We start from the raw sequence: 104,258 nt of genomic DNA on the forward strand, positions 1-104,258 counted from the left end.
TGCCGTCAGAAGGCAGATCCCTGCCACATCCCTGATTATTTCTGTGATTCTAACATCCCTCAGATTGGCCGCTAAATCCATACTGCCAAGCCTTGTCAACTTCTAAAGCAGTAGTACTTGGACTATAATCTAAACATGAAGACTTTGGAAAACGTTTTCAAAAGCAGATTTCTCTGAGCAATGATTCTAATTCAAGAGGTTATAGCTGGAGCCTAAAAATCCTCATTTTAACAAACTTTCCCCACCTCTCCCTTCTGCAATTAAGATTCTGGATTTTATCAAGGACATTGCTGTGATGGTTAATTTTACACGTCAGCTTGACTGGCTCACAAGGTGCCAGATATTTAATAAAACATTATTCTGGGTGTGTCTGTGTTTCTGGAAGAGAATAACATTTAAACATGCAGACTGAGCAAAGCAGATTGTTCTCTCCAATGTAGGTGGGCCCCATCTAACCTGCTGAAGGTTTGAATACAACACAAAGAGTAAGATCATTCTGCCTGAGACTGACTGTCTTTGAGCTGCAGCATCAGTCTTTTTCTGCTTTGGACACTGACTCAGACTAGAATTTACACCAGTGTTTCTCCTGGTTCCCTGGCCTTTAGACTCACAGTTGAACTGTACCATTTGTTCTCCTGAGTCTCCAGCTTGCTGACTACAGATCTTAAGGCTGCTTAGTCTCCATAACTTTATGAGTCATTTCTTTATTAGACATCCTATTGGTTTTATTTCTCTATAGAACCCAGACTAATACAGTTGTAGTTGTAAAGGTTATAGATTTCTGTTATGTTCCTCTAAAGATTCCTGATTTTTAGTTTAGCAGGCATTTAACTTGGCTAAACTTAAACTCTAAATTTTGTCTTCCTCATGGTGGAAAGCAGCTGAAATCTCTGTGCAGTTTTTAAATTTGTGCTTGACATACATTGTCTTATTTATTAGTTCTCACCAATGCTATGCGGTAAATAAATTGTTCTCATTTTACAGATAAAGAAAGGAAAGCTCATAGAATATTTATTAATTTGTAAAACAGAAATTTAAATCCAATGCTGTGTCCAAAGCTTTTGGATTTTGGTTTTGTAGCCAATTAATGTCCATTGAATAAACCAAAGATCAAAGGTGCTCCAGGTATTTTGCTCACAGATTGCCACAGTGCAAATGAATTACAGAGAGACCTGGGGGATGGGGTCAAGACCATTCACATATTTGGCCATGTGGCATCAGCCACGAGCTCTACAAATAAGGGCTTCCACCCATGGGTGCAATAATAGTGATGCAAACAACACAGATGCTATAAATAAGGAAGCACGTGGCCTCGAGTTAGTGCACTTGGCAGGTGACCTTGTTCAAGATCATGCAGTCACTAATTACCACACTCATTCTAATGACAATGACAGAAAATAATCAATGCTGTGCCCTCCCTGGAGCAGTAGTCTCAACACTTAACTAGCTCTGCCCTTCTTCACTTTATCTGATCTGGCAACTGGCCACCCAGCCTGTGGTACACAATGCCATTCCGGTCCCTTTGTTTTCTTCCTTATATGTTGTTTATTACCAAAGTAACACATTAATTTTATTAAAGAACAAAGGGTACAAAAAGAAAACGAAATGTGAAAGCCTTCTTCCCTCCTCACCATGCCCCAGCACTTCCTTGGTCAAAGGTAACTTCAGCCGACACTTTATCCTTCTAGTTGGCTTTTCTGTACCTATATTAGCATGCGGGTATCTATGAACCTGTAGCTTTCTTTTTTCAGAAAGGATTTAATCGTACTCTATGCCTGGTTCTGTGATCTGCTTTTTTCATTCAGCAGGACAAGTTCTCAATGTTGTAAATTTATGGGGTTATAATTTTTTTTAAGATTTTATTTCTTTATTTTTAGAGAGAGGGGAAAGGAGGGAGAAAGAGAAGGAGAAAAACAGCGATCAGTTGCTTCTCTCATGACCCCAACTGTGGACCTGACCCACAACCCAGGCATGTGCCCTGACTGGGAATCGATCCAGCAAACTCTTGGTCCACAAGCTGGTTGATACTCAATCTACTGAGCCACACCAGCCAGGGCATGGGGTTATAAATTTGCAGAGTCCTCTAACGCAGCAATATGTATGCATTTACATGTGGAAGTACATATAAAGTATGTAATTTACTAATTCATATTACTATTTTTATACACAAATACTATTTTCTTGATATTGTGTTGACCTTTTAAAATCATAGAGATAGGTAATATATTATTTATTAATTTCATTTCTGGCTAATAAAGAGGGCATTAAAAATTTTTAAAGGGTACATGGCCTGATAGCTGAGGATCATGTGAGTTTCCTTCTCTTAAAGTTCTGCATAGTAATTCATAACATAACACTTTTTAAAAATCACACAGACATCTAGGTGTTTCCCTACAGACCTGCCTCACCCGTGCACCTCCATTGAGGACCCTCCCCCGGTGCGAGGCTGCTGCTAAGCTTTGTAGAGGAGAGCTTTGGAGCTGGTGGCTCTTAGTCAGGGAAGGTGTTGGTTACAAACAACAGAGACCAACTCGGGCTAACTTCACCTGAAGACGAGTGTTCTGGCAGGGTGTTCAGTAGCTTAGAAAATGGAAAGAGATGCTGGAGAACCAGGGTGGAGAAGTGGGTGGGAACCTGGGGAGATAAAAAAGCAGAATGACGGTGTAGCCTGAATCTGTAACAGCAGGAATCCAGGTGGGAGCCCACTGCTAGTGGTGCTGGCGTGTGCTCCTTCTGACCCTTGCCACTGCTGCCCTGGAAATAACCTCCAGTCCCTCAGACATCAAGGTACCGCTTCCTTGAGTCAAAACTCCTGGGTGAGAACATCTGATTGGTTGAGGCTGTGTCATATGTCAGAGCCCTGGTTGCCAAGGGAGAAGGGAGAGGAACAACTGTGCCTCTGTGGCTTGCCGTGTGGAGTACCTCTCGCCACCCCGTATTTCCTCAGGAAGCAGGAAGAGGGCCGCGTACTTCCAGAAGGAATGAATTAGCAAGGAAAGGCTTCGTAACTATCTTCTGCTTCCTTTAGATTTGCTTTCCTTTCTTATCACCCTCCACCAACCTTATCACACACGTACATACATACACAATGTTCTGTGCAGTGCAGGGAGCAGGGAATGGACAGTGTAGTTGGCTGAAACCTGTAAATGTTACCTTAGAAGGAGAAACAGTCCCTGCAGATGGGATTAAGGTAAGGATCTTGCTGTGGGGAAATTATCCTGGATTATTCAGGTGAGCCCTAAGTGCCATTGCAAGTGTCCTTACAAGAGAGGCCAAGGGAAGTTAGACTAAAGAGAAGGCAGTGTGACCACGGAGGCAGAGACTGGAGTGACAAGGCCACAAGTGAAGGGATGCCAGCAGCCACCAGAAGCTGGAAGAGGCAAGGAACAGATTCTCCCTGCTGACACCTCAGCTTCCACCAAGCGATCCCGATTTCAGACTTCTGGCCTCCAGAACACCAAGAGAATGGATTGCTGTTACTCTACGCCACCGAGTTTGTGGAAATTTGTTACAGCAGCCTCCGAAATCTCAAAGAGAACATGAAGAAAATGGAAAGTGTTCGTATCTTTAAAACAAAATGGAAGGAAGGAAAGGAGTGGGAGACAGGAAAGAGAGAAACAAAGAAAAAGGAGAGAAACCAAGCCAAGCAGTAAGTGAGTTAATGAATGCAATATTAGTCATCCACCACAGAAAGGAGTGGAAGGCAAAGAAATTAATTCTCAAAATCATTTGTCTTCTGAAAACAAATCCAGGATTAGAAAGCAACCCAGCATAGGACAGACTGAATAGCAGGCAAAAGTAATAACTCTGTTAATCCCTCTAAACCAGATATATAATCTCCTGACAAATACAGCAGGAGGTCCTGTAGGAAGTTTGGATTTCTTTATGGCTGAGATGGTTTTTAACAAGAGAAAGAGAGGGACACAGGCTGTGCATGACTCAGGAAATGAATTTGTTTTCAGATAATTGCTTCCTAATGTAGCAATGATGTGAGCATTAGTCATCCCAATAGCCTCTCCGTGCAGAGAGCCAGTAAGTGAGAACACGAATTCAGCTCAACCCCAACAATAGCTCTGTGTGAAAAAGTTCCCAGTGAAGTACACATAATGGACTTGGAACCCCTCTTGTGTCAAAGGGTGATGCCATGCGAAACGCTGGAACTGCAGTGGATGGAACAGATCTAGACGTTTGCTTCCTGTTTTGTCTTGTTGCTGTTGGGAGAGAACAGACACATCTGGGGAGGAAGTTTTCCAGAAGCATGATGTCACTGGCAGCAAATCAGAACCTCTTCTTTCAGTCTCCAAGGGCTTGAAGGGCTGTGCCCCAGGAGGCAGTGGGACTCAAGCTGTGCATGGCCTTTATCTTTCAACTGATTCAGAAGACCCCTGGCAGACCCTTGCTGAACTGACTGAGCTTCTCCTAAATAAAAAAGGCCATGCACAGCTGGAGGCCGATTGCTTCCTAGGTTGTGCTGGTTGAGCACGTAAGGGTGGAAAGTGTTATTGAACAGAAATTTATCCACCTGATGCTATAAGAGCCAAACACCAGACACTTAGAATTGCAGTGGAGAAATATTGGCTGTTTTATTATGAATGTTGCCATCCAGGAGAATGGGAAACAGATTCTCAGAAGCCTGAATTATCTATCTGGTGGCAGGTAGGTTACAGATTATATAAGGCAAAATCACAAGACACTATGGGTTAGGGGTTCAGGGTCGTTTTGGGAGCTGATTGGAAGGAGGTGAGATAAAGGTCATAAATCATTTGTTCAGGTCTTGAGGACATTCTGAGGTCTGTTCCTGTATCCCTCTGTCTGGTTTCATGGGAAAGTAGCCAGGGGGATTTTTCTACCTTAGGCCTAAGGAGCAGAAACATAACTCAGGTCAAGATGTTATCTTTAGCCTCCCAGAGGTCTGGGCCTTCTGATCTTTGGTCAGGCCCTGCTACTGTCTTCTGCTGCCTTGGGGGTTTCTGATTATGGGAAAGGCTAGTCTCTGGAGGATATATAAAGGGAGAGATGATTTCTACAGCTAGGATTTAAAGCTCAATTTAATCAATCATTAGGACCCTCAGCTTCGAAAGGAGAATAAGACTCACAACCCAGACGTGTAGCTAAGACATACCCAATTAAAGAACAATGGGAATGAAACACATGGCGACTATCACACTGGCATGGCACAGGACTCAGACTGAAGTGCTTGAAAAAGTGGATAGGAATGAAAATATTCTTTTTTTGAGTTAGCCTGGGGTTCCTGGGATTTGAGGAGGTGGCTATAGCTGGGGTTTGTTCTGTGTGGAACTTGGCTGTTGAATCAGTGAATAAATCGCCTACGGGCACAGATTTGTGCTAAAATCACAGAGGAATACAAAAGCACAGGATCCCTGATCCTGAAGGATTTTTGCAGTTCAGCTGGGAAAATTAGATGGCCAAGAAACATCAGCATACAATGCAATAAAAGCAAATGGTGTGCTCCTGCCTGTCACTGCCGTAGGAGTTTATTCATTCATTCACTAAACTAAGAGTCGTCAGGTGCCGACTTGGTGCTGAGCACTCTTCTTGGTAGTGGAATACAGCAGTGAACAAACCAAACCAAATTCCCTGCCTCGTAGAGCTTATATCCTAATGTGTGGTTTGGAAAAGTCAGATACGTGTGAGATACTACTAGACACTGATGGGAAGATCAGATTTATGAGTCGGGAGCCCGGGGAAGAGATCTGGGCCAGAGTTCAGGGTGCAGAGCAGGGTGACATCAGTGAGGATCTGGGAGCGACGCAGGGAGCAGCAGCGGCTCGTGTGGGGCCTTGAAGGGTGGTCAGAATTTGGAAGGAGCAAGAGGAACTGGGGAGGATTTGGAAGGAGACAGGAAAGGCAGATACAGAATGACTGAGCTGGGATCAGGGAGGCCGAGGTGGGAGAGACGGTTTAGTGGAGGAAAGAGGGGTGGGTCAGGCTGTGGGGGACTGAAAAGCCAGGAAGAGTTTGACTTCCCGTAACGAGCATATGTCCGTGATGTGGTCTTTCCTGTAAGTCAGCCAGGCAACTGCTCCGCAAGCTGCCTGCTGAGCAGCCCAGAACAAAGGAATAGACAAGAGTCACACGCAGTAACTATGCTATTCACCCAGCTTTTATTGAATGAGGGTGCACTCAAAGTAGAACATCAACATACATTAATATCCTACTCACACTCTAACAATCTAAGAGAAATATAGCGCACACACAGCAATCATTGGGGGATAATGAACCCGAGTCCCAAGGTCTCAGTCTATAGGTCTGGGAGAGAGCACGGTGGGCAAGGGAGCTGTTAGCATCTTGCAAGAAAGGATCTCCGGAGCCAGGTGGGCAGTGGGGCAGACGTAGTCCTCAGTCCAGCAGGGCAGAGCCTCCAGTAGCCGATGCCAAGGCCCATCAGTGTGGCGTGGAGCAGCGCTCTGGTGTGTGGAGCTCGGCTGTCTCAGCAGTGGTCAGGAGCCTGCCTCACTAATACCTTGAAAGTACTTCACCCTTCTGGGCTTTTTGATAAATGTCTGGGCACCCCTGATGCCAAGTGTGGGATTTACCCAGGAGCCTATGGGTTGTACTTGATTTGTACTGTTCTGCTTGACAGTTGAGCTGGTAATTGTGGAACTTCCCCAGGAGCCTATCTGTGAGTGGTCCTGCTCTGCAGACACAATTATTCTGCTCATGTGGGCAGATATCTTAAGTGTGTCTCCTTGCCAGATGTGCTCTCTCTAACTTAGGTAATTTTCCTCTCGAACCAAAGTGTCAAAGCTGACTGACAGCCATTTTAGTTGACATAAGTGACTCCACTTTGTTTTATATACTTTATGCTAGCTTTATTGGACCGATTCCATTTTATTGGTCCTGCTCTCTATTGGCACTGGGTTGGTTCAGGTGTAGACAGAGAGTGCAGGTGTGGACAGTGAGGAACTAAGTAACACAAGCTATCTAGAGCCACTTTGGCTAGTCCTGCCTACAGCCCCAGCCCCTCCCACTGCATCCACAGCCTCTTTACCCCCATTTCTTCCCTCCTCATCCATTTCCTCCATCTGATTTACTTTCTTCACTCCTATCTGTCTTCTTCCTCTTTCCCATCTACCTCCTTTATCCCTTCCTTGGATGGTTCCTTTCCTGCCTCCTTTATGTTATTCTCATCCCCTTGTGTCCCATAATGAATGAGGAAAATCAAGAAAACAAAAAAATTACTCTGACCAAAGATGACTGGAAGGAAAATGTTCTTAGAGAATCAACCCTTGACAGAGAGCAAACTTCTTGTTAATTCTCTCCGGCTGGATGAGTTTGCCAGGCCACTGAGGAAGCCTTCATGTGTCACCCAACCACACCCTACAGTACAACCTCGGAAATAGCTGCTTTTTCAAAACACTTACATGCTAAGGCAACAAAAATGTGAGCTTCATTGTTAACTGTGCAGAGAGCGCAATCTGAGAGAAAGTGCATGTGAATTAGCATACTTGTGTTTTTAAAGTTGCCTTTTAACAGTCTTATAAATTATGCAGGTTGTGTATACAGTTTGGATAGGTTTGACCTTGTATCATAATAGTGAAGGACCTAGTAGAAAATGCACGTTTCCTCATGTTTTATTTATTCATTTCCCCTAAAAGTAAAGCGAGCTCATTCCAATGCACTTGAAAAACGAAGAAAATAATAATAAAAATCAACTATTGTATCATTCAGAGATGATCACAAGTGAATCAGCTTTTGCTACGTAACAACCAACTTCACAATCTCAACAGCGTACAGCAATAAACATTTGCTTTTTTCTTTCCTGAGTCCACTGAGGCTCTGAGTATTCAGCTGGACTTGGCTAGGTTTTGGGTTCAGGTTAAGTTGGATTAGATGTGCAGCACTGGTATATGTTTTTTCATTTGCCTCAGACCAGCAGCAACCAGGAGATATTTTTTCTTATTAAGATATCAACAGTGCAAAAGGGTGAGCAGAAAAACATGTCTTTTAAAGACTTCACTTGAAACTACTATACCATAACTTCTACCCACATACCATTAGCCAAAGCAAGTCATCTAGCCAAGTCCAGCATCAGCAGGCTGGAAAGCTACTTCTTGCCCACTCTAGAGCATTGCAAGTCCACATAGCAGGCAGGATTGAAGAGAATCCAATCTACTACAGCCATTGTTATCATTTTGGTGTATCTCCTTCAAATTCTTTTATGCATATTGTATAGGATTAAATAATTTTATAAAAATACCCTAGCTGCTGTGACTCAGTGGATTGAGTGCCGACCTGGGAGCCAAAGGGTTGTTGGTTCAATTCCCAGTTGGGGCACGTGCCTGGGTTGCAGGCTGGATCCCCAGTGGGGGGTATATAAGCGGCAACCACACATTGATATTTCTCTCCCTCTCTTATTCTCTCCCTCCCTCTCTCTCTAAAAATAAGTAAATAAATTCTTTTTAAAAAGTCATGTACTTTTTTATATCTCTTTGCATTCATTGCCTTTTCCCTATTCTTATCTTATCAACGCCCTCTTTCAGATTCATCTTTATTCCCACATGTTTTCTTCCTCTTTCCCATCTGTTTCTTCCTGCCCTTCCCTGATTTCCTCCCCCCACCCCAAGTTTTATTTGCCTTCTGGATCCCATAGTGAATGAAAAATGCCAAGGGCATGATTTTTTTTAAGTTTTTAAAAAGATTTTATTTATTTATTTTTAGTGAGAGGGTAAGGGAGGACGAAAGAGAATCAATGTGAAAGAGAAACATTGTTTGCCTCTCATATGGGCCCCAACCTGGGAAAAAAACCTGCCACCCAGCCATGTGCCCTGACCAGGAATCAAACCCATGACCTTTCACTTTGCAGGACCACACACAACCAACTGAGCCACATTCAATCAACTGAGCCACACTGGTCAGGGCATGATTTATTTTTAACTTAGGATAAAGTAAGACATCTGATACTGAATTCAATAATATACTGCAGAACTAGAGATCTTCTAAATGTCTAGTGTATCACAGGCAGATAGAAGAAGTACTTTCTTCTGGTACCACATTTCAAGGTTAAGCAGACAGTGGATTTACCAGTATTGGCACTGTTGGTTTTTGGGTTTTTCTCTATTTTGTTTGAGTTAGTAAATGGATTAACACCATTCTACTGAGACACACCTGAGTGTAAAGGGATACTAGTAATCTAACAATAAACTAGGAGAAGGTAATGATAACAGTTTAGCAAAACTCAGTTAACAAACAAGATATTCAGCTGTTTTAGAAATAGCAATGTGCCTGAGCTGTTGTGGCTCAGTGGATTGAGCATCGGCCTACCTACAGAAAGGTCACTGGTTTCCCAGTCAGGGCACGGGCCTGGGATGTGGGCCAGGTCCCCTGTTGAGGGCATGCAAGAGGCAACTGATTGATGTATCTGTCACACACTGATGTTTCCCTCCCTCTCTTTTCCCTTCCCTTCCCCTCTCTCTAAAAGTAAATAAATAAAATCTTAAAAAAGAAAAAGAAACACCAATAGTAGAAATGCTCTTCCACTAGATAGAATAAGTACATTAAAAAAAAAATAAGTAGGCAGCACTAATAAAATCCCTCTCATAACCGTGGAAAGTAACTCATTTGACAAATGGATTAGTCCAAATATATTAGTTCTAAAAAACGAAAGCAGTCACAGTCTTCTGGATAGCTGCTATGCATGCAAGATGTTAAAAATAAAGGAGACTGGTAGATAACATACAGATGTGGATACCTTAGTCAAATTACTTAACTACTTTACTCTTTAATTTCTTCATCTATAAAATGAGGAAGTTGGATAAAGTCATTGGATATTGTCATTGAGCATATTGTATAAAGCAATGTGCCATCCCAAGTAGGAAATAGTCCTGGACTTTGTTTATTCACTCATTCAGTCAGTTAGTCCCTTACTCTGTGGCTCTTACTGCATGACAGTCACTGAGCGTACAACAGTGAACATAAATACAGTCCCTGATCTCACAGTTCCAGTTCTGATAAGGGACATAGACAGCTAACCAGGCAATTATAAAACACAAAAATGCATGCTATAAATGGGAAAGTGAAGGGCGTTATCGGGGGAAAAAAGAGGGAGCTAATAACTCTTTGACAGGCACGGTGCTAAGATACTAATTCCTCAACTCACTGTTTGCTCAGTCTTACAGATGGCAAGACTGAGGGGTCAGACTATAGCTTTGTAAACTTTCAAGTGCCATGAACCCCCTCTGGATCTTGCTGAAATTCAGATCCTGGTTCAGTAGGTCTGGGGATGGGGCCCGAGATTCTGCCTGTCTAACAAGCTCCCACTTTGAGCGGCCGGAGCCAGAATGCTTGTGTCACTGCCCCTAGGTCATCCTGCTGGTGAGGGTCAGCACTAGACTCCCAACCTGGTTTCAGTCTGACCCCAAAACCTGCGCCTTTATCACCTCTCAGAAATACTCCCTAGGAGCTCTTGCTGCTCTAAGATTCGGATTCTAATGCCAGGTTAATATGAGAAATGCAAAGAAAATAATAACAATGAAAGTTTGGCTGCTTCCTAGTGCCCCCGATATTTCCTGATGGAGGAGTATTAAAGGATGTGCAGGCACTTTCTCAGGGCAGAGGAGGCTCCGAGGGCAAGGCAGGAACAAGCTTCTTTAATAATGAAACTCCTATGTGACACTTGAAGTGGTCCTTCTGTGGCCTGAAGTATTCAAACAGATCCAGTGGTCGCCCTGCTCTAAGACGTGTCCCAGAACTGGAGCAAATGAATAAAGAAGTTCTCATAAAAATTATAACCATAAATAGAGCCCTTAACTGTGTGCCTGGCACTTAACATTTAATTCTTACAATAACCCTACAAGGTAGGACTATTATGATCATCTTTACTCTGCAAATAGGGAAACAGAGGTTAAATAACTCACCCAAAGTAACACAGCTAGACAAAGGCATAACCACACTGAAAATGAGGGTGGAGGGTTTGTATAGGCTTACATACTAAGTAGCATTGGTTTCTATTAATCATTCCAACCAATTAGGAAAACGAATGGCAGCTCTGGGCCAAAGGTTCCTATACCCTCCCCCACTCAACATCCTCCTATCAGCTCTGGTGACTTACATTTATATAATCATTTATATAAGCATATGTGAAATGTCTGCCCTTTCTCCCTAACGCATATCTGATAAAAAGACCTGCCCAGTAGTGAAAAAAGATACAGCCTTGGTAAACCCATGCATTAACTCATATCATTGAAACAACATAATTCCTTTATCTTTAGTCTAGGTCTATTAATTGTTCATGAACCATGCCTTCCAGCAACTTGAACTTAAGCCATTTAAACAATAATTTACATATGAGAGAAATAGAAAATACAATACAACATCTCATAAAGTAATAAATCACATCAAAGGCTTAAACTGTGAGATAATAACTATAATGACTATCGGTTATTGACTATGATCTATGTCCTTTGGATGTAGCATTCTATTTAATTTTCCCAACAGCCCTCTGCAGGAGATTATTAATATTCCTCTTTTCTAGATGGGGAAACAGATACTCGGACAGGAAGTCACTTGGCCAAGGCCAGGTATCTGGTAAGTTTGAACCAGGAAGTCTGACTGCAGCCCTTACACACCGCAGTCATAACCGCATGCAGCGCTTTACCGTCTCTCTGTAAAACCAGCTCTCCATGCTGTACCCTCAGGTAGGGGAGAGAGGTGAATTGCTTGGAATGATAAAGAAAGGCCTAGTGAAGAAAATGGTATTTGATGAAACTTGAGCCGATAAATCAATTACTGGGTATATAGTAGTAGAATGTTGTAAATAGACAAATGCTTTTGAGCTGAAATATTTTGATTCACTAAGAGTTAGCTATATGAAGGCAGGGCGTGTGTGTGTGTGTGTGTGTGTGTGTGTGTGTGTGTGTGTGTAGAAATGAGGGAATGTTGTTTGGAGAATGTGGCATGAGCAATGTTTTGCCAAGAATAAGCTCAGCCTATGTTGAGGAAATTGTGAAAAGGCCAACCTGTCAAAAATGGAGAGTTCATTTAGTCATTTAGCAAATCTTCCTTGAATACCTACTATGTGCCAGGCACTGTGTTAGGGGTTAGGGATATGAAGATGAGAAAGACACAACCCCAGCCTTCAAATGCCTCTGTCTTGAGGAAGGTTTGGTGGAGAGAGGACAGAAAAACACAGACAGGGCACAGACCTGAGCCACTGAAGCTTCTAAATGGCTTAAGAAGAGTCTAGAGGAGGAGCCAAGGGGGCAGAGAGAGTTGGCAGGAACACCGGGAGAGATAAGTTGAACAAGAATGGGCGGGGCCTTTTAAGCAGAGAGATAAAGAGGATGGGTTGTGGTGGCAGTGATAACAGGGAGATCCTTGACAGAAGAAGCCTGCTGAGTCATTTTAATGACCCAGGAGAAGCCTGGCTGGCCTTCTCAGTTGTACAAGCACTTGGGCCACAAACAGACACCTTCAGACACAATCATTTTGTAAGATTAACAAGGCAGCTGTTTCCTGTTTCCAGGCAACTTTCAGGAAAACACGTAAGCATATGTGTTTCTTTTAACTCCCAGAGACCTAGTTGTAGAAAAGAGTACAAAAAATGGTTAGCCTCTTAACATTTCTACATAGTTTTCTTCAACATCAGAGGTCTTTTCATAAATCTTCATAGAGTGCCTACCGTGTGCCTGGCAGGATCCAAGGTGCTGAGAATACCGCAGAGAACAAAATCTCTGACATCATGGAGCTTACATGCATGTAGGGGCCACAGGAACAGCCAAAAAAACAGATATACAAAAAAGTACTACCCCCTTATCCATGGTTTTGCTTTCTGTGGTTTCAGTTACTTGTGGGCAACCACAGTCCTAAAATATTAAATGGAAATTTCCAGCAATAAACAATTCAGAAGCTTTAAATTGCACACCATTCTGAGTAGCGTGATGAAATCTCATGCCACCCTGCTGGGTCCCGCCAGATATGTAAATCATGTCTTCGTTCAGAGCATCCACACTGTGCATGTTGCTCACCCGTTAGGCACTCAGTAGCCGCCATCTTGGTTACCACATAGACTGTTGAGGTGTTTATGGTCAAGTAACACTTATTTTACTTAATAATGACCCCAAAGCACAGAAGTAGTAATGCTGGATATGCCAGCATTTGGATATGCCAAAGAGAAGCCATAAAGTGCTTCTGTTAAGTAAAAAGGTGGTAAGTTTTGACTTAACAAGGAAAGGAAAAGGTTGTATGCTGAGGTTGCTAACATCTACAGTAAGAATGTAGTGAAAGTATTAAAGAAGGAGAAGAGAAATTTGCGCTAGTTTTGTTGCCACACCTCAAACTGCAAAAGTTAGAGCCACAGTGCATGGTAAGTGCTCAGCTAAGATGGAAAAGGCATTATATTTGTGCTCATGAAGACATGAACAGAAAACGCCTTCTGATTGATGGTAATGTGTTGCCCCAGAAAGCAGAGCCTATATGAAGACTTCAGCAAGGGATCCCTGAAACGAATGACACTAGGCCATTTGCTGCAAGTAAGTGATCCTCCTTCTGAAGTACCATCAGAAGGGTGAGAGCAGCCTAAAGCTAAGTCTCAATGCCTGTGCCATGCACCCCACTTTGTCTTATCATGTAGGTATTTTATCACCTCACATCATCACAGGAAGGGGGGTGAATACAGTACAATAGACATTTCGAGAGAGACCACATTCACATAACTTTTATTACAGTGTATTGTTATAATTGTTCTATTTCATTATGGTTATTGTTGCTAGCCTCTTACTGTGCCTGATTTATAAATTAAAGTTTATCACAGGTGTGTATGTATAAGAAAAAAACATAGTATATTTAGGGTTTGGTACTATCTGTGGTTTCAGGCAACCACTGAGGGTCTTGGAACATACCCCAAGAAAAAGGGGGACTACTATATGTGAGGGAGTGACATGTAAAGGAGGCTAAAGCAATGAACAGAAAGGAAAATGATGTTGGGAAGGGCTATTCTGTGGGGTCAGTCAGGGAAGACCACTCTGACAGAGAGACAGTGGAGCCAAGATGGAAAGTGAGGGAGGTGCTGAGTAGATGGCTGAGGGAAGTAGAAAATGAAGTGAAAGAGCGCTCAGTGTGTGCAAGAAACAGCAAGGAGGCAGAGAAAGCAAGGGAAGAGTATGGAGAGAGGAGCCCAGAGGGACCTGGAGCTGGACCTTGCTGGAGGTCTTTGGCTTTTCCTCTACATGAGGTGGGAGTCTTGGAGAGTTTGAGCAGAGATGTGCCAGGGTCTACTGTATGTTTTTAAGGATCAACCTGGCTTAGGGGATAGAATGCTGGATACTGGGTGGATGGAGGGAAACCATTAGGAAGCTATTGCAACAGCCCAGCTGAAAGAGGATGGCAATTTGGGCTTGGGTGGTAACAAGTAGAAATTGTGAGGCACGTTCTTATTTAGAGGTATTTTGAAATCCAAAAGGATTTTTTGATAGATTGGATGGAGAAAAAGTGAGCGATTGAGGATGATTCAGATCCCAAGGTTTTTGACCTAAATAACAGAAAAAAACCCTGCCATTTATTAAGACAAGGCAGACTTCTTGGGGTTAGAATTCAAAAGTTTGGTTTGGTACGTCTTAATTTAAGATGCTTGTCATAATAGACAAGAACTGAGCTCTGGGGAGAGGCCAGAGATAGGGACAGTAGTTATTAAAGTAAAGGTGATAATTAAAGCCACAGGATGTGGTGAGGTCATCCGGGAGGGCAGGCAGAGAAGAGGTCTGGTCCTTGGGGCATGCTGGTGTGTGGAGGGGGGGCCACGGGAGGAAGCAGGGGAACCAGGAGAGAGTGGCATCTTGAAAGTCAGTTGCTGTTCAGAGGAGAATAAGCTAAGGACTGGGATTAATCGTGGGATTTGGCAATGAAAAGTTCATTGGGGACCTTGACAGAGACCCCGTTAGATGAAATAGTGGAGACAGAAGGAAAAGCATGTGGAGGAGAGGATGAGATCATGAGGGCAGACAGTTGTTTAAGAAATCTTATGCAAAGTACAGTCAAAAATGGAATTGAAAGGGGTCAAGAAGGAAGACATTATTTCATAGTTTTAGGCAATGGAAATAAACCGGTACAGAGGAAAAAATTAACCATGCAGAGGACAGGAGGGAGGATTGCTGGTCTTTCGGCTGCTGAGGGGATGGGACCCAGGGCACCAGTGTAGGGACTGGGGTAGATAGAGCCTGGGCAGTTCACCCGCTGACTGAAGAGGGAAGGCAGAGATATGGTGGGTGGATTTGTTGGTGGAACATGTGAACATTCCCTTCTGATTGCTTCTCTTTTTCCCTGTTGTTTGTATGTAGTGATGGTGCTCTATGTTCACCAGTTCTAAGATGTATCTTCATATTTTAGCATCTATGAAATTGGAGTAAACCTTGAAATCAGTGCGGTGTTTGTCAGTATTTATTCTTTCTCTGTACTACATGCAATATAATGCTACATACAACTACATCAAAGGTGACTTGGATGTAGTGAACTATGGGATATTACTTCACTTTGGTCCCAACTACAGTTTCCCATTGGAGATAGCCAATTAGGGCCCTTGAAAATGCTGTTTGCCTTATGAATTCAGGGGGAGATGTCAACATTTTCAGTCAGAAATTTTAAGCTGCAGCTCTCTCTGTGGCACATATGCATCCAGCCCAAGCCTCTGCAGAAGGACTCAGGTGCCTGGAAAGCAGGGGACAGAGGTTGGCTCTCTGCCCACAAACTCGATAGACCAGGGACAAGGCAACGAACACTTGGCCTACACCTGAACCCGGGCAGACACCCCTGACTCAGAGACCAAGCACTTCCTCTAGTCAGACACTGTCTTGGCATACAGAGTGGTAAAGACAAGGAAAAATCACAGGGTCTAGGGACAGGGAACTGTGTCATGTCATGGTTCTTGGCGTTCTTTTCTCAGCTTTGTGGACTGCTAGCAGGTGTGCCTTTAATCTCCTAGGTGGGTAGAGCTGGAGCTCCAGTCCTCCTTTTCTGTAGCCAAGTCTAGGAATGGTTTGGCAGGTTTCCTTTGTCCAAACAAAGAGTCAAGTGCTTATCACATGCTGTGCTAAGCATCAGAGGTACAATTATAAGCAAACCCAGACAACACCCCTGCTCTTGGTCTGGAAGATGTATTATTAAAATTACACACACACACACACACACACACACACACACACACACGTTAAAGAAACTATCTGCTAGGACCTATTCTAAGCACTCTACAGAGATTAGCACCTGTAGTTTGTACAATAATCTAAGAACCAGGCCTTATTACTATTACCTCTGCTTTATAGATAAGAAAAATCCAGGCACAGAGAGGTTAACACAGCTCATAAGTGGTGAATTCAAGATTCAAAACCGAGCAGTTTTGCCAAAGAGTCCTAGTTCTTTTTTTTTTAATTTTATTACTTATTTTTAGAGAGAGGAGGAGGGAGGGAGAAAGAGAGGCAGAGAAACATCAATTGGTTATCCTTCCCACACCTCCAATTAGAGGGGGATCTGGCCCACAACCCAGTCATGTGCCCTGACTGGGAATCAACCCACGAGCTCTCAGTTTTGGGGCCCACACTCAATCCACTGAGCTGCACCAGCCAGGGTTAAGAGTTCTAGTTCTTAAGCAGTGGTGCCACACACTGCCTCTCAGTTATTTTGTCTCGCTCAGTTATTCAGATAAAAGATTGCCTTTGAAAATGGAAATGACTCATCATAAGAGGAGGGATTTTAGCATCTGACAAGCCAATGGTAGTTTTGAGGGCTATTTGGGGAGCCCGCTGGGCACTGAGCAGTAAATAATTCACATCTGGCACTTCGGCGATGTCTTGAAACTTGGACTTCTCTTCCCATCCTGCTCTTTACAACTCCCTCCTCTGTTGGCTCTTCCACCTCACCCTCACTTGCAGGTTTTATTTTTTTGACTTGGATGTCTCAGGCTTTGCCATTGGGGGGAGCAGTCTGTTTTCTCTCTGACAGCACTGCAGCGGTGTCCCTGGCCAAACTCAGCCCACCACAGAACTACACCTGAGAGACGGCCCAGTCAGAGTGGCGGGTGGGGGCGGAGAAAGGTAGAGAGATTAGAAGTCAGATTTTAAGACTAGAAGCAACTCTAGACCAAGGCTATGTCTACCATGGCCGTTGGAACAGAGTCTTTGTAAAATCTTGTCTTATCCATTGGCTAGTTCAATGAGCTGCGTGCTATTCTGAACTCAACTCTTTCATGGTGTCCAACCTGTGGCCCGTGGACTCCACATGGCCCAGGATTGCTGTGAATGAGGCCCAACACAAAATTTTAAATTTTCTTAAAAACTTTTTTTTGCTCATCAGTTATCATTAGTGTTTGTGTATTTAATGTGTGGCCCAAGACAACTCTTCTTCTTCCAGTGTGGTCCAGAGACACCAAAAGTTTGGACACCCATGTTCCTTGACTACTTTACATGTTACCAAGCCTGTTTCCATCACAGATCTCCTTTGGCTTCAAGAGCAACCCCGGGAGGCTTTCCTGGCTGAACACAGCCGGCTCCCAAATGGTTTTCAATGCAGCACTTCAATTTGCCAGACGCTAAAATCCCTCACTTCTTGGTGAGTCATTTGCATTTCTAAAGTGAGTTTCATTTCAGATAGAGTGGGCTGAGCCATGGGTGTGTGTAACTGGGTAGTGAAACTGGCAAGACAGAGCTGGGATTCTTTGTGTTTTAAACACCACACTCTTCCACTGCATCTTTTTCCTCCTCTGAGGAGGACAAGGCAATTTTACATGCATTGCCTGGCTTCTATTCTTCAAGAACCCAAATCTGAATCCCCAGATATACCTAATGCCATCCTTGGGCCCCAGAACCAAAATTGGCCTGATACATTTTTCCCTAAGTATTAAACCCCTAATTTCTAATTAGAGTGCAAAAATTTCAGGGAAGCGCCTGGTAACACAAGCATTTAGTTGTTATCAGAAATGCCTCTGCTATAAGGTTTTAAGTCTGGGATCTGTTTCTGAAACTGCTTCTGAAACATGTTATTTCTAACAAGGCAATACCTGACTCTATTTCATAAGATACAGTGAAGGTTATGTGAATTTACAATGCAACATGTTACCTATTACAATCATTGTTTTTCTTTCAAAATTGCGATGCTTTCTATATTGGTCCGATGATAGTTAGCTGAGAACTTGAGACATTTTATAATTCATTCTATTTAGAATGAATTTTGGCTTTAGATAGGGTGGAAACAGATTCAGTCCCTTCTTACATAGTCCAGTAGTTTTGATGGATCTGAATTTGGGAAATCAGGCTGATATGAGAGCCGCCACTCCCTGCCCCCAGCCAGCCAGCCTCCGCTCGGCTCGAAAGGCGCCGTGGGTGTTCTGTGGGCCCTTCCTTCAAATGCTAATGAGAAGCTCACAAATGCTAAATAGCAGAACGAAACCAGTTTCTGCTGCCCTGAGCAGATGGGAATTACTGTCCTATTCTTCTTCTCCTAGATTTCCCAGACCCTCCTCTCCACACTCCCACCAGCTGTATTTAAATGGCCAGGAGCCAGCCCACTGCTGGAACTCTCCACTCTGGCCTGTGTAGCCCCAAATTGCCTTTCACATCAAATCCACACCCCCTGCCTCTCCGGGCACTTATCACAGGCCTTTGTCATTCTCTGCAGTTTCACCAGGCATTTCAGGCAAACAACACCTTCCTACCAGCCCCTACCAATTACAGAGCACCCTTGAGGGGGTCCTGCTGGCAACACCCATTAGTACTCTGAATACTCAGAACCTTCTTGTGAGGTAAGTTATGCTGTTCCATTTTATCGATGAGTAAACAGAGACCCCAGGTGAACAAGTAACAGAGCCAAGGTTTAAGCCAGGGCTGTTGAACTCCCTGTCCAAGCCCTGTAACAGAGAGGTGCCAGGCCTCTTTCCTTCTATCCTGCGCAGGCCTGCTTTGTTCCTGTGGCCTTCAGGCTGAAGCTTCTGCTTAGTCTTGCATATAAACATGCTAATCATTAAAGAAATTCTGCTTGTGGCTCAAGGATGCGAGGGAAGTGTGTATTCTTTACGGAAGATTTGTAGGAACCTCTGCCAGGACTATCACAGTCCTTCTTAAACCCCTGCTGATGCCCAAATGTCTGCCATGGTCAATAACCTCTCTCCCCTCCCATTTTCCTTCTCTTTACATAAAAGAAGGCTGAACTCTGTCCTTTATTTTTTTTTTTTTAAGATAGAGAGAAAGAAGCATTGAATTGTGGTTCTATTTCTTTATGCATTTATTGGTTGATTCTTTTTTAAATTGATTTTTAGAAAGAGAGAGAGAGAGAGAAACATCAGTTTGTTGTTCCACTTATTTATGCATTTATTGGTAACATTTTCTTTGTGCCCTGACCGGGAATTGAACCTGCAACCTTGGTGTATAAGGATGATGTTCTAACCAACTGAGCTACCTGGCAAGGGCTCTCTGTACTTTCTTAAGATGAATTATAGGCACGACTAAGGCTCCCATCTTCTCAGTCGGTGCCTTCTTGATCAATAAACCATTCCTTACTTCAAACTCTAAAGTTCTGTGTTTTGGCCTTTTGAAGCATCAAGCACTTGAGGAAAGGGTCCATGAAGACTCCAAGAGATGGAGTTACTTGAGGGAGACCTCAAATCTGGCCCTGTTTGAGGGCCACAGCTTCTCCCCCAACCCCTCTCTTTAAGAGCTTGGTGGGTCTTAAAGCTACTAAGTAGCTTTCCCCTCACAGGATTGAGGGCACACACTGGTCTCAGTTCCTCCTCTGATGTCCCCGAGTGGTTTTTGTGGGTGCACCTGTCTCAAGCACCCAGAATTGCTTTGTGAAGCTGTAAGACCTTGGGTTCCTTCTCACCCAGATAGTCCATTAGAGCTCAAGATGATGGTCTAACACTGCTGGGTTGCAGAAGGAACACCTTTAGCTGACCACACATCATGGGATGATTAGACTAAAAATGATGTGATATATTTAAGATCAGCTATAATGTGACCTTTCAGTGTGGTCACTGACAGCAACAATTAAAATTCCCTGCATTTCTATAGTGCTTTTCCAAAGGACATTTATGCCCATTTTCTTATTTCATCATCACGACCACCCTGTGGGCTGAACAGCTTAAATGTTAATATGACCATTACACATCAGAGAAATCTGACCCCGAGAGATCTCATGATGTGCTTCCTTTCCTGTAGTTAATAAGGACAGAGGGCTCTGAGGCAGGTCTCCTACTCTAGTGATATATCCACCACACTAAAATAATTCTGCTAAAAAATATCTCCATAGCACTTCAGCAGAGATTTATAGACTATGTGCTTAAATTATGCTTTAGAATCACAGCTCCCATCTCTTAGGTTCTTCCCACCTCCATGAAAAAATCCTTTTCCCTCCTCCAATGCTTGAGTAGGTAAATCTTAAGATTTGGACAGAATTATCCAATTAGTAAAGATTTAGATAAGTAGTAACCCCCAATCCTGGTGAAGATATGAGGAGATAGACATACTCAAACACTCCTGATGGGACAATAAACTAGCACATTTTTTTCTGAAGGGCAATTTGATAACCATTAAATCTTTTGAAATAAACGATTTTTCATGTAACAAATCCAGCTGTCTCTAAATATATTTTTTAAAGAAGTAGTGTGAGACTAAAGAAAGAAATGCATATACCAAGATATGTTTATTTCTATTATCTAAAACAACAACAAAAACCTGAGAAAATCTGGATATTCTACAACATATTAAATAAATAAATTAGGATCTACCTAGAACATGGAATATTATGCAGTACTTTAAAATGGTACTATGGCCCTGGCTGGTGTGGCTCAGTAGATTGAGTGCCGGCCTGTAAACTGAAGGGTCAGCGGTTCGATTCCCAGTCAAGGGCACGTGCCTGAGTTGCAGGGCCAGGTCCCTGGTTGTGGGTGATTGATGTTTCCTTCTCACATAGGTGTTTCACCCCCTCTCTTTCTTCCTCCCTTGCCTTCTCTCTCAAAAATAAATAAATATATAAACTCTTTTAAAAAATAAAAAATAAAATGGTACTCTAGAAGAATATTTTAGAATTTGAGGAAATGTTCACTATGCTATTGATTGGAGAAACCTAAGTAACAAAACAGTTATGCAATGTAAGTTTAATCTTATTTTTAAAAAGATAGCTCTAACTGGAAAGATGTATATTAAACCATTGAGTAGTTGTCTCCAGATCCTTCTTTCCTTCTCCCCTTCCTTCCCTTCCTTCCCTTCCCTTTTTTCTTTCTTTCTTTCTTTCTTTCTTCTTTCTTTCTTTCTTTCTCTCTCTCTCTCTCTCTTTCTCTCTTTTCTGCATTCTCCAGTCTTTTTAGAAAGTTAAAAAATATATATTTTTAGCCCTGGCCACTATAGCTCAGTTGGGTGTTGTCCTGCAAACCTAAGTGTTGCTGGTTTGATTTCCAGCCAGGGCACATACATGCCTGGGTTGCAGGCTCTGTCCCTCGATGGGGTGCATGCAAGAGGCAACTGATAGATGCTTTTGTCTCATGTAGATGTTTCTCTTCCTCCCCTACCTCCCTTCTCCTCTCTCTAAAATCAATACAAGAAAAAAAATCTTTTAATATTCATGTTTATTGATTTTAGAGAAAGAGGAAGGGAGAGAGAGACATTGATGTGAGAGAGAAACAATGATCAATTGCCTCCTATATGCGCGCTGAGTGGTGATCAAACCTGCAACCCAGGCATGTGCCAGGACTGGGAATCAAATCACCAAACTTTTGGTGTATGGGACAGTGCCCCAACCAACCCAGCCACACTGGCCAGGGTGAATTTTATAGTCTTTTTTACAGTAACCTTAATCATCATGTGTTGCATTTGTAATAAAAAAGGATAACTACTTCTTCTTTAGATGAGACTCTAAGATTGCACCACTCAGGAACCATTGCAAATGGCAGGTGGAGCTTGTGGTAGAGACAGGAGGCAGAGAAGACAGAACTAGCCTACGAGCTCCCAAATTGGAAAATAACTATATTCTGGGATTGGAATTTCTTTTTTGTGGGGGAGGGCACTATTTAAAGAGGAGGGTGTGAATGATTTTACCAGAAAAATTAACAATGAGCCTTCTTCGAAATGGGCAAGTGGTGAGACTAGGTGAGCTCTGACTCTGTTCTGACTCATAGAGCTCTGGAGAGGAGCAGGCGGCCAAGTCTGCCTTCGGCACCCCGTCCTGTCCCGCAGTAAGCCTGGGGGTGCCCCACCCCACTAGACTCTCCCAGAAGGCCTTGTTCCCCATGTTCTCAATTAATCTCTCTTAGGTATTATTTTACTGCACTGGCTTACCAATTAGAGTTGGAGGGGACTCTAGAAGCCCTCTGGTGTTAGAAAGAGAGCCCTGAGGGGGTGCCTCAGGCCCCCAGTGTCTGTCATCTCATCAGCAGGGGAGCAGAGGGGTCTGAATGACAGCCAAAGGTTGGACCAGGAATAAAGGTCTCTCAGCTACCCAGAGGCTTTCTAGGCCCAAAGAAATAATTTTGAATAATGATTTCAGGCATTAGTGAGCAATTACTGTTGATCCTTGGTTGGTTGGTTTATGTGTGTGTGTTTTGTTTTATTTTACTTTTTAGATTTCTGTTTCTGCCATTCAAATGATTGGGGAAACTGTTTTAAGAAAAGAATTACGAAGATTTCCAAATTGGGCTGGAACTGCGGTTGGGCATTGCATCACCGAGAGGAGTAATTCATAGGAAATATGGCCACAGTGTCGCCTTTCTGAAAAGGATAATGTTGAGAGAACTAGAAGAGGCACCCCACATCATACAGAAAGTCAGGCAATGGAATCTGTGCAAGTGATTGCTTAATGAAAGAGCACATGATGGGCGCGCGTGTGGAGAATAGTCATTATGCCACACGGTGATTAAAAAGGCGGGAAGGGCGGATCGGTGGGGCTGACACACACACTTAGGCATCTCTTGCAAAAGTATATCCCTCTTCTCTTCCCTTTTTTCTCTCCCTATATCTTCCACCTACAACTCTTACGTGATTTACTCTTTTGTATTTTTCTTATTTTTTATTTTCGGTCCTGGAAAGGCCATCCTGCCCATATCAGTGATGTGACGATAGGGTCCAGAATCTTTGGTTCAGTCTTCAATGCCCTCAGGATTGAAGTTCGAGGTGTCTTCCATGGTAAACACAAGCCCTTCATAGCTAAGTCCTGCCTGTGCTTCTAGCTTTATCCTGAGCCACTGTGCTTCACATAGTCTGGGTTCCCATCACAGTGTTCCCCAAATACACCGCACTTTCATACTGTAACTTTCTATTGGGCAGGGGGGGTCTCTCCCTACCCTTTTATACCTGGGGTATCAGAGACTGATTAGCTGACCACTGAACTTCTTTCCTCTTCCTTCCCGGCACACAGCCTTCCTTTCAGGAACCTGTGGCCATGTGACTGAGTTCTGCTCACCGGACTAGAGAGCTGATTGTGCACCTCTTTCAGGCCAGAGCTGTGGAAACTTTATATGCATATTCCTTCATGCTCTTTTGCTCCAGCCATGAGTAGAAGCCGGTAGAGTCCTGTGATAGGAGAAGCCCGGCTCATTCATCCTCACGTGGAGAAGAGCCTCCCCCTAAACGTTGCCTTGGTGTTTGGCTTTGCGTAAGACATAAACATCTATTTCAGTGAATCACTAAGATTTGGAGATTTATCTGTTATGGCACCTAGCCTTACCTTAAATAATATACCTGGTGACCTATTCATTCTTCAAAGCCCTCTTCAGATGCTCCCTGCTTTAGGAAGCCATTTCTGATTTCTCTAGGCAGGAGCGATTTTTTTTCCTCTGTGTGTCTATAGCCCTTCAAAGTGCACTGCTTACCAACATCAGCGCCCTGCCCCCAGCCGCCAATGCTCATCTGTTTTACGCAGCTCTCTTCACTTTTGACTATCAATTCAGTGGAGGCAGAGATACCGATCTTTGCAATTCTACATTCTAGCTCAGTCTATGTGCTCGAGACACTGTTCTAGAATTGGAAATACAGCAGGGGAAAAAAATAGATTTAAAACTCCCTGTCCTCTACATTTTAAAGATTGACTTTTGTAGTGTTTTAGACATTTGCCTTCCTGTATTTTAAGAAAAGTGAATTAAATTGGAACTTAATAACTTGACTTTACAGAGTGGGTAAAAGTAGGCTTACAGTTGTTCATATGGAAAATAATACAATAATTAATAAATCATAATATAAGAACAAATTCTGTTTGGATATGCACAGCTAAAGACCTACTTTTGTCCCACCCTGTATAGAGATGAGTGCATAAGAGGCAGTTGCCTTCAGATGGTGTTACTTCATAAATCCTTTCAAAAATGCCACAAACAATAAACAAACAAACAAATTGAAAACCCTTTGTTCTCATCGAGGTTACATTGCAGTGGGGGAGCTAGATAATAAATAAATGTAAGTAGGATATCAATACCAGTGATACGTGCTATAGAGGGAAATAAAGCATGGAGAGAGGATAAGGAGAATGGGGTGGGAATATGATTTTAAATAAGGCATTCTTAGCGGGCCCCACTTAGAACACAGCATTTTAGCAATTACCTGAAGGAAGTAAGGACTGAAACTATGCAGGCATTGGAGGAAAAAACATTCCAGGCAAAGAACAGCAAGTGCCCAAGAATAGCAAGGGAGTGTGCATGGCTGCAGTGGAATAAGTGGGGGGAATGGAAGAGATGAAGTCAGGAAAGGGGTGTGTGTGTGTGTGTGTGTGTGTGTGTGTGTGAGAGAGAGAGAGAGAGAGAGAGAGAGTGTATGGGGTCGGCGTACAGGATGTACGAACCTTCAACAGACTTTGGTTTGTACTAAGAAGGAAGTGGGGAAATATTCACTATTATAAGCAAAGAAGTGATCTGATGCATAGGTTCACTCTGACCTCTATGTTGAGAGAAGACTGTGTAAAGGTTATGGGCAAAATGGGGCAGACAAGTTACAAATCTATTGTAACAATCTAGGCAAAAGATGATAGTTATTTGGACTAAGGTAGTATTTGGGATATATTTTTAAGGTAAGATTTGCTGATGAATCATGCGGAATATAAGTCAAGGATAACTCCAAGATTTTTTTGATTTGAGTAACTGGAAAGATTGAGTTGCTATTTATAGAGATGAGATGGTTATGGGAAGAGTGGTATAGATCAGAAATTTAGTTTTGGACTTATGCTTGATATGATTACAGTCATGTTCAAGTGGAGATGTTGAGTAGCTGAAGGGATGTTATTTGTCTGGAATGGAGAAATCTAGGCTAGAAATACAAATTTGGGAGTTCTCAGCATGTAGATTTACTTAAAACCAGAGGAAATGAATATATACTGAAAAGAAGTTCAAGGACAAACCCAGGGGCACTCCAGAATGAAGAATTCAGGAAGCTGAGTGAGCATCAGAAAAGAACCCATTCTGAGTTGCCAGTGAGGCAGGAGAATGAAGACAAGAGTGGTCCTGGCAGCGAAGTGAACGCAGCAGCCAAGGGGAGATCAGTGGTGTCAAATTCCATTCAGACTGAGTAACATGAAAACTCAGAATGGACCAAAGGATTTACCATGTAAAGGTCACGGGTAACTTTGTCCAGAATGCTTGTTCCATGAATTGGTGAGTGAGTAAATGAGTATAACTTTTTCTCCATCTATATTTGACCAGGACCAAGAGTGCTAGGACCATATCTTTGTTTCCACAGAGGAGTTTGATAAATGACTGCAAAACTAATGGAATGAAATGGGTTTTTCCTCAGTGTCTGGCCTATCCTCGTTGCTACTTCAGTTTCCTTAGAATTGTAGAGTGTGGGAAACTGCACAAAGTTCCCAATTCCTGGAAGCCAGGATATCTGGAATTGCCTGTGGTGATTTTGCTATACTCTTCAACAGAGGCATCAAAACCCCAAGCCGTTCAAGGCAAAGGAATCATCAACATCTAAAGAATAAATCTTGTAGTCCCAAAGTCACAGGAAAACTAATTCAAGTGAATGTAGATCATATAGTCAGACTGCTGGGTTATAGTCATTCTTTAAAAAAATAATTTTTATTTATTTATTTTTACAGAGGGGAAGGGAAGGAGAAAGAGAGGGAGAGAAACATCAATGTGAGAGAGAAACATCTCCAGGAGGGGGTATGCTAGGGTGACACTGCTTCTCTGGGCATAGTTTTCATCCTAGGAGAAGGGTCCTTGAAATGTAAGGGGAGGCAGAGGAGAGGGCGGCCTTGGTGTAGGAAGGTGGCGCCCGAGACCCAGAGCAAAGGCTGCAGGGCTGTGAGCATTATGACAGATTATGTCTCTGAAGGCACCTTGCTGTGACGAGTTGTATACTTGCCAGTTGTGTCATGATAACAAGGAAGATCATCAGCTAGATCATTTTAAAGTAAAGGAAGTGCAGCCCATAAACTGTGAAAAATTCAACATGCCCAACAGACTTGTGAAGAATGTTGCACATTGTTTGGAGACTATCATTGCAGTATATGCCATCTGTTTGACAAAGACAAGAAACAATATCATTGGGAAAACTGTGGGATTTGTAGGATTGGTACAAAGGAAGATTTTTTTCACTGTTTGAAATGTAACTTATGCCTAAGTATGAATCTCCAAAGAAAGCACAAGTATATTGAAAATGTTTCTCAGCAGAACTGTCCAATATATTTGGAGGACATTCGCACATCTCATGTTGCCCATGTCTTGCCATGTGGACATCTTTTAGATAGAACATGTTTATGAAGAAATGTTGAAAGGAGGCTACAAAGGTCAATTACGTATGCACTCTGCTGTAGATATGACTAGGTACTGGAGATAACTGGATGATGAGGGAACACAGACTCCTATGCCGTCAGAATATCAGAACATGACTAGATAATTCTCTGCAATGATTGCAATGGAAGATCTACAGTCCAATTCCATATATTAGGCATGAAGTGTAATATTTTTGAATCCTATGCTACTGCTCAAGCTGGAGGGTTGTAGAATTTTGCTAGATCAGCAATGACTAGCCTATAGTACACTGGAAAACAGCATTTTTTTGATAGTAAAAGCTACCTTTAGGATCCTATTGTCATCATGTGTCTGACTCTACGCATTAGAGTTGATGTGTTTTGTACTAGTGTCACAGCATAAAGTCATATTACAAATACTTAAAGATTCAGGGTCTTTTTATAGAATTGTTATAGCTCTATATTTAATGAAAGCCACTACGCTTGTGGTGTGATTGAAAATTCCTTTATTGTCAGTTGTTTGGGAGCCAATGATATTGCCACTGAAATTCACATCCACAGAAATATGTTATACGGTCATGGAACTTTGCTTCAAGTAGCACTGTGCATGCAGAATTCATTTCTAGTTTGACAGAACTGTACTTAATTGTCTGTATTATTCCTGACTTTTTAAGGGCTATGCTATAATAAGATTATGTTCTATCTTACTGTTAAAATCTAATTACATATGCTTTAGAATTTCCTAATATAGTCCTTTGGATCCTTAAATGTGAATTTTGACATAATAACTGCTAATAAAATTTTATTGAAACTGTTTTATAGAAAGCTTTTGTTCCAAGGCTCCTGTTTTGGGCTCAATTAGGACAATATAATCTTATAATGTAAAAGAAATACTCTTTTCTTTCTTTTTCTTGAGGTATTTGTTCATAAGAGTAGTTGGGAAAAATGTAAAATAATGGAACTCTTCCAAACCTTAAGAAAACCATCAACATTGAAAATAATTTTGTTTGGGTTGCCCAAAATTATTTCTTCAAAGAATAATTTATTCAGTTAGTATTTAGTGAGCAACTACTTTGTGCTGGGTATGGTTTTGGTGCTGTAGAGTCAAGAGGGAATGGTATAGACAAGAGTTCCTGTCTTAATGGTAATACATTTTTTTCCTTGTTTTCCTTTATGTATGCAGTGGTTGTCTTCGTTGTAAGTGGGTGGATTCTTTCTTCCTTGAATGCTTGCAAGTAGGTAGATGAGTAGAAAGGGCACAGCATATTCCTGGCAAGATCTCTGATTTTTGTAATACGTTTTTGGACTCATGTAATGGAATTAAATATATCTCTTAATTCAGGAACAGTGTTGAGAGAGAGAGAGAGAAACATTGATCACTTGCCTCTCCTATGAACCCTGACCAGGGACCAAGTTTGCAGCCCAGGAATGTATCCTGATTGAAAATCAAACTGGTGACCTTTCGCTTTGCAGAATAATGCCCAATCAGCTGGGCCACACTGGTCAGGGTCAGGGCAACATGGTCATTCTTGAGATAATTAACTCATAACATTGTTCAAAAACATATTTTCTTGGGAATTTTGATGATTTGGGGCATATAAATTACCAGTGAAAATTTCAGCCCAAAACAGCTGGGTCTTGTTGCATTGTCCTCTGAAAAGAGGAAGATTCCTCCCTTAAAAGAGTCATTTTATAATAGGTGTCATTTCTTGAGTACTAATGGGCATTTAGATTAACATACATCCCTACAGCCACCCTATAGGAAAAGTACTGTGATTATCCCCAGATTTTAGATGTAATAGTAATAGCTCACAGATGGTGAAATGGCAGCTTAGAAAGATTATGGGGACACAATAGGGATTATCTCTTCTAGGGCGGTACTCTCAGTAGCAAACTGATCTGCATCAGGAGAACTCTCCCCTGGACTGGATGAGGAAGTCTCCAGTGCTGCTTCTAGAAGTTAACTTTTCCTGGGAGGAAAAGAGGGCCTAGGCTATTGCAAAACTCCATTTTGTAGGTAAGGTACCTAAAGCATAGAGAGGAAAGTGATTTCTCCAAGGTCACACAGATGTTAGTAAGGGAAGAAACCAGAATTTGCCCAAAGCGTTACATGATTTCAAAGGCTAAGCTCTTCCCACATTCCCAAAAGAACTCACTTGAGATACAGCACTGAGAGATGCCTAGGAGGTGGGACTAAGAAAGGCAGCCACTAAAAAGAATGGTCTCACTCACTGGACAGCTTTCCCTGGCCACTCTTGTCTGTGTGTGTGTTGGGAGGCAGTCCATTTCCGTTATTCAGGGAGCAATTATTCCACTTTTGTGGCATGTTCAAGGCCATTTGCTTCTCTTCATTTTTCAACTATTTATTTGTCTCCTCTTGTGAGCTCCTCTGTCAGGACAGAGGGAAGAGATAACTTTGGGGAAATGTGTTATTGGCGATATGGTTAAACAACTGGCTAACGTGACATTCTGTACAATTTTTTCTGCCTGAAGTATCTGGAACCCACATTAGTTTTATTAATTGGCCCTGTGGTAGGTTTAGTAAGATGTCACACGCAGGACACAGGGCCTTTATCAGATATAAGCTCCACCCTTCACACTCATGGCCCTGACTGTGGCCATCCAGTTAATGGCCGTTCAAAAATAAATGATGGCCACAGGCAACTGACTAACCAAACTTTGGTTTTCTCGGGAGGACCATGGACTCTCAAGGTTCAAACCTCTTATGAGGCTATCTGGACTCACCCAGTATCGCCTCTGAGCCAGGGAGGGAACTCCTTCTCCAACATGCTGGACAGATGCCCTTGTCCTTTGCTGCAAGCCAAGCAGTGATGTGACCCTCCGCCTCACCAGGCAGCCCTCAGGACTGGGATGAGTGGGACTTACTAGAAATCTTTCTCCATTGAACCAAAATCGGCCTCTCACTGTGGCTTCCACCTTTCTCTTTTCTGCTCCTCCACTACCCAGTAATTTAAATGGATAACAGTAAACTATTTTTGAGAGCAAGTAAAAAAGTAAGATATTACCAATATGATGAAGGCCCTGTGCACCAATCACCAATCTCACACTCCTTCTCTCCCCACCCCTCTATTTGCTTATACTTTTGTTTGGTCTGAGATCCCAATGTGAAAGAGGCGCTAGTGGAAGCATTTATAGTGCAGTGATTAATAGAAGAAAGTGGTAGGCATAGGCTGGAGTTTAAATGTGGTGGGTATTTACATCCTGTACCGATAACTGTGTAACTGTGGGCAACCTTATCCAACCTTTCTAAGCTCCATTTCCTTGTCTGTAAAATGGGAATAATAATCACACTTATTGCACAGGCTGCTGTGGAGATTAAACTAGACAGAACTCTGAAGTCACTTAGCACTTGACATTTAAAGTAGCTATTCCAAGTGTTTTCTCTCCCTCCACCTCCTAGACGGGAAAATGGGCCTGGAAGGGGTGAGGAGGTTTGTTGGAAGTCACAGCTAGTTAACAGCAGAACGGAAAGCTCATTCCAGATCCCTGACTTCTCCAGCTGGGAACCTTTCCTGCTCCCCACCGCTTTCGTTGGCTTATGCAGCGGTCCATTTTGCCGTTGCAGATTAAAAACCCACCCCTCATCCAAAGTGCCCATTCCGGGAAGCCTCTACCAATTACCGACGATCACCGCAGTGAGCTCGAGTCTTGGCTTTTTGCCATTTAGGAAAGGAGTGGTAGAAAGATAGAAGACACTGTCTTCTCAGGAGTAATTAAAGGTTAAAGGCAGCTCTGGGCGTTGCCCAGGCCTGGAGGAACCCTCGGTCCCAGCGTTCCTGCCATTTGCATTCCAGTAAGGCCACTTCACTTGGCCTATCCGGCCCGCGGGCGCCTCGGGCAGTCAAGGCACTACGGCTCCGGCACCTGGACCCGGGAGCGCCCCGAGGCGCGCGGGGGCGCGGGGGAAGTTGGAACAGGATGGGGGTTAGCGCCTGGCCGGGTGGTTAGGGGAGGGGCTCGGGACGAACGCAGGGGCGGGACCAAGGGGCGTGGCCTCCCTCAGGTGCGGCGAGCGGCTAAGGTTTCTCTGAAACTAAGCCGGCTCTGGGGAGGAGCGCAGAAGCTACAATTGGGGGCAGGTGAAAGGGTAGCATTCTCCCCGAGCAGCAAGTGGAGGTCTGAGTTTCGAGTTAGTTCCGGCGAATTCCCCGCCCGCCGGGCGACGGGACTGCTGGAAGGATGCGAAGGCCGAGCGCGGTGTGGCTGCTGGGGGGCACCATCCTGCTGGCGGCCTCTGTCTCCTGCAATCACACCGTCCCAGGTGAGCAACTTGGCCGAGGAGGGCTCGTGCCACTAAGGAGCCTGGGTCCGTGGCACCATAGGCAGGTGGTGGGAGCGGGACAAGTGCGCGAAGAGTGTTTCGCTACCGCCAACCACCTCCCCTACATCCCACAGCCTTGTCTGGGTGGCTTTGATGGGGGGATTCCAGTGCCCCGAGGGCAGCCGAATGGCACAACCCGGAGAGGCTGAAGTCGGTGGTAAGGCAGGGAAGGAAATGGAGTGTTCGAGTCTAAAGTGTACCCAGAGGGCTCAGCCTTCCTTCCCCTGGGCTGGCTTCTTTGCAAACAGAAAGTCATTAAGGAGCTTTTCGCACTCACCGGTGACTTCCCCCCGGCTGGTCCCATGGGAACCGTGGAGTTAGCTAGTTGGTGGCTCAAGGTGGGGAGGAGTAGGTAGGAGCCGCAGCGTAGAACCTTCTACCTCACTTTTTTTTTTTTTTTTTTTTTTTTTTGCAACACCTTCAGCCTTTGGAGTTCCCTCTTTGGGATCGGCGTTCAGACCCACCCGGGCCTGCAGCTGCTCTGGCACGGTGGACGGTTCGGATATGGAAGTCAGGGCAGGATCCCTCTGGGTTCCCCGTGTAACCAGCGCTTAGCTTAGTTTGTTAAGCCAGTTGGGCGCCACGCAGATTTACGAATGGAATGCTTGACCCTGACCTTTATTCGGCCAAATGACCTCAGGGCCTTGGCTTTGCGGGCCCTTCCTTGCCACCCCGAGCTTAACACTGGCGGCCACACAGGTCGGAGGCTGCCAGCCTAGAACGGACCAGCCCGAGAGCCGACCGGGGTGGTGCTCGGGTGCCAAATTTTTCACGCTACCGAGTTCCGCGGGTGCGCTGCCTTGGGTGTGCTCCACTCGTCCTGCGCGGGGTGGAATCTCCCTGGCTGAGCTGGCCTCTGAGGATGCGGGGCTGGGGGATGCTGAGAACGCGCTGCTGTGATGCTAACCGACCCCCGCTGTTTGGGGCTGCCTGGGTAGCTAGCCTTCCATGGGAAGTTTTTATTTCCCTGGGAAATTTGAAGACCTGCTGTAAAAGACAGATTCTCACTTTTCTCCTTTTCACAAAGAAATTGTGAAAGAACAAATCGCTGAATTTGAATTAAATTAAAGAAAGTGACTTACCTCTGGAGTTACAGCAAAGCATATTGCCGTGTATACGTGAAAACTGCACTGTCATATACATTTTATTGTCATCACTTACTCATTTGCAGAAGTATTGAAAATGATGAAGCCTTCTCCATTTACCTGGGTCTTTAAAGTTAGAAACTTAAAATTCAGGGGCTAAACTTAGAATGTTGAAACGTTTTGGGAAAACATCTGGGTACAGGTGATTCAGTGCTTTTATGATTCAGGCAGGTCCTATAGGAAGCTGCACTGAGTATTGGTTTGTTCTTGTTTACAAAGTGACTGGGCTGGGACTGGGGGATTCCTGGAGTATAAGGTGAACTTAAGTGAAAAACAACAACAAAAAAATCAAGTTACTTGTTAACCAGAACTATTTAATATTGCACTTTGGGTGTTTCCTTTGCATACTTTTATTCCTTTGTAGGGTAACATTCCTCCCAACTTGAAAACAAATGGATTTTTTTGTCATTTAATTTATTTTCTTTATTTTTTCAAATACATTTGTCTCTGCCTCCCTCCACCACCTTCACCTGCCCCCTCCCCCCCCCCTCCCCCTCCCCCTCCCCCTCCCCCTCCCCCTCCCCCCTCCCCCCTCAATCCTTCCCCTTTGGTTTTGTCCGTGAGACCTTACAAATGGATTTTGATTAAGAACTAGAGTATCGCCAATGTTTTTCCGCCCCTCAGCCCATGCCTTTGCTCATCCCCTTTTAGTTGGCCCTTCTGTGTTCTCCTCTGTTTGCTGCCCGACAGATAACAGCTTTGATCTTCCCAAAGGCCTTACCCCAAAAGCCTGCCTCATGGAAGGAAACTGCAGCCTAGAGTACAAACTTCTTAGCTTACAGATGCAGCCCACTGAATTGGTGGAGGGCGGGGGTGCAAGGAAAATACTCCCTCGGACTTTGCTTTCTTTCCTGTCACAACAGTAACTGATAATTATTTGTGTAAATATGTTAGGTTGTCTCCCCACTGGATTGTGGACTCTCAGAGGCCAGGGGCCGGCTCGTCGTCTCCATTGCCATGGTCCAGCACAGTCATTACCTAAAGGACCTCAGTAAAGAGTAAATGAGGAATGAAGTGAAGGGATTTGCCCAGAGTGACATGGTGGTTGATGGCAACTGGTCATTTAAATCAGCTTCTTTCAGGCACTTTTTACTTTCTACTATCTCACAGGCCTAGGAGGTCCCCTATGATAATCATACTATTTTTTTCTTTCAGAGACCGAAACTTCCATTGTCTTTGTTATTGATTTTTAATGATACAAGTAATATGTAAGCACTGTAGGGTAAAAGTGAGGGGGAAAAAAGGAAGAATTCAATTAAGTATTCAAGTAACCACTGCTCGCATTTCAGTATAGGTCCTTTCCCATGCTTTCATGCATCTATGCATAAAATACGTATTCATAAATATACAAAATCTTTTTGTCCAAGCCTGGGCTTATATAAATATATAAGTAGCATGTTAGTAATTATGAAACATTTTAAACGACTAAAATGTAGGAGGATGTATGTATCATGCTTTCTAAATTGGTTCTCTGTTGCTAGGCACATAGGTATTTCCAATGTATTGTAATAAGAGAGAATGCTATAATGAATGTGAAGATGGGATTTTAAATTTGTGTTCGTTTCCCAGCTTGCCTTGTAGTTACTAGTTAACCTTGATAGGTGATGTTTTAGTGAAGTCTGTTTTTGACTTTCTTAAGCTTTTTTTATTAGCTGGGCAAGTGTTGAGAGGAAAACAGTTCATCCTGAAAGAACACATAAGAATTTACTAAAGTGTACCTACCTAGGAAGAGATACTTGGCAACCAAAGCTTTTTATTTTTCAGTCTCCGCTCCCAAAGTTTGGGAACAAAAGAAGATTTGAAGCGAGGAAATAGTAGGGAAAAGGATACAAGATGAGGGTTAACACCAGTCAGGTACTTGCTTTATACTTGGTTCAGTGAGGATTGCTTAAAAAAACAAAGTGCTTGGAAAGTTAAAAGTTTTATACACATTTTTTCAAAATTGTACAAATGCTCTGATTCTGTTTTGCTCATTAGTTTATTTTGATTAGATTCTTCTTATAAGTGAGATCATATGGTGTTTGCCTTTCACCCACTGGCTTATTTCGCTAAGCATAATAGTCTCCAGTTATTTCTGCTGCATAGTATTCTATTTTGTAAATTTACCTCAGTTTTTTAATTCATTCATCTACTTATGGGCACTTAGGCTGTTTCCAACATTTGGCTATCGTGTATAGTGCTGCTATGAACATTGGGGTGTATAGGTTCTTTTGAGACGATATTTTGGGAGCTAAATTTGCTTTTATATTCAAGGTTCCAAGCAGTTGAACCAGCTAGCTCTCTATATCTTGACAGCCTTTCCTCCCAGTGAGATGAATACGGACCAATTCCATCATAATATTTATCACATTGTATTTTACTTACCAGTTTATCAGTCTCCCATTAGATTGTCATGTTGACTTTGCCTCAAAGTAGATACCAAATTATTTGCTAAATGAGTAATGAACAATATTTCTGTTTAAATGGTATGTATTTATCCATAATTATTGAGCATTAATCTCCAAATAGTCTATAATCTGATTTAAAATCTTCAAACTTCAACAGGAAATTTATATCAAGGCTTTGATTTAGTTTGTGCTAAATTATTTTTAAAATTTATAGCTTTGAGGCATTTTATTATTAAAAAACTGGTACTCATATTCATAAACTAATAACTCAAAATTCACCACACATTTACTTCATTTTTTTTGTTTTACCTTCTAGTAAATCTTTAGCTTCATTGATTTGGGCTGCTATATAAGGAGATCCCCTCTTGTATGGGTAATTTAAAAGCATAATTTGTCGATAAGCATCTCTTATTTTTCCTTTATTTGACAGTAGAGCTTACACCTAGTGTTAATGCTGCTTCCCGTTTTGTCATTGTGTGTTCAGACCCCTCTCTGTCATAGCCACCACTGAAGGCAGATTTTGGTAGACTTTGAAAAACTTGTTTGACTTGAGGCTCCACATACATTGTGGCTTGTAAAGGTAATGGTCTGCAAATTCTACAGCTGCAATTGTCAGTCCAACTGATTGCTCTGTAGTGGCCGTGGCTCCTGCTCCGCTTGGCTCCCCAACCTCCATGGACAGCATGGTTCATCCCAGCCCTGGGGCCCCAGCCACCAGTTCCACACCTCTACCAGAAAGCAACACAGCCACCATCATTAGCAGGGACAAATGTCCAGACACCGGTGCATAAGGAAAACACAGCAGTGGCAGCCTGTCCATACTTTTATAGGAGGAATATTATTCATTGTATAAAGGTCATAATTTATTGCACTACAGTCATGCACCACTTAATGATGGGGAGACTTTCTGAGAAATGTGTCACCAGGCCATTTTTTCATTGTTCATACATCATAGAGGGCATTTACATAAACCTACATGTTGTAGCCTATTACACACCTATGCTACCTGATACAGCCTATTGTTCCTAGGCTACAAACCCACACAGCATGTTACTATACAAAACAACACCAGATTAAATTAAGCACAAGAGAAAATGATGCAATCAAGAGATGCAATAAACAAAATGTATAAGGCTGCTGCTGGTATAACACAGCATACTGTTTTACAGCAAACTTTTTTAATAAGTAGACTATGTTCTAAAATTACAAAAAGTATAATATAGTAAATATGTAAACTAGTAACAGTCGTTTATTAGCATTATCAAGTAGTAGGTACTGTACATAATTCTATGTGCATAATTCTACTTTTATACCATTGGCAGTGCAGTAGGTTTGTTTACACCAGTATCACTGCAAATGTGAGCCATGCATTGCACTATGGTGTCATTAGGTGAAGGAATTTTTCAGCTCTGCCAATTTTATGAGACCACCATTTTTTTTAAGAATTTTTTTTTCTTTCTATTGATTCTAGAGAGGAAGGGAGAGAGAGGGGGAGGGAGACATCAATGTGAGAGAGAAACCCAGTGGGGACTGATCCAGCAACCCAGGCATGTGCCTTGACCAGGAATTGAACTGGTGACTTTTCACCTTGTGGAATGACGGCAACCAACTGAGCCACACTAGTCAGGGCAAACTTTAGCACACTTACTACATCTCCTCATTTCCCAGCCCCTGGCAACCACTAATCTATTTTTGCCTATGTATGGGCCTATTCAGGACATTTAATATGAATGGAATCATAGAATACATGTTCCTTTGTAACTTTTTTTTCACTTCTCATAGTCTTTTCATGCTCCTCTGTACGGTAGCATGTATCAGTACTTCCTTTTATTGTAAAGTAAGAGTCTATTGTATGCATATACCACATTTTGTTTATCCATTCATTTGTTGATTGTCATTTGGGTTATTTCCACTTTTTGGCTGTTATGAATAGTGCTGCTGTGAACAGTTATGTACAAGTTTTTGTGTGGACATATGCTTTCATTTGTCTGTGTATACCTAGGAGTAGGAATTGCTGGGTTACATAGTAACTCTCTGTCTGATCATTTGAGGAACTGATGCAATTTTTCCACAGCAGCAGTAACATTTCACATTCCTACAGTAGTGTCTCAGAGTTCCAATCATTGTGGTTTTTTGAAATAAATCCAGGTATAATTTAATCTATGGCCTTTAAATCTTTTAATCTATATGTTTCCTTTCACATCTCTTTCTCTTTATTTTTGCCTTGTAATTTGTTCGGAAGAAGCCAGGTCCTTTTTCCTGTAGCAGTTTCCAAAGTCCAGATTTTGCTGAGTACATTCTTGCAGTACTATTTAATATGCTCCATTGTCCCCTTTCTTTCCATTAAAATGGGGTCAGATAGAGCTGCTTGATCAAATTTAGCTTTTGTTGTTTTGAGGTTTTTGCAAGGTTATTTCACAGCTGCTGCTTCCCTTAGACACACAATGTCTGGTTATTATTTTTTGTGATGTTAGTAACTGAACAATCAAAGCCTAGATTTTCCTTCATTTTATAAAGCAAGCGCTATAACCTTTAAAATAGATATACTGAAGGAAGAAAAATGGATTTTCCTTGTAATAATTCTAAAATCTTGGTGGCTTTATGTCCTGCAGAAATGTAGGCTAACTCATTGAATTTGTCTCTGGTGGGCTGCTTCTAGGGATATCCTAGCTCTTCAAATGACAAGTTTCTCAGAACATTAATCTACTACTCATAGTTACCAGCCTTGCCACACCCCTCTCTGGAGAGCTGGTGAACAATTCTGGGATGGATGGAGAATTTACAGGATTCTCTTAACCTCTGAAAGCCTTCCAGAACTTGTGGATATTAATACAAATAAATATGTAAATTATTGGAGGAAGGGCTTACTTAAAGGGGGTGGTTTTTAAATTGTAAACCTTTACATTTAGAATTTTCTGTTTGAGCCCTGGCTGGTGTGGTTCAGTGGATTGAGTGCTGGCCTGCAAACCAAGGTGTCACCAGTTCTATTCCCAGTCAGGGCACATGCCTGGGTTGTGGGCCAGGTCCCCAGTGCGGGGTGCACAAGTGGCAACCACACATGGATGTTTCTCTCCTTCTCTTTCTCCCTCAGTTCCCCTCTCTCTAAAAATAAATAAATAAAATATTTTTAAAAATTTTTTCTGTTTGAGAAGATGTGAGGAATTAGCACAAGTTATGCTTATCTCCATGAACTCCATCATGTAACCTCAGGTCAGGACCTCAGGTACAGTGTGGCATAGAGTTAGAACCACGGATTCTAGAAATGGAGAGGCAAGGGTTGAATCCTGACAATTCTTCCTAACAATTGTTTTACCTTGGGAAAGTTACTCAATTTCTTTGTGCTTCAGATTCTGCCCCTATGAAATGAGGATCTAATGAGTCCCTACACCATAAGGTTGTGAAAATGAAATGTTAATGCATGTCAAGTGTTGAAAGCAATGCCAGACACATATGAGGTGAGCCCTTATAAAGCATTAATGCTCCCATTTTTCCCAGCTCAGTCCTTCCAAAGAAGCTAAGGCCACATTGGGGTGAGGCCCTCGCTTCACCTGGCAACTAGTCCTGTGTCCCACAGCGCTTGCCCACACATACCATCACCTCTGCCTTGGAGCTCACCTGTTTCTACTTGGCTCTTATCCTACTGGATGATGAGGTGAGAGTGACACAGGATAAGATCAAAGCCCTCGTTAGAACAGTCTGTATAAATCGTGAACTTTTGTGGCCAGGCTTGTTTGCAAAGGCTCTGGCCAATGTCAACACTGGGAGCCCAGGCTACAATGTAGAGGTTGGGGGACCTGCCTGAGCAGGGGGTCCGGACCCTCCATCACTGCTCCTCCACCCAGTTGAGAAGAAAGTGGAAACAAAGAAGAATCTGAGGAGCCTAGTGATGACACCAGGCTTTGGTCTTTTTGACTAAAGCTTTTTGTGACAAGTCCAATAAAAAGCTGAAGTCTTGAAAAAAAAAAGTTAGCATTGCCCAGAACGGTGTGGCTCAGGTGACTGGGCGGCCTCAGTAAAACAAAAGGCCGCTGGCTCCATTCTGGCCAGGGCCTGTGACTGGGTTGTGGGCGTGGGTTGTGGGTTTAGGCCCGGAAAGAAACTGATTGATGTTTCTGTCCCTTTTTTTCTCCCTCCCCTCCCCTCTCTCTAAAAATAAATAAAACCTTTTAAAAAAAAAATTAGTGTTTACTGGTAGTCAGGTAGTTTTTTTGTGGAGCTGTGCTCTTGTAACCCCCTGCTGGGGGCTGTGTGGTTTTGTTGCTGACGGGGCCCTGCTGGGGCCCTAAAGAAATGGGCGGAGGGCTCCCTTCCACCTTTGGTGTGGCTTGCAGAGCATGTCCTTCCATCGCAGGTGCGTGGAACATCTATGTCAAGGGCTATGCCAAGGGCTGTGAGGACCATAAAGGAATTATGACACAGCCCTAGAATTAAAGAAACTTACAATGTTATAGAGGGACCGCTTACCATTTGGGGGCTTGAGGTGAGTTCCACAGACACCTCACCCATCTGTAAATAAATCAGTACTGTTCTCTTGGGGTGCATCACAATTAGTCACCCTGTTACCTGGTTTTGGAAACCATGTAAGTGGTTCATGAAATCAATGCAGAGGGTGGTGATTGGCTTTTTATGAGAATGGAATAGGACATAATGGAAAGTATCAGAGTGTTTCCTGCATTATAAGGGTAATCATTATTTTGTGAAACTTACCTTTCTAATATGGATATTTGTATTGGAACTGGGTTATCATACAGGGTATGTTTCTTACTATGAGTTATAGTCAAGTGTATGAAGAACGCTGTAATGTGTAAGATTATTATTTTCATTTAAAATAATTTATGTTCTTTCAAAAATTATAAAAGAAATAGGAACAAGACATAGGTCTATCCTATTCATTTCCTGTGCTATAACAAATTACCAAAAAACAGTGGCTTCAACAACAGAACTTTGCTCTCTCACAAGTTGTGGAGGCCAAAGGTTTGAAACCAAGGTGTCGTCTCTCTGAAGGTCCCAAGGGGAGAATCCATTCCTTGCCCCCTCTAGCTTCTGGGGGCTGTTGGCATTCCTTGGCTTATTTCTCAGCATTACTTTGATCTGTCTCCCTTTTCACACCTCTCCTCCTCTTCCCTCTGCCTTTCTCTTATAAGACACTTGCCATTGGATTTAGGGCCCACCTGGATAATCCAGAATGATCTCATATGAAGATCCTTCATTACATCTACAAAAACCCTCTTTCTAAATAATGTAGTGATCACAAATTCTAGGGATTTGGACACGGACATACCTCTTAGGGGACACCTTTCAACCTTCTACACTAAGTGAAAAAGTATTGATCTCCACACCTTCTAACCCTCCACTCAGGCCAGCTACGCATCCTGCTGAACACAGGTGCAGAGTTAGACAAGGAAAAAGTGGTGACTAAGCATGAAAATTATCAGATAAACTGGTTTAACATCCTCCTGGGCCAACTGTGCTATACTTGGCCCTGTTTTCTCTGCATGGCGGAAGGCCTGCTCTTCCCCAGAATTACAGTGAGATTCTTCAGTGTCCTCAGATTGTCCCTCATTTTCTTCTGCAGGTCCACGGACACTTGTGTGGGGCAGGTTGTAGACTGAATACGTCATTCATTTGTTTGTGGTTTCTAAAGTTTAGTTTATAATAAGGGGGATGAGGGCATAAGTTAAAGTTGCCATGTTCACAAATTTGGGAAGGTCTCTAGAAGGCCCACACAGAAGTGGGGGGAATCCCTGTCATGGCTGAAATTATCCTTGCTGGCGGAGAGGGAATGTCCTTTGTGCTCCTGGGAGTCTCTCCCTCTGTCAGGTGTTTGGAGAAGGCATAGCTGGCAGGCCACCTCCGCCAGAGTGAGATGGCCATCATAAGGACGGTTAGGAATTATTGGGTATAGACAGCTTGTAAAAATAAACTGAATACTATCAGTTTTATTGAGATTCATAGAAATCAATGTTATATTGTACATATACTACACAACCCTCCAATTTAAAAAAAAAAAATTCTGAAAAACCAAACAAGGAAACAAACACCAAGCAGTAGGAATCCCACCAATCCAATCGCCCTAGGAAAGCCACTGTAAGCGTTCCGTGTATTCCTTCTGTCTTTATCTAAATTAAAGTGCTTGTACTTGACCATACCAGCATTACCGCTGAAACGTTGATTTCAGTAATGACCCTTGTCTTGCCTTTCTTGTGCAGGAGTCAATAGATCCAGTAAAGGAAGAAGTCTAATTGGTAAGATTGATGGCTCATCTCACATCCCTGGGGAAGGAGTTACAGTGGAACCAAGATTTTCTGTGGATGAGTTTTCTGCCTCCGTCCTCACTGGAAAACTGACTACTGTCTTTCTTCCAATTGTCTACATGATTGTATTTGTGGTTGGTTTGCCGAGTAATGGCATGGCCCTGTGGGTCTTTCTTTTCCGAACAAAGAAGAAGCACCCTGCTGTGGTTTACATGGCCAGTCTGGCCTTGGCAGACCTCCTCTCTATCATCTGGTTACCTTTGAAGATTGCCTATCACATACATGGCAACAACTGGATTTATGGGGAATCTCTTTGCAAGGTACTCATTGGTTTTTTCTATGGCAACATGTACTGCTCCATTCTCTTCATGACCTGCCTCAGCGTACAGAGGTACTGGGTTATTGTGAACCCCATGGTGCACACCAAGAAGAATGCAAACATCGCCATCGGTATCTCCCTAGGGATATGGCTGCTGATTTTGCTGGTTACCATCCCTTTGTATGTCGTGAAGCAGACCGCTTACATTCCAGCCCTTAACATCACGACCTGTCATGATGTTTTACCGAAGGAGGTGCTGGTGGGGGACATGTTCAATTATTTCCTGTCTCTGGCCATTGGAGTCTTTCTGTTCCCAGCCATCCTTATGGCTTCTGCCTATGTGCTGATGATCAGAACACTTCAGTCTTCTGCCATCGATGAAAACTCAGGAAAGAAGAGGAAGAGAGCCATCAAACTTATTGTCACTGTCCTGGTCATGTACCTGATCTGCTTCACTCCTAGTAACCTTCTGCTTGTAGTACATTATTTCATGATTAAAAACTGGGGCCAGAGCCATGTCTACGCCCTGTACATTGTAGCCCTCTGCCTCTCCACCCTCAACAGCTGCATCGACCCCTTTGTCTATTACTTTGTTTCAGAAGACTTTAGGAATCATGCAAAGAATGCTCTTCTTTGTCGAAGTGTCCGTACAGTAAAGCGGATGCAAATATCCCTCATATCAAAGAAATCCTCCAGGAAATCCAGCTCTTACTCTTCAAGTTCAACTACCATTAAAACCTCCTATTGAGTATTCCAGCTCCTCCAATGGAAGTCTCGCAGGAGGATTTGGAGCTTGCTTAATGTTACGGGGATATTTCTGTTGTTTCCTAACCAAGTAGGTCTTTTTCACATACCATGTATATGCAGCACCTCTCAGGATTGCTGGAAGCTTCCCTGTATGCATGAGGAAAATCCACCAAATGAACACAAATGTAAGTCTCAGAATTCCTGTGCTCAGATGCTCCTAGAAATGGAACTTGTAGAAGCAAGAAGTGTGCTTTTTAGAAGGTGGCAAACAACCAGAAACCCAGTGATTTGCAAGAACTGGTCTTGGTGTGAAGACTAAATTCTTAGCTGAAACAACATTTCTTTTACATTGGGGGTTAATAACAGTCTTATTAGGGCTTACGGGCCCTCAGAGATGAACAGTCCTATTGGCTGACTTGACAGATGAGAACAGAAGAGGCGAAGGAGCTGCCCAGAGTCAGGCTTTCAGCAAATGGCATCGAATTAGGATTGGACAGCAGAATTAAAATGGTCAGTGGGCTTCTTGTACCAAACTCATCGAAATCATGGTGGATCTTATTTAAAAATGCAGGTTTGTCAGACTCAGGAATGGAGGTCAGAGTGTGGGAACAGGGCCTGGGGACCTGTATTCTAACAAGCCGCTGTGTGATGCTCACACACACCAGGTTTGTGAACCACTGGCCTGGCTGCTGCTTCCACTTTTAAAAAGAGAAGCAAACAGAATGCTTTGTGTCTCTCTTATGTTCCACTTATAATGAAATTGGTTTGTTGACTTACTGGGTCTTTCAATTTCTTTATTAATCTTGAACTTTTATATGTATCATTATCACTGAGGAAAAAACAGCGAGGATTTTAAACATGAAAATACAAATTTTGTGTAACTTTACCGACTTCAGCGAAGTCTTCAGGTAGCCTGAGTTTCGTAACTAGAAATAGAATTTACTACGTAGTATTTTAAGAAATTATTTATTGTCAATTTTGTTCCTTTGTTGCTATGTATGAAATTAATAAGACTTCACTGGATTTGAACCACATCTTTCTGGGAAAGAACACTAAAAAAGATGTGATTTGCCGTAAAATATCTAAGAGGTACTTGATTCCAAGCTGACTTTATACAGCTTGTATTTGCGAGTTTTTGAAATAATTATTTTATTGTATGATTTATAAATAACATGACTTTTTTTTACAACTTCTTTCTGAATTGCGTGTGTGTATGTATATCTATTTGAGGGAAGGAGTGTAAAAAAAGGAAGCAATATTATTCTTCTAAGAAGAAATGATGAGATGTTCACTCCTTATTTTTACATAAATAGGACCATATTGTACATATTGTTCTGTTATACTTGTTTTTCATTTACTTGCATTTCAGAATCCTTTCCATGTTTTCATCTATAAGTTGGTCTTCGTTTTGAAAAGATACAGACTATCTAATATTTTGAATATATTGTGATGTATTTAGTCATTTCCCTCCCTATGGCTCCCACCCCCCATTAAAATGGTGCTGCATCGGGTCTGCGTGTAAACATTTTTGTAAGTGTCCCTGTACAATGAGTTCCTGGAAGTGGAGTGGCCAAAAGTTAGATACCTATTTAAAAATTTTATATTTTCGTAACTCTTGCATTTAGTAATTTATACTTCTACCAAAAAGCGCACTTGTACCTGTTTCCTGAAAAGCTCATCAATATTTGATCTATCAATTTTTAAAAATTTTATCAATCTGATTGCGGGGGGGGTGGGGGGATCCTCATTCTTTTAATTTGTTTGAAGCAGCACAGCTTAGTGGCTGAGAGTGCAAGTTCTGAGCTGCCAGGCAGCGCTGAATGCTCACTCCATCATTTCTTTGTTTTGTTAACTTAGAGAAGATAGAGAAGATACTTTTCTGTGTCTCAGTTTCCTCATTTGTAAAATGAGGATAATAATTCCTTTCTCATTGAATTATTGGGATTAAACATTCGGCACATTTATGCACTTATATGTTATGTGGCATTATTGCTATTATTCCCCCATCTGCTAATGAGATCTCAATTCTGTCTTTGCCCCCTTTCACTTCTGTGTCAGTTGTATCCTGCTTGCCTTCTTGTTTTCTCTGCATTGAGCTTCCTAGCAGTTTTGTGGGGGCCAATCGGTTGCTTCTCGCACACCCCCAAGTATGCCCCCAACTGTGGACATGGCCCATAACCAAGGCATGTGCCCTGGCCGGGAATTGAACCGGCGATCCTTTGCCTTGTGTTATGACACCCAACCCACCGAGCCATGGTAAGAAAGCAAAAGATGGTGGATATAGATGGAATAAAAGGGAGCAGAAACAAATGGCTCATAGGCCCTGCAGGTGTTCTATGAGGTGGTCCAGTGGTATTTGCCATTTCTTTATTTGTCATTTCATAAAACATGCTAAAAAAAAGCCAAACAACAGAAATATATAAACTATTATCCTTTGCTACCCTCCAAATAAGAATGAATGGATTAAAATAAGAATGAATATGTATGTGTATATAAATATATGTATGTGCTATATATGTCAAGTTCTCAATCAGTTCATATGGATATTACACATTTTTAAAGACTGAGCAGTACTCCATGTATGAATAATCATGACTTAATCATTACTGTATTGAAGATGAAGTATTTGTCTTGGTTCGTTTTTACCAAGTCTTTGAATCTACATTAAGAGGTGTAAAAGAAATGACTTGAGAAATACAACATAAAAATGGTTTTGGTGGAAGCAAAACCTTTCACCTTATTTTTGTTTCTTGTACCTTTGAGAAGTGATTATGAAGCCTCTGGTCTACCTGACTTCCTCCCCAGAGGATGTATGTGGAACTCTGGTTCTGAGCAGAGAAGTGCCCTAGATGTGGTTGTCTTTGCTTTTGTGTTAGCTGCCTTATTGTGGTCTGATTTTTCTAAACTATCTCAAAGTTTGAATATTTTGCATTCCACTGGCCTTGTTTACTAAGAGTGTTCGCTCAATTTGAAAGTGAAGGTATATGCGACCCACTATGCAGGACACGGTAAAATTACTTGACTGGAATTGTTTTACTAGGCATTTCCTTGTATGTTATGGTTCTTTGCAGCAGGAGTTTCAGACGTAATTAATTTCCTGGTTATCTCAATTTCATAAATCCTGGAACTATAATCTCATCAGTATGCATAGTTCAGTGATTACATCTTTGTTCCTGTAACTTGAAGCCTTTGGATGCCCATGAGAGGAGTGGAATGACTATATCACCAAATCAAAGGTACAGTTTGTCATTGCTGACCCTCTGTCTCATTGATTTGTATTATGGGTTTGTGCTACAGAGTTTGGAGTCTTAAAAGAGAATTTTCTGATACACTAGTCAAAAGCATGTGTCTAGTCTACCCCCCACTCCGAATTCTGAAATTAAAAAACGAAAACAAAACCCCGAGGAATTAGTCCTGCATTTTATTCAAGCCTTGGCCTTTCACTGAGTTCCATTTAAATGTAAATAATTGAAGTCATTCTTTGCAAATGTCCTTATTTTTTTCTCCCTGGAAATGTCTTTACTGAGGGGATAGTATGAAGAATTCTGTGATATGGGTATAAGCTGCCCTTGACTCTACCAGTTGGTCAACCTGTGGATTATTTCCCAGCATCTATCTGTCTTTATTGGTGAGAAATTAGGCACCAGTAAATAATAAATAAACTCTGAGAACCAGAGTTATGGGTCATCTTCTTCTGCAGAAACTACAGCCCCAGCCTGTGGGCTCCATCATGAACACCAAGGAAACCATGAGCACTTAGCAGTAGTGTGAGTGGTTCATTCATTCATCCCACAAAGAGTTACTGCAACATTATGGCCTTTATTAAATGAAAATAATTAAATGAGAATTTCTGCCTTAGCAGCAGTCCTGTCATGGGGTTGATGTTCTCACTGAAATGCATCAATTAAAAGCAAAAACAACCAGTCCTCCAGTGTTTGGCTTACTCAAAGGCCTTTAAAGGATAGCCTATTTCAAAGCTAGGTCTCAGGAGGTGGAAAAAGTCTAGGAAAACAAAGGCTAAGAAAGCTTAGGAAGGGCCACTATTGTGGCTTATCTCTCTTATCACTGGCTTAAAGTTTTTAAAAAGTAAACACTTTAAAATAATAAAAATAATGTGGTTTATTTTTATACATCTGAGACTATAAGAGTGTATAATAAGTGAACATATCCCTTCTTTACCCACTATGTCAGAACCCAGTTCCTCCCTCTGTATATCCTGTGAGCTATTTGCTCACAAGCTTGTGGCCCTATATGCTTTTTTAAATTTTATTATTTATTTAAAGATTGTCTTTATTTATTTTTAGACAGAGGGGAAGGGAGGGAGAAAAAGAAGGAGAGAAACATCAATGTGTGCCTGCCTCTCAGGCGCCTTGCACTCGGGACCTGGCCTGCAACCCAGGCATGTGCCCTAACTAGAAATCGGACCACTGACCCTTTGGTTTGCAGGCTCGCACTCAATCCACTGAGCCATTCTAGCCAGGGCTCTATATTTCTTTTTTAGTAAAATAGGAGTTATACTAAGTATTACTTACATTTATACATAACAAGTTACCTCAAGATGTAGCAGCTTAAAACAATAAATCTTTACTAACTGGCACAGCTTCTATGGGTCATGAATTCAGGAGCAGTTTAGCCAGATCGTTCTGGCTTGGGGATCTCATGAGGCTTCAGTCATCTGGAGGCTTGGTTGGATCTGGGGGATCCATATTCAGTGTGGCTCCCTCGCAGGGCTGGCTCGTTGGTACTGGCTGTTGGCAGGAGGCCATAGTTCCTCTGCACGTGGCCCTCTCCACAGGGCTGCTCAAGTGACATAGCACAAAGGCTGGCTTCCACCCAAAAGAGTGATCTAAGAGGACAAGGGGGAAGCTGTAATGCCTTTTAGAGCCTCGCCTCAGAAGTCATTCAATGGCATTTCTACCATACATTATTGGTTACACAGTCTAGCTTCAATTCAATTTGAGAGACTATAGAAGAGGCAAGGACTTTTGGGGGTCATTTTGGACGCTGACTACCACAATAGGTGTACTGTTAAAACAAAAATACATAGATCCACTTTAAAATGGAGCCACGCTAGAGGAACTGCCTTACATATCTAATGCCTTAGTATTTGGAATGTTGAAAAGAGGGCAAAAATAATCTTTCAGCTGGGCCCAGAGCAACCTTGTGTTCCAGAGAAGTGTTTGCAAAAATAATATAGCAGATGTTATGACAACTCCACTGAGACTACCAGACTGAAAATTAAAATAATTCTTTAGAATTAACACCGCTATATTATACTATCTGCTCCAATAGGAATACATTCCTTCTATTGCTGTCATTATTCTTCCCTTTCTCATAAATGCCCATTGCCTTTGTCTCCTAATCTGAACACTATTTGGGCTACTATCTAAATCAGTGTGTCTGGAATGGCTAGACATTCTTTTGATCTCAAATCAGTGCTGTCTCTCATTTTGAAAGCCTCTTTCATTTTTATGTTAGTAATAGAAACAGGTCATGGACATTATTTCCATATCAGCATTTATAGGTTCACCTCATTGTTTTAAATAAATGTATCCATTGTACAGATATACTATAAGGAATCCTCTAGTTTTTAGGTAGTAGCTGTTTTTGTTTTTGCTATACTTGAATTGCTACACAAGCAATATTTGAGTGACTGTCTTCCTGTATCTTCGTATACCTGTTTATTCACTGTTCTTCTACCATGCACTATGTGCCAGGTCATGTTAACAAAATAGACAAGAACTCTGTTCTCATGAAGTTTACTTTCTAATTGGACAGAGGCCGAAAAGAAGAAAAATATTCAGTAGTAATTCTAAGGAAGGGTAAATATTAAGAGTGTTTTCTATTAGGGGATCAGAGAAGGTTCCTAAGGAGGTAAAATTTAAGTTGCAATATAAAGGACAAGAAAGAACCAGGCATGGGATGGGAGCATCCCAAGCAAGTGCTTTATGGAAATAAGTGAGGGGGAGAGGGGACATGTAGGTTGGAGAGAAAGGCAGATGTGATATAACTGTAGGATTTGTAAGGGGCAAGGAGCCTGACTTTCATTCTAGGTGGGATCCCATAGGATTGTTTACTGGTAACTTAAAAAGTCACTGGCTACTATAAAGCATGGATGGATTATCGAAGGGCAAGGGGAGCATCAAGAACTGGAGGAAATTCCACCAATCCAAGCAAGAGATGAGGTTGACTTGAATTAGGGTGATGATGGAGATAGAAGGGAACTAATTTAGGCAGTGTTTTAGAGGAAAGTTTGAAAGTGTGAGGAAAAGAGAAATCAAAGATCATGCATAGATTTTCCTGTTTGATGGATGACATAATGAGTAAACAAGTTTGGGGGTTGAAAATCTAGAGTTCTCTTTTGTCTATGGCATCTAGAGTTTGAGATGCCTGCTAGACATCCAAGTAGAACTGTTGAGTAAGGCAGTTGGATATCTGAAGCTGGATGTTAACATAGGGCTGGAAATACAGATTTTTGCCATAGCACTAGCCCTTTTAAAGCAAAGGGCTTGGTGAGATGTCCCAGGGGAGAGAATATAGGTGAAGAGGAGACTTTATCAAAGGCCTTTGGCACTTAAAACCTTTTGAGCAGAAAAGGAGCCAGTAAAAGAGACTGAAGACTGGCCACTGGGACAGGAAGAAAGTACAGAGACTATGCTGTCAGGGAAGCCAAGGGTGTCCAGGAGAGAGTTGTCAATCATGTAGAACATTATTGAGAATTCAAATGAGAGAGAACAGAGAAGAGGCCATTGGCTTTTACTACATGGAGAACATTGGTGACTTTGACCAGACCACCAGGCTCTGGGGGTGTGGAGTAGGAAGGCAGAATGGAGTGTGTTCAAGGAGGAAGAAAAAAAGTGGACACAGTAATCGTAGATGATCCTATATAGTATAATTGTGAAAGAGCAGAGGCTTGTGGGGCAAGAGAGGCAAAGAGTGGTTGTTATCTATCTTAAGAACATGGAGATGAGCAATTCAACAGAGAGGGAGATATTGATGGTGGGCGTGTCTTTGGAAATACTGTTTCTAGAATTAGAATTCCTGGGTTCAAGGGTGTACATGGTTGTGATTATTGTCCTCTTGAGATGCAGTTTACACCTGCCAACAATGTGTTTACCTACACCACTGTAAACACCAAGTTTTCATGGTCTTAAATACTTGCCCATCTGAACTTCATCAATTCTGAGTGTAATGACCATTCACAGCTATGAGCATCTTGGGAGAAATGAAGCTATGTCTTTCCTCCTTCATTTACTTTTGTATTTTGGGCATATTTTTCTCCTGCAACTCTTTACCACTAAGGCAGCGACATTTGAAAGGTGCTGGCCTTGGGGAAATCCTGTCCCATTTCTCTTTGTATTATGTCTGAAAGGAAGCCTGAGTTATTATTCTTCTGGTTGGGCTGTAGAAAATTTCCATACCATTTGGAACATCCCTGTTTCTAGGAAGTTTTCTATCATTCTTTTGTGGAGAATTTGAAGGCATGGTTTTAGCTACTACAGCTGGTACTGAAGATCTTGGAGTCTGAGCAGCTCTGGAGATGAGAGATTAATTCTCGACATTGTCAGGCCTTGGCTCAGGCCTAGTTTCTCACACCAGCTTCACTTGTAGCCTGGAGTAGATGAGTTAAGTTCATAAAAGGGTTCATTATAGCTTCTATGTAGCACTGAGTAGACGGAATTACTTAATCCTGAGAAAGCAGTTTTAGCCAGCCTTGTGTTCTGAGCACTTTTGGAAGCCACATGGGCTCTCAGAGGGGACTGTGTCTAGTTCCTGTTGGTGGCAGATTTTCCCTCCAAACAAAGATTTTTGTAAAATGGAGACTTTCTGATAAAAATATTACTGATTTCTCAGAATGTATGGTTTAAAAAAATTGCGGCGCTAGGAGGGAAATGATAGTATTTACTCCAATGACAGTTTTACAACTAGAATTCTTTTAAAAGAAAACATCATGAAGAACTTTAGACACATACAAAAGTCGACAGAATCAGCTAAGGAAGTTCATACACATATCACTCAGTCTCAACAACCACCCACCCTTGTTCAGTTCTAATCCACCCACCTTCCCATCCCATTTATTCTGAAGCAAATCCCAGATATATTATTCTACTTGTAAATGTTTCAGTGACTCTAAAATATAAGGAATTTTAAAATCATACCTTAAAAGAAGAAATTCCTTAATATATCCAGTCAGTGTTCAGATTTCCACTTACCTTGAATATTATCATTGGTTTCATCTTTTAGTTTAAAAAAAAAATCAGAATCCAAATAAAACACATATATTGCCATCGACTGATCCTTTTAAGTCTCCTAATTCTTGGTTTTTTCTTCTTGCAGTTTATTTGTTAAAGAAACCAGGTTGTTTGTAGATTGTTGTAAACTTTGGATTTTGCTAATTACCCTCCACTGGCAATTTAAAAACCATACTACAGGAATTAAAAGAGCCCTGGCTAGTGTGGCACAGTGGACTGAGTGCTGGCCTGTGAACAGAAAGGTTGCTGGTTCAATTCCCAGTCAGTGCACATGCCTGGATTGTGAGAGGCAACCCATCAATGTATCTCTTGTACATAGATGTTTCTCTCTCCCCCCGACCCCTCTCTAAAAAAAAAAGTAAATAAAACCTTTTAAAAAAAAATGTTTAAACACTGTTGACCAAGAACTCTGATCGTTTTACCATCTGCTCATTTTACACTCATGGGAAGCAACTAGGAATGCTAAAATTCCAATTATTTTGCTCTGCTATGTGGTTGTTGCCTCACAGTGACCTTAATAAGCTCCTAGGGATACAGAAGAACAGGACCCCAAGCCACCATCTGCATCTGGCTGGCCATGCATGGGAACTCCATTTGGACAGGGTTTGTCATTAACTAGCAATGCAGACGTTTCTTGTGTGCCTTCTGCTCCTGCAGATTTCATTCTGATCTTTCCAGAATGTCCATCATCCTATAACAGACAGTTTAAATCCTCTTAATTTTCATTCTTAGGGATAAAATAGTTACTTTAGGAAGAGATGAAATGTTTCAGTCTTCAGAATCTATTCTGCAGTTCCTCCTTTCAAGACATTGTTGTGTGTATCGGACGTTCCCTGACCTGCGTCTGTCCATCCCTCTCCATTTGAATGGCAGTTATCTAGGCCAAGAGTGATCCTGGGCCCAGGGCCGATGGTCCAGGCCTACCCTGCACTGGCTGCTCTGAGGAGGGACACAATGGCTGCTGCATCTTCTTGAGAGTTGTGTCTGGGACAGTATGAGCAAAACTACATTAAATCTCCTGACAAATCTAGGAAGGACAAGCCACATCTTGAAGGTTCTCCTAGATCGTTTACCTGGACAGGAACATGAACCTGAATTTCTCAAGGAGAACTCAGGCTGGAGGCCAGGATGGTCACAGGAGCCAAAAGGAAATTAACCGTAGGGCCAAGCACAATCAGAACCCTTGGGCCCTGAGCCATTATAGGCTGTTGGCACGCTCTCTGGCTGTCTTTCTCCTTTGTGGCCAAGATAAGGGCACCATGTAGAGGGGAAGCCCCATGGCAACCACCCTCTGCTCCCCAGCCCCTACCTTGTGGCCCAGAGCCCTCCCACCTCAACTTCAAGGGCTGTACTAGATTTAGAAATAATCACCCATCTTTGTTGTTTGTAAACCTTACAGGGGCCTTCTGGGGAGATAGGTGAAGAGAGTGCCCTTACCTTGTTTTCAGGGTGGAGATTAGCCATCATCCGCCTGAAAGCAGGGGCAGCGAGGAGCGCAGGCTGGGAGCCGCACAGGTCTTCGGAGGAGGCTTTTGTGGCTGTGCGAGTCCAGACTGGAGGCATGGCAGGCATGTCGGTCATTATGGGGAGGGAAAGCAGAAAGAACTGCAACTGACGACTTAGAGCCCATAAATCTCTGAGTAAACAGAATGGTAAGGCACCCAGTTTCTCAACAAACTGCTTGAGATAGACACTCCCACCAGCACCTCCTAGAGAAGAGCGAGTGCTCTATAGTTTGATGCCTCAGTTTAATGAGCTGTAAAACAGGGCTAATAATTTCTCTTGAGATTTTTGAGGATGAAATGAATGACTACATTGAAACTGCCTAGAATGGTGCTTGGCCAGAGTGTGCACTGCTTAATGTTAGTTCCTGTACATGGTAAAACCTGGCAACTGATTGATAGGAGGAGGGGCCAGAAATAGCATGGCACTCAGGTTTCTGGCTTATGCCATTGGCAAACGGGGGTACTGCTGCTGATTGAGCTGGAAAACAAGGGAAGATTCCCCCTGGACTAGAGGAGTGAAGGAGCAAAGGAGTGAAAATGATCAATCTGGCATGACTTGGGAGTTGGAGATACTGATAAGTTATCTAAGGGGAAGTGTCCTGTACTCAGTTTATTTGTACTCTGCTCTGTCCCAGGGAGGACTTAAAGTAATATATAAGGATACATAAAATAGAGTGAGATATTATAAATTAAGTAGGACAGAGAGAAGAAAGCAAATCAAGGACGGAATGTAAACATGGAGCAGTGAGGTTAATACAAAACACACAGCAGAAGCCAAAGTCACAAGTCAGCAGGGTCTAGCTGAACTCTACTGTTTGGACTGGCTGGCAATTTTATGTTTGTTTCTCATGTACTTTTGGTTTGTTTTTTAAATTTTATATATTTTTCTGAGTTGTAGTCTTAAAATTCAGTGTCCTAAAAAAAATAGGATTCCTGGCTTTTTCTTAAAAACATTGGGAATTTTGGGAGCTCTGATGCATGTTTTATCTAATTTGGCTACAATTACGTGGATCTGAGAAGCATACACCATTCTTCTTCTTCTTTTTTTTTTTAATCCTCACCCAAGGACACTTCTTCATTGCTTCTAGAGAGACAGGAAGGGAGAAAGAGAGAGAGAGAGAGAGAGGAAAAAAATCAATGTGAGAGAAACATTGTTTGGCTACAGGTCGAACCCACAACCGAGGTGTGTACCCTGACCAGGGATCAAACCCGCCACCTTCCGATGTGCAGGAGGATGCTCCAACCAGCCAAGTGACAGCAGCCAGGGCACAGACACCATTCTGAAAAGGGCAGAGGCTCTCCAGTTTACCACGGTCCCTTCAACCGCCTATTGTGTCCCCAACATTGAGGCGGAGTGTCAGTCTCACTTATCATCATGGACTCTTTCTCTGAACTTATATCTCTACCAAATATGAATAAAACATAAATAAGTCAAGATTTTTTTCTTATTTTCACTCTATTTTGCCTGTTTGCATTAGCTGCCTGGACACAACTGTTTACAGTTGTCACCCATTTTGATTAGTCCCATATTGTGCCTGTGAAGCAGTTTGAACATAAGCACTGCTGTCGGTGCCCGATGTTACGACAGGTGGTAAGATCGGGTCCTTGGCCTCGGAGATCCTCAGACTTCACCCTAGGCCGCCTAGCAGCCAAAGAGAAGACACGGCATCAGCCAGGCGATTCATAGTGTCCATAAGATGACTGCTTAGGCCAATCAGGACCCTTCTCAACACAATGACCGCATAGAAATTTCTCCTGAGGCTCTTTATAAAGAGGTAACGATACATCTAATCAGCAGCCATCCACATAGTAGATTCAAATTTAAGGCTGATTCTAGAAGCTTCCCTCAACAAAGTCAAGTGTCATTTTCCCAAAGCACAACTGTGTAAGCAATTCTTGGGGAGGCCAGTCTGATGCAGTTCCATAACCTAACTCTCCCCTGAACTAATACATGGATAATTGTAGATAATTTAGACTATCTGGAGAGATTGATGGCCTCCAAAAATTTGCCATACATGGTCTAAGAATGTGATACCCGGGCTTGTGACTGTCAGCAGACAAGTCAGGCTGAGAGAAGATGGCGAAGAAAAAAAAATTCTGGGGTCTTGATGACATTGCTGAAACACAAACAACTTACCCTATTGTATAACACTTGTGCTTATTGAGTTGAAACTCCTTTTGTTTAGTTATTGTAATCCTCACTGACAAACATGCCACAATATGTACAGTCCATAACCAATTCAAGTCCAAAGAAAGAACAATTAAAACCACACACACACACAAATCTAATTTCTCTTCCTAGGGATGTAAAAATAAAGAGACAAATAACTGGGTTACGGAAAACAGTGACATGTCACAAGCTGTGGGTCTGTATAGTCTAGGGGAGCAGAAATAAAACAATACTGACTGATATGAATCTCAAGGTCTCAAGTCAGGGGTGGGGGAATAGATGTGGGAATTGGAATCACAGTTTGTATGTAAAACCATCACAGTAGATGAAATTGCCTAGGTTGACCACACAGAGCCATGGTGAATACCCATATTTGAAGGGCAGGCATTAGCAGTTTTCCGCTGAGGAAAGAACACGGAGGAGGAGGAGTTAGGTTGTAAGGAAATCAGCATAGCAAGAGGTCACGGAAACCAAGAGCTTTAGGAAGGCAGGAAGTGGAAGCAGTGTCAAGTGCAGCCCGGTAATATAAGGACGTGCCTATATCAAATGAAATCTGGGCTTCCATACATACTCCTTCAGAGATGTCATTCTGTGGATAAAAATTCCCCTACCTATCCCATTCTTATTTTTAATAAGCAAACCTAATGTGTTCCACAGGAACTTCTTACCTGAGATTTTAAAAATACAACAAAAAACAACTTATAATAAGATTTAATTCCATGAGCTCCTAGGAACTTTTTACTTAGCTTTGCTTGCCATTTTCCGAGCCAATTTTTAAAAATGTCTTCCTGGAAGTTCTTACTAACCAGGATTTGAAGCAATAATGTATTTGTTTGCTAAAAGACCTATCTGCCAGAACCAATTGCAGGTTGCCAGTTATCTTTTTTCTTAAGATTTTATTTATTTATTTTTAGACAGAGGGAAGTGAGGGAGAAAGAAAGAGAGAAATATCAAGCAGTTGACTCTCATATGGGCCCCCAAAAGAGACCAAACCTGCAACCCAGGCCTGTGCCCTCCCTGGGAATCAAACTGGTGACCTTTCACTTTGTGGGATGATGCCCAACCAACTAAGCCACATGGGTCGGGGGACCAGTTATCTTTTGATAGGTCCAAAGGGTGGACTCTTTCTTGAGGCAATCACAATGATGTTGCAGGAGTACGTGAAACCCAAGGGATGTGTGACACAGCTCGAGTCCCTCATTCCTTCTTGGTCTTCTGCTGTCTGCTTTCTCTAGTCCAGCCACAGCACACGCTGGCTCAGGGGGCATCATGTCAAGGGTAAGGTTAGGGGAAATGGCTGATCCAACTGAGATCCAATGTGTCCATCATCCAAGGACCTCGATAAGCCTGGTGGGGGCTACTTGTTACAAAGTTTGAAACACAAATTCAGAAGTAGCCTCTGAACTTTCACAGTTACAAATGGTGTTTACAAATGAGTAAGCATGGGAGTTTCTCAGCTCACATTTCTTTAGACAGATGATACATAAGAAATAAACCTTCTGGTAAGAAAAAACCTTCTGGTAATGTTGTAACCTGTAAAAAGACATGTCTCAACTTGGTAGATACATTAAAAAAAAAAAATCTAAGAACTTGCTCAGTTGTAATCAAATAGTTTGCTTTGGCTGGAGAAAGGCAAACATTAAAACATAGGATGTTCATATAATTAGGAGCCAAATCAAGATAGGAGAAATATATTGTTCTTACATGAACTTTGGAACTATAGTTGACTAAGATGAGGATATTTGAGTCCTTTTTTAAACCACCATTAATCTATTTCTGAACTGCTGGGGAAAGATGGAGTTAGCATGCTGAAAACGAGCAAATACTTCTTCTGGAATCCAGGTCTTTTGCATTTACATGATATTAAAGCCCCCCCCCCCCACCCAAGCAAATAATTCAGGATCTTCACACCCAGGACCCCCATCTCTGATTGAAAGCATCAGATTCATGCGGAGACAAAAAGCACACTCCAGGGAACCTAGTGGTCTAGAAAGATGCAACCACAATGAGCCTTTGGGACTTTAGTTAAGCTTGTAATTTAACCCAAAACTGACAAATCCAGTCTATCAAGCCCAATTCTTTGTGAAGAGAGACTCTGCTGCTTTCTGGAGCTAGGGCAGGGCTCCCTGGGGGTCTGACCAGCTTAGCAGAGTCTGTATCAATGAGGCAAGTCTAGCCGCTGAGGCAGAAAAGGAATCTCCTGAAATGAACATGCCTGGCTCACAAAACTCTAGGGAGAGCTGTGCAGAAACAGGGCTCAAGGATGAACCTCAGGCTGTCCAAAGCCACAGAACTGGCTGGATCAGAAAACCAACCCTCTGTGCCCACCAAGGCCCGGGGGCCGTAGTTCCAACTGCTTCACTTTGCAGCCCTCACCACTGCAGCCCATATACATGCTCTGCCTATAGCAGGAACTCTAACCTCATTTATGGCAGAAATGGAGGGAAAATGGGCCACACTACCGATTCAGCCTCAGAGGTAGAAAATTTTTAGGATTGTCATTTACTGAAGGAGGCTAGAATAGAGTTAGGAGAAACCCTTCTCCCTGCAGGCTAAGCTGGGCACGACCCACTCAGCTGCTCCCTGCGGGGAGCGGGAAGGGGCTGGCAGAAGGCGTTTGGAATTCTGGGTTGCATATCATGAAAACAGACTCATGACAAATAAGCACTAATGCCTTTCAATGAACTTTGGAAATGATTCGAGAAGCTCTAATAAAGCAGATATTGCTCCAGTGACACCAAGGAGTGACAAAGCAATGCTACTTTGTGATCTGAGGTGATGCTTTCAGAAGCACAAACTATGATTATTCGTTAAACTGTGATTTAAAAAAAATAAAAGCTCTCCATTAATTCTATGAAGATATTCAAGGGGGTCACTAGCAGAGAAGCCATTGTTACTGCCCTGAATTTCATTCCTGCTTCGTGGACAAAGGCACTGAAGAAAGTAGGAAACAGTGCCCTCTCCTGGAACAACAGGGCATGTGTGTCCTGAGACGACATATGACAACTTCATCACTCAAATGTTTATTTCTGAGACATTCTAATGGAAGGAACACATTTATTTACATTGTATCATTTTAATAAAATCATGTAAAAAAGACTGAACTTTCAACGGACAGATTCTATTCTTTAAGTTTTCTTTTGTTACATAACAGTTTACCGTAAATTTAACTTGAGACAACATTTATTATCTTACAGTTTCTGTAGGACAGGAGTTTGGAAGCTGCACGGCTGTGGGTGTGGCTTGGGGTTTCCCAAAGGTCAGGCTGCAGCCATCTGGAGGCTTGACGTTGGCTGGAGCACCTGCTTCTAAGGGGACTCAGCGTGTGTTTGGCAGGCTGGTGCTGGTTGTTGACCAGAGGCCTAAGCTCGGTGCCCTGTGGATCCCTCCTCATGGCTTCTTGGCATCCTCATATCATGGCAGTTGACTTCCCCCAGGGTGTGTGGGCCAAGAGGAAGCAAATAGAAGCCATGATGTATTTTATGCTTTAGTCTCACAAGTCATACACAATATCCTATTGGTAACTTGGGTCAGCTCTGTTCAGTATAGGAGACTATACAAGGGTACAAATACCAGGAGACAAGGATCCTTGGGGAATGTTTTGAAGGCTGGCTACCACTGGCACCTTGTTTCTGCATCATTGCAGAGAACGGGCGTGGTGTTACCTGACAATGGAAGTGTAGTTGTTGCACTTGCTAATAGCTTGTTCTGACACTAAATGGGACCTAAAGTGAAGACCTGTAGTATAGATGTATGCTACTTGTCCAAATACATGCTACCTGCTTATTTTCTGTCTAGTCCATGTGACTGTCTAAAGTTTAGATCAAGATTCACCCACTTCCTTTGGCCTATGAATAAATCTGGACAACTAATAAGCATTAATGTTTTACTGCTTGGCCATCAGTATAAATAACTCAATTTCACTCTCATTTTCAGATAAAGCATTTGTTTGGCTGTCTTCTCCTAGTAGCTTATGTGAGGGTTTAACAGCTTTAATAATTAAAATACTTACATTTATTTACTGTTGTTGAAGTGATTTTTCATGTGATGGTAGCAGTGATAAAAAGCAAGTGACAGCTTCTCCTCTATAGAATCCTCCATATACTCAACGCCAGTAAGTGACATCTCTTCCTCCGGTGAAATAAGTCCAGTTTCCTTTACATTTTTCTCATCGTGATAGAGATGAGAATTGTGTATGTATGTAAACACTTTTTACTGAGGAACAATTTAAACTTACAGCAAATAGAAAAGTAGTTGAAAGAACCCCCATGGACCCAGCACCCAGCTTCAACAGTTAAATGACTCATGGCGAATCTGATGTAATATCTCTGTCCACTTCCCACCCTCCCCCCTACCTTCCACACACTGGCTTAGTTTGAAGCACATTGCAGAAATCTTCTCATTTCACCTGGGGAAATAAATATTTAGTGTGTAAAAGGAAAACTCATGTTCAAACCCTTTGCCTTTATAATTCCTCTTTGACCTGACTTTCAGCTTTAGTCTGCAGGTAGAGGGAAGGATAAAATGCCTTTAATTCAGCATTGGAGACACCATTTAAGAAGAGAAAGGCACTCTCCTTTCTGTAGGGCCTGGAGTAGAGCTCTCTGGCCTTCCTGACAGAAATGTGTTGCTAATTTTCTAGACCTGTTTTTCCAGACCACAGGCATGAGGAGAGGAGCGTGCGGCCAGTGTTCTCTGTGAAGTGCCTCCGGGGACCTCTGCCCTTCACGGCCCGAATCGTTTCCTGGGGGATGAAAAGCCCGCACACCAGTCTGCGCACACATGCAAACACACACACTATGGTAGTAATTAAACTAATTTTGTAATAAAAAAAATTTCTAAAGGAAGGACCTTCATGGGTATTTAGCCCAAGGTTGTTATTTTCCTTTTGTGAAAAAGGAGGTCCAGTCAGGTCATATACTAATGGTTGGTTTAGTATCTAGTAATACTCTGTAATGTATTTTTCAGCAATGTTTTGAGCATTTGTCTTGATAAGTGCTTATAGACTATTTCCAGGGCTGGTCAAATGTTTGCTATTGAATAGTGTACGTGAGGAAAAGGTTTTATAAACTGGAGAGTGACTTAGGAAAGTCAGTGAGTATTATAGCCAAATCAACATTTGGGTGGTTCAAATGCTTTTTGTCAATTCTATAATTTAAAAAAAAATTTTTTTTAAAGATTTTATTTATTTTTAGAGGGGGAAGAGAGATAGAAAGAGGGGGAGATTAATGTGTGGTTGCATTTTGCGCTCCCCGTGCTGGGAACCTGGCCCGCAACCCAGGCATGTGCCCTACACTGGGAATTGAACCAGCGACCCTTTGGTTTGTAGGCCAGCACTCAATTCACTGACCCACACCAGCTAGGGCCAATTCTATAATTTTTAAAACACTGCATTTGGTGTTATAAAAGTAAAATATAGCCATTGCTAAAGATTTAAAATTATCAAAAACAAAAAAAATAGTACAAAAGAAAAAAATTACCCTTAGGAAAAAAACCACTAAAGAACATTTTTGCCTTTTTCCTTTATTTTATGAATATATAAAAACATGGTCATTTTCAATCCAGAATTTATTTGCTAAGTTTTAAAATTCAACTTTATACCTTAAAAGACATTGCCTAATATGAAAGTAGATCACAATTTTAAATGCTGGAAAATCACAGTTGATGTTTTAATTGAAAATGCAAGTTAACAGCAACATTAAATAATTTTAAAATGATTCCTAATTTTATTAAATAACTATCAAAACTACTTATATGTCTCTTCTGTATGTACACAAATTTTTTCAATTTACAGCATACATATGATTTTAATTTTGCCATTTTCAGTTATTTTGCTGAAAACATTTTTTGCATTTCTGTAGTCTTTAGAATTGTACTTTTAAAAGGCTGCATGATTTTACTTTATTTTTTGTCAAACAACTATGGCTTTGAACCTTACTTTGTTATAACCTAGTCATGTGATTCTAGGAAAGTTTCTTTGACAATCAAAGCTTTGTTGAAGTGTAATTGACATACAGTAAATGGCACAGATTTAGGACCCACAGTTTGGTGATTCTTGCATAGGCGGTATCTACCTGTGAGACCACCACGATCAAGACAATGAACATCTCCATCACCCCAAGAGTTCCCTGCTGCGCTTTTGTAATCCCTCCCTCCTACTCCACGTAAGTATTTTAGATTCATCCAAGGCATTGCTATGGCAATGACAGCATTTGAATCAGGTGCCATAAAAAGACAAAAACGGGAAACTTTCGAACAAGGCAACTTGGACTTCCATATGATGCTGGCCTTGGCCCTGCAGGCAGACTCTTCTGGGCGTTGATAGCAGGCTCAGGCACCCTGGGGTGTCCTCACCTGAGGAGGGTATCAGTCCTGTCCCAGTCCAAACAATGGCCTATTTGTTACATATATCCTTTCTTTCAGGCTCCAGGGTCAAAGCCCCACTTTTAAACAGCTCTGCTCTTTGGCTCCTACCTGTGGATTTCTGCTTGCTTTTTTTTTTTTTCTCTAAAACATCCCTTACTTTCAAACTGCCCCATATCTGATATTTCCATTTCTCTCATTCTTTGCATACTATCTTAGGTGTTAAATTGTTCCTTTTAGCCTTAAGGGCCATATCTCATGCCAAAAATTAAAAAGTAGTAAAAAATATAACCGTAGAGCAAGTAAGGCGCTATCGGAGGACCCTTCCGAGCTGTAAACAGGCATGTCTCCCCTGGCTGCCCTGGGATCTCCTCATCTGTAGATTTGTGTCCATAGCCTGACGCAGGCCTGGAGAGGTTTTTGACATTATCTTTGTTTCTGAAAGTCTTCTGAAAAACAGGGACTGAGTCTGGCTCACATCACAGATAAGCCCCTGGAAAAGGGTCTCTCTCCAACAGTATGAAGCGTCTCCTGGGATGAGCAGCTTCCTGAGGCGCTCCCACCGCCTGACACTGAGGGGCAGCATGCACAAAGGAAACAGCTGGCTCCACTCCCAAAGCCAAAGCAGTAACCCAGCGGGAACTCTTCAATACTTTGCTTTTAAACTCCAACAACGAGGGATCTAGAGTCCATATTCTCACATCTCAAATGAGATTACCACATTACAATTTTTTTATTGATGTTCAATTGACTTAAGTTATTTTTAGGGGTACAATATAGTGATTTGATATTGATATACATTACAAAGTGATCAACACCCTAAGTCCTAGTTGTCTTCTGTCACCATCCAAAGTTATTACAGCATTTTTTATCATATTCTCTATGCTCTTCATTACCTCCCTGTGACTTATTTATTTTATAACTGGAAGTTTGTATCTCTTAATCTTCATCTTTTTCATACCTCCCCGCCCAAAACCCTTAGGCAACACCTGAATTTGTTCTCTGTACCTATGAATCTGTTTCTGGATTGTTTTGTTTGTTTGTTTTGATTTTTAGATTCCACATATAAGTGAAATCATATGGTATTTGTATTTCTCTGTCTGACTTATTTCACTTAGCATAATACTCTCCATGTCCACCTGTATTGTCATAAATGGCAAGACTTAATTATTTTTTATGGCTGAGTAATATTCCATTTTAAATATATATAAATATCTCATCTTCTCTATCTACTTATCAATCGATGGGCATTTAGGTTGCTTTCATATCTTGACTATTGTAAATAATGCCATAATGAACCTAAAGGCGCATATGGCTAAAATATCACAATTTTAAAGATTTTATTTATTTGTTTATTTATTTTAGAGAGGGGAAGGGAGGGAGAGATGGAGGGAAACATTGATCCATTGTCTCTTACACATGCCCTTATCGGGACTGAACCCACAACCGAGGCAGGTGCTCTGGCTGGAATTGAGCCTGCGACGTTTCACTTTGCAGGATGATGCCCAGCCCACTGACCACACCAGTCAGGGCTACAATATCACAATTTTAAATATCTATTCTATTTAGAGTTTTCCCTGCCAACTGAATTCTCCAAGTGAATTAATATATGGTCAAATATGATTTAAATATAATACTGTTGAGACTCACATACTCTGCAAAACTTACCCATTTTAGTGCAGTTTTAACTTGAGCAGCTTAACCTGATAATATTTAATTCCAAATTCAAACTTTATCGTCTTTAAAATGACTATTTTGCCCCTGCCCATCTCTCTCTCTTTCCCATTGATGAAGCACATTTTTTATTTAGAATAAAGGCAAATCAAACAATTCTTTAGACAGTTAAACCAGAAAAGGTTTAACTCTTTGGAAATCTTAGTTTCCCTCTCCAAGTCATGTTCATCACTCTATCCATCAGCAAAGATTTCTGAGCATTTCTACCACCTGTTTGATACTGTATTAAAGTTGCAGAATGCACAGATGAACCAGACATCAACTCTGCCATCCAAGAACTCATGCAAAGACAGGAGGGTGAAAAGTGTGTGGGCAGGAAAAAAAGTGATTATAGGAATATGTGATAAATACAATGATAAAAAATACAAGGGGACGCTCTAGGGGATAAGAGAGGACAGGGGTGGAGGTTGGGGAGAAGAGACATTTAGACTGAGCCTTCAGGGGTGAACACAATTAGCATTTCAGGTAGCGGGCCCAGAGCCAAGGCAGAAGAATGAGAGAACAGTTTGTAGGCAGAGCCAGACCTTTGAATGTCTAGGAGTGAGGACGCTGCTTTGTATTTTATACAAACTCCCCTGACAGTAGAATGTAGATCAGAATGGAGGGAACAGACAGAAGGCAGAGAGAGCTGTAATAGAGGCCAAAATTTATGAAGTTCTGAAGGTGGTAAAGGATGGAGAGAAGTGGATGAGTTCAGCTGATATTTTAAAATAGTTCCAGAAGCTGGGTGATGGGTGGAATTGAACAACATGGGTTTTGCTCCTAATTGAGTCTGGGAAGCTCTTGGGACACTCAGGTAGAAATGGGGTCCAGCAGACGGTTGGATAGGTGGTTTTAGAGGTTAGCAGAGAGATCTGGGCCAATATATGGTTTGGAGAGTGATTGAAATTTTAGAAGTAGCTGTAGTCTCTAGGGAGAACGATGTTTAAGAGTTGGAGGAGGGAAAGTGCATTCAGAACTAAGAAGACCCAGAAGACCGTGGTCACAAAGCCTGTGTGTTCTTGGATAGGAAGACCCAAAATAAAAAAGATGTCAATGTTCCCTGCATTCTATATATTTAACACCACCCAATAAAAACAGCAACAAGGTTTGCTCCAAGGGCAAGCTTCTTCTGTCTTGTTTGCACACGGCCTGGTGTAGCGTAAGTGCCTGATATTTCTTGACTGTGTAGATACATTCATCCAGTGGAATAATATGCAACTTTAATGAAGAAGGGGGTAGATCTATATGTGCTTATACAGCAAGATTCTAGGATATATATGGTGAGGCCTGTCCAGAAAAAGTCCAGCCATTGTTAATATAACAAGAACTCATTGCGTGACATTGATGTACCCTGGAGCCAAGGAGAGTGGACTGGAATGCACATACATGAACAATGACAACTTCACTGTGCTAGTCAGTGGGGGCATTAGATGCTGTTGAGCAAGCATGTGCACTGTGTGGCTGTTGCATTCAAGATGACTGAGCATGTACAACAATGAATCTGCATCAAATTTTGCATTAGGCTTGAACATTCCTCCTCTTTTTTTGGTGAAACAGTGAAACATCAAGTCACCCAGGTGACTCAGCCCCTCTACAGCCCAGATTTGGAGCCCTGAGTCTTCCGGTTTTTCCAAAACTAAAATCACCTTTGAAAGGAAAGAGATTTCAGAACTTCACTGAGATTCAGGAAAATACAACAGAGCAGCTGAGGGAGATTGGTAGAACTGTTTGAGGTCCCAAGGTGACTACTTTGAAGGGGACTGAGGTATCATTGTCCTGTGTACATTTCTTGTATCTTCTTCAATCAATGTCTCTATTTTTCTTATTACATGGCTGGATACCTTCTGGGCAGACCCCCAGGGCACATATTTTTTTTGGTAAGGGTAATAGCTGACATATGCATAGCACTTACTATGTTCCTATTCTAATTTAATATGTTTTTTGGGTGGGTACTACTGTTATCCCATATGCACAGATTGGGAAACTGAGACACAGAGCAGTGAATGACTAGCCCAGGATCACACAACTCCGCAGTGGCGGAGGCGAGAGTTGGAGCCAGGCAAGTCTGTGCCTTTCACAAGAAAGGCTGAACCAAAGGGGGCGATGGGGGGCAATGGTGGAGAGAGAAATTTACTTTTATTTCATAATCCTGAGTATTCCATGTATTATTATTGTTTTACTATATGCATTATCAGTTTAATGATAAAAAAAAGAAGCCTAATTTAAAAATATTTGGTGGAGTGTTCAGGGGGTAAGAAGGAGGGGGATGGGCTGGTGAAGGCTCTGTCCCAGTAGGCTTGCTGAAAGGAAATAAAAAGGAGATATTGGTTTGCTTTTCCTATGATTATATTTCAGTTCTGAGAGGGTAGGCACAGTGGTCAATTTCTGGCTTTAGTTTTTTTAGTGATTTTTTTCTTTGTTAAGTTTTTCTCCCTTGGAAATCCCTACCCCATGGATTCCTGCATACACAGCTGCTCTGGGCTTTATTCTATTTCAATTTTTTAACTAGGAAATACATTCCTAAAACTGAAAAAGTTAAAATCAGTTGAAAAGGTGCAAATGAGGAATCTTACTCCAACCACTCTGTTCCACCCTCTTCCCGCCTTGGCCCTTTGGGCTACCACTGTTACTACCTTCTTAGTAGCCTTTCAGTGACTCAGTTTTCGAATGTCAAGTACTACGCATATATATTCTTATTTTATTTCCCTCGTACACAGCGAGGATTCTGCTTTGTACCTTTCTAAACTGGCACATAAAGAGCTTCCTCATTCTTTTTTGTAGCTGTACAACTGCCCATTGGATTAGTTGAACTAGCCTGCTCTGAGTTTATTCCCTTGACCTTGCTATTGGCTTCGCTGAGCAGTCTCCAGGTTTGAACCAGTGGTTTTTTCTTTGCTCCTCTATTTTTAGAGTTTTTCCCCTCTCATCAACTTCCTAGCAACTGACTGCATTTCTACCCCCTGTAATGAGGGACCACAGAAGGCTTCCTTCCCCATCTCTTTGCCTTCTCTTCTAATGCACATGGTGAGCACAACTGCCCATGTTGATGGGGAACAACCCTTCCTTAATGGCCCTTGGGGCAGCAGCTCACACCTGTTCCTTCTGGTGATTAAAAACAGGCACAGAGGCTCTTCCCTTCAAATCTCTTGTCGTGGGTAATTTTCATGTTCTTGGAAACAGGTGTGCTGAAGAGGAACCCTCAGTATAAACGCGTATGATTTCATTGCAAACACCTGTTGACGGAACTGTGGCCTGGCTAGAGAGGTATGGTTAGGTATTTTCTTTCTCTGTTTGTTTTTAGCCTGTGTTTTAATATGACTGTCTTTGTTGTCTGATTGTTAACTTACGAACATGTAATATTTTATTTTAACGGAAGTGTCAGTGTTTCTCTACCTGCTTATTTTGGACAAGCCCTGGGTTGGGCGGCCTGCCCCGGGAGCGGTCGGCTCTGCTGCCAGCATGCCCACGCAGATGGAGATGGCCATGGGCACCATGATTAGAATCTTCCACCGGTACTCTTGCAAGGAAGGGGACAGATGCAAGCTCAGCAAGGGGGATCTGAAGATGCTCCTGCAGAAAGAGCTCACGGACTTCCTCTCGGTGAGTCCCGGCTCTTCTGCCCCGTTCAGTCGTGGGCAGATGAGGGCACACGCAGGGACTGCCTCTGTGTACATAGTCTCCCGTGATTCTTCACTGAGATTCAAAACACAGGGGACACAAACATGAAAAACCTTTGTTTTCTGTGTACATCCATCCGGGGGTGCCCTTTTTTGTATTACCTGTGGCTAGGGTTTCCAAGTATTGTAAGATATACTTCAGGCTCTCATGAATTCTCCAACTTCCCGGTGCAGCAAAGCTATAGCTATTATAGCTGTATAACCGCTAACTGTAACTGTAGTTATAGCTAGTTACACTAGTTATACCTGGAGCTTTGTCCAGCTGTTTGTAAATTAATACTGTTTATAGGGCCAGAAATGAAGCCTGGGATACTTTACGCTGGCAAATTTGTCGTGGCAAATTTTCTGATGAGTGACAAATACTTAGCTTTGTCAGCCAAGCACAAGCTGATAAGAATTGATGGAAAGGGTGTATCTGGCCAGTGACCAGTTGAGTAGCAACAGTCAAACATCTCAATATAGCCAAGATTCTCATACGTCTACACATGAAACCTCACAGTGCAGTGTTTGGGGCCTCCTCGGCGAGAAACTCTTCATTCTGATGTTTATGGAGCTGCCTCAACTTGACTTTCGCACAATGTACTACTCTTGCAGATGATATTCTGTCCAAACCCTGTACTTAGACTATAGTGATTGTAATTACAACACTCTTCTTCCTACCCTCTATGGGAAAAGCTTAAAGTAAAAATTTTAATAGTAATATTTTAGGAACTATCTTTTGTAATCCAAAAACAATTTTATTTTATTTTTAGTATATTGGTAGAGCAAATAGTAATTTATATATTTTTGTATAGTTTTTTTATTGAGGCATAATTAACATATAACATTATATTAATTTTAGGTGTACAACTTAGTGATTCAATATTTGTATAGTGAAATCATCACCACGATAAGTTTAAATATCATCTGTCACATACATGTATAGTTACAAAATTTTTCTTCCTTGTTATGAGAAGTTTTAGGATCTACTCTCTTAGCAACTATCCAATATGCAATTATTAACTATTGTCACATGCTATATGTTAATGTAGTAATTCTTCACAATACCTTTTTAGTGATTTTTAGGAGTACCCAGGAACTGTTTTTTTCCCCCAAATTCAGTTTGGCTACTATATTACATAACATTTAGAATAAAAATTTCAGTCAGTCAAACTTAGCACCTTGATTTAATCAAGTGAAATTTATAATCGTTTTTGATTAGTTGATCTTGATCGACTCAGTTCAAGTTTCCAACCATTTGATGGTTGGCATCTAATGAAAGGGCAGTGGGGAATTCCTGGAGAAATGAACGACTTCTGGAATCATTTCTCATTGACCACGAATCATAGGAAGGGCGAGTGCTTCACAGTCCTACCGTCTCTGAACCCTGATCTCCTCCGTGGGCTCCTTGCTTTACTATTCACTCGTACATGCAATCATTCCTATAAGATCTGTCCTTTATTCGGTGCCTCTTTTATGTGTGAGGCATTGCACTCGGTACGGCTGCCAGACAAAATATCGTACATCCCATGCAATGTACTAAAACAACATTCATTGTTCATTGAAAATTCACATTTAACTAAGTGTCATGTTATTTTTATTTGCTAAATATAGCGACCTGGCACAAAACACGTTTACAAGTATGTTGAAATATCTTTCAAGTTTGTGGGGTGATACTATTCTCCCCGTTTTATATATAAGGAAATTTAAAAACGTTAAGTGATTTGCTCAAAGTACCATTGTTGGTAAATGGTAGAGCCACTCACACTATCCTTTTTCCATCACAAAATGTTCTTTCCGTGTTCCCTGCCTGCCTCCCTGTGTCCTGGCCCTGACCGATGATGTCATGTAGTAAGTGCATTTTCAGCATCAGCTCGTGATGAGCTACCGTTTGATCTTCTTGGTCTTTACGCCTGAGCCAGAATTATATGGCCTGGGGGCAAAGTGCTAGACTCATTTAGAATCAGTGCCTGGCTCAAAGCTACCTGCAAATAGGCTTTTGGAAATTGTCCTTAGGTGCTAAAAATGAAAATAAAAACTTTAATATAGATAAAAAGAAGATGCGATTTCAGTTGTCATTTTGAATCTCAAAGCCTGGGAGTCAGAAATTTTCTTTTTCCTTTTAGTGCCAGAAGGACCCCCATTTGGTTGATAAGATAATGCAAGACCTGGACGCCAATAAGGACAATGAAGTGGGTTTTAATGAATTTGTGGTCATGGTGGCAGCCCTGACAGTTGCTTGCAATGATTACTTTGTCGAACAAATGAAGAAAGGAGAGTAAAGATAAGTAGCAAGCTAATCTAAAAGCACAAAAATATCTCACGTTAATTGCTTGTTATTCATTTATACCCTCCAGATCTATAGTTACTGTAATACTGTTTATAGATATAATACACATATAATTAATTGCTGTAGTATTATTAAGTGATGTATACCTTAACATATTGATTTTAAATAAATATTTCAAATCTCATATGCCCTAGTTGATGTTCTCCAATCTTATAAAGATGTTTTTTGTTTGTCAGAGAGCATCAGAAAAATTTAGCTGCTTTCATTGAGACTATCACTTAGCAAACTTCTAAGACAGACTCATCATCCTTCAATTATATTTTGAACTTCTTTCCTATTGAAGAAATGAAGTGGCTGTGTCTCTTCTGATTCCACTTCAAATGGAAGAAACTATAAGCAGAAAGCTTGATAAATACAAGAAAATAGTGGCTTTTCAGTGAGTTAGGTCAGGGAAGGGGTAGATGCAGGACTAAGGGCTCAGGCCAAAAGAGCTGAGCCAGGGACTCTTGGGGGTTGTTGTATAAATACCTTCCCTTGCCCACTGGAGCACTAATTCTGAGGCAAGTATTTTAAACAATTTCCCAATGCCTCGCTTGAGGGCAAGCTTCTGTTGCCCCTGGTGAGGCTGGATTGACATCGCACCATCTCCAGACCACCTTCTCTTCCTTGTCTCACTACATGCCCCCTCATCCCATGTGTCCTGACCCTCTCAAATAAAAGACCTGCACACAAATGCTCATCTGAGGGTCTGCTTCAGGGGGAATCCAAATTGTAACAGATCCTCTGTAGAATTTAAGAACAGGAATGGTATGACTTATAGATATATTTTTATTTTTTAAAAGATTTTATTTATTTATTTTTAGAGAGGGGGGGAGGGAGGGAGAAGGAGAGGGTGAGAAACAACCATGCATGAGAGATAAATTGATAGATTGCCTCTCACATGCCTCCAACCAGGGACCCAGCCCACAACCCAGGCATGTGCCCTGACTGGGAACCAGTGACCTCTTGATTTGCAGGCCGGCACTCAGTCCACTAAGCCACACCAGCCAGGGCTTATGCTTATATTTTAAAACAGTTACCTTGGCTACTGTGTGAAAGAAGGAATGTAGAGAAGGCTGTTGCTTTGATCTGGGTGAGAGTTGATGGTGTCTCAAGCCAGGATTTGGAGAACTGAAGAGATACAATTGTATCTGTTAAGTGTTTTGGAGATGGGACTGATAGTACTTGCTGATGGCCTGTTAATGAAGTCTAGGGAAAGAGAAAAGTCCAGGATGCTAGAGTAGTCATTGTTATTGTCTATCTGATATACATTCTACCTGTCTTCCATATGTCAGAGCCCTGATTTGTATGGGGTAGCAATGTGCCTAGCTAGAAAGCTGTTATTTCCTAGCCTCTCTGGAAGCTGAGGTAGGGTTTGAAGCACAGTTCTGGACAATGAGAGACAGGCAGAAGTCTGCTGGGAATTTCTGGGGTATTTGCTATTTCCTTATAGGCTCTATGCCTTCGACCTTGTTAATCCCTTCCTTTTCTTTCCCATTGGAATGTGGATTGGAGGCTGGAGGAAGAGCTGCCATCTTGCAACCCTCCGGACAGTGAAGAAAAAGATAGGAGCCCAGAACACTGGTATCATTAAGAAGCCCCTTCACAGCCCTGGTCTGCCTGCATCTGGTCTTCTAATTATGTGAAAAACATAACTGCTGTTGTGTTAAGTTAGCTTCTGTTACATGAAGCTAAATACAATGTCTAAGGTTTAGATATTTGGTCAAGCAAATGATGAAATTTTTTTCAAAAATCCACACTTGAGGGTATGTTCATTGACTTTAGAGAAAGAGGAAGAGAGAGGGAGAGAGAGAGAATCATCAATCGGTTGCCTCCCATGTGCACCGTGACAGGACATTGAACCTGTAACCTGGGTATGTGCCCTGACCGGGGATTGAACCTGCAACCTTTTGGTGTATGGGATGATGCCCCAACCAACTGAGCCACTTGGCCAGGGCAAATGATACAATTACTGAATGAGAAAGACTAGAGAAGGACAGCTTTGGTGTGAGGACATTGGGGAGAAATCAATAACTCCCTGATGCCTACTGGACATCCAGGTACAGATATCACATGGGCAGTTGGATATAGGATCTAGTCCAGAGCCCAAGGTAAAGAGGGGACTAAAAATAGAGACTTTAGGGCCATTAGCATCTAGATGGTACTAAGCCAAGAGGACTAGAGGAGATCACTTAGGATAAGAATGTAGATAGAGAAGAAGGTTCAACCGTTAGCTTTCCAGAGAAAGAGGAGCCAGCAGATGACATGGCGATAACTTGGTCAAGGAGATAGAAAACCAGGAGAGAATGGCACTTTAGAGGCATAGAGAAGAAAGTATTTGAAGAAGGAAAGAGGGTGAAATCTACTGAGAGTGGGAGTAAGTTGAGAACAGATAACTGACCATTAGATTTGCCAAGATAGAGATTCATCAGTAATATTAATGACACCGATCAGGGTGATTTTGCTTACCAAGCGCCTGTCTCCCTATCTGGCTGATAGTATGTGCTCAATAAATATTGCTATTTAATAACCAAATGGAAGTACCTACCAATTGTTAATTTTTTATTTTTAATAATTTTCCTATTTTCAATTATAATTGATATACAATATTATATTAATTTATATAACTTATGAAGTGATCACCCCAGGGATTCTAGCACTCATCTGACACCACACATAGTTATTACACTATATTGACTATTTCTCTACGCTGTACATTGCATCCCTGGGACTATTTTGTACTCCTTAATCCCTCCATCAAACTCTCCAACTCTCCTCCCACCTGGCGACCATCAAAATATTCTCTATGAGCCTGTTTCTCTTCTACTTGTTTGTTTATTTTGTTCTTTTAGATTTCACATATAAGTGAAATCATATAGCATTTGTCTTTCTCTGTCTGACTTATTTTACTCAACACAATACCTTTTAGGTCCATCCATGTTGCCATGCACATGGCAAGATTTCATCCTTTTCCACAGCTGAGTCATATTCCATTGTATAGATGTACCACTTCTTTATGTGTTCATCTGTTGATGGACACTTAGGCTGCTTCCCTATCTTGGCTATTGTAAATAATGCTGCAATGAACATATGGATTCACATGTCTTTTTGATTTAGTGTTTTGGGTTTCTTGAGATAAATATCCAAAAGTGGATTTGCTGGGTCCTTTTTTTGTTTGTTTTAAAGTCAATTTTTTCTGATATAGGTATTACCACCCCAGCTTTATTCTTTCCATTTTCATGAAATATCTTTTTCTATCCCTTTTAGTCTGTGTGTATCTTTTGATCTGAAGTGAGTCTCTTATAGACAGCATATGTAAGGGTCTTATTTTCCTCTCTGTTCAGCTGCCCACCATATGTCTTTTGATTGGTCTTCTTCATTTCGGTTACTGTATTCTTTATTTCTGACTGGTTCTTTTTTGTTTTATATTTCCATTTTTATGTTTCCTCTTTGTTGAAGTTCTCACAAAGTTCATCTACTCTTCTGCTAAGTTAATTGAGCATCCTTATAATCAGTGTTTTGAACTCTGCATCTGATAGATTGCTTGTCTCTATTTTGTTTAGTCCTTTTTCTGGGGATTTCTTCTGTTTGTTTATTTGGGACTTGTTCCTATGTCTCCTCATTTTGGCTGTCTCTGTTTGTTTCTATGTATAGGTAGAGCTGCTATATCTCCTGGGCTTGGTAGAATGGCCTTATGCAGTAGGTGTGCTGTAGGACTTAGTGGTACAACCTCTCTGGTCACCCTAGCTGGGTGCTTCAGGTGTGGGCTTTGTGTACTCTCCTATTGTAATTGAGTCTTGATTGCTGTTGGCATGTCAATGGGAGGGATTTACCCCCAGGCTGATTGGCGGCAAGGACTGGCAAACAACTATAGGGGAGGATCTGCTATACAAGGGCTAATCCCACAGAGCTGGATTCCCTTCAGCAGGGCTCTTGGGCCCACTGAGTCCTCCCCTTGAGTGTGTTGATTGTGGAGATGGTTGGGTGGTCCTTCAGAGTGGTCTGAATCTGTCCACCAGGTGTGCTGGCTCTGGGACATCCCATGAGGTGGAGACCAATGTTAGTTGCTGCCTGTGCCCTACCCAGGGCCACCTGGCATGAGCTACAAAGCAATCTGCAGATAGCTACTACTCGTGCTGGGATTGGAGGTGCTGGGAGAGGCCAACTGTGAACAAAGACCAGCTGCCACTAGTGCCCAGCCTGAGGCCACTTGGCATATGGAGCCCACAAAGGCCAGATGCTGCTTGTTTGAATTTTTAGGAAAGTTGGTAGCATGAGCCAAGACAGGACATTAGTATGGAAAAGTCCACTGGAAAGTGCTTGGCTGGGTCCCAAAGTTGGGTGGGGCAGGGTCTCGGAGAAACAACAGGATAGGACAACAGTGTGTTAGCCAGGTTGTTGGCTACTCATATATGGTGCCTGCCTGCCAGGTCTGTGGGAGTTCAGCTCAGCAAAAGAACAATGGCCTCTGCCAGCACTTGGGTCTAGGAGAAAGCAGCCTCTTGCCAGCTCTCATCCTGTTGCCAGACAATTCAGCTCCTCCCCATATGCCCCTGGTGCCTTTTAAGCTGCTGCCCCAGCACTAGAGTTTAGAGCAAGTGAGTCTGATTAAGTTCATGAACACACTCTTTAAGAGATGTATCTGCGACTGCAGCAGCCCTCTGTCTCATTCAGCCACAATCGCCACTGGTTTTCACAGCCCAAAATTATGGAGAATTCTCTTACTTTCACTGGACTTTAGGCGCTTGGGAAACTGGTATGGGTCCGGGACCCCCTTGATCCTCAGCAGGGACTTCCAAAGCTGAGATATCTCTCCCAATTTTAATCCGTCACATGTAGGTGTGGGACCAGCCTGTTCTAAATCTTCATCCTTACTACCAGTATCAAAGTGGCTTCTTCTTTATATCTTAGTTATAGGACTCTGTTCAGCTAGATTTCAGGCAGTTTGAATGATGGTTATTCTGCAGCTGTAATTTTGATGTGGTTGTGGAAGGATGTGAGTATTGCATTTACCCACTCTGTCATCTTGATCAAAAGCCTCCCAATTGTTAATTTTTTCTCTCAATAGAACACTGTTTTTTTTTTTTTGTCTCAAGCAAATTCTGAGCAGATATAACAGAGATAATTTCGAAGTCAGAGCATTCAAGAGAAAAAAATTTGTATTACTTTCTCCTGTCTCTTGAAATATTGGAAGGAAAAAATGAGGTAAAAAATCAAACACATATTTCAGAGGTATTTAGACTTTTTTTCTTATAAGAAGTCAACTACTTATACAAGAGAAAGTCTGAATATTTCTCAGGGACCTTTAAACTTTCATTTAATTTGATCCAAAGTTTATATATTCTAAAACGGGTCACCAAATCATGAAATGTAAATCCAAAAATTTCCTCACATTTGAGAATGTCAAAGGACATTCTCAACATAGAGAAATAAATGGAAAAACAATGTTCACTTTATGCTATTTCTAAAAATCGATCAAAAGTGAGAAAAAGCAATTTATGTGTCAAATTACATCTTAAATGTGTAAGAGTTACATGATGTACCAAAAGCTCTCGTTTTCTTTTTTGTGCATACTAGCTATATCCAATAAGTTTGTAAGGGGCAAGACTGATTATTTCTCCTGCCCACAGGCACTGGCTTTTGCATTTGCTGGGGTTTAAATAGACTTTAAACAACATTCAAGGGTCATTTTTGACTTAGCACATTCTGGTGTGTAACATTTTCCCAAAGTGGTTATTGGAAGACAAAGGCTTATGGGAGACAGCAGCCCAGGTCTGCTTGGGGCCCTGGATTTGAGACATGGCTAACAATACAAATAACTAGAAAGCATTAAACAAAAACAAAAACCTTAATTTTTAATTTTGAAAGCAAAAATTCCCCCCAACAATAGTAGGATCAAGGAAGGCTTTCCAGCAGGAGAAGCCTGGAGTCAAGTCTTTGATTAGGTAAGGAAAGGGAGGAAGAGAGACCTTGGGCAAAATCATGCAGGTCGGAAGTAGCCGGCCATGTTTGGGCGAACGCCAGTGGTTTGGGGCATCCCAAAGTGTGGGCTGTGGGAGAGCAGGAGACGGGACTGGAGATACAGACAGCACTCGGCGTCGGTGAGAAGGGCCTTTCTAGGGTGCTAAGGTGAGAAATCCGAAATTTATCCTGAATGTTATGAGAAACCACTAGAGGATTTTGTGTATTTTTTTTCTTTTTTTTTAGGGCCATTTTATGTTCATAAATACCCCTCTAGTTTTTTTAAAATCTTTAAAGCAGTAGTTCTGAACCTTAACTTTACATTACACTCACCCTAAGTATTTCTAAAAATGTAGATGAGTAAACTCTACCCCCACAAAGACTCTGATCCTGTTAGCCTGGGGATGGGGTAGCATCAATGTTCTTTAAAGAGCATTTGATGATCATAAAGGCAATTGAGGTTGAAAATTACAGCTTTCATGGTGAATCACTTAATCAAATAATCAGACAACATCTGGCAGAGAAGTACCTAGGACAGTAGCTATTTCACCTTTGATGTGTATTTAAATCTCCTAAGGATCTGATTTGGCATCAGTAGGTCTGGGCTGAGGCCTGAGATTCTGCATTTCTAACACACTCCCAGGTGCTGCTGACAGTGCTGAGAGAAATGATCTAGATGCTGGAATGAAGGGGAAAGGATTTGAAAAAGTTATGGAGGTGTCACTTTGGAAGCAAGCACCTGTAGGATATTTTTTACTGAGGCATACTCCCTTTGGAAGAAGATAAGACAACACAAGAACATTAGGCACAGAGAGAGCCAGAGAGAAGGGGAGAGAGGTGGGAAACACCAGGAAAGAACATTCCCTACTGCTCTGGAGGGAAGGATTGCCACCAGACTGCCTCAGGTCAAAGGTCTTGGGCAAGTTCGCTAACTTCTCTAAGCTTCATTTTTCTGGCTTGTCTCAACGAGGGGCACTCATTGAACATTGGGACTCCTGGGCCCAATCTAGTCCAAATGAATCAGAATGGAAAAGGAGGGTAGGTGAGAATTTGCACTGATAGCAAGCCCTCTTGGTAATTATTATGCACCCTTAAGTTGCAGAGTTAGAACTCTGATGGTTAAAGTAAGATGGCAAGTGCCTGGAACATAGTAAGTGCTCAATAGGCAGTGACCATGGATATGAAAATAGTGTAATGGGAGAGGGAAAACATCTCAGGTCCAGCCTAGTTTCCACAACACATGAGATCTATCCAACCTACACCCTCCATTTGGTGCCTACCAGAGATGTCCACCAGCTTCCCATTATAGGAAAAGGCTATTTTCCCCATCGACTTCTCCAGCTTTCTCAAAAAATTTCTTTTCAAGAGATGAAATGCTATGCAGTCATTAAACACATATTTTCATAGAACAGTTACTATGATGGAAAGTATCTATGATATAATATTAACTTCAAACAAAAGGACATTTGATATGGTCCCAATATGGTTGGACAAAAAAAGTGCCGCAGCATGAGTTTTTAAGATATGACTTTGTTTCTACTTGCAATTTTTTGTTTTCTTTATCCAATCAAGAAGAGAAAGGTGTCCTTACAAGGGGAAGGCCTGTGGTGGGGTGGAAAGCAAACGGTGCCTGAAAATCACTTCTCTTTCTAGCTTTTGTTTTAAGAGTAAGCCATTGAGGCAATTATATAAGGTGTCTCCTACAACGGGCGTCAAAAGAAAGGGAATTATCCCTGAAGAGTTTCCTCTGAGACTACAATGAGAGTCATTCCCCTGAGCTCTGAAGGAAAGGGAGAAGCTTGTGATCTCAACATAGGTGTGACCTCCCAACAGAATCCTCTTCTAATATTAGACTTTTCTCCCCACCTTCTTTGATGTCAGTCAGCCGCTGGAGGTGAGTGGCCAGCTGGGGTGCATTCTCAGTTTCTACCATCTCCTTTTATAAGTCTTGAACTGTGTTCTCCAACTTGCCTCTGAATTTGAGGCGGAGGCCAAAATTCTAACATCTGGGTATGACACACCCTGAGAAAAGACTGGAAGGAAGATGTTAATCATGGATGGTGACATTATAGGCAACTCTAATGTTTTCATTATACTTTAATTTGTGATGTTTCAACAGTAATTAAAAAACTGTTGTTTATTTTTATTAGAGAATTTCTGCTACTCTAGCTTTACATGTCTATTCCTCCCTTACACCGCTCTTAGCAACTAAAATGTCTTTTCCTGTGAAATGACTTCGCCAGCCATGCTTTGCTCTTACCCAATCCCCCTCCGCACCATTTGCTTTTCCTTCTAACCCAGGCACCTAGCCCAGCACCAGCAAATCAGAGCAGCTGAGCACATGCTTTTTGAAGTGAACCTATCTTGAGAACGCCAAGGATTTTCTTTGTTCACATTATTGCCATTATAAAGCTTTTCCAAGGGGCAGTTGCAGTGCCAACCAAATAACAGAGCCATCGGCCCTTTCACTGAGAGAGAGCAAACGATCCTGTGTTCATCCCTGGAGTTCCACAGGGATGAACAAGAAGGGGAAAACTTTTTACAGAGGTTATTCGCAAACATCCCTATATACAATCCCCAAATGATAGAAATGTGGTCATCAAATATGATCTAGTTCCATCAAAGAACAATTGAAAGTTAAGGCCCAAGAATATTTTGAAATCCAGGACGTCTACCTAAACACTTTCAACGTTAGAGGCTCTTTTTCCACACAACATGAACATACACTTACTATCTTGGCAAATGAATACGTTTTGCAAATCATGTGAGTGTGTGGCCATTGGCCACAAATGCATCTGGCACTCTGTTTATTAGGCTGTGCCGAAGACATATTTTTTTAGGAAGCTAATTTAAAAACAAGCAGAAAATACTCTGGGATTTTTCTTTAAAAAAAAAAAAAGTTTCTCTCCCCTACCACACAATCCCTCCCTGCCTCTGGCTGAGAAGTCTTAGTTAGACTGTTCTAATCTCTTACCCAAAGGACTCTTCCTCATTCACTCCTGGTCCTAGTTCCTTGCTCCATCTTTATCACACTCCTAGTATCAGAAATTATCTGGTTCATGTGTTTGATCATCCAGGGTCTGCTATGGGCTAAATGTCTATGTTCCCCCAAATTCATATGGTGAAGCCCTAAGGCAATGGTATTTGAGGTGGGGCCTTGGGGAGGCAATTAAGTTATGAATATGGAGACCTCATCGATGGAATTAGTGTCCTTATAAGAGGAGGCAGGAGAAAGATGACCTTTTTCCCTGCTATCTGAGCACGCAGCAAGAAAGTGGCTGTCTGCAAACCAGAAAGAGTTTCCTCACCGGAACCCAGCTGTGCTGGGACCCTGATCTCAGATTTCCAGCTTCTAGAACTGTGAGTCACACATGTCTGCCATTTCACCCACCCAGTCTGTGGTAGAAGGGTCTGATCCCCACTGGATCATGAGCTCCGGGAGAGCAGGCCTGTGGCAACCTTGTTTACTGCTTTTTCCTCAGCATCTACACAATGTTTTGAATATAGTAAATACTCAAAAATGATTAAATGCAATATGAATGATGAGATGTTCAAGTCTCGAAAGGTCAGGAGTTCCCTCATTCCTTTTCCATAGTAATCCATCCTTTTTGATAACAAGTTAGTCTTCCATGACCACTCACACATGACCAGTCTGCATTGCAGAAGCATTTGCCTCAAAGGCTTGGAGAAGTTAATAATCCTCCCAGTGGTAGCCTAGGCTCTTGAAGAAAAATGTTGGAAAATTATAAAAGAAAATGCAATGATCATTTTCGAGAAGAAAGAAATGAGACAAGGATTTGAATTCCAACATTTGAAATGACATGTAGAAAAAGAGGAATAAGAGGGGTAAAGAATGACATTCATAAGATCAAGCTGTGTCCCCATGTTTTACCCATGTTATGGCACTGAGCCTTCTCAATAAGCCTACGAATTAAGAAATAGCAACCCCATTTCACAGATAAGGAAACTAAATTTCAAAATGGTAAGGCAGATTTCTCAGGAATTTTAATAGGTGGCAAAGCCAGGGTTCAAGCTAAGGTATGGCTGACTCCGAGCTTTCGTGTGTGTGTGTGTGTGTGTGTGTGTGTGTGTCTGTTTCCCATCCCACACCCCTGCTGTCTCTGCTCCAACAACATGGTGTGGGGGAGGTGGTAAGCAAAGGTGCTGCTGACATTACGCAGATGTTAAAGGACCACTGGGAACTGGATTGAAGAACACCTCTCACGCTTTCACCATCTATATTGATTTCAAATATCCTTTAGAAGCACCTGAGTCACAACTACTTCCTCTGTTTTGAAACAAAGGGTCTAATTCATTGTTATCTTTACACAGTAGATACCTCTATAAATTATAGCTATTTGGGCCTCCACTTGCAAAGGTAACAAGGACTCTAAGTGGACCATCAATAATCTCCCTGGTGCAGAGAAGCGAAAGTACAAGCAGCAAAAAGATGCTGAAATTTTAGAGTTTGATTGCTTCCCAAGTCATCTTCTACTTGGCAGAATTGAATGTTGTGCTGTGGCTTCAGAGCCCATTTTGAAAATGAGATAATGTATCTCCAGGCTGGGAGAGAGAATCCTGTGTCCCTCCTGACATAATAATAACAGAGACCCTATAGAAGACGTTTGAGGCAGGTGGGGGAAGCTACTTAGAGTCACTGCTTTCTTTAAAAATTATGGTGCAGACAATAGCAAACCATCAAAGCCACACACACTTCTATTTCCTTTTCAAAATGATAGAAGACAGTTGAGGCAGGAGCAGCTCTGGTTCAGTTATAGACAAGAGCTCTTTTCATATCCAGATGGGGTTCTATAATCCTGTGCAAACTCCCAGCATTGCTTACTGGGTTAAAGTTCACTATTTGGCTGGCTTTTGTGTTATCTTCACTGTTAGAGTTGAGCCGCAGGAAGAAGAACTTAACAACCTTGCTGATGGATGCTGCAGAGAGAATATTACAGGGCCTAGAATGTGGAATGAAAAGTCCTAACTGAACAATGCTCCCAGCACATAGATATCCATCCTGGATTTTTATGTGGTAGGGAGACAATAGATGCACATTTTACTTTTTTGCTGAAAAAAGTTCAAAAGTGAGGCTTTGACTTGCATGTGTGTCCACTTCACCTGGAAACCCTATTGCTAAATCAGGGGAAAAGGCGCCAATCCCCTCCTTCTAAAGAAAGAAGGCACAATTAATAGGCACTACCAGAAACAGAGGAAAGGAAAGGAGACAGGTATAGGAGACCTTTATGTGAGGAGGCAAATGGTAATAAAACTGCCTTGGGTATCAACATCCTAAGATGGTGCTGATATCCCCTGCTGGCCTGCTCTTCTTAGAACATGGAAAGGCATTTGCAGTAAAGACATCTATTCTTACCCAGAGTAATTCTTTGTCTTTAAATCAAAGAAATCTGAGAGCTGGAAGAGATCCAGTGAGCATCAAACCCAGTGTTTCCAGAGTCATCTGTAAGGTCCACCCTGGGATACTGCCAGCATCTCTGGACCAGTGGCTGGAACCTCGCCCTTGAAAAAGCTCCCTGCTTGTTCTTAAATTTGGGCAGGTCAGGGGATGTGACTAGTGCAAGTCCAAATTTATAAAGGAAGAAACTGAGGTCTGAGGAACCGACACACCCAAAGTCCTTGGAGCACAGCTGAACTGGAACTGAACAGCTCTGAAGCAGGTGAAAACTGAATCTAACTGAACTTCCATGGTAAGCAGGCACTGCACAGTGTGGGGGGGCGGGGGGAGGGTGACAGAGCTGAAGATGTGGTTGCTTATAGCAGGAGGCAATGTGGACCCCCACTCCTGTCCAATCTGCAGCAGGAAGTTCTTTACTGAGCTTCTGATGCCCCAGAAAAGATACCATCACCCAGCTTTGAAAATTCCTGATGAGTACGTCAGCTGGGGCTATGTTAACTTTACTTTTAGACCATCACTCTATTTAATAACACAGAGCTCTGTTTTATTGATTGCTGTGCCTGACTCACCACTGATATTTTTGAGCAATTGTCTGAAGAACACTGCAGGTAAAGGTAGATCCAGGGAGAAAAAGGTGTTTGTGGTTCTGCAGTTTCCTGGCATAATACTCATCTGGGAGATGGTTTAGGAGTCCACTGGAGGAGACATTTAAAAAATGCAGTCTGGCAGACTGTGGAAATTGGCACCTAAGTTAATTCCAGAGCAGCCCAGGAGAAGAGAATGGATAGAAATTTAAGAGCATGTTTGCCTGAAGTTGTAGAAGCAATAGGTTGTTGAGGAGCACACTTACAGAAACTGCAAAAAAACAGAAAATAAAAACAAAAACAAAGTCTGATCTAGGCCTTAAGGGGCCCTGTGGGTCCCCTCAATGATCATTTGCCATGTGTGATGGAGAAATAGTTGTAGACCCAGTTCTATTCATGTGTTTTCTGCCTAAGGTGTTAATTAAGGTAGAGATATTCATTCCTTTTTTTTTAAAAAAAATAAACCTATGGTTTCTGCATTTATCCTGACATAAAAGAATCCTCAAACTAACAAAATGCAATTAATGTTAACTTATAAATAAAGAGTAAGAAGATAGAGACAAGCAAACCTCCAGTTTGCTTGTAGAGACAGTGGCTGTTCATAAGGAGTGGTTTCAAGGGAACTGGAAAGCCCTCCAGACACGCACTGATACCTTAACCTCAGACCAGTGATTCATTCTATTTATGGGTAAGCACTCTCAGCTCTTCCTTGGCAATTCAATTAACTCCTGAGAGAGAAAACACAATCTTTAACTACATTGAGTCTGTTTCTCTCCGCAGGCAAAGAATGGAGGCAGGAACTAGCATTAGTTGACTTCTATTTTGTACCTACTAGAGATATAAAGTTTCTGTCATATTATTTCAGTTAATTCTCTGAACAACTCAGAAATGGAAGTAGGATTATTACTAATTCACAGATTATGCCCAGGCACAGGGAGGTAAATAAATTGTCCTGAGTTGCACAGCTAGAAAATGGATTACTGTAATCAAATACCATAGCCTGGGTGGGTAAACAACAGACATTTATTTCTCACAGTCTTAGAGACTGGGAAGTCCAAGATCAAGGTGGCTCCAGGTACAAGCCTACTTCCTGGTTCATAGACAGCTGTCTTCTGATTGCTCTCCCATGACTGGTGAGGACCACTCAGGTCTCTCTTACTGTTAAGACACTAATTCCATCGTGGGGGCCTCACCTTCATGAACTTCTCTAAATCTAATTACCTCCCAAAGGTCCCACTTCCAGATACCATCACGTTAGGAGTTGGGGCTTCGACATATGAATTTTGAGGTGACACAAACATTCAGTTCATAACAAGGTGTCCTCATTTCCAGCCCCTCGTGTGGTTGAACTGTGGCAGGAATGGGAAAGTGGTATAGAAAGGACCAGGTGGGTAGGGAATCTGAGAACACTAGTATTGCAATTAAGAGGCCACTGATTGTGGGAGCCTAGTAACCAGAGGCAAGGCACATTCTAAAAAGCGAGAGGAGATTGCTTACAGAGAAGAAACAAAGGTTCTTTTCATTTTATTTTTTGTACACCTAAATCATAGTGTAAAATCCAAAGTCGGTATGTACACATACTCACATTCACATGCATAAGATAAATGAATAGAGATACAGATGAGTAAAATAGGATTAGAGTCTATACAATGGTAGTTATTTCTGGCTGGTGAAATTTTAAGTTATTTTATCTTTTTTCATTCATCTGTAATATTTATCTTTCTAAAATGGCCTGTTTATTATTTATATATATAATTTATATCCTTAATCCTCCCAATTTATCTTTTTACAAGCTATCAGTTGTTCTTCAAAGGTCACTTGTGTTGTGTCTGCATATTTCAAAACAATAGGTTGTAAATTCAAGCATTTAAAATGTTAACTCCTGTTGTTTTTCTTCCCTCCAAATAACTGTAAGATTTATTGTTGCTGCTCATTTGGTTTATTTGCAGGACTGACCAGTTGTTTCAATATTCTATAGGCACAACCTAAGTAATATAATACGGTTAAGTTGGAAAATAAATGTTTTTCTGAGCTTTCCCCCCTAGGCTTTCAACATGAGATTTTCATTCTCTTATCATGACTAGACTGCAGTGAAGACCATTACAAAACTCCAATTAGGAAAACTAAGCCCCCCCTAAGCCGCCCACCCATCCCATCCCACAGATAATGACTTCAGTATTACCATTTCAAAGAAAAAACATTTATTTATTCCTCGACATTTTAAAGATAAAAATTAAATGAAGCTAGACTTAATTTTGCTCATGGGGTTTGAGAAGAAAGTTTAAAAAAAAAAAAAGGAGAAAAAAGCCTTTAATGAGTCTTTGTAGCATTTAAAACTTAAAGCGGCTTAGTACCAGTGGGAGCTAAAACTAATTAGAAATCAAAATTATATTTGCTTCATCAATGTTAAAATAAATCCAAGGGAAAACAAAGAAGTGCTTTTGTAATTTAATTTTGTGTAATAATCTTAGTTCTTGTTATTTGCCACTGTGGGAGGTTTCTTTAAAAGAATGTTCAGGGCCATATTTTGTCAAGAGTCAACAATTTGCTAAGTTTTGTGTAGAATGGAGATGATTCAAAGTAGAAGGGGAGGAGAGAGGGCCTGTGGGTAAGGTGAGATCAAAGCAGCAGCTCCAGACCCGCCTGGCTGGCGAGATGACTCAGCGAAGCCAGGCAGGAGCCGGGCTCAGCTGGGTCCTCAGAGGGAGAGCAGGCCTCACTCTCCTAGTCTGTGTTGCAGGGTGGAGTTCTCACCTCCAGCAAGGAGCAGCACAGTTGGGGAGGGGGCGGAGAATGTTGCCCCAGCGGAGCGGCGGGGAGACTCCTATGAAGAGTGAGACAGCATCTTCTAGAAGTAGTGATAGTACTGGAGGACCGCTCCCTGGACAATTTGAACGCACCTCAGGGAACTGAGGAGCTGCTGGTCTGATCAAGTCTGGGCATGTGTGGGAGCCTTAGTTTATGACTCACCCTCTGTGCATAGCCTGTGACATGTTGCCACCTACAGAAAGGAGCTGTCCCCTGTCATTCAGGAGGTGTTTCCAGCTACTAAATCTTGGCTACATGCCAGGCCCTGTATTAAGTAAGCTCTATTCATATATTATCTCACTCAAAAAGTCACAACAATCTTAGGGGGCAGGAATTTTTATCTGCACTTTGAAACAGTATAGCTTATCAATTTATTCTCATTCCTTTATGGCCATGCATTCTTATTGTGGTAAAATAGACATATCATGAAACTTACCATTTTAAACCATTTTTAAGTGTGCAATTCAGTAGTATTACATACGTTCACATTGTTGTACACCATCTACCACCACCCATTTCCGGAACTTCTTCATCTTCCCAAACAGGGATGGTTTACCCATTAAACAAAAGTGCCTCACCTCCTCCCAGTCCCTGGTTAACCTTTATTCTACTTTCTGTCACTATGATTTGCCTACCCTAGGAAACTTAAATTAGTAGAATCATATAATATGTGTCTTTTTGTATCTGGTTTATTTCATATAGCATAATGTTTAAAGGCCTATCCAGTTATATTTTCCCATTTTATTTTTAAGTTATTTTTATTGCAATGTTATTGATATATAACATTGTGTAAGTTGAAGGTGTACAATGTGCTGCATAGTATTCCTATTTTATAGTCTAGGAAACCAAGATTTACATGAAATAGCTTGCCCATGGCCATCCAGGGATATAGCACTTTTTTTTTTTTTTAGGTTAAAAAGTTTGCTATGTTTATTAAATTGTAAATTAACAAAGAAAGCAGTAGAACTACATTCTCACAAAGAAAGCAAATACTGATTCTACTATGAAGAAAAATGTAATTTCTGCAGTATATTAATTATTTTCCAGGACACAGGTTATAAACAATGATGAAGAAACCAGCCAGAGGAAGCCAGACCTCTTCAGTTCTGTCTTCTTCATCAGAAGGCAAATCCTTCTTTCTTCCTTCTTACTAGGGGTTGGCTGTCCAACCCAGCATCACAATCCAGGCTGGGATTCTTCCAGGTTTCACAACCACATTCTATAGTCTTTTGTATCCTTCGGTGGAAGCAAGCCCTGAAGCTCTACCACAAAGCCCTCATGCAATAAACAATGAGAAACAGGAATGTCAGTGGCCTGCACGAAGTTGCGTGCGTCCCCCCGGCACACGTAGAACCTCTTTCTTTTATTCGGACCATCGTGGACGCCGGTCTTCAGAAAGCAGATGGTCCCGTGCTCTGGACACCTAACTAATTCCATCACATTCTTTCTCGCCTCTTTCTCGACTTCCTGTCTGATATAGCACTCTTAAGATCCATGCTCTTACGTATCCTAGACACAATTGTTTCTCCCAACACATGCCATAGATCACCACAACAGGGTCACTTTGAATGCTTAAAAATGGCTCCTGGCCTCCTCCCCAGTCCTACTAAGTGATAATCTTTGTATTTTTAACAAGCTTCGAAGTTTATTCTTACATAAAGTAAAGTTACTAGAATATATTTCATCCTTTATTGAAAATGCAACTGAGAACTGATGGTGGTTGAAAAAATGAAGGCATTGTAAGGAACTCAAGGGGAGGTGATCTCACTAAAAGAGAGAAATGAGTAAACAAGTCTCCAGGAGTTCTCAAAGCCTATACAATGTGCTGGGCTCTTCCGGAATGATTTCCTGTGTGTCCACCCATATCTTCTTTGTGGTCTCATGACAACCTTTTATGAAGTGAAAACATAAATCTTTTTTAATTATGTCATATTTTTATTCCCATTTTTATGAATCATGCCATTGTGTATTATGTATGAATAACCAACCAGCTTATCGTCATTGCTCCAGAAATGTAACATTTTGATGTGTGGAATAAGAAAAGAAAGATAGCAATGCTGAGTTTAGATGCTTGACAAACCAAAGCACAATGTAGCCAAAAGACATGTCATATTTAGTGGGACTGAAAACTCACCTTCAGAAATACTTTCACCTTGAAATATGGTGATATGTGGAACAGATGTTTTAATTTGCCTAAGATAATTTGCATAATCAATTTAACATGTGGCTTATTAAAACTGCCAAAGAGCAGGTGACAATATGGAAGTAATATGATTACTAATTTGACACATCATTGAGATTAATTTGACCCCTCTTGCTCTCAGAATACCCAGAGGTCTTTACAGACAGAAAGAGTGTGCTATGAGATGCCATATGTAGCCATACAAAATCCACCATAAACTCTTTGCTCAGTCTGGTCTCATGCATCTACTCCTTTCAAACTCTCTTCCAAATTGAAAAGAAGGCAGTGAGTGAATATTGAGGGAAACCTCTAATTCTGAGTGTTGAGACTTTATGAAAAGTAATTGATCTTTCTCTTCTCTAGTTCTATAAATAGTACTGCCTTCTCAGTGGTCTGTTTTATCCTTGATCCCAGGCCCAAAGAGATACTGTTTCTGAGAACCCATGGTGAAAATCCATTAAAGTTGTTAGCTTTAAGTCTATAGAGTCAAAATAAGGGATATAAAATTATACATAGGTTTGATTACAATAGTAAATTTTTGGAAACAACAGAAATGTTCAATAGGGGATTTGTTAAAATACATATGTCAATAGAATGTTATGCAACCATTTAAGTGATGTTGGGAAAGTATATTTCATAACAAAATCATGTTTGTGATATTTGACACAAATAAATTATATTACAAAATAGTATATGTACTATAATTTCATTTTTGTAAGGAAAATCTTGGGATATGCATCTCCATCTCCCATATCCTGCTGCCTCCCTGAAACATAGCTAATAACTTTAAATGCAAATTTTTATGACCACCAGATAAATGACTTGCTCCTTTAGAATCATGTATTTTAGAGAAAAAAAAAGATTTTTAAAGATAAACAGCTTTCTAGCTTTTTTTTGTTGACTCTGTCCTTCCAGTCTTTAACACATAAACAAAATTGACTGTTCAATTTGGTTCCACGAATTTATATGTACAGTATAACAGGTGAAGTAAGATGTAATAACACTGGTGTTTCACTCACTTTTTTAGTGTTTTCAAATTTAGTATGTCTGACTCTTAAAAAATCAAGTTTACCTAAAATCAAAGGAACAAGTTCTGAAAATAAGAAGGAAGAAAAATGTCAAATAATGCAGAGAGGTAAAAAAAAAAAAACAACACAATGGAAGTGAGCAGTAGATACAAAACTCAGGAGTGGCCTGAGTGAGGGGTGTTTCTGCAGCACGGTGCGGGGGGAGGGGGAGGAGTGAGGGAGGCTGAGGAAAGAGCAAGGTGTACCTAAGTATGAATAGAACTGAAAGGTAACTTTTTTACGGAACAGAAGGAAATGCCTGACAGATTCTGGAGATCAAACTTCTTTGGGTCTTGCCTGACAAATATTAAATACACTCTGATGCTGGAAAGCCCATATATGGATGAATGCTTGCTTTTTCTTTTTTAGACACTTTATTTTATTAATAGACTTTTAAAAGAACACTTGGATTTATAGAAAAAATTGAACAGATTGTATAAAGTTCCCAAATACCCCACATAGTTTATCTTATTATTAACATCTTACATTAGTATGGTACTTTTGGTACAATTAATGAATCAATATTGATACATTATTATTAATAAAGTCCATAATATGTTGAGATTTCCTCAGTTTTTACCTAATGTTTTTTTTCTGTTTTCTGATATCCAAGATATCACATTACATTCAGTTGTCATTTCTCCTTTGGCTCCTCCTAGCTGGGACAGTTTCTCAGATTCTCCTTGTTATTGATGACTTGACAGTTTTGAGGAGTGCTGGTCAGGTATATCATAGGACGCCCACCCCTCTATTGGACTTTTTCTGATGTTTTACTCATGATTAAACTAGGTTATAGGTTTTTAAAACAAAGATCACAGAGGCAAAGTGCCATTTTCATCACATCATATCAAGGGTACATACTAGCAATGTGATTATGACTGTGGATTGAACTTGAATTGGCTGAGGTAATGTGTCAGGTTTCTCTACTGTAAAGGTACCCTCCCTCCACTCCCTTTCCATACTGTGCTCTTTGGAAGGAAGTCATTATGTGTCACCCATATTTAAGAAGTGAGAAGTCATGTTTCCCCTCCTTGATAACAGCCTACTTGGGATTCTTCTGCACAAGAGATTTGTCTCTTCCCCCCATTTATTAGTGTATTCAATCATTTATTGTATGAATATGGATCCATGGAAATTTATTTTATATACTGGGTTATAATTTAGTAATACTTTATTTTGTTACTCAAATTGTTCCCATTTTTGCCACTGAGAGCTCTTTCAGTTGGCTCTGGAATGCTTACTTTTTTAACCCTAAAGTTGCTTATTGTTCAGTTTGGTTTTTATACCGCATGATTTTAAAACATGAATGGGACCTACAATAAAATTATTATATTGGCCAAAAACTAAGGTCTTCAACATTAGATGGCCTTTCTCTCTTTAAATCCTTTAGAAGAATCTTGTTCTGTTTGCACAGTAGTAATAATTAAAAATGGAAAAATGTCATTTAAAAGGGAGCAGTGTTTACTAATCTTTGATTTGAGCGTCTGTATATAAAATACTATGAGGACAGGGCAGCTAAATCTGTTGCCCAGTTTGTCGAAGGAAGGAAGCAAGGGAAGGAGGGAATTAAAATAAAGAAGGAAAGAAAAACTGGCAGAGGGGGAAGCAGGCTGGCCTCTGGCAGGGGTCCCACAAAACTGAGCTAAGGAGGCACCATAGATAGCTCACCATTGCCTAACTTGCAGTTTTTCCTGTTGCTTTCCTTATTTAGAGTTTCTCGTGTCTCTCCGTGTAACTGGCAGGTTTTTTCTCTTTTAGATCTATTCTAAGACACTAAGAAATGAGACTCTTTACACTTCATTTCTCTTCCGTCAGAGGAGAGTCTGGTGTTACGTGCCGATGCGCGTCACCGCTGCCTAATGACAAACACACCAACGGTTCTGGCCCTGGCTGTCCTTTTCCCCTTGAGACAGGCAGTGAGGGATTATTAAATGGCATTTCATTATGATCTACTGGCTAGAGGTTAGTCATGGCATATTTTAGAGTAAGCCTGAAGGGAGTTGAGATAACAATGTCACTCCAAAGTCAAGGAAGCCATTGCGCGAGCGTGACCAGCGCTCGATCTCCTTTGCAGTTATCGATGCATCCTGCTTTGGCCAATGCCACCTCTTTTTTCTCCTAGCTTGATAGTTTTTTTAAAAACCTAAAATATAATTCTTTGAATTAAGTTTCCAGGGCTGTTGTCTTTAAAGAAGGATTGATTACCTGGCTGTATATAGAGAGATCTTTTTAGTCTAGACTTTCTGACTCATTGTGATAATCTGGGCAGATCTTTTAATTTCTATTCTTTCCTCCCATTATCACTGTTTGTCTGGAAGCCTTCTTATCAAATCATTGCTTTCTTATTCCCAGTGTCCCCAAGCCTTAGCAGATGATGTCTTGCAACAATCCTTGATATAGAATCCAGATACTATTCTCTTTGGGCAGTTCCTAATTATCTTTTCTTTCTGCTCTGTAACTTTCCCTTTCCTCAATGCTCTCAGTTCTGTTCTCTCTACATTTCAGCTTTTCTCTCTGGTGCAGCTAAGCCACTATCCATTAAGACACATAATCTTTAGTGGAGTCCATTCCTAGCTAGTCTTTTTGTAATGCAGTTCTGTAATTATATTTTAATATAGTCTTCTCTTTTTATATGTCTTTTAAAGTCTGTTAATGTTCCAATAGCTGTCCATTTTATTTTAATAATAATATGAAAGCATATGCTATGCATGCACTCTTATAAAATTATTGTTAGAAGGGAAGCCCTAGTGATAAAGACATACTATGATTGGTATGATTTAATAATAACAACTACCATTTAAGGTTATCCTCTATGTAGGACATATATAATATTTAATTTCTATAATAATTCCCAGTGAGAAAAATAATTTTACAGATGAGAAAACTTATAATCAAAGAGATCACTAAACCAGGGCTTTTGTTTTTGTTTTTCACTCTTTTGAAGATATCCATTATTTTGTGACTCCAGCATCCCTTTTCCAGGAAATTGCTTCTCTTTTCTCCATCCATATGGCTGTCATGGGAACAGTCATGTTATGACAAGATCTTATGCTCTGGCCTAGGAGCCTTTTCCCACAAAGTTTTGAGGACTGGAGATTATGAGAACATTGGTTCAGGGTATTTTTATTTGTCAAGTGGTAACATGTAAAACTCAGGAATATTGGAGGCTGATTTATAGCCATAGAGTCTAAAGATGAGTAGTAGAGGTGGACTGAGACAGAGGGACTGGGAAGTAGGATTGGAGCCCCTGCTTCCTGTTCTCTGTCCAGGGAGTCCTGAAAATGTCCCTGTGTCCTAATAATAATTCCCCTTTTTGCTTAAATTTAAATTTGCTATCAGTCACTTTCAACCCCCCAAACTCCCAATGTCTAGTACTACTGGTTGTCTTAACCATAGCAAAAGAATAGAATGGATTTGTGTTGAAAATCAATGACACCAGAGGGTTTAATTCAAAGGCTGACTCATATTGGTCCCCCAAGTGTATTTGTTTAGTTCCTTCTTCTTAATCTCAAACTCATGTGAAAAATAAATTATATTAAAAAGGGTTGCATTACAAAGTAACCAAATTCATTCAAAAAGCAAGTCATCTTGAAAACAGCTGAAAATTAGTTGTGATTGTTGTTGGCTAACCATGATGAGTTTTATTCAGTTACCTTTCTTTATTTAAAAATTTTTTTTTATTTATTTACAGAGATAGGAAGGAAGGGAGAAAGAGAGGGAGAGAAGCACTGATGTGTGAGAGATACATCAACTGGTTGCCTCTCACACGCCCCCAACCAGGGACCTGGCCCACTACCCAGGCATGTATCCTGACTGTGAATCAAACCAGTGACCTTTTGGTCCATAAGCCAGTGTTCAATCTACTGAGCCACACCAGGCAGGGCTCTTTATTTCTTAAAGAACTCAATCAAATGCCCCATTTCTCAACATTTCAATATTTCAGTCAGGGAAGGGTAAAGGAAGATTTTCTAAAGCAAGGATTGATGGTGTTCCCTGTTGAAATTATTAATGAAACAAAAGTTTAGTATTACAGATAGGGAATATTTGAGGAAATCTTGGCACCAACCCTAAAAAGAAAGAGATTTGGGATTAAGTAATTCTCACTGGAGCTTCTGACACCTTGTCCATAAGCTTACACTTTGCTGTCAAAATCACATCATAGATCATGTAGGGGACTACTTAGTCCCTCTCTGTGCTAGTTAGAAGTTCTCTGTCTGAGCCTTCTCAATTTCAGCACAATATAAAAATCTGACACAGCTCCTCCCCCAAAAAACGTTCATGGATTGAATATGGATCTATATTGTGTGACTATCTCCACATTCAGGTTTAACACAGGTGACAATTTGCACTGGGGATTTATGAAAGAAAAAAATTGTCTTCATCTTACCTAACAGAAAGAATGTCTTAACCCTCCCTAATAATAGTTTTAAGACCTAAAAAAACCCCACAAAACACCACTGATCAAGGACTGTATTAAATCAGCGTTGAAGACGTTGTATCAAAAACACAAAAAGAAACTAATCTGTGTGCAGAGAATGGAGGTGAACATGTAGATCATTCCAACAATAGATCAGGGACTCTGAGTTTACTAAGAATGTATTTCAAAATAACCAGTCAATTTGATCAAACAAATAGTTTTCAAATAGTAAGCTAGTTGTTCAAATGATTAAATTGGCCCACAAAGACAATTTATGTTCAGTCCTCAGACATAGACCTACTTATTATTCAGAAACTTTTTTCTTCTCGCTATCCAAATTACTATTCCATTGCTCTCACCCATTTTTAATACCTTTGCTCATAGAGAATGGCCACCTGGTTTCTCTTTGTGTTCCAAGTTTATCTTCTTAGTTTCCCCAGTAAGTCTAGTTTTCATCCCTTAGTTAGTCTTAAAAACAAAACGTAAAACCACAATGCAGTTTCCAGTGGCCTAGTATTTTCCAAGCTAGTGAAAAGTACATGTTAATTTCCACACATAAGATTTGGTGTGAATAAAGTACACTTATTTGCTGTAATTTGTGGATTGTTATATAAAATAGGATGTTAGCCATCTGTGGTTATGTTTGTCCTGCTTCATCCCAGCTCTTCCTGTGTGTGGTTCCTGAGGAGGAAGCATCATGAATGTACATTAGGAACATTATTGAAAAGTTTATATGTGTGTATATTTGTGTGTGTGTTTGTTTAGAGGTGACTGGAGAAGAATATCTCAGTGGCAATGCTAATAAAGCCAAACCCCTAAAGTGGGATAAACAGGGGTCTCCAAGCTGAGTGTTTGGTGGCATCCTGGGAGGCTAAGGCCATCGTTAGACTGATGGGAAAGGAGACTGGGCTGTTGGCACATAGGATGAGTGTGCCTGAGGCTCCCTCCAGGCACAAACTGGTGAGAGACATACCTGAAGCTGGCCTGGAATGTTTGAGGCCAAGAAAGTTGGGGTTATTTTTCTCAGGTGTCTTCTTACCCTCTCTAAAATTTAGACATCTATACAATTCTGGGATGGGGAGAAAGACATGATGGCCGGTGTTCATGACTTGGGGGAACTTCTCTCATGCTCTCTGTGGTCAGAGGACTGTTTGCAAAGTCGGACTATGGCAGGAAGTCCACCCATTTAAATAACTAAGGGCCAGCCCTTTCAGAGCTCAGGATTGTCTTAAATATGAAAATATTAAGTACTGACACCTCTAGGCAAATTATTGTTTAATTTTGAGTATTTATAAACTAAAAATAGAACCATTTCCTTGATTTAAAACTCTGTATTATGGTCTCATTATTTGTAATAATTTTCATAGCAATGAAAGCCTTGTTTCCTGTCAGGCAGTGGTAAAACAACATGAAGTTTTTAGGATTTGTAGTTGCCTTGATAAGCATATAGATTGGAAAGGGGCAGGAAAGCAAACTTGGAGTATCCCCACATTTCCTACTATTGTGGACATAAAGGAGAAACAATTCTCTTTATGTCTAATTAGCAAAGATAAGCTTATTTTTTGCTTATTTCTGGACCTCTAAGGCATTTGTTTAGCCCTGTAAATTGGCTGATGAGCAGTTTTAATTAAGCAGGGCAGTTCTTCCTGCAGGAGTATTAAAGTAATCCAGGTATTGGAAGGTGTGAAGTGGAATGACTTCATCTCTCAATGGTTTGGATGGATGCTGTGGTCTTGGTCACAGTTAGCTGGCCTGGGAGTGTGTCTGATGTGTATACTTTCAAGCTAAGTGACAGAGCTCAGCTAAAATCCAGATGTCCACAGGTGCCAGAGGTACCTTTCCATTAAGAACATACTCAAAAGAAACTGGACAAGGTTAAAGCAAAGACTAAGGGAAAGAAAGGAAGGTTGAATTACATTATTGCAATATTCTGCAAAATCCGATTTCAGCTTCTGTTCAGCTTGCCTTTGGAGCTGAAAATGCCTCAAGTTTCTTTCTGAGAGGCATGAGCAATTGCATATATACTATATTTTCTGACAATTTTCAGCACCAGTCCATCCAAGGTTATGTGACAAGGCTGCATGATAAGGTTATATGTATTTGGGTATTTTATGCATGAGTCTAACATTGTCACTTTGCTTTACAAAACCAAAAATCCCCAGAAGATCCACAGGAGAAGATAATTCAGCATTTGCCAGGTCAAGTAAAATGCATTCCCTTATTCTCTGTACCTGCCTCCTGTTCCTCCCACATTTTGGTTCAGAAAGTTGTAATAGACCTGAAATCATTTTTCGTGAATAATGCGAGACCACTCTGAAAATTCGTGATGAGAGCTGGACCCTCGTCATCACCACGCACTGTGTCACTGAGACAGGGTAACCCATGGTTACTGAGCTCTGATCAGTTAAGGAGCAGAGAGCCTTCCCTCCTCACTGCTCTATAAAAGAGACCCAGCCAAGGGACCCTACCAGCTTCCAGCTCTCAGCCTGGACAAGGTGTGGAAGCAAAGCTCCAGACCTTCGGAGTAGAACACACCGACTGCAGAGGCAAGGCCAGCATGTCTCCTTCCTTCAAACTTCAGTGTCACTTGATCCTGATATTCCTGGTGGCTCTAAGAGGGGAGAGCCGATACCTAGAGGTGAGTGATCCCAGGACTGACCCATCACACCTCCTATGTCCAGCCTTGAGGGGTGAGGAGGCTGCCTAGGCTCTTGCCTTTGTTGGGGTTAGCTCTTTCTTCCCTATCTTTTGTGCTGGTCTTTTCCCTGGTTTCCCACAGACTGGTCTTCCTCCCTGCTTCTTCCTCCTTTCCTCTGGCCCCTGAGGATACCTTAGTCTGATGGAAAGGATCCCATCACTTGGTTCTCTTCGCTGTAAGGCAGGGATGGTGCTCTGCTCCTGTTCCCCTTTCCCCACCCCCTTGAACTTTACCCACTGACCCATTTTCCTTGCTAGCTGCGGGAAACCGGGGACCAAGACCCTTTCCTGCTCTTCAGCGCCAACCTGAAGCGGGAGCTGGCAGGGGAACAGCTATACCGCCGAGCTCTGCGTGAGTCCGGGGCTGCCCGGCTGGGTTCACAGGCAGCGGGGATGGGGATGTGGGGAGGTTCGGGCTATGCGCGGAGGGCAGAAGGCTTCCCTTCATCGATGAGAAGGGGCTGGCAAAGAAGGCCCGGGGCGTGATTTCCAGCGCGAAGCGGGTCCCACGAGGAGCAAAGGAGCGAGAGGGGGTGACGCGTCCTGGGGCGCGGGAGCCTCACGCAGCCGAAGCTGGGAGTCCAGCTGGGAGGTGGGCTCTGGGGCGCTGCAAACGCAGGAAGTGGGGTGCCGAGAGAGACTGCTGGGGGCGAGGGAGACCTGGCACCGCTGTGGCTGCAGCCCGAGATGTCTGGCCCCACTGCCACTGCGCGCCCGCAGGGTGCCTGGACATGCTGAGTCTCCAGGGCCAGTTCACCTTCACTGCTGACCGGCCGCAGCTGCACTGCGCCGCCTTCTTCATCAGCGAGCCCGAGGAGTTCATCACCATCCACTTCGACCTGGTCTCCATCAACTGTCAGGGAGGGGACTTCTTGAAGGTGAGGCGTTCCCACCAGAGCAGCCCCAGACGCTGCGGGGCAGGGGCAGGGACACGGGAGGAGGACCTGGCGGGGGTGCTGCGCCCAGCGTGGGGCAACCAAGTCTGGGGAGCCGTGGACTCTCTGAATGAGACATTCCGCTGGTGCCGGAGTGGGAAAGACGCACTCTGGGACCCCCATGCGACAGGAACCTTCCCTCACCCTCAAGATCTCTCCCCACACCGGGAAGGGCCGGTTTAAAATTCCCTCTGTGCGCTCTTGGTGTCAGACGCTTCAAAAGACTTGAACTGGAGTCGCCAAGCGCTATATTACAATCTGGGGCGGGTGGAAATGTGCAAACTATTGAGCGCGAGCTCTCAGGTCCACCAGGCAGGCGGGTGCTGGTGGAAAACCGGCCCCACAAGTCCGAGGTCTGAGCCCGCTTTGCTCCTGCTGCTCCCTCTCTCTGTGGCGATGTTCCGGGTCCGTAATGGCTGTCTTCGGCGCCTCCTGGGTGACCCGATTTTAGAGCAGTTGGGTGCAGGCTATTGGTAGGGATGCTGAGAGGGAATCTAGTCTGAGGCAGGTGGGAGGGGAATAAGCCCGCCAACCTCGCGGCATCCCCTATCCCAGCCATTCTTCCCGAGTCAAACAGGTCAGCTGGGTAACGGCTGATGGAGCTCCACAGTCCAATTAACAAGATCATGATTAAAACCTCCACAGTGTAATTCTTTTTGAACCTGTCAAACAGTTCAGAAGAGGGCTGGTCTGGTGAAGTAATTTGTAGCTGGTGTTGCTGATGTGAACTAGGTTGAACTCAATAAATTGGAGACCTGTGGTGATTTTAGAGTAAAGTCAGTAGACTCTGACCTTTTGTCCAACTGCAAACTTCACTCTGCAGACTAGAGTGAAGGAAAAAAGGGCTAAGCAATATGCCAGCCATTGCTGTCAGAGTGTTGAAGCAGTTCTTGATATTTAATATCGGATAAGAGTTAAAAAATGAGGAAAATGGGCATCTGTAACTATTAGCAGGTAGGTCAAATTGCAGCTTCAGTTTTTTCTTTTGCTGTTGCAGTTTTTTTTGTTTGTTTGTTTTTGCATAGGTATTTTGTTCATAGTCCAATGAGAAAAAGGAAGAGAAGAACTGAAACCCAAATTATGTTTCTATGAAATTCTTCTGCAGTGGGAATGTGTGGAAAATATGAACAAGAAAAACATGTAAATTGTCTGTAGTTTGATTTACCAAGGTGGCTGAAGTGTAATAAGTTTACTTATTTTGGAAACTTTAAGGTTTATAAAGAAAAAAAGCAATAATTAATTAATGATATTACTTGCAAATAACCCTCACAGTCAAAATGGATACAATGGAAAGCAAGTGGGCAGAGGAGTGCGGGCTGTCAGTCACTCCTGTGACTTAAGGAGTGGATGGAAGTGATCACCTATGTCTGTTTTTGTGGGAAGGTATTTGATGGTTGGATTCTCAAAGGGGAGAAGTTCCCCAGTTCCCAGGATCATCCTCTCCCCACGACTGAGCGATACGTAGATTTCTGTGAGAGTGGTCTTAGCAGAAGGAGCATCAGATCCTCCCAGAACGTGGCCATGATCTTCTTCCGGGTCCATGAACCAGGAAATGGATTCACATTAACCCTCAGGACAGACCCCAACCTCTTTCGTAAGTGTGTTCTCTGTCTTCTTAGGTGGAAGGCATGGTGGGGGGGTGGGGAGCGGCGGGAGGCTGGAGTCAAATTTGCTTTTCAAAGGGAGTTTTATTGCACAGACTTAAGAAATTTGAAGTGAGGACTGATTTGAATGGAAATTCTTTTGTAATTAGAAATGACCAAAAGAATATTTTCTATTTATTATTATGAAAATCAAATCACAGTTTTTAATTTATTTCCCAGGCTAGATAGGATACCACTTCATGGTGAATAGAACTCAATTTTTCCCTTCAGTGTCTTATTCTGATCTCATAAGGTACAATGAATTCAGTGACAAACCTTAATCCCTCCAAGTCATTCCACTCATCTGGGATAAGCTTGAGGGATCAGATATGAAGTTGCAGTTTTAGATATTTAGGCAAATGATGAAAGACTGCATATCTGGGGTGTGCTAGACAGAGTTCATGCCTGGGCAGGAGGTTGGACCAGGACCTCCAAGTTGCCTTCTGATTCAGAACCCCCCACTGTAATTTAGTTCATTGCTGATGGATGCACATCAGTGATGCACATAGATGCTAAAAAGCTGAATAGCCCAGGTCTAAAATACATTGTCTTAATCATAATGAGTTCATTTATCTGCTTATTTTTCCCCCATTAAGAGAAAAAATTAATTCAGGAAAAGAAAACATCACTCATTTTTGGTAGCATACAATAGTATTAATATTAACACTTCATATGGTCAAAAAATGGGCCTAATCTGCCAAAGAATAATGTACTGACTGAGCTTTCGATTTTTTGTTTTTGTTTTTTTTTAATTTTTGAAAGAAGCCCCCAAAAGAGGCTGTTTCTGAGGACCAAAACAGAATAATCATAGAGGAAAAAAATGAAGTGTTTCTCCTCTATTTTATTTGGTTATAAATCAGAAACCTAGAATCATCATGGAATTTCAGTTCTTTCTAAAATTAAGTGGAATTAAAAGTATGGAAGGAGGCAAGAGGTAGTTCTGAGCTATTCTCATCAATCAGAAACTTTTGTTAAAAAGAATGTACAAACTTGGATGTTTTTTGTTTCATAGCTAGAAGAATAAATTTGTAAGTCTAGACTTGAGTCACAAAACAAAAAATTTCAGAAATTCTTGGGTGTAAAGTAAACATTAAAATTTGTCTTTTAGTCAACGTATCCCTTAACTTCCAGCAAATATTTATTCAAATGTAAGCCTTTCTTTCTATTTCTTCTCAGTCTATTTTGTGACTACTTTATTGTTTATTTATTTTACTATTTAAACAATAACATACAACTCCAAATTCAATGAATGAAGGCTTCAGACAGACTTAGCTTTAAAGCTTTGATTCTTCTAGAGCCCCAGCTTCAACTTGGGCACTAATTACCTGAAGTGTTGCTCAAACTTCTAGCAGCGGGTATTGTTCACTTGGTTACGAATTGATGTCTTGTGATTATTACGAACAAGGTAACCTTCTGAGATGAAGATTGGGAGCCCCTGCAGCCCAGAGCCTCCTGACAATGTCCATATGACACTGGTGGTTTTCATTCCCCAACCCCTTCCCACCTCCAGTTTGCCTCTGTGAAATGTACTCTCTTCCAAGCTACAAGGCTCTAGACCATGAAGAGGAGCCTAAGATAAGGATAGGGTAAATGTCCATAAAAACCAGAATACTGAGTAGTGAAAATGTGATTTTTGTTTTTCTACAAAGCTTGCAATGTCATTTCTCAGACCCCAAATGGAAGGTTCACCCTAGTAGTTCCACATCAACATCGAAACTGCAGCTTCTCCATAATATACCCTGTGGTGATCAAAATATCTGATCTCACCCTGGGACACTTAAATGGCCTGCAGTTAAAGGTGAGTTGCTTCCTTGCTTTCAAATCATTTACTAGAGCCACAGCTTTGTAAGGACAAAAGTAATCATGCAGGGTAAACATGGACATCATCAAATTGGAGTTAGTGTGTCCTCCTGTTTGACTGTGAAGTCTCACCTGCATGTGCTCTTGCTGCTTTAATTAACCCCTCTCCTATCGCAATTATGCTACAAGCTGCATATTCAGGTGTTCCCTGTGCCTTCTTGAATACTTTCCTTGTGATGCAAGAAATGTTTTCAATTGGTAAATGTGTGGCATATAATTACAATTGAACTCTCTTGTACTGCTTCTTTAAAAAAAAATTCTCTCCTAGCAGAACCTAGTGTGAGTCATCTACACAGCTGTTTTTCTGAGTATTGGAATTTTCTTTTGACATGAAGGAAGTAACTCATTGACTGTGTTATAAAGAAATGCTAAGTGTAGCATAAAATATGAAATTGGATTTTTATATCACAAAGTACAGTAAAGTTTTGAAGAGGTTTTTTTTTATTTTTGCATTACATTTAACTCAATACATTTTGCAACAAATAGTAGCTGAGATTCTCCATCAACTTGTTTTCCCAAGAACTTCTGTATGGATCTTAAAATTAATGCTGAACTTGACCACATTTACTTGCACTGGGAGCATCTTCCCTCTGAGTCATCCTCATTTCCTTTTACTTTCTCATATGCTGAGGTTAAGATAGCTCACGTATTTGCTGGCATCAGACAGTCATGATTCCTAATCAGACAGATTTCAGGGAAAGCCAAATAGGACCAGGACTAAGGAAAGGGCATATCTAATTTTCTTTAAGCCCAAAATCCTTGGGGCAGTGCTTTTTTCAATTTTGATTTTGTGTTTTGGGACCTTAGTGGTAGAATATTTCTTTGATGAAGACCAGAATAAGTGGGTATCTCTCACATAGCCTTATTGGCTTGAGATTGTTTGTATGTCATTCCTGATATACAGCATAGAAGATGTGATACCAGACTGGGAGATATGCACTTTAGTTATTCTGGGCTACAAAAAGTAATCTTGGTGTTTTTCCTTAAAAAAATTTAGTCTGCATTCTTCTAGACGCTTTTTTTTTTTTTTTTTTTTGCAAATTATTTACTTGAGTGCTCACGCTGTGCAAGGCACTATTCTGGATGCTGGAAATTAGCAATGAACAAAACAGATCCTGCTCACAAGAAACCTGCCTTCTAGCAGCATGTGACAGGCAAAAATGTAATGTATTTCAGCTGGTGGTGAGTGCCTTAGAGAAAATGGAATGTTGTGATACACGGTGACCAGGGGCAAGGGCACAGAAGGAGAGGAGGGGAGCTCCTTGAGATAAGGTGGTCAGGAGGGAAACCCTCTGAGAAGGCGACATGTACAGTGGGACTCTAGTGATAGGTTAAAGGAAGCTAGCAGGTACCGGAAGAGCCAGGAACAGAGAGAACAGCAGTGTAGAGGCCCAGAGGCAGAAGAAATGAGCTTGCTGGTTCCAGAAATGGAAAGGAGGAAAGGTAGAGGGTGAATGATATGAGACCAGGAGATGGGCAGGGCCAGGGTGTGCAGAGCCTCGCAGGTCATATTAAGGAATTGGAGTTTATTCTAAGTGCACTGAAGGGGTTCAGGCAGGAAAGTGACGTAACCCACTTGGTTATGCTCAGGTGGGGTTGGGAATTGTTGACATCATGACCAAATTAATTAACAATGTCCAAGGGGGAAGAAAGAGGATTACCTAATGGTCATTCTGGCTTCCACGTGGTGAAGGGACAGTAGGGGCCAGAGAGGGGCAAGGAGTGCTCATGGGGGGCCAATGTCATAGTCTAGACAAGAAAAGAGAGCAGCCGAGTCCAGGGAAGTAGAACCTCAGCAAACAACTGCAGGGGATCAGTTCTGAGGAGCTGAACCCCACCGAAATCCCTATACAATTCAGTTTCTGAGTTTGATTATAAGAATAGCTGAGAGGTTTGGGAAGAAAAGAGAAAAATCATTGAACACCAAGGAATATGGGCACCCAGCTTCCTTGTTTCTTTGTTTTGTTCCCCTCATTTTAGCTTCTGCTTCTTCCTATCTTCTTTATTTTCCATTTCCCTCTCTTGAGCCTGCCCTCTTCCCTTCACCACCTCCTGCCGAAATTTGGAGCCTAAAGAATCAAGTGGAAAATTTTAGCCTTAAGAGATGCTCCCCCTGGACATTCTCTACTCAAGGGAAAGGCAGTTAAGTTTTTTTCCTTTACCCCTAAATGGCTTATTTAACTCTTCCTACAAGAACATGACCCCTGTACACAGTGAGGCTAATTTACCCTCTGTTTCATTGTCTGATGAAATTGTGTATAAAGCACTTAGGCATAGAACCCAGCACACAGTAGGTGCTTTAAAAGTATATGTCCCCACCTGCTTCCTTTCATTAGCCAAATAGTTACTGTTATAGTATTTTCCAATTTGTTGTTTAGTTCTGGTTTCATTTCAATGTGTTCTAAATGTTTGAATGCATATGCTTATGTGTGTGTGTTTAAGGTTCTCTAATTTAGTTCTGGCTCCCTATGTGTTGGGTTTATCTGGTTAACTTCTGTGCACCTTGCCACACTCCACTAGATCTCTTCATGAGTATGCCTCAATGAGGAATAGAACCACAGGCAAAACCAGCTACATCACTTATAGGGGGCAGTACAAAATAAAAATGCAGGGCTCTTATTTAAAAACTGTTAAGCATTTCAGGATGGTAATAGCAGAGAGCATTAAACCAAGCACAAGGGCCCTTGTGAACATGGACACTGTGTGGCACCACAGGTGGCGTGCATGAGGCCAGCCTGGCCAAAGGAGACGGGCGGTCCACATTTGGGGCTTCTCCGTGTGGGACGGCAAAGCACAGGCACTACTGCGGACGAGACAGTGTGGAAAGGATGAAGGGTAGCAGGAAGAGGTGGTTACAGAGGGTCACACAAAGTCTTAGACTAGATTCTTATCTGAGTAGCTTGAAATAAATTTGTTATAGTCGGAAGGAGAGACAACGGTAACTCTAGGTAACCTGAGACCCAAATTAGGGTTCTCACCTTTCTTTAATATTTTTATAACTAATCTAAATCCTTATCAGTAGAAATGATAAGGATTGTCCCAAGAGCAGAAAAAGTCTTTTATAAAGAAGAGGTGAGTTGAAGGAAAAACTCATGTGAAAGTTTTATTTATAAAAAAACTCTGACTGCTCGCATTAAGAAATTCAAATACTTCGGAAAGTCAAGGAACATATAACAAGGACTCATGGACAAAACCAAAGGGGAAGAGCTGAGGGAGGGAAGGAGAGAGAAGGGGCAAGGGAAAGTGGTTGGGGGGAGGCAGAGACAAATGTATTTAAAAATAAATAAATAAATAAATAAATGCTTGAAAAGAAAACAAATAAAAAAATAAAAAGTAAAAAAGTAAAAATTAAAAAAAAAAAGAGAAATTCAAATACTTCGGTATATATGTCCAAATGGTTTAAAAAGCAAAACTTTTTCCAATTTGTTTTCCATTCATCTTAGAAGGAGTTTACAGATTCCCACTTCATCATTCCAGCCCTTGAGCTTATTTTAAAAATGCACACACATTTTAAAAAAATGATTATTCAAATGATTTAGAAAAGCAATAGTTATAATTTTTTTCTTTTTAAATGTCTTAATTTCCATAGCCCTTCCTGGATGTTGAATTAAATGGTACTGTCAGGATGTCTAGGGCTGATTGAGTGAATCCATCAGCTTGCCATTGGTCAAATGGTTTGACTTGTGTAGTTGGTTTAAATGTATCTTTCCTGGCGTCTCTCTTCTCTCAGAAACCCTCAGCAGGCTGTGAGGGGAAAGGAGACTTTGTGGAGCTGCTGGGAGGCACTGGATTGGACCCTTCCAAGATGATGCCGTTAGCGGATCTCTGCTATCCCTTTCATGGCCCTGGTGAGATGTTTCTTTGATCATTATTTATGTGCCCATACAGATTATTTCCTTAAGTAGAACACCTCAAATTTTTTATTCATAAGAAGGGAGGTCCCACCAAAAAAACTTCAATTTCACACATTGAGCCAATGTGAGGACTTTACACTTACACTATCAAGAATACATTACCAAAATATTCAGCACTGGGGGAAAAAACCTATGAAGTAACAAGAATGCATGTTTCAGGTTGGTCCTATGTAAAACTGGGATGGAATCAGAGATTGTCTTTAAAGAGACAAGACTAAAACAGAAAAGAAACAACCAACATCTTTAATCTCATGGCAAAATCTTATCATAGCCTCTTTCCTTTCTCAGAATTAAGGCCTTATAGAGACAAAGAGGGGCAGCCCAATTAAAAAAAATTAAAACAACAGAAATTACTGTGGTAGGGCAGATAAATCTTGTCTCATGAGCCAGCCTGAGGCTGGAGAAATAAAATAAAAGTAATTTTTAATGAAAAAGAGTGAGTTTCAATATATAACTGTTCAGGTGTCTCTGCACCCAATGATACGTAAAATAATGAATAAGATTGGATTTAAGAGAAGCAAGCATATCAAAAGTCATTCCTCATATGAAGCACAGGAAAAAATGAGAAATAGTGTAGGTGGACCATACAACAAAAATGAATATAGTCAGTTAGACTGGTGCAACTACATCATCCAAAAGATTTTTTGTTTGTATATAAAAGAAACAAAAAATGTTTAGAATTATTATCTAAACTCTGAAAATAAACAGGTGATTTTTTTGAGTCTACATAAATGACTAGCTGTACACTCTATCCTCTAGCCCTGCCTATTAAATGTCACTTGCGCCCTCAGATATTATGGCAACGAAAAACTACCCCTGCTGGTGTGCAGCCTGCTCCCAGAGGGGGTACTGTCTCCACTGAGAACCCTGAACTCTAGCGCAGGTGCAGTGTGGAGAGACTTAGGTCTTTACCACCAAAGTCTTGCAGGTTGACTATAAAAGAGCAAGGAGCTACCTTCTTGCCTTTCTGCAGCCAGACTTGTTTGGCTAACAGTGTTCTTGCACACGAGGAGAAAAGCTGAGTTCAATTTCATGATTCTACAAATATTATCATAAAAACGAAAACAAAAATGACTCACCTGATGGCAGAGGCATGGTCGGGTACATGAGAGGAAGAGACGTCCTCTCCTTTTTGTGTGTTTAAATGATCTTGACAAAAATGGGTTTACTGTGTGGTTTTTAACTTGCTGGGAAACTTTTACTTTTTCCATAAATTATAGCCCAGATGAAAATTGGCTGTGACAACGTGGTGGTGCGCATGATTTCCAGCGGAAGACACATAAATCGTGTGACTTTTGAGTACAGCCAGCTGGAACCATATGAACTGGAAAACCCAAATGGAAACAGTATCCAGGAGTTCTGTTTGTCTGCTCTTTGAATAACCAATCCGATGATTTACATGCTGCTAGCTAAGTGAGTTTTTAATGGCTATTATACATGATTTCGATGACCACCTAGTTAAAAGACTTTCATACCAGTCAGTATTCACAATCATGAGAGTGTGTGTGTGCGTGCGTGCGTGGGCCACACGTGTTTTTGTACCTTGCATCTTTTTCATTTGTTATGTATAAATGACCCCATGGCAGAAAATAAGCGCCCCCCACAACATTCATAGGAAAACAGTTTCTGTCATTTTTTGGTATGCTACAAATCTGAACTGGTAAGACAAGTTCAAAGCAAGGTTCAGTTAAAAAAATGTATCTTAAGGGGAAATACTTCAAAGTAATAAAAATGATGGCACTCATATCAGTTTTATAACAGAAAACAATTGAATGTGTATACCAAAGTAGTTGCTTCTGTTTATTTTCTGCTTTTCTGCTTCTTATTCTGTTTATAATATAAACTAGTTGTAGCTATGACTTACTGATTTGCAACCACTTGTTTTTAACAAAACTTTGTAGCATGGAAAAGTGTTTCCATCCATAAATATAAAAATGAATAAATATATTCGGAATGTTGGCACCTTGATATCATGCTTTGTTTTCTGAGTAGTCTCCTTCCTTATTACCGTCAGAAAATAATGGTCTCTTGTGGTGCAGAACCAAATGCTGAACAGAAGTATTTTAGACCTCTTAGAGCTAGTAGAGCTCTGGCCATTGAAGTAGAATTATTTAAAGGAGAAGATATATTACAGTGTTTGCACAAAACAACACTAACTGATGACTCCTGCCAGGGAAGTAGGATGCAGGGATCCTTCTCTACTGTTCTCTGAGGAGAAAACTGAGAATGCTCATCTTTGTCACAGTGGTGTCCTTTTCAACAAGGGCAACAGAGCCTCACAACACTCATAGACACAATGTGCAGAATTCCTAGTATGTCTTTGGTACTAAAGGCAGTTTACTGTTGACTGAGCCATGTCCACATTTGTCTTGGAACTAAGCATGTGGTGTGTAAAAGACACTTGGGACCAAAAATGATGTCCTGAGCAAAAAGGAAGTACTCCTAAGTGATAGCCTCTTTACTTTGTTTTGACTGTTTATTTTATTCTATTTTTTATTGAAGAAAAAATTACAATTATTGCTTCATAAACTTGATAATAAAAATCATGAAAATTCCCTTAGGGAAAAGTTATTCCTGTCCGCCCTGCCTCCATCCATCCTTTTGACAGTGGACTTGACCTATTTTTTTCTCTTTTTTCCCCCTAAATTTATTTTTTTGCAGATTTTTAAATTGTATTTTTTCCATTGCCATTTAGTCCCCTTATGCTCCCTCCCCAAGCAATTACCACACTATTGTCTACGTCCATGGGTCCTTTTTCTTTTTGCTCAATCCCTCCACCCTCAAATCTTCCCTCTCCCTCCTTAGCTGTCATTCTGTTCTCTCTCTATCAGTCTGTATCTATTTTCATTGGTAGTTCATTAAATTCCACATATGAGTGAAATCACATGGTATTTGTCTTTCTCTGACTGGCTCATTTCACTTAGC

At 41.5% G+C, this 104,258-nt stretch overlaps 3 protein-coding genes and 2 pseudogenes across 3 annotated transcripts; 4 read left to right on the forward strand and 1 right to left on the reverse strand.

Annotated features, from left to right (window-relative positions):
* The first annotated feature begins 3,088 nt into the window (after window positions 1-3,088).
* LOC129074496 (RING finger and CHY zinc finger domain-containing protein 1-like) lies at window positions 3,089-26,939 on the forward strand (annotated as a pseudogene).
* A 3,925-nt stretch (window positions 26,940-30,864) lies between these two features.
* Window positions 30,865-41,939, forward strand: F2RL1 (F2R like trypsin receptor 1). Its single transcript, XM_054578263.1, has 2 exons — window positions 30,865-30,946; window positions 40,748-41,939. The coding sequence occupies exons 1-2, from the start codon at window positions 30,865-30,867 to the stop codon at window positions 41,857-41,859; spliced, it is 1,194 nt and encodes a 397-aa protein (XP_054434238.1). The 3' UTR covers window positions 41,860-41,939.
* LOC129074706 (mitochondrial import inner membrane translocase subunit TIM14-like) lies at window positions 34,825-35,223 on the reverse strand (annotated as a pseudogene).
* A 23,384-nt stretch (window positions 41,940-65,323) lies between the features above and the next one.
* On the forward strand, window positions 65,324-67,802 carry S100Z (S100 calcium binding protein Z). The gene is made up of 2 exons (XM_054578264.1): window positions 65,324-65,464; window positions 67,647-67,802. The coding sequence occupies exons 1-2, from the start codon at window positions 65,324-65,326 to the stop codon at window positions 67,800-67,802; spliced, it is 297 nt and encodes a 98-aa protein (XP_054434239.1).
* A 25,039-nt stretch (window positions 67,803-92,841) lies between these two features.
* On the forward strand, window positions 92,842-102,713 carry CRHBP (corticotropin releasing hormone binding protein). Its single transcript, XM_054578265.1, has 7 exons — window positions 92,842-92,922; window positions 93,240-93,333; window positions 93,702-93,859; window positions 95,300-95,510; window positions 97,209-97,357; window positions 101,150-101,267; window positions 102,554-102,713. The coding sequence occupies exons 1-7, from the start codon at window positions 92,842-92,844 to the stop codon at window positions 102,709-102,711; spliced, it is 969 nt and encodes a 322-aa protein (XP_054434240.1). The 3' UTR covers window positions 102,712-102,713.
* The last annotated feature ends 1,545 nt before the right edge of the window (window positions 102,714-104,258 follow it).

This window comes from Pteronotus mesoamericanus, unplaced genomic scaffold (genome assembly GCF_021234165.1).
Source record: "Pteronotus mesoamericanus isolate MK-2021 breed Mesoamerican mustached bat unplaced genomic scaffold, CSHL_Meso_final contig_50, whole genome shotgun sequence".
Taxonomy (NCBI): Eukaryota; Metazoa; Chordata; class Mammalia; order Chiroptera; family Mormoopidae; genus Pteronotus; species Pteronotus mesoamericanus.

What these genes read in the sequence shown, in the direction of transcription:
- F2RL1 (XM_054578263.1), top strand. Translation starts at nt 30,865, where the DNA reads ATGCGAAGGCCGAGCGCGGTGTGGCTGCTGGGGGGCACCATCCTGCTG. An exon ending in CTGCAATCACACCGTCCCAG is followed by an intron (nt 30,947 to 40,747) that starts GTGAGCAACTTG and finishes TTTCTTGTGCAG; the next exon opens with GAGTCAATAGATCCAGTAAA.
- S100Z (XM_054578264.1), top strand. Translation starts at nt 65,324, where the DNA reads ATGCCCACGCAGATGGAGATGGCCATGGGCACCATGATTAGAATCTTC. An exon ending in AGCTCACGGACTTCCTCTCG is followed by an intron (nt 65,465 to 67,646) that starts GTGAGTCCCGGC and finishes TTTTCCTTTTAG; the next exon opens with TGCCAGAAGGACCCCCATTT.
- CRHBP (XM_054578265.1), top strand. Translation starts at nt 92,842, where the DNA reads ATGTCTCCTTCCTTCAAACTTCAGTGTCACTTGATCCTGATATTCCTG. An exon ending in GCTATACCGCCGAGCTCTGC is followed by an intron (nt 93,334 to 93,701) that starts GTGAGTCCGGGG and finishes GCGCGCCCGCAG; the next exon opens with GGTGCCTGGACATGCTGAGT. An exon ending in AGGGAGGGGACTTCTTGAAG is followed by an intron (nt 93,860 to 95,299) that starts GTGAGGCGTTCC and finishes TTTTGTGGGAAG; the next exon opens with GTATTTGATGGTTGGATTCT.